This window comes from Haliotis asinina, chromosome 9, assembly GCF_037392515.1.
Source record: "Haliotis asinina isolate JCU_RB_2024 chromosome 9, JCU_Hal_asi_v2, whole genome shotgun sequence".
Classification (NCBI taxonomy): Eukaryota; Metazoa; Mollusca; class Gastropoda; order Lepetellida; family Haliotidae; genus Haliotis; species Haliotis asinina.
This window is the reverse complement of record NC_090288.1, coordinates 5,715,029-5,824,537: the sequence shown is the minus strand read 5'-3', so window position 1 is coordinate 5,824,537 and position 109,509 is coordinate 5,715,029. Positions and strand designations below refer to the sequence as shown.

The 109,509-nt window shown below is 39.2% G+C and overlaps 3 protein-coding genes and 2 pseudogenes across 3 annotated transcripts; 1 reads left to right on the top strand and 4 right to left on the bottom strand.

The window, feature by feature from the left end:
• Positions 1-38,102: 38,102 nt before the first annotated feature.
• Positions 38,103-58,379, bottom strand: LOC137296905 (kelch domain-containing protein 10-like). The gene is given in 10 exon segments (XM_067828797.1): positions 38,103-43,193; positions 43,665-43,804; positions 44,197-44,244; positions 46,486-46,552; positions 47,326-47,410; positions 51,859-52,007; positions 52,531-52,685; positions 53,586-53,670; positions 54,682-54,839; positions 58,277-58,379. Coding segments are annotated over 10 exon segments (1,197 nt in total). The 3' UTR covers positions 38,103-42,986.
• Positions 49,371-51,122, bottom strand: LOC137296402 (uncharacterized; annotated as a pseudogene).
• A 71-nt stretch (positions 58,380-58,450) lies between the features above and the next one.
• Positions 58,451-74,885, top strand: LOC137296812 (zinc finger C3HC-type protein 1-like). The gene is made up of 9 exons (XM_067828680.1): positions 58,451-58,558; positions 63,377-63,515; positions 64,554-64,704; positions 65,546-65,629; positions 67,303-67,430; positions 68,334-68,440; positions 68,775-68,901; positions 70,168-70,587; positions 71,277-74,885. Exons 1-9 carry the CDS (start codon positions 58,464-58,466, stop codon positions 71,355-71,357), a joined length of 1,332 nt encoding a protein of 443 aa, XP_067684781.1. The 5' UTR covers positions 58,451-58,463; the 3' UTR covers positions 71,358-74,885.
• A 1,170-nt stretch (positions 74,886-76,055) lies between these two features.
• Positions 76,056-106,491, bottom strand: LOC137296906 (ubiquitin-conjugating enzyme E2 H). Its single transcript, XM_067828798.1, has 7 exons — positions 106,348-106,491; positions 104,819-104,895; positions 103,342-103,416; positions 102,030-102,069; positions 98,936-98,988; positions 92,251-92,379; positions 76,056-83,455 (listed from the first exon to the last, which is right to left on the bottom strand). Exons 1-7 carry the CDS (start codon positions 106,398-106,400, stop codon positions 83,337-83,339), a joined length of 546 nt encoding a protein of 181 aa, XP_067684899.1. The 5' UTR covers positions 106,401-106,491; the 3' UTR covers positions 76,056-83,336.
• Positions 86,599-87,719, bottom strand: LOC137296401 (uncharacterized; annotated as a pseudogene).
• Positions 106,492-109,509: the final 3,018 nt, after the last annotated feature.

Here is a 109,509-nt window from a genome sequence, read left to right as displayed (position 1 = left end):
TGTGGCAGAAGGTATGTCTGTACATGTCAGCCTGCATGACAAGCTCTCCATTAATGCGTCACACAAATCACAGGTCATTCCTTGATCATATATATACTACTCAAAAAAGTTAAGGATCACAAGTTTCTTTGACACTTCTATAGTTACTCTGTCATGAAAAGACAGATTAACTATCATGATATGAAAGAATCGGAACATTCATAACCCTTTTTCAGTAGTATACATTTACTGCATTGCCGTTCCCAATGTTGAACATCAGAGGCTGAGTTTCAGATGCTGCAATTATCTCTGAATGGTTTACAGCCCAGGATGCTCTGTATGCCCTCATCTGTCTCCTAGAACCATCAAACCACTATTTCTCTGGCAGGATTATGATATGCCCTGGGTTCAAACCCATTTCACACTGAGATGAAGCTGTCACAGTCAAGCCTGCTGTCCTATCGGCTTCATCAGAAATGGCACTGTGGAGGAAACATCTGACATTTATGTTTACTTATGGTCTGATAGATGAATCAGTTCTTGTTAGCGTACAAGCATGACTTGTACAGAACACAAGGTTCAGATGGAGATTTCCCCATCAATGGTTAGGAAAAGGCTGAGACAGCCAAAGTCAAATAGTTTCTTGCAACACAGCAGGTCAACTAGATAGCTACATAATTACACAAGAAATTATAAAAGGTACTAGTTTTTATCATTTTTTAAACCACTCTTTAGTTTATTTTAATGAACAAGATCTAAACAAGTTACCATGCTCACCTTAGTACTTAGTGAAAGGAGTCCAAGAACATCTTAACTAATGCTAGGTTTGTCACTCTGAACACCTCACCTGAGTTTTTACCTGGTGAATAACACAAACAAGTACATACCGGAATAAAATATGCAATAAGCTCTATGAGCAACAACTGATACATTCTTTCCTTCAAAAAAACTTTTTTTTTCATCAAAAAGACAGTTTTAGCTCTAACAGGTCAACAGTTATTAAGAATGAATGAGTTGAAATTTGACTTAGCACTGGCAATAGTGCAGCCATATACTGATGAGAACAGGTTATCAGTGATCAAGAAGTGACACAGTAATAATTGTACATTGTTTGAGTTTATGTTTATGCCTGGGTTTATGCCTTAAAAATACAAATTGAGTATGCAACACATTTCTACTTCAAAATGAAATGGATTTATTAAGTAATAAAGTGAGCAGGTACGTTTTGTTTTACGCCGCACTCAGCAATATTACAGCTATATGGCGGCAGTCTGTAAATAATTGAGTCTGGACCAGACAATCCAGTGATCAACAGCATGAGCATCAATCTGTGTAATTGGGAACTGATGACATGTGCCAACCAAGTCAGCGAGCCTTACCACCCGATCTCGTTAGTCACCTCTTATGACAAGCTGAGTCGCCTTTTACAGCAAGTATGGTTTGCTGAAGGTCTATTCTACCCTGGATCTTCACAGGTCTATTAAGTAATAATGTATTTAAGTGGAAACAATGAATTGCAAAAAAAGACTGAAAATTTGAAATGGTCGATTAACTACAAATATGGTAAATTTTCACTAAATATACCAAATAGTGTATTTATTTCATTGTTATTTCTATAGCCATGACTGGGAAAGACTGTTATAGAAACTATACATAGGGGCAATGGGGTACAATGTGCGATGCCCATTTCTGGTGTTCCCTGCCATCATATTGCAGGAAAATTGCTAAAAGCAGTGAATATACAAGGTGAAATCTTGAACAAAGGGGTCATGAAGATCTACCATTGACAATCTGTGAACATGTGGTCCTGGACAGTTTATCAAACACAAGAGTGCCATCCTTCAAGCATCATCACAATTTCCTTCAGACATGTCAATTTTGTCAGTATTTAAGGTAAATTTGCCTGTATTTACGGTAATATGACCCAACACAAGCCACAGTGTTATGACTCACGGCCATGATGAAAAGGATCTTATCAGGGTGTATGTCTGGAAAAAGAAAGAAAATAATCACACAAGGAGATTTGCATGATTGTATTTGAAGCAACAATGGGTGAGGTCTGAATGCATGCTTTCATCAATAGCATGGTTATGAATCGACACTGGCCACTGCGACATGATAAGGTCTGTGTTCTGACAGCAGTATCAGCCGTTTGATATTTCACTGAGGAAGATTAATGCATTTATGTCAGGGGTTTCACTTCACATCAGTATAAACATCAAGGCTTTACAATAACTAGATTAGCATCTAACTTGTGTTTTAAATGTCACTTGCATTTCCACTAATTTTTAATACATGTCAGCTCAAAGTCAATTCTTGGGAGAAGGATGATTACTTCAGTGTGTTTGTAAATTGAAGCTTGATCATTTCAGTGTTTCTTTTCTGAAAAGCTTAGTGAGTTTGGTTTCATGCCGTTTTTACATTCAATCAATACCATCGGGTCACCAACAAAATTAATGGACATCACATATTGTATGAGGGCTGAAAAGTTGCTGACTTGTGATGAGTACCATGTATTGACGTACATCAGCCAATCTCATATATTAGTCAAGGTCCCAAATTGACCTTCAAAATCAGTATCAAAATGGCATGTTCCATTGATAAGCCAACTCCTCAAGTTTTGCGCATCTTTTTGTCATGTACCATACTATACAGGAACAATACCTGAAAAGAAGACCAAGTCACTGGTTGTTCTTGTAAGTTTACTTGCATTCAATTTTCATCATAGGCACTCACAACATTTGCGAGTCAAGGCAACTGGCAAGGCACACTCACACACGGACAGCACATGGTTATATCAAAAAAAATCACAAGAGTAGAAAAACGACATAGGGTGCTTGTGGCGGGTATATGTAATTATGAAACTGTCAAGAACGAAAATGGATCAGACTTCTTATCTGCTTGAAGTCACATAATTACTTTGTGACAATACCTGTACATAAGAATGGTATGTTCCACAATATATACAATACTGGAATCTGGGAAATAGCAGTGTTTTACTTGCATTTAACTACTTCAGTTATGTGTACAAAAGAGACTGAGCCAAGACAAACAAACCACTTATTGATGTCAAAGCAACAAAACACACTAAAAGAGTTCGTTGACAACCCAGACATCCAGTCACAATTTCTCGTCACCTTGGTTAATCTTTTTTCCTGATAACCCATTCCCAGTGAAACCTGTTAAGAAACCAGGTATCAGCAGCTTTGGGCTAACGGCATCAAGTCTGCATTCATACACATTTTAAGTGAGTAAGTGAGTGAGTTGAGTTTTACGCCACACTCAGCAATATTACAGCTATATGGTGGGGGTCGATAAATAATCGAGTCTGGACCAGACAATCCAGTGATCAACAACATGAGCAACGATCTGTGCAATTGGGAACCCATGACATGTGTCAACCAAGTCAATGAGCCTGACCATCCGATACTGTTTATCGCCTCTTACGACAAGCATAGTGGCCTTATTTGGCAAGCATGGGTTGCTGAAGACCTATTCTACCCTTGACCTTCACGGGTCCACATTTTAAGAACATCTTAAGTTTTATTTCGCATGAGAATACCGTGCAAGATCAGGGCTAGAAGTTTTGTTTTCACAAAGTGTGACAGAGGGCTTTAGTGGCAGCCACATTGCATGCAGTCAACTGTGCCGTGAAGGCAACTGGAAATATTTCATCCCACTATTGTGAAAATTGAACATTAATAGAGGGATTTTTTTTACTGGATGCCATGGTTCCCCATCCAGTCATACCAGAAAACATTATTCCAATACCACATATCCATAAATTCACCATGATGCAGGAGCTGGGAGAGTCAACTTTATTATGGTGCTCATCATGGGTGTACTGCTGTTACTGAGTGGTGGTCATAAGAGAGAGTTTAATTTTAAGTCATATTTAGCAATATTCCAGCAACATCACAACTGTGAGCACCAGAAATAGGATTCACACATTGTTCCCATGTGGGCAATAGAACCCACGTCTTTGGTGTGACAAGCAAACACTTTAACCACCAGGCCATCGGACATGCCCTGCAGATAGAATTGATAGTAGTTGATAATTGATAGGAAGAGTTTACATGAGAACATCACAGATTAATGTTAACACAGATGACTCTCCTAACAAAATGTCCAACAAATCTCTCTTTCATGGCACTCTGTATCATATTTGCATGATGCTGGGCACAAACACTGCAGAAACAACAAAATGTCCAACAAATCTCTCTTTCATGGCACTCTGTATCATATTTGCATGATGCTGGGCACAAACACTGCAGAAACAACAAACGACTTGTTGAGCTGGCATTCTTCAGCATTCCATTCCCTCTCATGATATTTTACACCAATAGCCACCACTGCACTCTTTCCAAACACTGATATGGAGCCAGTTTATATTGACCTTACAGTATATACAGCAGCAAACCACTATTCCATACTCTACAGACACTGACATTAATGAGTCATTGTGTATTGAACTTACACACCAGTAACCACTATTCCATACTCTACTGACACTGACATGGAGCCAGTATGTACTGACCTTATACACCAGCAACTGCTATTCCATACTCTACAGACACTGACATTTAGCCAGTGTGTATTGAACTTACACAGCAATAACCACTATTCCATACTCTACTGACACTGACATGGAGCCAGTATGTACTGACCTTATACACCAGCAACTGCTATTCCACACTCTACAGACACTGACATTTAGCCAGTGTGTATTGAACTTACACACCAGTAACCACTATTCCATACTCTACTGACACTGACATGGAGCCAGTATGTACTGACCTTATACACCAGCAACTGCTATTCCACACTCTACAGACACTGACATTTAGCCAGTGTGTATTGAACTTACACACCAGTAACCACTATTCCATACTCTACTGACACTGACATGGAGCCAGTATGTACTGACCTTATACACCAGCAACTGCTATTCCATACTCTACAGACACTGACATTTAGCCAGTGTGTATTGAACTTACACACCAGTAACCACTATTCCACACTCTACAGACACTGACATTCAGCCAGTGTATATTGAACTTATAAACCAGTAACTACTGTTCCATACTCTCCTGACACTGACCTTATACATCAGCAACTGTTATTCCATACTCTACAGTGACATTTAGCTAGAGTATATTCAACTTGTACACCAGTAACCACTGTTTCATACTCTCCTGACACTGACATGGAGCCAGTGTGTACTGACCTTATACACCAGCAACTGCTATTCCATACTCTACAATGACATTTAGCTAGAGTACATTGAACTTATACACCAGTAACCACTATTCCATACTCTACTGACACTGACATGGAGCCAGTGTGTACTGACCTTATACACCAGCAACTACTATTCCATACTCTACTGACACTGACATTTAGCCAGTGTATATTGAACTTATACACCAATAAGCACTTTTCCATTCTTTCCAGACACTGACATGGAGCCAGACACTGACATTAGAGTTTAAAATAATCAAAGGTTTGCATGTAAATCAGGCAGCATTCTGTCAATATCATCACAATTGGAAAACATTAAGAAACATAAAAAACATAGAAAAACAATTCATTACATGCTTGATTCTAAATTGGTTTCTTGCTTAAAAATCAAACCAGCATTTAAAAAACAAAAAACATATTTAATTTAAATACCATCCTGTTGTCTTCTGAAGAAAACTATAAAGGAAATTCAGCATCAGAAGAGCCAATGTTTTCTTATACCTGTTAGTGATTTGACCAGATAATAATTACTTCTGTCAGTGTGAAGTTCTGCATCCTTACTCTCGACAAACACTGTTACATTGCGCCCATGTAAATTATTGACAATGTATAAATACTTCTGATTAAACTGATGGTGCTGGCCTGTGACAAGAACACACACAGCAATCTGGAATAGTTTGAGAAACTGCAGGCCATACATTGTCTCCATGAAGACAATTCCTTTAAAAATCAATATCAAGAGGCCAAACATGACTTGGAAACTAGTTACCCAATGACCATCATTCAAAAGTAATCCATTCACGACACTTCAAACATCAGGTGATAAACCCACCGTCTGATCACAAGATTTCTCAACTGGACAAATAAATTTTCTTTCTGCACAGAACTAGCAGTGTTAATATGGTGGCTTAATACCCAGTGGCATCTCTAGATGGTCATAAACATTGCATGTTTCATCCTGGACCTCATTTCTTTGCTCTGTTGCATCGTAAACAACGTCTGTGCTGAAACAAAGTGACATTTGGCCATGTTCAACTTGCCGAATTCATACCACCAGACGAATCTGTGTCCTTTCAAATGTAATCTCCTTACACTGTCAATCCAAGACTCCATGCAGGGATGATGGAGATTCTCAACTGAGTATCAAATCGAATTTTTAAAAATGAAAACAGATCAGGAGATCGAATGAAACATAATGACTCAATCTAAACAATACACCTTTGTCACAATTCTGATATCATAATCACATTATCATATTGTCACGGTAATACGACAACAAAAAAGATGCATTGTGGGATATGAAGAAACCAACCAGTCACCTGCTGCTTAATTGGTTTGTCAACTTGATCAAGCGGAATAGAAATTTACTGGAATCAAGATAAATCTCTGAGAATGTTTCAATAAGAGGATCAATCAGTTTTTCACATCTCTCATCCCACACTTAAACATCATCAATTATTCTTTATTGTAAAACTCGATTAACAAGGCATTGATAATTATTAAACTGTCACCTCGAGATCTGCACATTTATTGAAACACTCTGAAAATAAGTAGGAGGCTACTTAAACATAAAAACATAGTCTCAGCATTGTAGCTCACCTGGACACATAGCAGTAAGTTTCGTTTTATGCCGCTTCTAGCAATATTCAAGCAATATCATTGAGGGTGAACCAGAAACCAGCTTAGTAGATAATGCTTATGAAGGGAATTGAATCAAGGTCTTTGGCATGAGAAGCCAACTGTTTAACCACTCGGCTACCCTGTTACCCCAAAATGATTACTGGTAGAGTTTGCTAAGAATATTCACATTTTGTTTCAGATGAGAGTTTTTTACTAGAATTTCTCATTTATCGCAGTGATATATGCAAAATATAGAATATATCCAAGCCTGCCAGATAACACTCAACTATATCAAGTATAGATTTCATTTGACAGTAATGTGGTCAGTAGGGTTGCAACGATGCATCAAACTATCAATGGATTGCAATTGTTATGCACAAAATATTTATTGTATCCTATGATTTCTTCGTGATGGGGATGATGATGCACTTAATGTTTGTCTGGGTCCAGAGTGAGACCTGTCCTGTACTCTACCAGTGTCCTGGAACCTGTCCTGCAGTCTGTGAATGACAGATAGAGACACCTGAAGACTTCAAGCAACACTTCTTATGTATTCACCATCCTGTAACCATGCAATGGCCCTGCATCTGTCAAAGGCGCTTGAGAGTCTGCAGTGTGGCATGGTGAAGAAGTTGCGAGACTTCCATACTGTCAGTAGCTTCTTTTAAAGGAAGATGACACAAGCTGCATGGGAAGTGTGTCTTCCACAAGCACTGGGCTGTTGTGTTTGGGTGTCTGAATCAAACATGGTGAGCTGTGTTTCAGCATCCTTGTGTTTTTGATGTTTTCGACAATGTTTCATTTCACTCAAACTCAACGAATACTGAATCAGTTGCTCTACTGCAAGTTCTAACACATTGTTAGAAGTACCCATTAAGCACACAAAAAGTTGCATTTATTTTCGAGCATAATGGACCTAATCACATTCAAGTGTATGTATGATTATCAAATTTTAGGGTGTTCTCATGCTTCTTGTTTGCGGTATATTTCTTTTGAGAGTAATGTGGTCAATCGGACTGTAACGATGCATCGAACTATTGATGGACTGCAACTGTTGAGTTTCCAATAGCAATTAATCAGTGGTAGAAAAGAAAAACTATTGATGCATCAATAGTATGTGTGCTTATCAATAGTTTAGTATTTGACTTCAGTTAAGAAATGTGCAGTACAAAATACAGGATGTTTGGGTACAGACTTGTAGCTACATTGAGTTTATGTTTTAAGTGGTTATTTTATCTGGGCCTCAAGTTTCTTGTCATTCATTTAGAAACTGAAATTATTTCAGCTTGTTTCTATTTCATATAAGCTATACAATCATTTGGGAAATGACTTCAAATGAGACAATTCAAGGTGAAAAAAAATATTGCAATGGACTATCACAATAACTGATCCCTCAATAGTCTCCCATCTTGTGGTCAGTGGTGATGCCGAAATCATGATATAAGAAGAGTCAACATGTCAAAGGTCAGCAACCTCAGAGCAGGTCGTAGAGCATGATCAAAATCAAGTCCAAATTCTGCATGATGGAAAATAATGAACATCTATCCTGAAAGCCATTATTTATAACTACCTTAAAAAGTAGAAAAATCTCATTACCTTTTGAAAAAAATAAAATTAATGACCAAAAGTATCTTTTCTAATATGGATGTCATGGAAACCAAACAACTCTTAATAGCAATAAACAACCAAGAAGACCAAAAGAACAAAAATGAAGTAATGTTCCAACATTTGTCAGCTTTTTCTTACATTGTGTCAAGTCACTTAGGTTTTACAAACGTGAAAGGCACTTCAAGCTTGTCAGGGAGCATATTTGTCACAACTGACAAATGTAAGCTACCTTTCACTCTGTGCTCTGGACAAATCAAACATCAAGAATGAAGAAAAAAAAGATTTCATGTTGAAAATATTTAAACTGGAAACTACAGGTTGAACAACTTCAAAATAAGGTGATAACTTCGAAAATATCCTGCATCAACTTTTACACATGACGGACATTAGTATTACACAAAACTTTATTTCCTAAGAACATTAGATGATTTCCTTGAATAGAGTTACTAATCTTTGTTATATAGCATATATCAAAATTTTCGAGACAAAATCCCGTTCTGAAAGTGATAAATTCAACCGGCCTTCACACAAAACAATATCTGTGTCTGGATGAATGTCATACATTCCACTTTTTTAACAACTGTCAATACTTGGGCCATATCTTGCTTCGATAAATACAGTCACCCCTCGCCATAAAGCAGGTCTTGGGGTCCACAGATGACCCCCTGCATAATTAGACATCCGCATTATAATACCTATTACATAATGTGGAACAAAGGCCAAGTAAGATCGTATTTTCCAAGGACATAACAAAACTGCTATTTCGCGAATTGTGTCCGGTCAAAATATAGCATATCGCTGAAGGTGAAAATAAACAAACTTTGAAAATGAAAACATGTATATGTACGGGAAACTTGCAACCTAAAATCACTAGACAATTGTTTCCTGTTATGCTACCTGTTATCAAAGACATATGACCATGTGAATATACATCTTTGCTGTTATTCAACTAAGCCAGAAATAGCGATCAGCTGTGCACAGATGTTTTGGTCCAACTTACCGGTGATTCAGGTAAAAACAATCCCATAATATTACATCAAAGAACTTCTATTCCATTATCAGAATATTTTACATATTAAGCAGTTTATTGTAACAGATTATTTTACATTGCTATCTGGCTAGTATATAATGCAAGTTTTCTGCAACCATATTTAATATATCAATGAACACAGGCCGTTACCTGTCTGGATACATTTTACGTAGGAGACAGTTTGACAAGTCACCACTGACTTCCTGCAGTACTTGCAACTCTGATTGTGAAAGAAACAAAATGTTGTTTATAGTTGTTGAGAATGATTTCAATGAGTAACTAACACGGGTCTCGGAGTCCATGGATTACGAGACTGAAATCTGTTCATGATTGCTAAGAATAACATGGAATTGGTGCTATCGTGGTGGGCGTGAAAAACTGACCTTCAAGAATGTGGTAAGTGGACGTTGTACGCGTATGGGATGAGGTAATGCCATTCTCTTACGGTGTTTCGGTTGTTTCTGTCAACAGTTTTATTAAATAAAATTGGGATTGAATTTAATCAAATAAAATGTGGTTTCTGACACCATTCTGGGATGAATGTGTTTTACCACGCTAGAGCGAGGTGTGTTGCATCACAGCAAATATTGTAAGTACTTGTTGTTACTTGACAGATAGTATGTCTTGTCTTTCATAAGTTACTACTATGATGTTGTTATGATTATTATTGAAAAACAAACTGCATGTTTTAAATAACTAAAACACAATGGATATGTACCATAAACACTATAAGTTGCCATCCGCACTGAATTTCACTAGTTCACGTAATTTATAAGAGCTCATTGTTGATGAGCTAATTTCGTGAAGGGGTGTGATCGCAGTTCAACTTTTTTTATGGGAGCTACAGATTACCCCGAGGTTTAACCGAATCTCAATTATCACAAAGCCATTATTGCGAGGGATGAATGTAATACCCAAATTCAAGTAAATCACTCCTTTCAAAGAATTCATGGATATTCTGTTTGTCACGATTAACAAAATAATTTCATGAAATGATACAACTTAGTTCACTGAACACATGAGAGGAAACACAACAGTTTGTGTATTTACATGACTGTGTCCAATCAAAGTGGCCCATCTTGCATGAAACAAAAACCTTACAGTGGTGTCTGATTTCCTGAGAGAACTTAACGAAGGAACCACACACTGACATGTAGTTTGGTTAAAAAAGTGATGTAGGTTCCACACTGGTCGTTTCCCCATAACCACAAACATCCGAAACACTGGCCAGTGTCAGTGTCCAAAACTAATATTTTCATTTGGAGACCAAACTGCTGACTGAAGTTGACAGTCATTGCTTCATTGTCATGGACACGGCAGTTCAACAATGAACTCTTGAAAGAACAGTGATCACTACAGCTTGTTTTCATATCACTCCTTTTGATATAAGCATTAACGCTCTCCAAATTTGACCTTTTCTCTCTTGCAGTTTGTCCTTTCCTCCACATTGTTTCCTTTACCTTTTAAACCACATGTGGTAACAGCATTGATAATTAGGTATTTTCATCATTGATATACAACAATAAATGCCAATTACTAATATTTCCAGCTACTTTAAACCAGCACCTGTCAATAATATATCATATCAAGCATTGTTGTTTTTACATTCACAAGTAGAAAACAACAAATATTACCTACTTTGTGAATAGGATTTCCAAGGTATCAACCATGTTATATTTTCAAATATAATGTCCATATTATTTACAATTGGTAAAGCACTTTAACATCTTGCCACATTACAATTAAAGATAACCTTTCGAGTATAATACAATATCTAACTTCCAAGATAGGCTTTAATCCAAAGTGTGACACATGTACTCCAGAAGATAGTTACGTGCACCCTTGGTAATTTAAGAGTTCAAAAAAGGAAACTTTGACCCATCTTCAACATCAAGATTATGTACTCTTTAACAGTGTATCAGTAATATTGTTTTGTTTCATGTATGCACCACAACATCAGTAATCTCGCATAAAGTGGTCAAAAAACAATAATACAATATTTTTCCACATAAATACATCCATAAATGATCCTCAGGCCGTACACAATGCTTTGGTGCATATATGCTGCATTTTCTAAATTATCTCCTAATTTATCATGCATATTTTTATGTGTACATACACAGATACAGACCCTATCTGGAGCCCTGCAACACTATTCAGAGCTGGTAATGACAATGTGGAACAAAGGTTCATCATCATTGTCCATGCATTTGTCTGGTTCACTAACTCAACTGCTACACTTAGTGATGGCTTCATATGATTAACATTGTCACGTGGTAGTTTAGAAGGAAGAAACTCCTCCTAAGTGGGCTCTTCCGGAACACAGGTTTGCCACGTGCCATTGGCCAGCATGAAGCAATCCGGACATTAGCAGCTTCATGATGCCAAAAATCGTGAGAACAAGTTGTTCATCAGGTCAAGAAAACATCAAAGTGAAATAAGGATACAGTTCATTTGTTTCAAAACGAGAACAATAAATTGCAAAATGTCCCAACATCTGGAATTCTGACAATGGCTGTGACAAGAGCATGTCAGGTAACGCATGTTCTGATTACAATTGCTATAAGATGACCTTTCTCATGCAGTCGTTCCCTGTACTGTTGTGTAGCTTATGCGTAGTTGTGCTGTTCTCTTACCATTGAGACTCCTCTGATAATGATCTCAACTTCCATACAAGACAAAATCATGACAACTTCTGCTTGTGATGGCCATAGCAATACGAACAGCAGATGTTGTTGGGTACAGGGTATTCAAGTGTACCTTATCGACATTTAACAGACTAATATTGTTTTTTTAATCCATATTACATTTCATCATCCTCATTTGCAAACAAACAGAACCTTTGAACACCAGAGCTGTGACTTCTACTGCAAGGTCATAAATGGGCACAAATACTAGATGAACAGAACAAATGGAAGTCATTCAAAGAATACAATGTAAACAAAAAGACTGAAATACATCCTAAACTATAAGAATTAATATAACTACCAACAAAAGCTGAATGATCAAATGATCTGAAAGTGTAGTTGAAGTTACATTTACAATTTTGTGGAGCTGCATCTGAATGCAATGTCAAATGGCCAGAAAACACTACATCATGCCTGAACTGCTATTGGTACAGTAGACAAAGAATGAACTCGCTGACAACTGTAACTGACGTTAGCAGTAAAAATGCAACAGACAGTATCCCACTGACTGAATGGCAAATGGATCATACAAAAGATGTTGTAATGTTCAGAAAATCAAAACATGTAATTGCTTTCCTATGAGACAAATGCTACCAAATTACTAATATTACATTCAGACAGGATCATCACATCACAATTATTGCACAAAACATTTCATACAAATTTGCACCTGTTGTCAATAGAAAATGCCATACTTTTGAAGGAAGGAAACTTTCAGTACAGTAAAATACATGGCACCACAGATCACCTGAAAGGATGGTGATCTATTTAGAGTTTGACCCCCACAGCTTATCATAGACAGGGTGCTGGACAATACCAAGGATGGTACATGAAGGATGTAATTCCATGTTTACAGAAGAATCAGGAGAAAGAAAACATTGATGGCATCAAGCAGTGAGCAGCATCCAAGAGCCACAATTCTTGACTATAATCACTGTGGATCAGCAGTGTCATGGTGTGAGTTGCTTACTTCTGATAATTTGAGATCTGTGATAGAACATGGCCCAGCTTGGGGTAGATCTTCACTCAAAATGGTGCACAATGGCAACGGTAACATTTACAAGTTTATCTACAATATAGCACCGAGGTGTCAAGATTGTATCACTCAACTTGGTGGCCATCTGCACCACTAAATTAACTAACAGACATATTCTATCATTACACATTTGCTATCATTTAATTAGTTCTGCACATCAGTGTCCAGACTGCAGTTCCAACTTCATTCCTTCATGGTGCAACTACCATAGACATGAAAATATAATTCGCTACATAATCTTCAAGGTATATTAATATTAATGCAGATAATGACATCAGTGAATATCTGCCACTGTTATCAGTCCATAAGAGTAATTGCCTCTTCTCAAAGGGAAGACACTCTCATTTGCAAAAATTACAACTATACAAAGCACAGTCTGACATTCCTTAACAAAAAAAACATTAGGGTGAATTTCAACCAACAATTTTATCGTTGAGACTTAAGACGTATGATAGACATTGGCCAAAAACAAATAGTGCATATTCAAAGAGATCTCAAGCTGAGTAGGTTTAACAGCAGGTGGATTAACTGACATCTGAACCATTTTCAGTTCCAGTCGTTATGATATATTCCCAAAGATACATGCAGTGATAATTCAAGAAATCTGTCTTGATTCATAATGGTGAATTTGAATGTGAAATGGGTATTTCTGACAGAAGTAACCATGTGACCTTCAAATACCTTCTGACTTATCTTGAAAAGGTCACCTTCAATCCTTATGATATATATCACAAATCACTGTGCAAGAAGAAAATGTAAAATTGCTGATGACATTTACTCAAAATGACAACCATTATCTGGAAAATTCAGTTTGTCAAATATGTTTTTCTATCACATGTATACTGAACAGCAAAAGAAATGCATCAAGTTTTTAAAATGAAGACATAAACAAGAACGTTAGTCTGTCTTACAGACCCTGAAGTATATATATCCAAGAAAGCCCATGCAAGTCTAGAAAATGTGGCAAGTCTAGATTTCCATAGCTTCAGGAAAATGAAGAAAGTCTCAGGGCTCCATTTCATTACATTATTTTTTTTCACTATGAACATTTTTTTCAGTAAAACATGTTCATTTCAGAGACTAGCTGTTAGTCTACAAGAACGTGTGCCTTTATGGGATTTCATTTTTTCAAAAATTGCACGTCTTTTGCTGTTCAGTACATAGAGTTACATAAAGGTAAAAAGATTGTTGTGTTCTACATTTGCACATAAATCAGTTTGAGCAGATAGTGCATGAAGAGTCACACTGTGTCACTGATCAGGTTTCTGGCAACTGCAGGGTGAATGTGAGTTGTCTTAAGACAAGGTCCCTTTACCAACAATGGCAGTACAGGTCACCTGACAAACTGCCATAAACAAGTGACAATGTAATTCCCATCATACTCAGAATAGAGACTGAAAATCTAATTCTTCATTATTCATTATCGTTAACTCATGTCTGTTTAAAAACGTGTGATATATGAGTACAAAACAACGTTGAAATTTACGCTCTTGTCTATTCATCTCCACTCACTGTAAATGTCAGTTGATGGATAACAGTGGTGACAAGTAATGCCTAACAAATGAGGAAACCAGCAATTATGAAAAGTTGAGTTATCTCCCTTCAAGCAGTCTTCTATTCCTTAAAAACACATAAAACCTGCAAGACTAATAAATCAACATTTGAACCTGTCTCAAATTACAAAAATTGTCCTTTTTGTTTATTTCTAATGTGCCAGCGTGACATATTGCTGCACATTGCAAGAAAAACGCTTTAGAAATTGGAGATGAATTAATGTTTAGTTCATTAGTGACACACTCCCAAGGCTATCATATTGGTCAGAATGACATGGCAAACTTTCAATAAAACACTACCTTACAAATGCATAGCTACAATCATGCACTTGTGGAGATTCATCAGAAACTCAATAGTCAACTACAAATTACAAAAATAAATAAATGTCTTGTTCAAGACTTTAAAACTGCCCCACAAAGTGTTGCAAAAAATATCTATATTCAAAACGATCTTCCTTACTTATAAGCATCTGAAAGTCTGTCCTTCACAGTAATTCCAAATTACCTAAGACCAGAAAGATCAGGGACTCTATCCACTAAGCACTAAGGTGATCATAAGTCACTAAGGTAACCTTAGTGCAATGTTAAAGAATGGGGGTTAAGGTTAACCTTAGTAAAGGTTGCTTCTTGAAAGGAGCCCCTGTATTGCATGTGTTGATCATACTCTGCCAAGTCTAGCTGTAGTGAGTGAGTTTAGTTTTGTGCCACACCAACTGTATTGGAGCAGTCTGTAAATAATCAAGACCAAACAGTCTAAGTGATCAACAGCAGGAGCATAGATCTGCGCAACTGGGAACCGATGACACATGTCAACCAAGTCAGCGAACCTGACCACCCTCATCCCATTAGTCGCTTCTTACAACAAGCACAGTCACCTTTTATGGCAAGTATAGGTTGCTGAAGGCCTATTCTACATCGGACCTTCACAGGTCAAGTCTATTAGGAAGTTGGATAACTGGTACTGTTAAACCATCCTTGTTTTTATTCACCTGGCAAATGTTGATTGATTCACCTGATGAAGGGCAAGAAATAGCCCAGAAGCATTGCGTACACAATAAAGAAGTTGACATCAAGCATATTTTGTCTTATGCATGAATACTAGCTTCTATATGTCTCAAAAACCTCTTTGTTTTTACTGCTATAATCACCACTTCTGTCTTTGTCTCATGCAATACTGTACTGCCATTATAGCTGGCTATCAGTACAGATCACAGTGATTGATAATCAATAAATGATGATATGTCTATCGATTAACAATAAATGTCGGAGAAGTAACTTTGAACAATAACAGAAAAAAAAGTTACGAAGAAACCAATAAAATTCGCATCACTTAAAATGGTGACATGTTTTGCATGGAAGACTAACAGAACAGCAGTTTGAACATAATTAAGGAGACCATGAATAAAATTTGTATGCTGGGTGAGAAATTAAAAATTGTTTTTGCCACAAAATTAATGTCTGATATTATCAATAACATACTTTCCAGTGGCGTTCTACATGTCATCGAAACTAATTTTGTTGACATGTTTCAGTTTTCACAGTCGCGAGATACACCTTCTGCAAAGAATTCCTGAAACCTCAAGTCATATAAGTACAAACATGTTTCCTACAAAATTCTTTCAACATCAATCAGTATTATTGGAAGTAATGAGATATATTCATGGAAGTGATCTTTTCTAGTTCTTTAAAGTCAGGAAAACATGTTTACCACTTTGCTTTAATATACATAAATAGTCACTAGAAACATAACATCAGAAACTGTAGCTGAGAAAAGAAAACTATTTTGCAAGAATTTTGTCAGTAATGTCATATGTCAAAAACATTACCTGCTAATTATGGCAATGTGGTTTCTATTCATAAGAGTTTGGTGAAGACATTAGTGGCTGAAATGTGTTACAGAAAATGGTTCTCACATTCACAAAATCACATTCAATACAATTCTTGTTGTATCTTGGACAGAAATTCCACCACATTTGGATCCAGTAACTCCCTCAGGGAAGAGAAAGAATATCTGATTTGAACTAAACATCCCTTTTGCCTACTGAAACAACATTTTTAAAGATGGATGCCCTGAAGCTACCATCATGCACCACATTTCCTGTTCAGCTCCATCTGGTGGCCATATAAGAAGTATACCTTGCAGCAGCTGGTGAAAACTCAAGTTTCTAGCTCTGTTTTCTTATCAGGTCACTGCACATTTACAAAAACCTAACCAGGTTTGTCAGAGAGACTTGCAGAATCAATCACTCAAACCATGATAATTGATTTACTTCTTTCAGAGGCCTGTTTGTGTGTCCTTTCCAGACAAACATCAACACACAATGACTGCGGCTGTAAGACAAGTTCCCTGTGTCTGATAATACAAAATGATAAGAATTTCAATCGCCTAATCCTTCATATTAGATGAATGAATTGTCAACATAAAATGGAAAGTTTTAGTGAACACAAAATAATAACATGATCAATACTGAATACAGCTGCTTGATTAATTTCTTCATTTTATATGACAAGCAAACTTCAATGAGTGAGTGCTAGAGGGAGTAACTTGCATGTCAGCGGAATAATTTTCTTTTTGTTTAAAACATCTCCTTTCACCTACATTTGAGAATCCTGCATTGTAAGCAGTCCTCGAACAGTAAGGATTGAATGTCAACCAAACCAATTTACTGAAACATTAACATGGCTTGATTTTTTAGGTTTCATGCTCAGTGAGAATCATGCAAGATATCTATAGAACTTTAGGGCCTCGGAAAAGAGGGGTTGCATTACAAATGTCTGTTTATTATCTGAAGAGATGTCAGTAAAACAAATGCTTACAGGGTATCTGCCTACATAATCATATTGTGTCTTGCTGAAATAGTTGCACTACAATAGTGAAAATCAAGCTTCATTTAAGGTATCAGCATTGCAGAAAAGGCAGAAAGTAAAATTATGTGCTTCAGGGACTGCCAAATACGCTAATATTTATCCAGTGGTTATCCAAATCAAGAATGAAGGACAGAGATAGGATGGTTTCAATAACAGCCCTGATGGCCATTTGCATTGTATTTTATCTTTCCAAAATGGCTTTTACTGCAGCTAATTCCTAAACAGAACAAACAGCAATTTTACATCACAGAATAGCATCAGATGCTACTCTCAGTCAACATTGATGGGTGTCCATTTGACCAAAAGGGGATTTGAAATATGACTGTGTTTGGTTTGGTTTGCACTTATAGTTCACAGATCAATTAGTCAAATGAATGTTTGTTGATAGATGTGCTCTCAGTTCCACTAATTATCAGCTTTGTCTGATATTTCAGATATCAAGGGCTGTTAGTCACCCACAGTTGCCATGACAAGTTACAAGTTGCATAGGATATTAAGCACGATGAGCTCTAGGTACACAGACAGGGTGTCCTGAAGTGTCATGAATATTGAACCAAGCTGCCCTTGTCTGCAGTTAACATACAAACTTTAGGTCCAATACTGAGCAAACATCAATGATTTATCTTAAAATAAAGAACAAGAAGACAAAGTCATCAATATCTCCAGGATTGGCAAAAGAATGCTCTTCAGGAATACGTCTACTAGTTATGATTATGGCAAATGTTTTGGTGTGTTTATGGCAAAGTGGAAGAAGAGTACTGAAATGTTTTTAAGATCTGCTATATAAAGGAACACTACCACCAAACCCAGCTGAAGCCAAAGCTGTTGGCATGGAGGCACAAAAACATTTTTTCTAGAAATCCAAAAGTACCAGCAGGTACCAGTACACCACCAGACCAATCTATGTGCCAAGTTTGGTGAAGAAATAGTGAACGTTATCTTAGTTCTGGTCTGGAAAACACAAATGTGCAGAGCACATTTTAATGATCCCTACAGAATGCGTTACAGGGGAAAAAAAACAGCAGTGCACAACATTCCAAGCTGCTAATCTCAAGAGTTTTATGAAACTAAGCATGAAAGTCCAATCTGCACTTTCATACAACATAGACCATATATTTTATGGATAAACTATCACTTTTATATATGTATAAATGTATGCTCGTAGGCTACTTAAATTTTTAATTTAATGTATGGCCCTGTATCATACTGTACAATGTATAACATCCTTGCGAAACATACTATAGTGAGGATACTACTGAGAAAGGGTAATGACAAACACAAGAGATGTCTCATTTGACCACTTTCTTCATGGCATTGTGTGCACTGAAAGCTTTCAGTCATGGCAGCCATGCCAATTTACACCTGTCAGAGGGATGCATTATCTAAAGTACAAGTTGTCAGTCTTCCATTATTAAGGAAGACGCAGTGGCTGAGTGGGGTAGATTGCTGACTGCGTGTGCTGGCGATTGGGTGCCTGACTCTGACAGTGTGGGTTCAAATCCTCAAAAAATATGAGAATCTGTACTTTGCAAACAAAGTTACTTTTGACCACCTTCTAATGTCATTGTGTGTCTTCGTATCACATCATATATATGCATTATTTTCTGTTATAAACATGTCCAATTTTGGGAACTCAGGAAGCAAAGGCATTTACAATGTTCTTTTTATTTAATTTTAACAGAAACCCCTCAGAATATATGAGATATCAAACCTTGAATTGACATTTATTATCAAAAACTGTGTTCCACAGGAGATATCACTTGTATGAGATCAAAGATATACACTAGGAGATATCGTTTTGACAGATTTTGTACAATGCCCTGACAATGCTATGATGTCAAGAAGTTGATGATGTCACAATGCTATGACATCACTGCACTGCAAATCTAATGGCAGTACTGTGTTCAGAGATGTACATTTTTCATTGAAACTAGCAAACAATGATTTTGATGATATATAAAATCTCACCCTAACGTCTACTGACATATCCACATCCACTATTTAAAGTAAAAATATCCTTGGCAAGCTTGGGATATTTGTTACTTTATCAACTCGTGTTGATATATGTGATATTAGTAGAGATTTGGGTGAGATTCTCTATATCTATGGCATAATCATCTGGATCTCCATCTGGAGTAAACAGACTGACTGACTGACTGACTGACTGACTGACTGACTGACTGACTGACTGACTGATCGATCGATCGATCACTCAAATCCAGCTGTATGGAGGTGGTCTGTGTCATATTATCACATGGAAACAATTGTTATTCAGTTCTCAGAGGACCATTCCAGTTGAACTTGTACACAATGCTGCTTTACTGAAACCAGTAATAAATGCCCAACATGAAGGTCATGAGTTCACATATTCTATGACAGTATGTAAATAATTAAGTTCTGGCCAGATAATCCAGTGATGAAATTTGTGAGCTTCGATCTACGCAAGTAGGACAATGACACATGTCAACCAAGTCAGCTAGTCTGACCACCTGATCCCGGTGGTTGACAAGGATGGGATACTGATGACAAGTTCTAAACTTGTATCTTCACTGGTATGCCGTAAACAATACCCCCAATCCTATCTTTAAAACGTGCAAAGGGGCACCCGAATGGTTGTGAGTGTATAAAACCAATCACTTTTCTTACACAGTCAAGTGAACAATGAATTCATAACTTTGCTGAGCAAAGGGTAAACACGAAGACCAGTATGTCTATAATATTTCCTGCCCATATCTCCATAGCAACTGTGAGGGTTATACCATCATAGCTGTAAATCTCCAGCTGAACCTGTCACAGCTAGAGCTGTTCAGCTCTTTCATAACATGTGTAAGAAATGGAACCTTTGACTGCATCAAGAGAACTAAACTAACACAGATTCTGAATACATGAAAATTGACAGTATCAATAAACCTGTTCAAACAGAACAGAAGCATAATGCAGTGAGTTGAGAAACTGAACCCAAGGAAATCTAGACTTGATTCATTTAGTGCTTTAGCACAACAGGGAGGAAAGGCAGTAATAGAAAATTATGTGATTCAGGGACTGTGAGACAGATGACAATAGGCCCTCTGCTGTTTCCTATAGGTAACTGTAGTTTCTGAAACTGTTGCTCATTATTATTATCACTGTCAAATCCTTTAATGTCAGAATGTACTTTCTTATAATTTGTTCATGGACCCATGTAGATGCTATCAAATTTATCCCATTTTGTCTTTAAAGTGTTTAAGGATCATGCATCCTGTCCTTTGTTTAGGTTTAAGTTGAAAAATAATTCACTCTACAGTTCCAAACAAACAAACTTATAAGAAAACAGACAAGATACTCTGTTTCCAAAACACCACACTCCAGAGATTTATTTCTAACCTCAGCTATCTGTGTCAAAAAGGATCCTTCTGGCAAGTGAAATGTAATCATTTTCAGAACTTGACGAAGTGTTATTATTATTCCACATGTGTGAGAAAACAAGAGTCATTTTCCTGTTCACTGTTCAAACAGGAAGTTGAAATCTATGCAATAGTGTATATTACTCTGAATTGTCAGACTCTAAATATTCAGCTAATAACGATGAGTTTAAGCTCTGTTTTGTTATTCCAGCCCATTTGGATCTTGATGTGTTGCATCTGTGGAATGTTGTTCAAGTCAAATATTTGAATTAAAGTGCCTGTGGCAAACCACCAATGTATCAATGTTTTTGTTTCAGCAAGACTTTTCTGACCAGATGGAGACCAGCAGGCCTCTAGATCACACAAGCAAGGATCTGTATCTCACAACAAAAATAACATCTGCATAGAATATCTGAAGGCCATTTATCTTACAAATAAAGAAAAGTTATTTCTGTCAGGCCAGTTTGTACTTTCAACAGATTATCAAAGATTCAAAACATACCGTGATATTTATCAAGGCGTCAAACTTGGATCATTATATGTGATTATGTTTTTGGAATTTAACATTTCCAAACATGATTGATAATGGCAGAATTTGCAAGTTGACAAGATGCATTCATGAAAAATTAGCAGCAGGCCATTGCTTCTTTGCTTCAACAGCTGCACAGAAATCAATAACTTTAAAACAGACTTGGTTTGATGAACATTATATTTTCTGTTGATGCTTTCTGTAGTAACATATTCTGCCTTTAGAGTTGAAAGATTGCCATATGTAATGGTTGCATATTGAGCAAATCATGACTCTAATACCCTAGGCAAACTTTTCAAACCTTGCCATCAATTCAGTTGAAATATGAGATTTGTTGAATGTTGTGATGCTGTGATGCACAGAAGGAACAAAACGACTTTGAAACTGGGGACCAGATGATGGGCCCAGTCTGGGACAAACCATCCATCTTAAGAACAATAATTTATACCATCATTTATGTTTTTTCAAACACCCACCTATAAGATCTACTAAAGTAATACTTGTCTTCGAATGACATTAAAATTCTAAACAGGGACAGATAATATGTTGTGTCTTCTTTGTTAAAAAAACAACCCGATGTCAGAAATCCCCCTTAAGTAAACACTGTACCTACGGATATTTTTATGTGTGCCCTTGCACTTCTGTGATAGGTTCTTCACTTGGGAAATCTGCATTTGGGTTGAACATGGAAGGCTTCTTTACACGCCTGTCTACATCGTGCAACTACACCTATTCCCTCAGATAATGGTAATCCTAGATTACTATCCTAGGGCTGTGCTTGAAATGCCATTCAGTTGTACCCATGTAGTACCAGAGACTCACATATGTCTAACATTATAAAGGCAAACTAAAATTCCATATCTGTCACCTACACCTGAATGTCTCATGGTAAGGTGTATGGCACCTTCCATCACTGCACCCCTGACAAGAAAGGTAAACCATGATATCCCAAGGCAACCACTTACTCAACTCTATTTAAACACACCTGTTTTGCCTACCACCCTCTTTAAGGTAAGCATGTGACCCCTTTCATTACAACATCAGTAGAAATATTGCACTAGTGAGAAACTGGCACCATTTTCCCTCCCCTAATCATCCACTTATGCCTCTGACTTTAATCCACCTCAACCTCTCCCTGCCCTGCCTCCTTGGGTAAGTGTGTGACCATTTCATCATTTTTATCATTGTAAACACTGCATTACAGTGATAAATCAGCACTATTCCCCCCTTGGGTGACTACTTATCCCCATCCACCCACGTGCACCTAGTCCTCTCCCCCTTAGGTGAGTGTGTGACCCCTCCTATCTCATCAGTTGCCTATCCTGTCTGGTTCTGCTGATGAGATTATCCGTCCAATCATCCATAGAGGATTCAGACAAAAGGGGGATAACTTCAAGGGCAGTGATATCGTAGTTCATCTAAACAAAACAAGTCCAGAAATGTGGACAATGCCTCCAAGATAGATTGAGAAGGAATTTCAGCATTTCTGTTGTTTTGTCTTGGAACCTTTCGTTTCCATTACAAGTTTGAAGTGAATCACATGCTGATGCTGCAGATACGACCATGCTTTCTTAGTGTCATGTAGTGTACAAAGGTTCCAGGGCCTTTTGAGGTACACTTCCAGGTTTCTAATGGATTCATTCTTTCTATGTGAGATAACAAGATATATCTCCCTGGGCAAACACGCACATCTGCAGTTGTACAAACAGAATTATATCACAGTACCTTAAATATACAAGTTCTAATACAAACATACACTTGCATCTTCAAGGATTCCTTGTAATACAGACACTTGTGTACAGAGAACATAGTGTAGTGTACATTACATAAATGAGAATATTTGCTTACAACAGCACTTCAAACAAATAATGACGCCTTAAGTCATAACATGCTTATCTTGTTCTCAGATATCTGTTTGGGAGTTTTATAAGTCTGAAGAATTCATCAAAGAAGTGTGGCTTCTTTCATTCTCCTTAGGCTCCAGGGTCTTATTCCTCTTAAATACTTTGATTCTAGATGGGTGTGGAAACTCATGCTTAGTTGTGATAAAATGCATGCATCTTTCAAGAATTTGAACTTTGACTAAGATTGCCCAAAGGAAGTATCTCACAACTGTTTTTTTTTTTTAAATCCTTCAAAAGCTTTTGGCAAAAAAATGTCACATAACCATAGTTGCCAGCTATCATACTACTGTCCTTTAGCTAACTTGGTATACCACTACTTGACTAAGTGAGTTTAGTTTAAAATGCTTTTGAACATTAGAGGACAGAGACTATGGTCTCAAATATTTGATGCTTTGGTTAAATCAAAATCCTAACTGACTTGATTCAAAACCCATTGTAAAAGTTTTCTTGCATGTCACTTTCTTGTTAAGTCAATGTTACAAGATACCTTTAGCAACAGCATTTTGATATGTCTGTTGGTATTCATATATAACATTCGACATACCACTTTTCTCATACCGAGAATTTCCTTTTAAAGGTAACCGAAAAATCAAACATAATTAAAACACAATTATCTCTTATTCATGCCATATAATATGCACTGATGCTTGTAAAAAAAAATAAACAAAATTATAAGCCTACAATTGCGATTCAAAAGTGCAATATTTTGTACTTGGGATTACTTCCCTCGAAACGAAGTCCTTGGGAGACCAAACCCAGTCATAGTGGGTGGATATGCACTCAAGTGTAACGACGGCTTCCGATTGGCTGTTTCATTTGCTGATATGCTGAGGGCTTGTTGTTTGTGAAAAAAGATGATCTGTTTGATGGGCATTTCATAAGTATGGCGAATAACAAGAAAGTAAGATTCTTTTTGGATAACAATTTCTTTTATTGTACTAGATGCATTGTTTAGTATGGATTCATATTCGGTTGTCAAACAAAATCATATACACTAGAAGAAGTTGTTATCCATAAAGAATTAATATACAGAGATGTTGGGTTTTATAAATACATGTTCTCAAAACTCATCTCAGCAGACATGGTGAACTACTAAGAGGCTGGAAACTGTCATTCATCCAAGTACACAGCAGGACTTGAGACTGACGAGAGTCTGCACCAGTTTCCATCAGATCCGGTCATCCGAGAAAAAATGGATGTAGTTTGTTTGCAACTCACAGACATAAAAACATGTCATGTGTACAAGTATCACGCCTGCCCAATTACATAATGTGGCATAGACAGGACTCGGGTGAACAAGTCATAAATCAATTTATTTTGTTTATGGTGTATACCCTGATAGGTGTTAAGTTCAAACTGCATGTGGTCAATGATTAAAGCTGTGTACTGCATACTGTCTTTAGCAGACAGGCAGGCAGACATACAGGTGTCAATAAACCAGACATTCAACTTTCTCTGTGGCAGAGGCTGCTTACAACAATCAACAAGATATTTTTTTATAGAACGAGCAGATTATTTACTTGTTTGTGTACAGAACCAAGATAAGACTACTGCTCACGACCTCATACTGAAACCACTTTTTCCCCAGCACTTGGGGAAATTTAGTGAATCATTTGAACTCTGATTTTGCGGGCTTTTTTTTCGTGTTTTTTCAACTTTAGACTTTGAATTGGCATTTTTGATGATTTGTTTCTGTAAGTGCATACCGAAAGGTATCAGAATCTGCAAAGTTGTGTTTCACGTCACATGTGACCTTCATGCAGCTTTTAGCTATATTCCAGCAAAATCACAGCTGAGAAGACCAGAAATGGGCTTCACACATAATACCCATGGGGGATTCAAACCTGGGCCTGTGGTGACATGAGTGAATGCTCTAACCACCAGCCTACTCCACAGCCTAATACACCATGTATGTCACAAATGTCAATCCCTCCTTCGCTGAAGAAAATATTCTTCCCCAGAAATGGCCAGTACGGTGAAGGAGCAGAGATACAGGTAAATATATTGTCTGCAATCATCCCTAAATAAATATTTCTTTCTGTACACTGGAATAATTGTGTTGCAGAGATGTGACATTTTCTGACCAAGCTGTAACTGTGCTTTCCAAAATAGACTGACATGTAATATTAATATTCATCTCCCTGAGATGATGATTGTCCTCTTGGAAGGTGTTAGATAACTGTAACATCAAAGGATCATTGATACAGTTATGATGAATGCAGACTCCATAATAACCAATGATTATAGAGCTGGCGAATGTCCTTTTCTTTTCAACACGATTTGCGTCAAACGAACTTTGCTCCAGGTATGTTTATCAGACATTCAACACGTTCAAACAAGGTGATGACCACCTTCATCAGTGATACATGGTACAACGTTTTCAGCTTCCAGGGTCAGCCCCAGATCTGGATGACATGCGTGTATCTCAGTGTATACAAGGATACACATACACCACTACTTGAACGTATTCGGTTGGGGAAATAGCCGAATGATTATTGCAGTTTGTTTTTATGGTCAAGTCGGTCATGGATAACACACTTTGATTTGCGTCTCATTGTTTTAATAGATTTTTTATTGCTTTTTGTTTGTTTTATTTGCTTAGGAACAGACACACAAAAATCACCTGCCGACGGGTTGCAATTATTTCAGTATCTCGGAAATCAGTGCTTATCATAAGTTGTAATACTTTCAGTAGATATCGATAAGAGTTCAGGTAACACGTCATTCTCTGCTTTGATTGAAGTATTATCCGCTGATCGGGCACAGGTAATACGTCCTTAGGGTGCAGTGTTTTTACTAATTTTGAACGCGGAACCGTTCCGTGGTTCGTGGTGCGTTATAGATCATCTGCAAACATATCTGAACTGACTTCGCCCGCGATGGTCATTTTTTGTGTGTATTTCTGATCATCGATACTGTGTCATTGACCGCTGATAATATTAACTACTGCTTGAACCTGCAAAACTTCAACGTCAAATGAAGGCTTACCTCACTTCTTCGCACTGTCGTCTTTCACCCTTCTGCCCGCCCACTTTAGCACGCGCAGCACGGGCTGTGATGTCATTGGCTAAACTTAGAAACGGGTATTCCGTGTTGGGGTTCCAATCCATCATTCAAAGTTTGATTTTATTTTCTTAATTTTCCTATTGGTAGTGCAAGGGGCGGGTGGACTGATGTGGGAAGAGATGTGGTGGGGGTTGTAAAGAAGAGGGTAGTTTTGGACTTAAGGGTGCATTTTTGTTTCGTTTGTTCATTGTCTAACGCCGTATTTAATATTCAAGCTCAAAGACCCTGTTCCACGAAGCGATAGTAGGTAATGGTAACCCCATACGTTAATCAGGGAGAATAGAAAACGCTGTATATTATACCTGTTTTAAAACAGACATAGGACAGATCGTTTTGTGGAAGGGGGCCCTGAGTCTGAACCAGACAATGCAGTGATTGGCATTACGAGCATCATTACGATCGTCACTCATGGGTAATGATGACGTGTAGAGCCCTTAAACCCCGACAGGTCTTAAGTCCCGACTGAACATGAATAATCATTAGTGGGCGGAGCTTACGCCGCTGAAACTGCATGCCGAACCCGTGAAGATCGCGGTTAGCGTTGATCTTCAGCAAACCAATCATGCCACAGTATCCATATTGCGTAGAAAATGCTCGTGATCACTGGATTGTCAGGCGCATTATCTATTAATTACAGCCTACCATCATATTGCTGGAATATGGCTGAGTGTGACCTTTAACATAGAGTCTGGTGACCAGTTATCACTGTGAACCACATATTTTCAACACGCGGTTAAAGCCGACCCGTGAAGATACGGGGTAGATTTGGTCTTCAGCAATCCGTGCTTGCCAATAAAAGGCAACTATGCTTGTCGTAAAAGGCGACTACTAACGAGATCGGGTGGTCAGGTTCGCTGACTTGGTTGACACATGTCATTGGTTCCCAGTTGCGCATATCGATACTTATGCTGTTAATCACTGAATTGTCTGGTCCAGACTCGATTATTTGCAGACCGCCGCAATATAGCTGGAATATTCCTGAGTGCGGCGTAAAACTAAACCCACTCACCCGACATTTAGTGGCGGCATGTTAGGTTCAGTGGGGTCGAACCCCTGATGCGCTCTCGTCACAACATGGCTGAAATATTGCTGATGTGAAGTTGAATCTTAACTCACTCACCCTGACGCGCTAATGCCATGGTACATACCCCTCATTCGAATAGGATTGTACGTACCAATTAAGCACTATTTTTCAAACATGCATAAGGTGAATATACACCAAATCCATAGAGTAAATGTTATTTATAAACATGAGCACATCAACTTGGGGAATATTGGTCTTCGTCCAATGGTACGCGATACATTATACCCAACTGAAATGACTAAAAACTGAATGCCCAAAATATGTGATCGAAGTACGAGAGGTTACGTAATAAGTACTTTGTTTGAACTCACGGAGTGCACTTGATCTCGTGTTACAGAGTTTTAGGAAAAGAAAGCTGCGTTTTTGTGATCCAAATCTGTAATGGAATTCGCCTTTACAGGATCACGTCTGTCTGTGAAGTTGGCTCAAACACTCATTTAAATTCAGATTAAATTGTTCTTTTCAAATTGCAGTCTGGTTACGAAATCACCCCAAAAATCCAAACATTCATCTTCCTGTGAACTGGTGTTTTAGAATAGTTCACCCATCGATATCCATTTCTGTGAAAACTGCTTCTAACACAACGATTTGTTGGTGAATATCACACTGTATCGCTTTTTTACTTTAATAGTAGGTTTATTGTTGCTTAACGCCGTACTGAGCAGTTTACAAGCTATATGGCAGCGATCTGCAAATACAGTGGAAGCTGTCAAAACCGGCAAGATGTCAACACTGGCATATAATATCTCAGCCCCATCCGTGGCTTGTACATACATATCATTAGCCCCACAAGCCGGTACATTGTCTAAACTGGATTATTTCTTCAGTCCCAGTGAGTGCCGATTTAGACAGCTTCCACTGTAATCGAGTCTAGACCAGTGATGAATAGCATAAGCATCGATCTCGTGGGATACTATGAAATGCCTCAAGGAAGTCTTCGAAACTGACCACCCGATCCCGTCAGTCGCCTTTTAGGATAAACATGGGTTACTGAAGACCAGTTCTGGCCCAGATATTCACGGGTAGATCATAACAGGAAACAACACATTTAGCTACATATGATTTCTGATACGTATGCCCTGGAGATATCGAGGATGGATTTCCCACTCAAGCTGCAATCCTCTGGAATTCTCTTCCAGAAGAGTTGAAAAGAGCACCAAGTCGTGAAGTTTTCAAGTCAAACCCCCAAACGTACCTTATGTGATGCGGTATAGCGCATTACAAATGGTCGCGTTATTGTTATATATTATTAAGGTTATATGCAGTTATATCAGGAGTTTTTTTCCGTTTACTCTGGACATCAGTATTCGACAAGTCATAATTATCTCAAAAAGTAAATTAATTTAAAACCACAAATGTGATGATACGTGTCGATTTGCCAAGGAAATAATACTATTGATTAGTTCATGGGGTTACTATACAAACCAACAACTGCACAGGTACTAACTCAATATCCTGAAAACATGATTTTGTTTTCAAAAAGATGTAAGCATGATAAAGGTTCAGAGACTGAACCATTTTTTTTTGAAAGTAATGTTTGTTTAGTGGAATTGATGCCAGATTTTTTAATGTTACGATGTTGAATATTTTCTGAACTGACTCATGTTAAATCGGCAAAAGTTCTCCAAGTTGAATAACTGTCTTGTGAAATGTAAATTCATTGTTTGTTTCCATATGCATTACCGAATAAAATATTTGAAGCGGTTTCTCTAGAATATATGGTGCCGTTTCGACGCGGGGACCGCTCAGCTTAATCCCAAAGGATTCTGTGTGACCTCATTTCCCTAATGAGATGTAACGTAGTATAAATCAAGATTATGCAAACATGAAGCAGACTAAGAAAATATCCAATTATTTGTGTCATTTCTTGAACTTGAAGACGATTGTGTCCATTATACATGTAAATCAATTGAGCAAGATGGAGTGCAGAAGGTTAGACGCTGTTAGTTATTTACATATAAGCATAAACGACCAGCATCTTTGTGCGATGGAGTATGAAACATAACGAGTCTACTTGACTCGTGTATGTAAGGGCGGGTTAGCAAATAAGTTATAGCTGATCTGAATAACTGAGCAATGGTGAATGCATATTTTATTCCCAGACGATTAAAGGATTTAAAAAGCAAATCTGATAACTGAATTATGAATACTTCAGGCAAATTCCAATTTCAGTAACAGGATTCAATTTCTGGCATAAATATTTAGATCTATATACATGTGCGTGCGTGCGTGCGTTTGAAGGGAGAGAGGGGGAGGTGTGGAGTGTGTTAAAACCCCATATGGCGACTGATAAAATAATATATACTCTCTCAAGTTTACTGACATCAAATACCAATAATTCGAATACAAATGGCTTCACTGGGGTATGTGCAAATACCGGCACGACTCAAGTCGAAGGAGCAACTAACTTTGCTTCCATTGCGGTATAAGGGAGATAACTTTTCCTTTCAACGTGCGCTTCGCACAATCAGTTATGTTGACACCTGAGTATAGACTTTGCTTGTGTTCGACCCTCATGATGATACTTTTTTCGGTCATAGATCATCTACTATGTAACGTGTGTTATATGGGCGGAGGTATATTCCTCAAAGGTTGGGTTGATGAATAATAGCAAATAATGCAAACCGTTGAATTTTCATTATTCAGTTCAGCGTGTATTTTGGTTGTTTTTTTTATTCGTAGACACACAATCATGATCGCTACTGACATTTGTTCTATGCATGAAGAAGCTAGGGGTATATATGCCTGATTTGTATAGTCTTACAAGATAGGGTTTTGAAAGTTACTTTTACAATGTCTAAGTGTGCAGATGAAAATGTTTTGTGACTGCCCATTCAACAATGTCCACGTGATGTAACCAATAAGCCACCCGACCACCCGTCAAAATGAAACGACGAAAATCGTGAAAACAAATTACATGTAATTGTTAAAAAAAACAACCAAACAACTCCCAGTAAAAAAAACCGTATTTACTCCATGTGATGCGATATGATATGGTCGTCTCATAGCCCCAATAAAAGTGTGGATGGTTGTGAAGGGGAGATTGTTCCACACTTAAGCAAGAGCATTGCCGTGTTCCTGAAGAGTTGTCGATAGGACAGCACCTCTGCGACGTGTTCGATGCTTGTCACTGGGCTGGCCAGTCAATATAGACGAAAGTGCCATGCTCCAAGAAAGGCGGGAGTTGGCGCCCACGACCATGAATTGAATTCTTACAGAACGAGCACATAGCCACTCATTACATGTGGAATACCAACCCTGTAGCATTGTAGCCGAAAGGAACGGTGCTGGGATTGGTACTACACATGTGTAGTCTAACCTATTTGAGAACGGAAAGAGTCGATTGTCTGTTCCGTGTTATTTTTTAAAATCCTAAATGATATATCAAGTACATTCGACTGAGTTATATTCGATACAAGTATACAATGTGACAGGTATTTATTGATGCACAATATCCCTCTTTATCAGGTGAAGGAAGATTGACATGAAGCGCTTTCTGATTTTGGATGAATAATGCTTACACGTCTGCCATTTGGGGTAGCGGTAGATATATGTATTCTGATTTTGTGTAGGATACATTTCTTTCCAGGCGTAGGACTTTGAGATCAGTTCTGCAAGCCCTGCTTATCCCATCTCAATTCATGGTTGAACACCTTCCATTGCGGTCAGGTTTGGCTTCCTTGGAATCCTTAAATCTTTTATACCACACACGGTCACGACAAGCTGTGAAGTCTCGACCATATCTATGAACAGCATCTTGTTCTGGTCTGTCCATTGACGTCATCTACACATGACCACATCCTGGTGACGCCTGGTCTGACAGCTGAAAAGGCATGATGTCCAAAACCGAAATCCAGTCTCACGGAAATGAATATGCACTGTCTGATTAGAGAAATTAAAGCCACTGGCGTTCAGAATTCAGTTCAAAGTGTGGTTACCGTCTAAAAGTGGTAATAATTTATCTTAGGCTCATAAAAGAAATTAAATGTTTCTCGGGCACATTTTGCTTCCAAAGTGACGACGGCAGTAGTGCATTTTAAAAATATTTGTTAGAAAAATTGTGACGAGGGCGGAACACATTTTTATTTTTCTCTCTCTCAGAAATACAGCTTTGAAAGTGTATAAACACGTGTTAATGAGTGGTAAATTCAGTCACACTCGTTCTTACACCCATTCTTACAAATGTATGATCGGGACGCGGCAAAGTCAAAATTATTTTTAGCAATGGCAATGAAATGTTTTTACGCGCAGAAATAAAAGTGACGCACCGATGCCCGAGAAACATTTCCCATTTTTTATTTTTTTATATTTAGCCTTACAACAGTGAGTGAGGAAACATTGCACATCTATGCAATCTGGAGAAACCTATACTAACGCTGTGAGCAGGAATGCTCTTCAACGCCTGTGTTTCGCTTGGTAGCTGACCCAAAAGTCTGTTTCATGACCTCACAAATCAATGGCCTCTATTCGCGACTATAATTCTATCTTCCAGACGACTTCAGCTGACTCTTCAACTGCCTTTCTGCGGTAACTGGGGGCATCATTGGGTGTGGACAGCACTCGCAACTCGCAACACTTCACCATGAATGCGGAGGGTTATTCTTTTCCCGCTACTCGGAACATCTGGACAAGCAAAATACACCCCACTGTATCTACTGACCACATTTTTCACAGGGATTGTCCAGCATAACATGGCTTTCATGACTACGGTCAGTTGTAGAGTGTTATCCACATGGAGGTAGCTTGGTTGTCTAGGTATGAGGCACTTGGTAAGATGACATCAAATGGACGTCTTGGTCAAAACGGAACTGATGCCGATATTGAAAATGCGTGATGCTCATTTCTGACGTTCGCCACGATCATCTTGCTGGAATATTGCTACGAGTAGTGTAAAACCACACTCACTCACTCACTCCAACCGATATTTATGAGCAATGTTTAGGTTTTATTACAATGATAAATAACAAATTGGACATTTGTGTGGCGCAGGGTTGAACGGAAGCTGCTAAGGCCCTTGATTTGTCTGACAGTCTGGGGCAGTCCATTCCACAGGTCAGCGCCTGCTCTAGGGCACAGGCAAAGTGTAGCGCAAAATAGGTCTTATATTCATATACGAAGACTGGTCAGTTTCGTTCTGCTGCGCAACCTATTTTGCGCTACACTTTGCCTGTGTCTAGGGAAACTCCTGTCTCCAAATCGTTTTGTCCGAAGAGGCGGGAGTGTTAGGAGGTTCTGATCTGCCGGCAGATCTCATTGTCCGGTTCGGATGGTGAGTTACAAGCAGTTCTTCACGATATGTAGAGGCTTCTCCATTGAGTGACTTGTGGACAAACGTGAGTAATTTGAAGACTATTCATTGTCTGACCAGAAGCCAATGAAGTCCTTTCAGCACAGGTATGAAGTGTTCCTGTATCATGAACCTGCAGACGGGCCTGCCCGGACTGTTTTGTACTCGCTATAGGTTGTTGAAGTGTTGCACTACTTTGACTTTGACTACTTGACTGCTGCAGTAGTCTATTTTTGATGTGTCAAAGGCATGGGTCGGACATCTGACGCCATTCCTGTCTGCATATTTATGCATGCTGATTTTTCCCAATGTTACGGACATGACAGTATGCAACTTCTACAAACGTTGCTCACATGCCTATCCATACTGAAAGTCGAAAATCAGACCCAGATTTCGAGCATGTGGGCTTGGGTAAATTGTCATTTCACCAATTTCCAATTTTGTTATTTTTCAGCCATGACTGCATTTGGGGGGCCGAGAACACAAGAAACTCCTAATTAGCGTATGTTACTCACACGACTGGCGTGCCGATGGTTAGGCTAATCTTTAATGACAAACAAGATCATAGAGGTAATGTTCCTCCAAAATTCAAGTGACTATATTTCTCAAGGGGACATAACTTGAACGGTTCATTATCAGTAGCACTGACAGATAAACACTTTTCTTGAAGGTTGTTGGTGGACTTATGACATCCGTCTGGTAAGAAGAAATACCGAAGAGCTGGTCCGGCAATGGCGAGTCTGACTCTTCACCAGTAACGTCAGACGGAAGCCGAGGTCTGGGGTTGGGTCTTCCCATCGGGGCGCCGACTGTGAGAAAACCCAGCTTAAGGACTTGTCCAAGGATCCATTTATCTGATGGAAGTCTGCTGTCATGCTGAGACGACTGAGCTGAGCCACGTACCTGAACCCTTTGGTAGTGGGCCAGTGACGATGTGGTGTTGGTACAACTGCAAATTAGATTTCATTACAGTAGGTGGGACACTCAGTGGTAAACGTGAAGTGGTAAACATGAAGCGGTATTCATGGATAGCGATGCTAGACATCACCGTTCTCCACCCGCAATAGCATATTTGCAGAACAACACCATCGAAACATTTCAATCGCCTACTAGGAGCATTGATATGATCCGTAATATTATCGTGTTATTATCTGGATGCCAAGGTCGAGCTAAAGATCCGTCTGTTCAAATTCCTCGGGCACACCACGAGCAATGGCCGAGAATACTCATGCTGATAACTCGATGCTCAAGTGTCAGTAGGAGACTGGCGCACATCATCCGTGCGATGGGCGTGTATACTACGTGTGGTCGCCAGCGGTGGTTCACAGAATCACAACAATCATTACATGTATATACATGACAACTGCAAGACAACCGGCCTGGTGGCTACTCATGGTGACAATACCCCTCAGCATTGTTGACATTAACCATTTTTGTGTGTATCCCGCAAGGGCTGCAAGTAAATTGTTACCGAATTTCAGTTCCAGTTGCGTTTTTGTTTTAATCAGAGTCAAATATGTTACACTTACAATTTTAATTCCCCGAATTTCGTTTTCTAAGCAGCCTTGTAGCAACATGTTTTATTTTCGTACTTGTTACATTAAAAAGTGGGTGGCGCCTGTCGCTTGATCACATCCACCACGTGTCTATCATAAAATCATTCGAAAGCAAAATCAGTATGTGAGCAAGAGTCATATATCGGTATCAGAAATCGGAGACGCTTTGTATAACTAGCGTGTAACATTTATTTACTCTCATGGTCCATGGATACACACAAGAGAAATGAAACAAACAAGTGTATTTCCTAAAGGTTAGGATCACTGCTTCTGCATTTATGTTGGTCATACGTTGTTCAACATGACTGCTCTGGCTTAGGTTGTTATGTTCGTGATATGTCAGAGTTTTGTACTTGCAACCTGTTGTTCACTTCATCACGATTTCGTTCACTATTACGATATTTTGTTTTTCATAAAATGTAGTCACCATATCAGTGTGTTGACTGTTTACATGAACGCAATCCTGCACAGGACCAAGTCTGCACGTGTTGCTTAAATCGTTGTATTCCATTCCATGTGTTTTGGTATTCATCAATCAAATAACATAAACTGAATAACCCAAGGCAACCCTGAAGTCTGTCAGTGTAGCTCAGCTAATAAAGCAATAAACTACCACTATCGAAGACACGCGTGTTTCAAATGAACGAGGCTACACGTCACGGTTTTTGTGTCATCTATATAAGTAACCTGACATCCCTTTCGTACATGTCCTCTCAAAAGTATTTTATCTCAACAAGACTTATTTTTAACACTCCATTCAAGACAGGTAGAAACGAGTCGGGAATGAAGGGTTCTGATCCTAAACGGGTCGCCAGCCAGTTTAGTTTAAAGATAAACTGGAATGAATCACTGATTGCTTGCATTTTAGCGCTTGGAGGAACTTTGTCTTGTGCTATTTAGGCCTGTTTTAAATCTGGTTTCTCCCCCAAACAGGTTGTACAAGTCAAAGCATGATTAACAAAATGTTACTGATGTTATTGTATGTGATGCCAATAATAGGACGATAAGCGTGTGAGTGAGTGACAATGTAAAATTGCATTGATATTGTTTCAGACACATTTACGCACGCGCGCACACACACTGGTTCCGCCAACGACACACAATAATATTTCAGTTTTCTAAAGTTCATATTGTGACAAACAGATTGCTTAATGATGTCGTGATTCACTTACCTCAGTAAACTTCAGAACCCATGTGGAATGACGAATATATCCAAAGCGAGCTGAATTCGACGTTCTGGTGATTTCGACGATTGCATTGCTAGCTCTATATCGAGGAAGTACGTGCGCGATCTGAGTGCACAAACAGTTTCATCGGTAGGGCGGATGCCCAGTTCATGTCGTGAGACGTTTTATTGACAATTGAAATCAAGAAATGAAGTTATGTAAAGAGCAAATAAACAACAATATTATTTACCCTCGATCGTTAGTACCACTTCAGATGCAAAATCAATTGTCTGTATAACAAAAAATAGCGAGCAAAATACAACAATATCAGTCGTCTGCTAGTGACAGGTTATGTATGAAACAGGAAGCCACGTGATCAAAACACTCTCTCGCGGTGCGGAGGGAAAAGTATAGCTCACCGTCGAAAACACATACAAAAATACCCGGATGTGACAAGCGACTGCAGTTTCGCTGATACGATGTTATAAAAGCTGTTTTTGTTGGAAACACACGATACTTTTTAGTGAAATAGATGAATATACCTTTATCACTCAAGGTTAGCAAAATCAAAACTTAAAATGATAATAAAGATAAAAAAATTACGTTTTTGTCTTATACCGTCGAAAACCCCTAACACTGGGATACGTTTTTTCGGAAATGGTTAGAGACAAGCACATCACAATCCCAAACACTTCGATAAAACAAAGCACGTAGATAGTAAACGACATTGAAATATCTACCAAGTCTCCATGGAATTTCAAATTCAGCATTACCAGCTCAATACTTTCAATACACGTATGGGTGTAATATTTTAAGAGAGATCACTTCTGTTTCCTTTCATGGCGCCTGTAATTAACGCGCACTGAAAACTCATGAAACGAGGGCGAGTTCCGATTTGTTTGAAGCGCAAGGATGACATCACGTGACATTCTTGGCGTGACATAAACGACGGGGAGAAACATACAACGTTTGAACCCAAGACTTCGATGTTCTAATTGGCTTGTTCGTAATTATTTCGAAGTAAATGTGAGAAATCGCTTAAATCTTGTGTCAATTCGAAGCCGGGATAGTGGATAGTGGAAATTAAATGAACTACTGCCGTAAGGCCTTGGTGAAATCAGTATTACTACCTTATTCTGTGTATTCATTCGCGACAAGAGTGCACATTACAAGTAAATGTACAAATATCATTAAATGTGAGTTGAACGTGGCCAGAGTGTTTAAAAATTGTACAAATCCCAATGAAGTCTTTATTGAAAAGTGCGGCAGGGTAGCCATGGGGTTATAGCGCAAGCATGTCACACCGAAAACCCGCTTCGATTCCATACACAGGTACAACGTGTGAAGTCAATTTCCGGTGTTCCCAAAATATTGAAGGAAGGGGCGTAAAACTGAATTCACACACTTTGTTGAAAGGTTACATATTAAAATGTAAACTCGCGGAGCGTTGTTTCAGAAGCCATGGGAACTTCATATTTAATTCCTTCTCTGTAAACCAGGGATAATCTACAACGATATGGTCTCCCTGTTTAAACTGAGGGAGTCGAGATCAAAGAGGTCGTTAGGGGGTGATAAAATTTCACAGGCCTTTATGTCCAAGCTGACGCTGGGCTGTTTAGGTTTTACTTGTGTCTGTTCCTTTCCCTTTTTACTGACAGGCTGGTTGGGGGTAAGATATACATAGTCTGTAGTTTCATTTTTCACTGTCCATTTCAGTGGCGCTGTAATTAGTTGTGCAGTGTTGTGTCCCTTATTTGTCCCACAAACACATGACTATGGGTCACATCAAACACACGGAAATACCTGCGTCACTTCCGTCTTTGATACAATAGCTAAATATAAATGAATACAGTTCAAATCTGCCTCAAAGTGACAACGGTATCAGACAGACTCTATTAAAACATCTCCTGTCTAAAATATTGCATGACTCTGCTGTTTACACAATGAATCAACTGTTTACATTGTTGCAAGAGCCCACTATCTTCATTGTTAAAGGAGACAGTTGGAAACATCTCCTGTCTAAATTGTTGCATGACTCTCCTGTTCATCAGGTTAGAATTGGCCTTCAGCAACCCATGCATGTTGCAAAAGGCAACTAGAGGGATTGGGTGGTCAGGCTCACTGACTTGGTTGACATATGTTATTGTATCCAAGTTGTGCAGATCGATGCTCATGTTGTTGAGTTTGTTTGTCCATAATCGTTTAATTTCAAACTACCACCATATGGCTGCAATATTGCTGAATGTGACATAAAACTAAACTCATTCACCCCACAAGCTTGGATCAAAGAGAACCAATGTTCTCCAGGGATCCACACAAGGAGACAAACATGGGTCACCAAGTAAACATGGAAGCATGGGCCTCCAAAAACATATTTCCTGTCAAGTTTTCCACAGACATACATGGGCAACTGAAAACATGTTCCCTTATTTGACATCCTCAGTACATACTGTAGCCCCCCAAAAAACATACCCTCGTTAAAATGGAATGAAAACAAACCATAAATTACATTGTTTCAGTTTATTGAGAAATGTGTCATGAGGTCACATATTTTCATACATACACCGCCAACCACAGATGGTGGGTCCAATGAGTATCTCAACACCAGGCTTGTAACTAAGCCATGATGCAAAAACTTGGCAGCCATAAGGATCGTCCATCAAATTTAAATTTTACAAAAACAAAACAACATAATAGCACATAAAGACAAAATCAAATCATGGCTGTCAAAAAAGAACATTTTTGATATCAATAAAATGTTCTGTATTCGTCTTCGAGATGTACATACTCACTTACATATATATATATGTACAGATGCCCAAAGGAAAGACAAAAAATAACAATCATATTCATAAACAAACAAAAAGGTTGATTCAATTATTATGTGTTTGCACACTTCCTTAACATGACAAATTATTCCACACTGCCCTTACTTAACACCACTCACGACAATATTCCCATTTGATGGCAGCTTCAGTCTGGACTAGCCAATCCAGTTATCAATACAATGAGCACCAATCAAAACTGACTACATACAACTGACATACAGCAACAAGTGGCAAACACAAGACTGACAGGTTGTGTGAGTGAGGTTTTCATCATGCTTTTACAAATATTCCAGGAAAATCACTGCTGGACAGACACTGCTATCATGTGTCAACAAAAAGACAAATTTGAATATTCTTTCAAAAGAGTGCTCGTGACACATCACTGAGGAAACAATTCAATGTGATAGTAGCATGGAAACATGTTTGTTGGATATCTGTCCAAATAACCATACAACCGGAAAACCAAAAACAAACAGTATTTGCCCTGACACAGAAAACCTGCGTATCTGACACACAAATCATCTTAAATATGCAGTGAATTTCTTGTGTCACAGTTGACACAATGCTACAGGGCCTTAAGTTGAATAATCCAAGCTTGCAATGAGCTGTTCTTTAAATCTACTTAGTTTACTGGTTGCCAATCACAGTTCCATACTGGTGTTAACTCCCAAAAACATGTCATGACTCCCTCTCATGACACCTGGGAGTCATGATGACTCCTAAATTTTCATGTCTAGGGCAAACACTGAACAAAATAGTCTGTCTCACAGTCCCTGAACCACATTGTTTTACCTGCTGCCACGCCTTCTCTGCGGGGCTAAAGCCTTAAATGAAGTAAATCTAGATATCCTCAGGTTCTGTATCTCTCCCTGGGGATCCCTTTCAATTAAAATGGGTTTGTTTGTTACCATCAAAATGATATATATTCAGAGACTAAGCATTAGTCCGTGAACAAACGAACACCAGTTCAGATGATGGTTTATATAATATTCACATCTCTGAGAAAGAAAGGGCTGCCATTGATGTTTTCAGAATTGGGGAAAATAATTATGTTCTAACAGGAGACAGAGCCTCTGTGTTTTCAGTTTGATAAATTAAATTTGGAAAAAAGTAAATCTGTCTGTATTATCCCATGAAATAATTGTGTGCTGTTTTCACAACCCAAAAGAAATGGTTTCACAAACTGACAGTGTATTCATGGTGGCTAACAAGTGCATTTTGAGGTGTAAAAATGTACAGTCTCATACGGAATATAATCATGCTCCTCAAAGCATGTTTCCCGAATGTGCAATATTAATGTCTGCACGGCAATATGTACAATACACATACATGGCTCCTTTAGTTGATCGGCTTATTCTGGGGATGGAAGTGTATTTCTCAATAAACTTTTATTCGAAGGATATTTGGATTTTCAAATCCAATTGTTTGTCAATGGCTTGGTCACCCATGCTGTTGCCATTCGTAAGCAGTCAGAATATATCGGTAGGACTCCAGTATGTGTGTTGATGGCATTGATAAACAAAATTGGAAGAACAGACATGGACGTTCAATGGTGGTTTATACTAAAAGTTGGACTACAGTGTGGAATGAAACAGTTTGTTGATGAGCATAATTTGATTGCTATGTGGGCATATAATTGTATTTCATGATAAAAAAATCGTACAGAATATGCCAAAATATGCCAGGTAGGCAGGTCTGTGACAGGTCCATCACTAGTACCGCCACTGGATGTGGAACACCAAGCAGGCTTGTAGACTCCGTGTAAAATACTGAACTGACAAAACAATGAACAAAATCCCATATTTTAAGTCACTGAAAAATGAGTATTTTTGTCCAACAACTCCCAATTCAGTGTAAGAACACTGTAAGGTCTCATGACAGCAAAGTCAGGTGTGGTGGATGGGGAATCGGTAAAACAGAAAACCTGCAAACTGAGGCAAGTAACAAAAAACTGGAGTAATGGCATTAAAAAAATTAGAAATGTATAATGTTAATGTTAAAGACTCATAGGTATTAGCACTGACTGTATGCCTTTGATGACAATATGTGGTTATTACTGTACTTGTTCCATTAAATGTCACATTCTGATGCACCGTCATAAGCATCCCTATCAAACTCATATTCGTCACATGAACATATTTTCAAACGATATTATAACACATATCATGAATCTTCAAATAGGAAACAGTAGATAGGGTACAAATTGTAATAGAAACAATCTCTCAACCATACATACACATGTTGACCAGAATCTTACTAAGCACAGCCACTGGTCAGTTTCCCTATAGCATCAGTTATGTACACTGACTGCTGATGGTATGTATAATAAGATAAATAATTTCCTGAAATATTTCCTGTTTCTCTTCTTACATATTCAAACAGTCAAAATGGTTTCTTTCCTCAAAAGCAAATAATATGTTTTAATATCTTTATACAATGAAAGACAGCGACAAAGATTGTTACCAGTGTTACTAGCTGATAGGAGTGAGTTTAGTTCTATGCTGGACTCAGCAATATTCCAGCTATATGGTGGCGGTCTGTAAATAATTGAGTTTGGACCAGACAATCCCGTGATCAACAACATGAACATCAATCCGCGCAATGGTGAACCAACGACATGTGTCAACCTAGTCAGCAAGCCTGATCACCTGATACTGTTAGTCACCTCTTACCTAGCTGATAGGAAGATATAATACCATGATGACATAAGGTACATCTGTCTGAGGCACCATGTTGAATATATATTACAAGATTCAACTAATGCTTTGTAGGTTTTATGGATTTTTATCACTTTTGCTCTGATCTGGTGTAACATCCTCTGCTATTGACAGAGGTAAGGCATCTAAGACATCAATTAATGATAGGTTTTTTATCATGCTAAACATGCTGCAAGGCAGGTATTGCCCAGGTGAGATATAGAGAAGACCATATTTATGAAACGAGTGAATGGTTTGGTATCTAACAACCGAAAGTGAGTTAGATACCGATACCATTCATGAGTTTCATAAATATGGTGTTACACGGGACATAGTTTCATATTTTATTTATTACTCACCCATCATTAGCAAAATAATATCAAGAAAAGTCCTTCTTTCCTAAGAATTCAATGATTGTTGTGACACTCAGCTTTCCGTGAGTCAAGTCTAATACTATTGTGACAGAGATACTAGAATTGTGGTATCACCACTGCAAAACACTTTGACGTCATACGTACGGCATCATGTGACGTTATTACACAATATGTAATAACTGCTAAAAATTATTAAACAGTGATATCTTCAACGGGTCAGTAATAAAAAGTTACCCCCCCTGGTAAATATATGTACTGCTAAAACGACATTGGATTACAAACCTTGCAGACCATTATTACATCATCCGTTACATCAGATGTCAGATCAAATGACATTATTTATCAGAAACTGGTTAGTTGTATGCAAATAAAGCAGTGTTTATTATTACTGGTTGCAAATGGAAGAGGTAGAAATTTTTTGGATGACAAAAAGAATCAAGAATTGTCTGGTCTTTTGACGTCAAACATCAACATGTCATTGATAAAAGTTTAATAATCCACGGCTTTCAAACTATTAACAACATTTTTGACATGGCTGTTATCCACAAACACTACAGAGAGATTGGCTGTGTATCTATATTCAAACAGACTGCATCAAATCATACTGAAAAGACACAAATAAAACATACAAACACCAACTGTTAACACGAGTCAAGCACAGCCAGTGCTTGGGTATTTGACTGGAATGGCTGATTATGATCTGATGCTGGTTCATGAAAGACTTCACAAATATATCACATACGCTTTGGACTCGGACCTTGCTTAGATCACATCGACTTATAAAATTTCTTGAAGAAATGATAGCATCTATGGATGACCAACCTTTTTACCACAAACTTAGGAACATTTAATGGAAGTCTGGACTGGATTAAGGTTTCACCTGAGTGGAGAGGGTCATTAACTGCATAATGGGCAAGGTCAGAATTAACACGCTAAGAGGAGAAGCCTGCAGCATACAGTAGTATATACAAATGAGTTAATGAGAATGGTTTTACACTTCTTTTAGCAATACTCCAGCAGCATCATAGCAGAAGAACAAGAAATGGGTTTAACACATTGTAGCCATGTGGAGAATCAAACCTGTGGGTAAGCAAACTCTGTAACCACAAGGCTATCCCATAAACAAATGAAATATGATTGATGTTAATCTCTGATGACTTGACAGAAAACTGTAGTTAAACTTACCGGTACTAATAACTTACTATCATATTTGTTTACTTGCCCGTCAATCTTGTGCATAACTTGACAAGGTGTTAGAACTAACACTAAAACACTCCTATTATAATGTAGTCATTCATCTATATGTCTTACCTTTCTTAGTACTCCATGTTCTAATAGACCCTCAAAGAAACCATTTTAAGAGTCACAAATTAAATATTATACAAATGTCAGCTTCATTGCAATAAACAATTCAAGCAATGGCATCACACTATGTCATATATGCACTTTTTCATCAGCGATAATTGCTATGAAGGGAGACAACCCCTGCAGTCATGAAATCCGGTCCAGGAAATCAGCCGGAACGCCAAGTTCTGCTAGATTCTGTTTATCAATACTGTCCAGGTTTGGGAGAGCACCAATCAAACTATTCCAGGCTATTTCTTGTAGAGAGGGGATTTTCAACCATATTCGGTATATTTCACTGGTTCTGACATTGTCAATTGCTGTGACCCCGCCGAATATGTACATGCATCCATTCTGAAACACAAAAAACAGGAAAACACATTAAAATATTTCATTCTCCTGATTCAGAAGAAGGAAGAGCTAATGCTGTTGAAGAGTTGGAAGTTGTGCCCTCATGCTACAGTGCATGTGTTGACATAACTTACACAGTGACAAATGCCGACTGAGACACCATTCCATAGTTTAACATGGACATCGGACACACTCAGAGATTGTACACTGACTCTGCACAAACTAGTCCCATAATGTCTAGAACCAGGGATACAACATACAAAGCAGCCAGGATTCAAACCACAGACTCAATGTTTGCTTTCAGCATAAAGATTTAGGAGCCATTGTGACACCTGGTGTCATGAGAGGGAGTCATGGACATGTTTTGGGGAGTCAAATACGCAGGTTTTCTGCATCATGGCAAACACTGCCATGTTTTTGTCATCCATGTCAATGGTCAGTCCACTAAACCCTAAGTCAGTCTGTGATACTAACCGGAGCAATGTCTGCAGCATGGAAGTAGGTGGGTAGCACCATATCGTGGGACATCTTGGTCCAGGTGTGTGTGCCCAGAGAGAAGCGCCACAGGTCTGGCAGGATCTTCACCCCATCCATCCCACCACACATGTACACATCTAGACGGAGGTGGGAAACGAAATTATAACTGTCCTGTCTAGCATGATACTAATTACATGACAACAACCTATAAATAATCAACATCAGTTTAGTCATTTAATACAATAAGTAATAGATCACTACATACTTATACTATTATTCAATTCTCAACTGTTAGATTATGAAGAAACATTAATTAAATCTTTCTAGACAAAATGAAATGTTACTAGATGGGGCTTCAGGCTAGCATGTAGCATCGTAGGGTGACACAGGATCAGAACATATCAGGGTTGATAGCATGAGCATCAGTTCACTTCTTATGAAAATTATGACATGAGGTTAGAACCATTCCATCACCAAAGACAGCTGGTTACACAACAGATCCTTCAGGAAGAAGCAACTGTTTTCTCACCATTTTTCAGCTGGCAGCAGCTGTGGCACCTACGTGGAGCTGGGAATCCTGGGATACAAGAGCAAATTTGAGTTGGTTTATAGGAATTGTGGCAGTTCTATGAGACATTAATGAATTGAACACTAAAAGCTTCATATTTCCATGGAATTAAGTGAGTGAGTGAGTTTAGTTTTTCAACGTAGTCAGCAATATTCCACCTATACGGTGATGGTCAGCATACAGTTGAGTCTGGACCAGACAATCCAGTGATCAAAAGCATGAGCATCAGTCTGCGCAACATTGATACGATGACATGTGTTAACGTCAGTGAGTCTGACCACCCGATCCTGTTAGTCGCCCAGTATGACAAGCATAGGTTAGTGAGGATTAATCTAACCCAGACCTTCACGGGTGAATTCATCTTACATATTGAAAACAGATAGTCCTTCCCCAATGTCTTAATCAAAAGTGTAATTTGAAACTAAATTTTCGGTGAAACTGACATCAGTTTAAAATACGGTATTATAAAAGAACAAAACCAGCTTTGATGACAGATTTTTATGGTAATAATATTTAAAAGAGAAGATTATATCAAGCACAGATGAATGAATAAGCTCTACTGACATCAGTCAACATAGTGACTCAGTCCCCAGTGGTTGTTAACTACAACTTATCTGTCCATGATGACCAGTTGATTCTCTTGTGAAGTGTTTATTTCATACATTGGCACATCAGATCTTATTGTGCACGTTTGGGTGAAGAATGAGTTTTTAAAGGTCTCAAGAGTAATACATCCATTTCTCCTTAATTGCACATGATATTTAAGAAATACAGTTCATTCTGCCACCATGTATAGTGTAATAAAGCACACTTTAAAGCACGAGGATGCTTGAGCTATAATAGTTCAGGGCGAAAGTGTGCTTTATTACACTATACATGGTGGCAGAATGAACTGTATTTCTTTTCTAAGATGCCATATTTAATAATTTCAAAGCCTAATTTTGATTAATCTGTGGCAGAAAACAAATGACGGTGTCTGTGACCTAAATTAAGAATCCTTGCACAGGGCTAACTGACGCCTTGTTCTTTGACATGTCAGCCCCCTACATTAAGACAAACATTACTAGAAAAACAAATGATGAACAGTTTGGTGACAGTTTATGTTTGGGTTAAATATCTTCTCTAGATCATTTTAATTACATCTGTGATTCTCTTAAACCATACAAGGCAATATGACCGTCTCGTTTCTACTACCAACGAAAGTTTAGATCAGTACATTCAGGTGAAGCTGACTAGTCATGCGACATTCCACGATTGCACTGTGGGAATGTAAAAATTGCAAACATTACAGTGTCTCTGTGAAATTTTGAGTCGAACTATGAGAAATTTTATACCTTCGGGAAAACATAAACGTAATGTTCCCACCAGTGATGTTAGCTTTGTGCTGCAACTGCAAACCAAGAAACAGGATGCGACGAAGCTGTTTACTGTGGAGACAGTACAAAGCAATGGCATCTGACAGCCATCATGACATCAGTTACATTGTGACGTAATGCAAAAAAATTTGATTACGAGGGGTCAGACTGGCCCAGTGACGTCAACACATTGTGACGCAATGTCAAAAAGCACATTGTCGCAAATCATCTCCCCTTTATGAGAAGTGACATAATTGGGGTGATTGCACTGTCCATATGTTACTAGCTTACTGAGACAGCAAAATAATGAAAGATGGTCATGTATGGTATTAATGCTGGTACTAGCTCTTTGTATACTATTAATATCTCCTTCAACTCAATATTCTGACTCTCGGTACCACAAAAAGCCATTTAGTAACTTGACCAGCATGTATTCATTTCCTTCCAACAACATTCTGTTTCAAGAATATATTTTTTTAAGAAGATTTTGCATACATCGGGATTCAAAAGTATGATAAAGACATTCTCTGAAATGTTTTGCTATTTTCTCATACGTTTCAGGATTTCGCTGAACCACATTTTATGTTACAATAGATGGTCAAATGAGCCAGCATGTGAGAGTGAATATTTCTCATTCATAATCAAGTAAGTTAATTTTCCATCACCTAGACATAAAGTAAAAATAAACATGAAAAATTGTTTTGTGACTGGAGCAATGACAAATCTTCCCATGTCTCCATCAATGAGAACATGACATTTCACAAGACATGTTACGTCCTCTCCATTCCTAAAAAAGTTGAGTAGATATTTCATAAAGATTGGTATGTGGAAGCTGATTCTACTCTAACTTCAATGTTGGTAATATGTGATTGTCCATAACATTCCAGGCACCTACCAAACCGCATATCAGGTACAGCTGGAATTTTCTCCCACACCTGCTCTGTCAGACAAAACATTGGAACCTGAAAGGAAGCAAAACTTTTCAAATCTCAGTGTTTATATGCAAATTGGTTTGCGCAGCATAGAGAATATGACAAGTCTTCTTATATCTGAGCGAAGCAAGCAAAGGTTGGCAACGTACTTCCCTTGCTTCGGATTGAAAAATATTTTTCATGTCAAAATAAAATATTGCCAACATCAAAGTTACGCTCTTACTTCCTCACTTGGTTGTGCTCTCAGATACCCTACCCCATGTTTAATAATTACTCATGTGAAGTATGTTTTATTCAACATTTTAAGCGCCTCTCACGGTATTCAGATTGTTCTTTGCCTCCATTCCCCTTCCAGCTTCTGGTAACAGTGGAGTGAAGGAACAGGAGAGTATTATACCATATGGAATATTTACAGTAACGTCCCCTGCTTCATTCGCCCATTACGCCAGAAGTGTTTTTGTGTAGAATTAATGTTACGAAAATTCTAACAATAGTGACAGATAAGACAAATAAACTCGAACAGGTTCATGATAACATTAGGCAATATGGTATTTCTAGGGTTTAAACTTGAGACAGTCAAACTTCTTCACACGGGTAGGGTTTAGGCCAGAGAGACAGTCAAACTTCTTCACACGGGTAGGGTTTAGGCCAGAGAGACAGTCAAACTTCTTCACACGGGTAGGGTTTAGGCCAGAGAGACAGTCAAACTTCATCACCCGGGTAGATAAGGGTTAAAACATTTTATTTAAGGAGTGATTTCAATGAACTTTCCCTTCTGCTTGGGAATCAAGTGTTGTACATACCAGCTCAAACCTGTAGGCCTCACCAGCAGTTCCTCCCCCGAAAATATACAGTCGATGTTGGTAGTACGCCATCTCATGTCGATATCTGTCACAATACAGGAATTACTACACATAAATATATTTTCAAAGTGAAGATATTATTGATACTTTTCCTCATTCACAGTAACAGGATATTTCCTCATTATCCTGAAATATATTGGAAACAGTTCTCCAGTGATATAAAAACTTTTCACCCAAACTCGGTCTTCCTATTTGTATACAGTTAAACAAGTTCATGTGACAAAAGTCTTATGATGTGTAAAAATTTTCTAAATATTTCGGCTAAGGCATTAGGTTACTGATCAAGTGAATTTGGGGTGTCATCATTAAATCCACTTTCTTCAAATGATCAAAATATAATGATCAAACTGTTAGATAGATAGTTTATTTACATATAAGGCCATGAAGTTGTTGATGTCAAATTGCTATGACATCACTGCACTGCAAATGTAATGGCACTACTTTTTCGGGTTAAATATCTTCTCTACATCATTTTATTTACATCTCTGACTCTCTTAAACCATACAAGGCAATATGACAGTCTCATTTCTACTACCATCAAAAGTTTAGATCAGTACATTCAGCTGAAGCTGACTAGTCATGCAACATTCCACGATTGCATTGTGGGAATGTAAAAATTGCAAACATGACCGTGTCTCTGTGAAATCACTGCACTGCAAATCTAATGGCACTACTGTTTCACTGAAAACTAACGAAGAATAATTTTGGATGATAAAGAGAATCTCACCCTCATGTCTACTGATATCAATTATATCAACAATCATTGATAAAGATAAAAATATCCTCGACAAGCCTCGGATATTTGTTACTTTATCAACTCGTGTCAATATATTTGATGTCAGTATACACTTAGGTGAGCTTCTCTATTTATTACTCACTCCTAGAAGATATCACTGGTTAATAAATCTACAATGTTATTACACACTGTTCAATAACATCACATGATGCCGAACCTGATGAAGGAGTAAGCATTAACTCCGAAACGTGGTCTCAAAATACAGAAGTTGATATCCATAAAAATCTTCATTCTTATGACTTCACAATGCTAATACCTCTGTCACAATGGTATCTGACATTGCTTGAATAGCGGGAAGCTGAGTCATCACAATGGGCAGTATCCATCAGTTTGTGTTAGAGAGTAATAAACAGAATACTAATCTCGCTTCTTTGAAAATGTAATTTTCTGAATAAAATTGATATTTTATACTTATCTTGACTCATGCTAATTGCTTATCTCCTCTACCCTGGCGAAGGTAGTGGAACACCTGAAAATCCCTTGAAGTTCCCTTCTTAAAATAAGCAGACGTAAAATACACTCACCCACATATAGCCTCCCCTTTCCCGCGCTCCCTGTGACGTGACTGGCCATGCTTGTCACTCATTCCTTGCAGATCGCCCGACACGTGAATATAGGTCTGTGTCAGCGTGTCTGTGCGGGGCGGCTGGGAGGGCTTTTGTCATGAGTCAGGATAAATATAAAATATCAATTCTATTCGGAAAATTACATATTTTTCCTTATCCTGACTCATGCTAATTGCTTACAGAATCCGTCGGAAATGGCGGTGGGTCAGGCCACGCTGGATTCTGCTGGCTGTCAAAATTTACGTCCAATAAGTTTTTCTCCCTCAAACGGGAACTTGTAATGGCAATAATATGGTCCTGCTCTTCTAATATTCATTGTAGATTCTGGGGGGATCACATCCAGTCAAGTTTGTCTTTAGTCGAAGATTTCATTGACTGGGATGTGAGACATCGAAAGTAACTAGCATCCTGCTAGTTTCTGATGCAACTACATGTCAAGATATAGAAATCAAGACTAGTTGCGACCTTTCTTCATGTACAAGTATCTTCATTACAAGTACTGGGTCCTAATCACTCATGTTAGTCTGTTTAAAACATGTGCATGGACTTTCCATCATTATACTCCGCAGAGCGTCTGGTTTCCACAAGTCACGTGATAAAATGGGTGAGTGAACTCAATGTCTTCAGGGAACTGTTAGTTGCTGAGCAACGACAAGTGGCCCAAACTGATGAATGCCAGAGACGTCCTTCATGGCTATGTCTTGTAGGTAATGGTTGGCAAACACCCTGTTTGACTTCCAAAAGTAGCCCTCCCTTACAGTTGCTAGCGAGCAATTCCCATGTAGCGCTAGTGTAGAGGCCAAGGCTCTAACTTCGTGTGGGTTGGAAGCTCGTGGAGGCTCCAATCCTGCTGCTTTGTTGGCCCTCAATATAACAGCTCTGATCCATACTGAGATAGTGTTGTGGGATACTTCCGTAGATGTCTCAGTAGACATAGGGATAAATAGACTCTTGAACCGTTGCCTTCTTAGTACGTGCGATGTATATCTTCAAGGCTCTCACTGGACATAGCGATAAATCTTGAGTATCCTGTGGTCCTAATATTGAAGATAATGCCAGTATGTGAAATTGCCTATCCGGTTGACCTGGCAATTGATTTTTCGCAATAAAATCCCATCATAAAACCAGATGGACTGTCTGTTGACTATTTGCATCAAAACTTGTGCAGTTAAAGTCTAGAGCATGAATTTCTGACATTCGTGCAGCTGTAGCCAAGGCAACTAAAAAATAGCGTCTTCTGAGTTAGCAGTTTGACTGAGGTCCGGTCTAGTGGTTCGTACGCATCACTTGTGAGATGTTGAAGAACGATATTTAGATCCCATGCTGGAGCTCTAAATCTACGTCGTTGATCTTCCTGTTTCCATGGTGATGACTCAACTAAGAGCTGCTAAATATGTAGATAATGTGGAACCTTTCAGACCTCTGGACTGTCATAGGTGACATAGATATTCTGCTATCTGCGGATATGTAGCCTTCATCGCCGTGAAACCCTCCTTCTTGGCATATGTCTCAAACCGCTTCCATTTGTCATCATAAAGGGTGCGAGTAGATTTCCGTAAAGCTAAAGTTACTGCTTTAGCTGCTCTTGCCGAGTGTCCTGTGTGTTTTAAACAGTTTTTAATATGCTCCACACATGAAGTCGAAATACAGATGGATTTCCGTGCGTCTGTTTCGTGTGTGGGTGAACGAGAAGATTTTTCCAATCTGGTAGTTGTAGTACTGGTTATCCTAACTCTTCTATGAGTGTTGGAAACCAATGTCTCGTTGGCCAATAAGGCACAACCAAAGTCAGTTGTAGCCTCTTGGTCTGTTTTATTTTCTCGATGACTTTTGGTAGCAGTACTGGAGGGGGAAAAGCGAATAGTCCTTCCCATGGATTGCTGAGAGCATCTGTTGCCCAGGCTAACAGATCCGGTACTGGTGATACAAACGTTGTTGTCTGTTTGTTGAACCTTGTTGCAAATAAGTCTATTTGCGGAGATCCTAATGTCTGGCTGATTAGTTGAAATGCCTCCCGAAGCATCATCCACTCTGTTGGTGATGGACGAAGAGGACGAGACAAAGCGTCTTCCATAATGTTGCAAGCTCCTGGTATGTGACACGCTTTTATTTAGAGATTCACACTGTCGACTAGATCGAAGAGTTGAAATGTCAGGAGTAGAAGAGATGGTGATCTCATTGACCCCTGTTTGTTTATGTAAAAGGCCACTGTTGAGTTGTCTGAGTGTATCATCAGTAGTTTGTCTTTCAACATGGTCACCCAGTGATGGATTGCATGAATGACCGCTTTCATCTCCAACTGGTTGATATGAAGAGCTTGCTCTCCTTTGGTCCACATCCCTGCTGCTACTTCGTTGTTTAGATGGGCTCCCCATCCTTGCATCGATGCATCTACGTAGAGACAGTTGTTGAATGCCAGCTCTATCATATAAGTCCCGGTGCAAACATTCGATCGGTGAGTCCACCAAAGTAAAACAGGCTTCAGGTTGTTTGGGAGTGGAATCTGACCTCTTTTGTTGAGATGAAGATTCAAGAAACGTTGTAACGGTTGTAGTTGTAGTCTACCTCTTCTGGTCATGTCTTGACGTGAGGAGACCAAATAGACACTGTCATTGTCCAAGTGTCAGCGGAGAGAGTAGAGCTTGGTTTATCACGTCTTGAATCTTGACCCACCGGTCCACTGGGACGACAATCTGGAGGATCTGGATCAATCTGGATAAGGAGAGCACGGGAAAGGGGAGGCTATATGTGGGTGAGTGTATTTAAACATCCGCTTCCTTTAAGAAGGGAACTTCAAGGGATTTTCAGGTGTTCCACTACCTTCGCAAGGGAAGAGGAGATAAGCAGTTAGCATAAGTCAGGATAAGGAAAACTTACCATTTTATCAAAACCCGTGAAAGATTTTGCGTCAAACTTACTTTCACTCATTTGCAACCACATCATTCACTTGTTTGATGAAAATGGTATTATGTGGAAGGATATTTAGTACCTCCATAGATAAGATGGACTCTCCTGTAACTGTAGCTACCTGTTGACTGGATCAGATAGAAATATCTGAATGTGAGCCTATCTGTTTATGGATCAAGTAGACTCTCCTACTTCAGTACCTACCTGCCCTCTGGGTCAGATGGACTCTCCTGGTCCGAGGACAACTGCTCCCACACCAGGGTGTCAAGACTGAGTCTATGGACGTCCATGTTGTACACAAACCCAGTGGTGCCCCCACACACATACAGGTACCTGCCTATAAGCAACATCGCCTACAAACAAGGCAACTTTCATCAATGTGAGGGGCCAGTGGTTGAAATAGACATTGGCCCATAGGCAAAAGGTAAAACATTTGTTCCCAGACTGATAATGTTGGTGCATGGCGTTTCCCTGGGATTCATTTTTCATTTATCATGCTACTATGCACAATAAATAATTTATGACAGAATTTGGTCATATATAGATGGTGGTGGGGCAGCGTAGAGGTTAAAACGTCTGATTGTCCCTCTGAAGGCTAAGGCTTGATTTCCCACATGGATACAATGTGTAAAGCAGATTTCTCTATCCGACATGATAATGATAAAATAGTTTTAAAAGAGGTGTAAAACCATACTCACTTACACACAGACAATGTAATGAATTATGGTGATTGTTTAAGGAATTGTATCTTGATAAAACATGACATGAATCTGATGATCAATCTTCTACATCGTCTTTACACATACCGTGATTTCAGTACACAGCAATAAATCTGGACACACTACCATATTACACATCAACACCATAGACACTCACATGGCCGTATTTCTTCTCGGGCTGTTGTCCTGAACACTTGAAATGCTGCCAGCTGTGACTTGTGAGGCCACACACATGGAGGTCATTACTGCTAGCCTCACCGAATGGCACACCGGTACCTCCATAGGCCAGCAGTTTGTTGTTGTCACGTACAGCTGGAATGTTAATGCATTAATTCAATCAATTAAATCAAACTTATACAATTGATATTTCAGGGCTGAAAGTATTAAAATGTTACAATCAGAGACACCAGTATCTGATTTCATGACACTATTACAAGACATTAAGGTAGTGGTTTGAAAGTGATACATATTATTTTGAGTTATCTCCCTTTGAAAACACCATTAGTTTCTAAATGTCTTTCTGTTCACATGCTGTAAAATGTGTTCAGGGAAAATGGTTAATCTATTGCTATTTATGACTATGACGTCACTGATGTTGATCAGATGTACATGTAACTACAGGATCAGTTTTAAATTGCATGTGAGGATGAGTGAGCACTTTTATTTAAAGTTGAGACAAGTTGGATAATTGTGTTGTTGCACATGTATTTGGTAACAATACTGAACTCTAGTGAAGATAAATAGCAGCTGGCCCACTGACTCATGACTAGTCAACTTTTTGTCAGGTTAGAGAAGATAAATGTCTCCAGTCTGACTGGTAGGATAATATTTATTGTGATTTGTTCCCTGCTATGTTGACATTGACTGTCAACCTCAAACTTCAGCTTGTGAAACTTTATGTTGGCTACTTACAATCAAGACCAGCCTGCACCCCTTCACTATTAAGATTTTGAAAAAAATTCACTCCAAACAGAACACCAAAAACAGTTAAAATTTATCAACTTACAAGTACATTAAAATCCATCTGCCTCATAGTACCAATCTCCATGGCAACAAGACACAGGAGAAGAGAGAAGGTGACAATATGTCAATATTTTCAGACAAAGAAATATGTTTAAAACAAATCCAGGATGAAATACATTAACTAGACATTGATTTGATCTCCATCTGACCAATCTCCATGCAACAAGACCCAGGAAAGTGTTTACCCACCTGCATGGGAGGCCAGCTCAAGGGGCATGTGACCTGTTGTGTTCAGCTTCTTCCACTTCCGGGACACAAAGTTGAACTGCCACAACTAGACGAGGAGGGACATTCACTTTAAATATTACATAATATAAACATGATAAAGACTATAAAAAGTATCACAGAAACATCTAAAAATATAAACACGATAAATTTTGCCATCTGATTAACGTTCATAATGTCGTTGTTATCCCACATGTTCAAATGGATAAATGAATGAGGACTACTTTAACATCTGCTCATGTATGTCTTAAGTATATGGTATCATATTACTATATACACCCTGATTACTGGCTTGTACATTCAGTCTGACTATATCATAAAGTATAGAGCTGAGATGGGTAACTAGGTAGATCGGGCAGATACCGAAGATGGTACCCTGAGGATCTGGGTACCCCTAGAGTACCAAACTGGTCGTAGGTCATGTGATCATGTAATGCGTCAGTTCATGACAATAACATTATGACTCCATGATTACACATAAAGTTAGGGAGTTTGGGTAGCAAAAGTGTTCACTCTCTATGCCAAAGACCCAGGTTCGATTGCCCACAATGTGTGAAGCACATTTCTGGTGTTTCCCGCTGCCATACTGCTGAAATATAGCTAAAGGTGATGTATAACCACACAATATCACACAAAACATTGCTTGCATTCCTTCAGACATTCACACGTTCGGGTAAAGCTAAAGCTTCACTCAACTAAAGAGCATGCATGAACAGATCATTTATACATGTAAGTTCTAACCAAAAAAGTGTTTGCAAAGGTTTTCTGTAAAACAATTCAGAATCACACACTTTGTACCCATCATTTGAGACGTAAAGCAGGTGGTAATTTTGGACTTGTTTAATGCTTAATGGTAGCATTCATATGATCAAAATCATAAAAATAAAGCATGCATAGTAAACCAAACCCTTAGAAATCAAAACCGTGGTAGTTGTGTTTGAAGTCAGAGGGGGACTAACAAAGCACTGTTTACAGACACCATTGCTGGAATTGACTTTCAGTTGAGAACCCAGACAGAATTCATAGTTGGGCAACGTTGGCAAACTATCTGGGAACTTGCCTCCTTAAACAAAGGGAAGTAGGTGTCCTCTGTATTTTCCACATCCCAGTACTTAGGATTGTAGCCCCCGAGAGAGTACAGATCGCTGTCCGTCACCACAATACGATGTCCACTCCTTGCTACTGGTAAACATGGATTAGTGACGTCACCCTCGCCACCTGGAACAAAGTAAAAACATTGTATCCAAATTACTTAGATCAATGATGATGATCACTGAATTGTCTTGTCCACACTGAATTACTATTAGACCACCAACATATAGCTTGAATATTGCTGAGTGCAGCATTAAACAATAAACAATCAGCTATGACATATGTTTATTTCAGAAATGTTTACCTGATAAACATAGTAATGATAAATCTTGCTTTCTGGAATGAATAGAACAGAGACAATCCTCAGATTCTTCAACACCCATAGTCTTACACCACTTTTAGCAATATTCTAGCAATAACATGGTGGGGGACACCAGTAATGACTTGACACATTGTACTCAAGTGATGAACTAAGCCCATGATGAATGAACACTTTAACCACCAGGCTACCCTGATGCATCACTTCCTGTTTAGACCCATTATCATGACGATTCTAGTCTTAATATGTCAGAGGAGACTACACAAATATTGAATAGACAAGAATTGGAACGGTCTAATTACTTAGTGGGTCAGCTTTTTAAGATGATGCAGTGAAGAAAGACTGAGAAAACAGACTTCACCTTAAACAATGCCTAGAGACAGTGCATTTTACCAGATGCACTTTTCCATTTTGAGTAACATCGACAAACTTGATTTAACACATAAGATATGCACAGAGCATATTTCATAATGACATGGTGTAAAACACAATTACCTTGCTAATTCAATAAGGAAGTTGTTGATACTCTATTCCGATGATAGAAGATGTATAAAGACTGGAGGTGGTGATATCCAGCCAGGGGAGATAACCAAAACAGTTCTTTTCATAGGCACAAAAACATGGTCATGGTCAAACTATTTATGTTTTAAGTGACAGTGATTGGTGGCTAGTGTTATTTCAGATTTGCATGATTAACATGCAACATGACCTGTAGGCTCTTGTTAGGATTTCTTTGAGGCATTTATACCTGCCATGTACTGACAATTTGTGATAGAGCGTGAGTGAGTGAGTTTAGTTTTACGCCGCACTCAGCAATATTACAGCTATATGGCGGCGGTCTGTAAATAATCAAGTCTGGACCAGACAATCCAGTGATCAACAACATAAGTATCGATCTGCGCAAATGGGAACCGATGACATATGTCAACCAAGTCAGCGAGTGTGACCACCCGATCCCATTAGTCGCCTCTTACGACAAGCAGTCACCTTTTATGGCAAGCATGGGTTGCTGAAGGCCTGTTCTACCCCAGGACCTTCACGGGTCTGTGATAGAGCGGAAAGAACAAGACTACCACTGTTTCAAGGAATAACAATATTTCCTTGTATGTTGTAAATCAAACTTTGGAAAAAGGGATACATAAGTCCCCAGGATCATTGCAATAGAAGCTGTATTTGCTGGAAACTATTTGCTTAAATATTTATGATCACATCCAAAACAGACCTCGACCCTGACCTCTTGACCTCTAAATATCAGATATGGTGCCAGTCCATCGAATATGAGATTCTGGAAATGATATAAAAGGGCTTAGCTAAAATTTGTGATGTTACTGGGGCCATGTTTAGTTTTCAACCCTGTGATACATATTTTATGGATTATGTTGTAGTACAACTTTATTTATTCAATTTGTAGTGGTACTGTGCTGTCTGTAGAAAGTTTAGGAGGTTGCTCCAGTCTAAAGAAAGGAGCATGAAGTCGTTATGGCAGACGTTAACTAAGTTATCATTACATATAGGCTAACTAATTCGGACTTCATGTAACTCGGATTTCGGACTGAAATCTCCCCCCTTTACTATGAAAACATCGCTAATTAACTTGGACTAGTGGGACTGCCTCAGGCGGAAATGCTTTGTAGTTAGCCGATTACCGACTTCAAACAGATTATCAGCTGACACGACTCACTCAGTGTCATTTTGATGGTATGCTATTCTGTTATAAAAAGACGATACTCCACTGTATTGAATCGGCGGTTTGCACAACACAAACAAACTGACCCGAGGGACTATTTCCGCAAGGAAAGCATGGCCATGCTATCAATCAAACCATTGAATAAATAAATTAATCTATACAGTACATATTTACTTGTTCATTTGTTCATTTATTCATTTAGTTGTGTCTTTCATCATAAAAGTACTGTGCATGCGTATCTCCTGGTCAAGGGAGCTAACTCTTGTCTCTCACCAGTTCAATTCGGACTCCTCGTAATTCAGACACAAAAGTCAGTCCCAGTCGAGTCCGAATTAGACAGCTTCCACTGTATTACTTTTATTGCACAAAAGACAGACATGATGCCAATAAACACAGTACAATGCATATCATTATTTTTCAGAAGAGTAGAAACATCTTTTAAGAATACCCTAGCAAATATATGGCTGGAAAGAAATGAGGTAACTTTTTTTATGGAACGGTTGTGTTTGAATGCTAATAATTTTGTAAATAATTTTGTTTGTGTGTGTGTCAAAAATGAAAGTGTATTTTGATATATCATCCCTTGCCCCAGCCAAACATAAAATTTCATGATAATTTCTACGGGCAGAACTCTAGATATTCTTCTAAATGCATTTACATAAGTTTGTATTTCATGACCTTCAAATTTCAAGGTCACACACATATTTTTTAAAAAGCTGTAAACTATTCTTTTTTACTTTTACTATCACTTCTTTGGGATAGAAAAGTCTGCTGTACCTCGAAAATGACTATGCATGCCTATTTTGATGATGTTTTGCTCATTTTTAGAAATCAATCATGAACACTTTTGTTAAAAGCTAAAAAGTTGAAAAACAACTGACATAGTACTACTCTTACAGGGCTAGATTTCCATATTGTATGAAGTAAATATGCAAATGCCATCATCAAAATGGATAGACAGGATGTCATTACATAGCTAGAATACTAAATCATATTTTTTTATGTGCAGTTTTTTTAAATGTTCCTAACCCCCCAAAAATGGCTATAAAAAGGTTATTTTTTCCTGAGGGCAGGTGTCTTGTAAATCTATGAACCTTTTAATAAAATTTTTGGTATGAAAATCAAAGTGTTTTGTTGTTACTGAAACTTCATGATAGTAACAAACCAAACTTGGTTGAAAAATACCCATAGATACAAAATGACTGATTATGCCTACTGGTGGCTCGGTTTAAGTAATAGATATGCCATTTGATGCTGATTTTAAGCGTCAAGATGGGACCTCGCCTTATTACATAACATCGGCTAATCTACGGTCATATGGGATAATTATTTACAGACCGCCGCCATATAGCTGGAATATAGCTGAGTGCGGCGTAAAACTAAACTCACTCACATCACATTCGTTAGAAAGGAAACCTAAACCTTCACAGCTGAACTTATATGGTGTCAAACTCTTAGGATCGTAAAGCTGTGCTTAAGGGACAATTGTATTCAATCTAAAGGATGCTGATGGGCCTTTGTAAAATATTTTGACAGGAAAAAATACACAATACATACGCTGTCCATCCCGAACTAATGGTTCAACATAGGTAAATCTATAAACATCCATGGACAGCGCCATATTTCTCATGCCAATAATTTACGGTATCAAACATTTCATTGGATACGCTCATTCCACTGAACCAATGAAAATACCTCTTTGATGCAAAGGAAGTTATTTAATGCGCTTCCTGTGAAAAACATCATGGCTGCCAGTGCATGCCCTGTAACTCCGGAGCGGGTTCGAAAAATTCTTTCATCGTTTTTGAGCGATGGAACGAAGAATGGAAACGACAACGAGTACGTGATATTTGAATTTATGTCATTCCTGTTAAGTGTAATTTAGCAGGTTGCCTTAAATTGTCGGCCAACAGTGATCAAAATTCACATCGAAGGCTGTCACTTTCATGGTAGTGCTATGCCCCCAGCGAAAGAGGAGGGCAGAGAATCTTAAAGTGCTCTTTCAGATTCCTGTTTTGGCCACAGGGTTAAGTAGGTTCGAAATGGGGCTAGAGTGCAGTTTACCGGGCGCGCGACCCGGGACTGCTGAGCGCTCGCTAATGAGCGCGCTATAGTGATAGCGCGCTGTAGAGCTACTGAACTGTCTCACTTTACCGCGCTGATGTATCCTTAGGGTTAGGGACCCCCCTTCTAGATCCTTAGGGTTAGGGACCCCACTTCTAGATCCTTAGGGTTAGGGACCCCCGCTTCTAGATCCTTAGGGTTAGGGACCCCCCCTTCTAGATCCTTAGGGTTAGGGACACCCCCCTTCTAGATCCTTAGGGTTAGGGATCCCCCCTTCTAGATCCTTAGGGTTAGGGACACCCCTTCTAGATCCTTAGGGTTAGGGACCCCCGCTTCTAGATCCTTAGGGTTAGGGACACCCCCCTTCTAGATCCTTAGGGTTAGGGATCCCCCCTTCTAGATCCTTAGGGTTAGGGACCCCCCTTCTAGATCTTTAGGGTTAGTGACCCCCCCTTCTAGATCCTTAGGGTTAGTGAGTAAAGGTTAGGGTTGGCAAACCTTAGATGCGATTATATCCATATATCCATCCACGAATCGAAAGTCAAACGATAAACGTCATCGTATATCATAGCTTCGCTGGATTGGCTGCACAACATCTTGAAAACAATGCCTAGGTGTGGCTTCTCGCTTTGATGAATGGGTAGGCGGGGCCTAGCTCTGCGCATGCGCAGTAAATGAAAACAAACCATAATAGTTTGTTTTCATTCACTGCGCATGCGCAGAGCTAGTGGGGTAATGACCCGTTAAACGAGCACTAACTAACTGTGATCGCACCGGTGGTCCCGAGGTAGCGTGTCCGCTAATTAGTCTAATTAGAATCCCACGACCCCTGCTGAGAGCGTTCGAGCCCCGCCAGCACAGCGAAAAAAATCGGAAAAAGCGCGCCCGGTAAAGTGCACTACTCCCCGAAATGGCACTGTCTTCATGAAGGCAGACTGTGAATCAAATAGCTAACCTGTTCCTAATATGTGCAGCCTCGATTCTTGACCAGCCGTTGTAATTTTGTTTCTGCCAAAAGATGAAAACCAATATTCCTCCACTGAATGACAAAATCATAGTATAACCGTTTACAGCTCTACCATGCCATACCATGTTTTCAGGGAAACCATGTTTTCGGGATATTTCATTTCCCTGTAATTTCTTGCATACAGTGAGTTGACAGCAGCACCTGTATACACTGTCTCATGTGCAGAAGCTTCTGTGGCAGTCGGAACACAAAATATTTGAAATGTTCAACTTTCACGGACGTTGTGGCCTAATTTCTGTCAAAGTACTAAAATTCAACCCTAGAACGTAATGCGCTTTGACAACCTTCGTAAATGTGGGGAGTAGTGCACTTTACTCACTAACCCAAAGGATCTAGAAGGGGGATGCCCAAGGTCTAAGGATCTAGAACGGGGGACCCATGGGCTTAAGGATCTAGAAGGGGGTGTCCTAAGGCTAAGGATACAGCAGCACCCTCATTAGCAAACGCTCAGCTGTCCCCAGGTAGCTTGCCTGGTAAACTGCACTCTAGCCTAAATGTGATCATGACTTCTGAAATAATGCAACTTGTCAAGTGGACCATTGTCTGCTCAAGTGAAAAGCCTAACATAAATATCAAAATCATTTGCTGACATCGCTATAAATGAAACCCCGCCATTACAACTACTCATTTTGACCTTTAACTTAAATTGACCTTTTTGTCAACAGTGCATTATTCTCAGCCGCAAATGAAATTTCAACCAATCAGATTGTCGCGTCTCCGTGACGTGATTGTAGGGTCTGTGCAGTATTCATCTACATTTCAGGGGTTAAACTATTTCGTTTACAGGTTTTTACAAACCTGAAATCGCGAAAGCTGTTGTGAAAATGAAAGCTATCTGTTCTCACAATCTACCATCACTTAGTTTTGTCTCCTGCTTTGCCTAGTTTTCGAGTTACAACCCTTGTTTTCATAGACGATTCTGTCAAAATCACTTGGTATCGCTAGGTTGTAATCCGTGTAAGATGGTATAAACCTACACGGTATTTGTCATCATTCACTTGATGCTCAGTTAATGAATTTATAACAGGTATAATTAGTGGTGACGCCACTTAGATTACCCAACAAAGGCCCCATTTTGGCACTTCTTGTGTCTGGATCGATCAAAGGAGTAACCGATAACACGCTGATTGATTAATTAGATTTATGCTGATTTAAATGGTCGATTTGTCAAAAGGTAGTGTTTATGTATGTACATTTACTGATCTCTTGTCGTGGCTTCAGATAAAGGCTGAATACACTCTTGTCGTGGCTGTGTCTATGTAAAAACAACACCCTTCTTTCAAAGGATTAACCGCCAATACATTGATTGATTGCTCATTATTGGCTAACTAAATAACTTTTTTAAAAGAATGACGCACATTATGCAATTAGTTGCCAGATATGCTATCTTGGGTGACCAATACACCAATGTGGAAAAACTGAAACGATACATCACGTTTTCGTATATTAGACTGTTAAAAGAAACATCACAGAAACATCTGCAGATAAATAATATATCACTCATTTTTGTGGATATTGATGGATACATTCCTTGAACAAGGTAACAGCCTGACATTGCTCCTGTAACTTTAATTTGAATATTTGCATTTTTGTTTTTATGAAGTTGTCATAGCTTTCAACAGAATCATTGTTTTCGTCGTGAAGTGTAATGATGCAGACGACATACACTAGGGCGTGCGTGCGAATTATGATTCGTATAGGCAAACTATAAAGTGTCTACATATTACATTCCTGTTATACATTCACAGATTGCTTCTTTTCATTATGTTTCAAAATGCATACAAGTGTGATTATAAAGTAATTAGGATTATGAGACCAAGTATAAAGACATATATTGACAAGTGTCTACATACTGGTGAGTGAACATTACAAACCAACTAAATTTAGCAAGTGTAGAAATTTATCGTGCAGTATTTTCACTTCGACACCAACCTCGCTTAGTTTATGTTACAGGTTGTGTCATACAAACTCCTTTTGGTCATGATTCAAATACATATTTAACTTCTAGTAGAAAGTAGTTTTGATTTTCTAACTTGATGAAAACACACCATGATCTCTTTATTCAAATGGATTTAACTTTACGATTTTCAAAAATGGCGTCTCCCTGTCTTAGGATGAATGCTATTTAAGTTTCTTTTCACCAACTTACAAAAGCAAAATTACTTTTTACTGGGAGTAAAATATGTATTTTATTGATGGGCTATAGGATTTTGCATGACATTGCTTATAACATAACAATTTCACTCTCGGAAGTGAGGTGGAGGTCAATATAATATTTCTTGCAATATAAATGTCACTTCGACCCCCACCTTGCTTCCTTGGAAGAAGTCCTTATGTTAAAAGTTGTGTCATGCAAAATCCTTTTGGCCATGATTCAAATGCATATTTAACTACCAGTAAAAAGTAGTTTTGATTTTCTAACTTGATGAGAACAAATCATAATCTTAATCATTCTAAAGGACTTTAGCCCATGACTTCACGATTTTAAAAAATGTCGGCGTCCTGTCTGAGGATGAATGCTATTTAAGTTTGTTTTCACGGACTTACAAAATCAAACTTACTTTCTACTGGTAGTAAAATATGTATTTTATTGATGGACATTAGGATTGTACATGACATTGCTTATAACATAACAATTTCACTCATGGAATCGGTCAATATGAGGGGTCAGCATTATATTACTTATGATAATATTGTCACTTCGACCACAACCTCTTTTCCGAGGAAGAAAGCGTTGTATTCATGCAAAATCCTTTTGGTCAGCAGTGAGTAGAAAGCAGTCTTGAATTTATAAATTCGATGAAACTTGAACTCCATTTTCTATCCTGGAAGCGTGGTAGGAGGCGAACTATCCACTTTCGTATATACCACAGGCTTCCACAACGCTCACCTCACAACTAACAACCAATTTAAGCCCAAACTACTCATTCTAGACTGAAAATCGTTCCTTCTATGATGTCACTGTAGGGCTCTGGCGACAGAGTTACGTAACCAGTCTGCGGTTTCGTTTGTGGGGGAGAGAGAGGCAGACGTCTTTTTAGCAACTCTTAAGCGCTTGTATTAATTAACCACAAGGTTTTTTAAAAAAAATGGTGTTCCGTTTATGGCTAACCAGAAGTCTATCATATGCAGTGATAAAGATTACCAAAAAACTGAGTTTAGTGGTCCTTTAAGGCAGTAAGTATTGGTAAGTAAGTATTTAATACAGGAGTATTGGAAAAACTTAAAAGTACATTTAGAGTACTGAACATGGCTGAATGGGATTCAGTGGCATATCAGTAATCTTGTGTTTCACTGTATCATGCATACTTTTCATCTGTACATATGTCGATATAGCCTTTATCTGAAGCCAGTCACTGACTCACCAAGATACTGTATTATTGAATCATTGAATGAATCGGTCAGTGGTACATTTTGACTAAGTAATGCTCGTTTCCTTTTCAATGAACTAAACTTTATTGATTATTGTTTTATGAACATTAGCATGATAAATATGATGTTCTTCGATCAAGCTCATAGATACATGTTTCTATTATGTTGTAGTTTTGGGTTTTTTTGTCTTTTAGAACCGTGTCATCAAGTACAACCTCTGCAACTGATACAAAATCTCAGGATAAGGAGAATAAGACAACAGAGAAGAAGCAGGATAGTTCTCCTAATTTGCGAAGCAGGGATGCCTTCTTTGCCAGAGTTGCCACATTTTCAGTATCTTTTGTTCATATAATAAAAAATATTCTTGTGGATTTTTCCTGATTTTGGAAAAAAAAATTTCATGAAGTTTATTTTTATCTGTTTTAGATAAATTCTATATAAACTCTCAAACATCAATTAGTTTCTAAGTGGAAAGAGATAATTTCAATGGATTCAGTGGATTCAATGGAGTGTTGCATCTCTTCCAGTAAGGTCAATTGTTTCTGATTTTTGTTGAATGAACATGATGAACATGACAGTTGAGGCCAATTACAGTGTGTGAATATGTTAGCAGCATTTCTTGTACTATTTTTGTGACATGTTTACAAATGTCACATGATGGAACTGCATTCTAATTGAGGAGATAGCTGAAAAAAACCTGCTGACAGACGATGATTTGAGGTTCATGGCCACATTCCTGTCATGGTCTGATTAGTTTCAAGATGTTTTGCAAAGTTGTGTAAGTTTGTTTCTTTGAAATTTACTGGTTGTTGCCATATAGTTGTCCTATGGCTGAGTATAGCATTTAAGAACATGCAGATGCATGCCCCAGTACATGTACCTGTTTATTACTACATATCTTGATAAGAATGAGTAGATATTCAACTTATGGGGCTGTGTGTTGTCAAGCAGTTGAATCATCATGTCAAAGATGCCATCTTGGTACAAGGTGTGAAGCCCATTTCTGGTGTCCCCCACAATGATATTGCTGGAATATTGCTAACAGTGTATTTCATGAGGGATGGACAGACAGACTTTTCAGGCTCTAGGCTTGTCATGCAAACATTTAGAAAGGCATAGTGTTGAATATTTGCTGGAATTTATGCTGACATATGTTATAAGTATGATCTGTTTCCAATTTATCTTGTAATATGAATACACTCCAACATTTACATTTATGCATCTTGTCATCAGTCTTATAATGGTTTCAGTTGTTGATGGGGTTATCATGTAATTTGGAAAGTTCTTTTTTTTCATTGGGCAATACAAAACACACCATGTGTACATGTAGAATAGCTCTTCATGCTTGTTTTAACCTTATCCTATAATAAGCCTCTGACCTGGTTTGCTAAACCAAGAGAGTTGTCTCCCTTGGTATGTGCGCAGTATGGCTGGGAGAACATTGATGTTGACATGCTGCGATGTGTCAGCTGTAAATCCTTCCTGTGTGGGAAACTACCTGCAAATACAGACCAGGTGGCATGTGAGTATTGTGGTTATAGGTGACAAAAGTGAATTAAGAATTCAAGATGTTTGAACACTAACCAGCCACTGACCTAAAGGGAGCATATAATGGCATTGCCTTCAGTTGATGATTTAATGCATTAAACTTTTCTAACAACCTTCTGACAACTTCACAGTTTATTAAGAACATGTAAACCTTTAACACCTCTGGTAGAGTGTTCATTTCCCATGTCTGTGAACAAACAACCAAGACCATGATCAAAACGTTTAGATGAACTTTTAGAGTGAAGAAAAAAAATCATATACATGATCTCATATTTGTCCTACATATATCTCTACTCTTTCCCCAATTTAGTGTGGCATTATGTAATTTGGGGCAGTAGAGTAGCCAAGTGGTCAAAGTGTTCGCTCATCTCGCTGAAAATGCGGGTTTGATTCCGCATATGGGTACAATGTGTGAAACCCATTTCTTGTGTTCCCCACCATGATATTGTTGTAATATTTCTGAAAGTGGCATATAGCTGAACTGACTCACTCATTAAGAAATTCAGTCTGTTGTGTATTGTATCCATGGCAACATATTAAAATGTTTCAGAGTTTTAGTACATCATTTAGCTTAACTGGGACAGTCATGTGACTTTATCTCAACTAAATTATCCAAAGAGGGTTGTCATAACTGTCCTCTCTTTCATATTGGAAGGGCTGGAGGGTCAGCAAAATGGCAATAACTGCTTCATCAGGAACCCTGATTTGAGTTTCTAAGAGATATTTTTAACTGCTCTCTGATTAATTTCTTCAGTCCCTTTTGATGCAAATATCTGCATTCCATTTCATGAGAGCTGATCATCCTTGTATTTCAGACAAGGAAGCCTGTGAGAAGCTTGAGACGTCCATCTGTACTAGTCATGAGAAGATCTGCTCCTGGTCCACCAACCCTGCTCCAGGTAATGTGTTGTTACAGGTCATTGTGTATTTTAATGCTGTAATTTTTCCCTTATGGTGACTTATGCTTATTATTGCTTATTTCCTTCTTCTATGCAAATGATAGTGGAATTCTTATTAAGGGGGCGTAGAAGTTCACTCACCCATGCGTTGCCTCTCTTTTCCTGCCAAACAGTCACGTGACTTGCCACGCTTGCCACTCTGTCCTTCATCGCCCACAGGAAGATTGTTTGGAAACAATTGAAACAGATGGACTTTTGATGTTTTACTGATAAAATATATTACTCATCATAATTTTAAAGGTCACATGCTTTGCAGATTGCAGAACTTTGCAGATTCTGATACCTTTTGATATGCATTTACAAAAACAAATCATCAAAAATGCCCACAAAATCAGAGTTCACAAATTTTCTCCCAGTAATGGGGGAAAAAGTAGTTTGAACTACTATGATGCGCTGTGCTCATAACGCATGCGCATTGGATAGGTTCGCAAAGCTTAAAACAGTATGCCTGCCCAGAGTATGAGGTCGTGAGCAGTAGTCTAATCTAGGTTGTGAACACAAACAAGTAAATAATCTACTTGTTACATAAAATAAAAAAAACAACAAAACACTTTGATTGTGATAAGCAGACTCTTTCACAGAGAAAACTCTCCTGCCTGTCTGTCTCCTAATGACAATATGCAATGCACAACTTCAATCACTGACCACATGCAATTAACACCTATCAGGCTCATAAGCCATGAACAAAGAAGCGGCTAAGCGTATCAGCAAATGAATCAAGGGCCAATGAAAAAGCCCTGTTACACTTGAGTGCACACCCATCGGCTCTGACTGGGTTCGGTATCATGGCTGTTTCATTTCGAAGGAGGTAAACCCAAGTACAAGATATTGCACTTTTGATTTACGATTATATGCTTATTATTTTGTTTATTTGTTTTTTCTTAATCAGCAATGCATTTTATATATCATGAATAAGTGATAACTGTGTTTTAATTATGTTTGATGTTTTGGTTGCATGTGACTTTTGAATGTGGATGCTGGTGCTTTAGACTTTGGCATATGCAATTTTCTACTGATAAAGATCTTGTTTCACAAAGTGCTCTTCGCAGTGTGTGTTGAAGCATGGGAGTTATGATCACCTTTGCACTAAGAACACTGTGGAATGGAACCCTGGTCATAGATGTCTAATGTCATGTTTCAGGCTGGGACATGCATATGCATGCTGTCATGGTAAATGTGATGTTGTTTATCCATGTCTCAGACTGGTGTATGCATGTTGCTATGGTAATCAAGATGTTGTATATCCATGTCTCATACTGGTGTATGCATTTTTCTGTTGTAACTGTGATGTGGTACATTGTATGTCTATATTTCAGACTTGTACATGCATGTTGCCATAGTGACTGTGATGTGATATGTCCATATTTCAGACAGTTGAATGCTTGTGGCCATATTTAACTGTTACGTGGTATGTCCCTATTTCAGACTGGTACATGCATGTTGCCATTGTAACTGTGATGCTGTATGTCCACCTTTCAGAATGGTACGTGCATGTTGCCATGGTAACTGTGATGCGGTATGTCCATATTTCAGACAGATGAATGCTTGTGGCCATGTCTCAGACTGGTATATGCATGTTGCCATGGTAACTGTGATGTATGTCCTTGTTTCAGATTGGTACATGCGTGTCCCCCACTATGATCCGGAGGAAGTGAGGCGTGACTTCCATTCCCGATACAGGAGGCTGAAGGAGGCCAGGGACACTCTACCAGACATCAATTATGACAGTCTGGCCAAGTTTGTAAGTCAACTCTGCCCATCAGTCTGTAGTCATTTTGTTTGTGTAGCATAGCTTACAAACTGCACAATATTTTTCAACAAGAATTGGTAGACATATCAAACAAAAGCTTAAGGTTGCCTTTTGCTGTTTGCGGATATTTAGCATTTTTTATTTTTCTCAGATTCCATGGAAACGATTCAGACTTAGTGGCAAAATGGAGGGGTAGTCTTCATTTCCGGAGTGTGTTAGTATCTTTCAACAAAACTTGTTAGGCTGATCAAACAGATCTTGCAGTGGTGCCTTTCAGTATTTACACCTTTTTAGCATTTTTATCATTTCCATGGAATCTGGAAACAATTTGGATTTAGTCGGAAAAAAAAATCAAGTTGGACTTAAATTCAGTGTGAGATGATTTGTTCTTCTTAATATTTGGGGGCCAGAGAGGTTTGTCATCATCTGATGACTCTTGTTTGATCATTTTAAAATGGAGACATCTCATATACATAAACATTATTTGGTTGAATTATGCACAAAACTATAACAGCACAAATATGTTGAGAGCTTGTTGGTGTAGTTCAGTTGCTACATGAAACAGAGAAACCTGGCATATTGATTCAGTCCATATTGAAAACTTACACAGCCATAAATTAATCCCCAGCTTAAGGATTTGAGATTTTTTATCTCATATTGACCTTTGGAACTGTTAGTTAAATCTAGGGTACAGGTATTGATATAATTATTTTAGCATCTTTCACTTGAAAAGGACATGCAGTGGATATTATTTTTATCCATTCTTAATTTGCTAAAAAGGACAGAATATTTTGAGCCACTGAACATATGAAGTTATTAGTTGCAAGTCATCTCTTTATCCAGCATCATCTTGAGCACAAGAGGTCTATAATAATGTGCTCATTATTTATGCAGGGTTTTGACACATATCACTGTGGGCGATTGACCTTCTCTCTGGACAAGTCCAATGGAGAGGGGATGAAAGCGGCTGCTGCACTTGCAGTTACTGGCTGGGCCATCAGGTGAGAGACTTGACGTACAAGGTTTTTCCATTGGCAGCAAGTATTCTAAAGGTTTAGGCCACTTTGACTTAATCAGTTGTGCTTTGGATGAGAAGGGAATTTACATAAGAATTGGTCCATGGCAATCTATGCCTGTTAGATGAGGCACTGTGACAGGTCTTGTCAAAGTTGTGCTTATCCTACTCAGTATACAGAAATGTCAGTCCACCTGCAGGAGCTTGATTCTGAAAAAATTAAATGAAGTCAGCCCACATTTGGGAAATCTAATTTTAAAATGTATTTTGATTATATTCTTTAATTTGCTAAAATTTTTCTTCATTCACTCTCTTTTCAGTAACAGTGACACCCTAGTGTGTGAGTATTGTCAGAGGAAGGCAGGACTGTGGAATTTTAAGGTGAAGATCAGCAATGGCAATGACCAAAATGGTGATTCAGATCCTCCTCTGAAGAAACAGAAATTGGTTAGTAAATCCAGCAATGATATTGTGCAAGTGTTTTTCCACTGATAATTATTCTTGTTTTGATTAGAAATTGATCACTCACCATACTGCCTTGATATTGGTATCATCTTATCTGTCTGACCGACAGCAGTCTGTTGTCATTGGTAGCGGGAGATCTAAAGGCGCTGCAATCACATGTGGTGTGCCACAGGGGTCAGTCCTTGGTGCGATCCTGTTTGTATTGTATACTGGATATGTCGGAATGATTACTGAAAGCCACACAGTTTCTCACCATACCTATGTTGATGATACTCAGCTCCTGAAAGCCTTTCATCTGTCAGATCTCTCCACATCTCTTCACTGCATAGTTAAATGTACACAGGACATCAAGTGCCAGATGACTACAAATATGCATAAACTCAATGACACTAAAACAGAAGCAGTTCTCGTTGGTAAAGGCAACAACACAACAAAGTCAAAACCGATTTCCTTAAAGTTGCAGATGCAGACATCAAGTTCTCTGATGTTGTTGAGGATTTGGGTGTCCACATTGACTCTTCCTTGACTCTGGATTCTCATGTTAATCATTTGAGCAGGATCTGCTACTTTCACCTGAAATCCATTGGTAACATTCGGCAATGCCTAACAACTGCTGCAACTGAAGCCCTTGTTCAAGCTCTTGTTACTTGACTACTGCATCCTTTGAAGTTTACCCTCCTTGAGAAACTTCAAAAGATACAAAACACTTCTGCCTGCATCATCAGCAAGACTTCCAAATGTTCCCATATTTCACCTGTGTTGAAAGATTTGCATTGGCTACCAGTTATGGCCAGAATTGATGTTAAGATCCTCTGTTTGACATACAAGTGCCTCCATGGATTGGCTCCCTCCTACCTGTCTGAACTCCTACATCTGTATGTCCCCGCACGCAACTTGCGCTCAGACACTCAAGATCTACTGGTCATCCCATCCTACAAACTGAAATCCTTCGGCTACCGGTCATTCTCATAATCTGCACCTGTGCTTTTGGAACTCTCTCCCTTGTGCCATTAAAAGCTCGAACACAATTGACATTTTTAAGTCCAGACTTAAAACTTACTTTTTACACAGCATACTATTAATTATTTCAGCTGTAAATACTCCATTGTAAATATTCTGTAGCGGTTTGAGCATGCCTTAGGGTGTGGAACAGGCAAATTATAAGTATGCATTTATTATTATTATTATCATATTGCTGGAAAAAACTCACTCACTCACTCACTCACATCATATCTTCTTGGTCTGCAGGAAAGCAAGGACAGTTTTGATCCTTCTGATGAACATCGCACGTTCTGCCCATGGATCATATTGCATGAACAGGAAAACAATTCCCAAGCTGCAACAGGCAACAACACTTCACAAACTAGCCCAAGTCTGTTTCGAAACAATTCTCAATCATCAGCAGGTTGCAAAACTTCACAGTCCAGCCCAAGTCTGTTCCGAAACAACTCACAGCCCAACAGTCCAGTGCCAAACTCACAGAATACACAGAGTCCCGGGTTAAACTCCTCACAGTGTTCTGACATAAGTAATGATAGCTGTGAGTCACCTGGCGTTGCAGAGAGGAAGGAGGGTACGAAACTCCCTGGATGGGTTCAGAATCTCAACATTATTGCTCCTAGTCTTCTCTCAAGTGATAGAGAAAGTTTGTGCAAGATAATCAGGAAGGTGAGATTCCCTACTGAAAGCTGAATGAAGCAACTAATAAACAACAAACAAAACTGATGAGGATTGCACTTGTTCCGCTTATGGTTCAGATTCTTTACAAACTGGTACTGTTTGACATCCGCAAATTCACAAATGCAACTTTTTATTCAGCCTATTCAATTATTCCATGTATTGATTGCTTGATATAGCAAACATCTTGTTTCCACGATCTCACAATCACTTGCTGTCAAGATGTGTATATATATCCTAGGAAGATCTGGGTTAGAACTGGTCTTCAGCAACCCATGCTTGTTGTAAATGGTGACTAATGGGATTGGGTGACACATGTCATCATCTCAGTTGTGTAGATCTGGGCTCATGATGTTGAGCACTGGATTGTCTGGTCCAGACTCTATATCTACAGACTGCCACCATATAGCTGGGATTCTGTTGAGTGCAAACAGCAAACAAATGAAACATGTGAAATGAACTATGGTTATAATGAATTATTAAATAGTGATCCCTTTGAGATTTTTGTCAGTGTGATTTACTGATGATGTGAATTTTTTTTGTAAAGTGAATTTGGAAACAAAAATGTTGTGCACCAATTATGTTCATACATAACTGAAAGCATCACTGTACTGTGTACAGATTCAGAAGTTTGTGGCACAATTTGATGATACATGTGACACCCTTTTTTATTGTTTCAGAGTCCCATGGTGGTTGGGCTCCGCTCAATCCGCAGGCTTTTCAAAGACTGGGCTTCACCGGAGACCAAACAGACATCCTGATCTTTGAATGTTCATTACTTGTAAAAACAATTGTTTGTACATATAGAAGAATGTCTTCCAGTGTGTTGTATCATCAGTCTCCAGAAATACCCTGGGTCTTGTTCAAAGCGATTATAGAGCTGAAATGATCGTAGTTCCCATACTTCAACATAGACCTATAACGGTCGTAGCACTATGATTGGTTCATGGGACAGGGCCCAGGACTTTTCCCTCACCAGAGACTTTTGGAGGAAGCCATTTCATCATCCTCATCTGTCTGTTTTGATTTCATTAGCAGACTTCAGCAACCAGACCAGAGCTTCTTCTAACTATATCTCATATATATTTCATCTGCATGCAGAATTGTCGTGCTGTGTGTTAAAGTTGGAAATCATAGGCAGATGCAGGAAGGGTGCAGGGGTGCATCCTTTTGTTAAAATGACCATTGAAATTGGAGTGAAAATGAAATGTGCACCCCCTTTCCCTAAAAGCTGTATCTGCCCCTGGAAATTGTGTTATAAATGAACTATTTAAAGGTGTTATTCGGAGTGCTACTGGTTAAACAAAGAAGAAATGCTAGATCAGGTGGTTATTTTTGTTGTGATGAATCTATGGTAGCGAATAGGTCGAGGGGCTTGGGTACATGATACATGATTATCTTGGGTGATACAGGGTATGTATCACATGCTAACATACTGACATTTTCTAAAACAGAATGTTTGAGTTCAAATAAGTATTCTGGATTCATAAGACATATTGTTCATGTCGCATATCCACCTTCTAATAAAGTCCTATACATCTGGAAATTAGTGGACTGTAGCACCTCAGCTTTGTGAGTACATCCAGTTATGATGGGAAGCCGTCTCACTTGTGTCTTCATTCAAATTCCATCACGACAGATTGCAAAAATCATGGCCACTTGTTTATTTGTCAAAGACAGCAACCACAGCAATATTCCAGCCAGTCTGTAAATAATCAAGTCTGGACCTGACTTTGCAATTTTTGACGTTATGAGAACCAGTCAGTGTAACTGGGACGAGCTGACCTGTATCTATGAAGTAAGTCACCTGGACCTTCAGATTCTATGAGTCACCTCGTACAGCAAGAGTGGGCTGCTGCTGACCAATTGTGACCCATATGTGAGGGAAACAACAGTGATGAGAGCATTGGGTTGGATCACATCAAAGTTACCAAACACAGTGGTAGCATGATGTGGTGGACCCGGATGAAAGACCCTATGAATACATCCCCAGTAAGGCCAGGTGTGATTCCTCACATGGCTACAGTGTGTGAACTCCACTCGCGGCCACCAGTATATCTATGCGGTAGATATTGTTGACTTACCTTTTATCAGTATTTGAATTACATGCTGCAACTTTGTCAACTATTCTGAAAACTGTGTACTGTAACATTTAGCACAGACTGAATTGTCTAGTCCAGGCGAAGTTATTTTGAACACCTTCATGTATAAATGTTGGTGAGTGCTGTGTATTAACTAGCTAACCACATACATCAAATCAGAATACTGCACCTGTTAACTTGATTGTTTAGTAATCCAGTGAAAAAGAAAAGTAACTTTGGTGCATATGACAGTTGCTTTTTGCCTGTGTGTGATATTGTCCTCAGGTGATTTGTGGTTGGGATTTTGGATGTGAGATAAACACATTTTCCCAATGTTTGAGACGGTGAGAACCAGCTGTATTGCCTCTGATATTGTAAATATATCACCGCTGTTTTGAATCATATGTGTTCAGAGAATTTTTGTTTCAACTATTTGTGCAGAGTCAAGATTCTGTTGGGTTATTTTTTTTATTTGTTATGTACATACTTCAGGTCATTTAGACATAAGGTATCATTATGATAACAATATGTGTGTACGATCTACGACATAATGTCCGACAACAGTGCAATAGCTGTTTACACCCTAGGCTCCAGCTGACTTCAGTATTTTTGTACACGAGGTCAAGTACTATTTACTACACCTGTCACAGTTCTCCTGTGAAAGGTGAAAAAGAAAATCTTTATGAATGTTTACAGCAATTTTTCACAGTGTTGACATTATATGTTGATCATTCTTCAGCATTGTGTATGTTCTTCATCACATTTGATGTGAATGATTGAGTCTTGGAGACTCCTCATTAGGACTGTTACAATACAGTGTCTCAGCAAAGCTGACATGACATCTCAATGCAGTAACTCGGCCAAGCTTCATCAGGTAGACATCAGCAAACAGTATCCAGACGACATTTAAAATGTTACATCGGGTATATTCTTGTATGGAATGCTGAACATCTGCAGAGATGCTATCGTTTACAATTTCATCATGATCACTACATTTTTTAGCCTCAGACCACTCTAATACAATTAGAAATTCTGTTAAAAATACTCATATTGACTAAAAGATATATTTTCGCCTACTAAGTACTTTGTCACCAAGAAGAAAGAAGGCGAAGAAAGGTAATGATGATAATTTGGAAACATGCTGTAGGAGGTATATGAAATTACAGCGTCACTCTTGATTACTGTCATGTTATCTTTTCCGAATCCATCTTGACTTTAACTATTTAAATGTCTACTACCATTTTTATTGTCAAACTAGTTTTGATGTTTGAAACTACTATTGGCAGCACTTTGGGGTTGGCATGCCTGCATCTGAAATGACATTGTCTCCTGGTACACTGCCCAGTCTTTCAGGCAGTATAAACTATAAGACAGCAAGTTCTGAACATTAGTAACTTCTGTTTCATCGTCTTAAACATGATTTTTTTTAAACAAAAAAGAAAATCAGAAATTTCCCTCCGCACTACAGCTTTTGGAGACAACAGTTTCCAACAGTCTTCTGTGCTAAGAAGTCTTCACTGTAGATGTTTATCATGTGATTGAGTGTTTTCAGTCCAGATCAGTCTCACTGGATATTTAAAGTTTTCTTTAGGTGTTTAATTTATAGTTCCTATGGGTCCTGTGTACTGGGTAATTATATAGGTAATCTCTAAATATTAAATGTCTAATGATTAAAATGTGTCTGTTGATTTTCAATTGGCTCATCATTTAATGCTGCCCTTCAATATTTTTTTGTCTCTACTCACAACAGCGATGAGTGTTTGGGTAATCTAGTGGTTAAAGTGTTCGCTCAAGACCCGGGTTCGATTTCCCACATAGGTCCAAATTGTGGTGTACCCCGTCATGATATTACTGGAATATTGCTAAAAGTGGCATAGAATGAAACTCACTCACTCACTCACGTCAGTGATACTCATCATGCATTAAGGAAGCAGTGCTGTTGTGCATCACTCACTCACTCACTCTGATTTCATATAGACATGATGCCAGTCTTTGAGCAACAAAAAAAATCTACATTGCATAGGAAACAGTGAATATATTTGCAGATAGGCTGCTCATTAAGGTCTGTATCTTTTGACAGTGGATGGTTTTATCTCTGGTTTCTTTTGTAGCATACAACATCTCAGTGTTACGTTGGAGCAGTTTATATTTTAACATCAAGCATTGTTAACATCAAGCTGTAAATGAACATTAAATGTTTGATTATAATGTATGAGTCATGTCTTGTATTCTTGATAGCCCACTTCTGGTGTCCTCTGCCATGATATTGTTGGAATATTGCTTAAAGCTGCATAAAATCATACTCACTCACTTGATAGTGCTGAACACATAGGCTCATGTCCTGTGGTGTATGGTGAGTGGGGCTGTTGAACACAAGGATCTGCTATATTGGGGTGGACTGATGAACAGAAGGATCCAGCATACAGGGGTGGGCTGTTAAACACAAGGATCAGGTATGTTGGGGTGGACTGATGAACAGAAGGATCAAGTATATTGGGGTGGACTGATGAACAGAAGGATCCAGCATACTGGGGTGAGCTGTTGAACACAAGGATCACGTATATTGGAGTGAACTGATGAACAGAAAGATCAGGTATAGTGGGGTTGACTGATGAAAAGAAGGATCAGGTATAGTGGGGTGAACTGATGAACAGAAGGATCCAGCATACACAGGTGGGCTGTTGAACAGAAGGATCCAGCATACTCAGGTGGGCTGTTGAACAGAAGGATCCAGCATACTCAGGTGGGCTGTTGATCAGAAGGATCAGGTATATTGGGGTGGACTGATGAAAAGAAGGATCCAGCATACTGGGGTGGACTGTTAAACACAAGGATCAGGTATATTGGGGAGGATTGATGAACACAAAGATCCATCATACTGGGGTGGACTGTTGAACACAAGGATCCTGTATAGTGGGGTGGACTGGTGGACACAACGATCAGGTATATTGGGGTGGACTGGTGGACACAAGGATCAGCTATATTGGGATGTACTCATGAACACAAGGAGCAGGTATATAGTTGGGTGGACTGGTGAACACACGGATCAGGTATTGTGGGATGGACTGATGAAAACAAGGAGTAGGTATAGTAGGGTGGGCTGATGAACAGAAGGCCCAGGTTTTGTAGGGTTGACTCATGTTCAGGCCTGGTATATTTGGATGGACCATACAAGACTCATGTCCCCGGTTGAGTCAGATGGACTGGTCTTTACAAGGCCTCATAAATCAGGTGGTCTGCCCAGCACAAAGTAATGTCTCAGGTGTATAGAGATCAACTAGATGATGGTCAGTCAACCAGCTTCAAAGCCCAAATTGAAACCATATACTGCCATCCTAAGACTTTCACACGTAAAAACCACAAAATATAACACATATAGAAAGTTGCAAATTTATTTACAAAACACATCTTTATAATGCGTAATATAATAAATGCACATCAGCTGGTCATCTCTCAGATGATTGAAAGCTTCTACCTGTAGTTACCTGCTCAATGCAGTGACACCAACTACTGCCTGCTCCCCCTCACTAACACACACACAGAGTCCCGCTGCCAGCTGTTCAAATATCATGTATATGGCAATGGCAAAACTGATACGTTTGATTGATAGTCAAAACTACTCACCACTGTTACAATTTAGAAGGTAGATTTGGTTCCATTGCTCTTTCCAGTGTCTAGCCATGTGATGAAACTGGATTTTGAAAAATTGTTTGCATGTCTCCATTCCTGACATGAGTGTATGAAGACTTAAGTGTTGCCTAAAAGTCTGGTATCCATGGTAACTAAAGAGGTGAAATCCTGTGGAGTACCACTTAGAAATGTTTGTACCATTAAAGGCCAGTTCAATTTTTGGTATTGTTTAACGAATCTGCCAGTCATATATTTTTCAAGAATAAGCATTAACAAATTTTCCCTGCTCAAAAAAAAAAAAAAATAATGCTTTTATTGGTCCAAACTGTAAACTAACCAGAAACGTCTTTCTTTTGCCCCATATTCACTTCATAAACTGCCGAAAGTAAGATCCTTTTAGTATGCAGAAGGAATATTACTTTGACTGGTCATTAGTTTTTTGCCTCCTGCCTTTTCAGGTTTTCAGCGGAATGAAATCCATACAACAATAATAAATTGGTCTGTCCTTAAGATCTTCACAATTTAGAAAAAAAGAATCAATTTCATTTGCCCTTATTACATTTTAAGTTTGATGCTGTTGATTGGGCTGACATTGTTCTTAACCTGCCCATATAGTATGAAGTCTTTGGCTGTGGATGTTTTTCACTATGTGTTAATGAGTAATACCTAATATGGTAAAACATCAGATATGGAACATAGGCAGTAACAACCTACTAGGCCTTCTGCTATGAGATCAACCATGACAAAGTAAGATTTCAACAAAATAGAAAAATGAAAATGTTTTCTTTGCAGAGACATGCTTACTTCAATTCTAAATGTTTTAGTATGCAACAGCTGATTAACATTCAACTTAAAAATCAATGTGCTATTTAATCTGGACAGACCTAATGGTCTTTGAACACTACTCACATGATGAGTCAAACCAGGGCCATCACCATGAGGAGTGAACCCTTTAACAAGTAATTACGCTATACCATGGTTTGATAACCCATACCAAATGCTGCACTGAAAGAACCAAATAATGTAAAATACATGTCAATCCTGTCCTTATCAGTGTCAATCTCTTCTTTATCAACTTCAGTATGGCATTTATCAATGTTCAGTGTCAAGCCTGTAATTTTGAGTGTCAATCCGGTAGATATCTATGTAAATCCCATATTTACAAACATCAATCTAATATTTTTCATTGTAAACCTTGTTTAGTGTCAATCATATCCCTATCAATGTCAATCCTGTCCTTTTCAATGTCAATCCCTTCTTTATCAACTTCAATGTAGTATTTAGCAGTGTCACCCTTATGAGTGTAACCCAGTCCTCATCAATATCAATCCTGTTTTTATCAACTCTGTCCCAATCAACATTTTAATATGGATAATAAGGACCCTATTACAAACTTACTGTAAAATTGTCTCTAACTTCTTATTGCTGGTTAATTCTGGCCTACAAAATATATATACAAACCATTTTGACCTCAAAATAATTCTTCAACCCATATCTACTGAAACACACAAAAAAATGTCTGCTGCAAATTGGCTACTTCCATCTCTAATTTCAATACAACATTGCAGATTCATGAAATCCTCAGGTTATGAATACCATTTAAATAAACCAAATGTTACATACAAAATCTTTAACAAAAACATAATCATATTCTGCTGACAAAATTCCAAACTTGAAATCCTCCCTTTCTCAATAAACTTCATATAGATTTTGAGAATGGTTTCACCATTAAACATCACTCATCAATATTAAGTTCAGGACAACTGAAATGGGATTCACTCTGACATTGTGAAACAGAATGTAATAGTAATTCTCTCATTTACTTAAATTACTCAATAAAGATGAAAGTGTTCTGTGGTCGATGAAAATAACATTTGGCAGAGAGCTTCAAAAGATGAAGTGAAAGAAAAAGGTGTTCTGCAAGGAATATGCATACTGGTAACCATGGAAACACAACATTAATTATCATGCAACAGAAAAAGTTTATTTACTCTTTAGAACAGAGTATCAATGATGAAATATGTCAATGGTAGATGGAAATATGACACACTCAGATAGGAACTGCTCACTCCGTCCACAATCAATGATTGTGTTGGAGGTCTGTTAATGGCTTCTACATTATATCAGTCAAGATTCTAACCACTCACACTAATGTCTCAAACAAACCTGAGAAAACTGACTTAAACTATGCCTACATACATTTATTTAATCATTTAAGGAGAATGGCCTTGTTTTCAAACAAATGTCAATGATGCCCACTCTATTACACAAAAGCATTTATCTCCATATATGGCTTGGCCAATTTCAGCCTCTCCAACTTTTTCCAGCAAGACTTCACCTGGGTAGGAGTGTGACTGAGTTTGGATCAATGCTGCTTTAAACAGAATTTAAGTTATATCAAAGCACATCAGCATCATGTGGAAAGAAAGTTAGTGATCCCGAGATTTCCAACTTTGCTGAAACAAAAGAGGACGCAATTGGGCAGAGCTGGGATTTAAACTTGTATTTCAAAGAAGCAAAATCATAGCATCTTCTGATGAAACCCTCCACTAATGAAAAAAATAGAGTAAAAGATTTTTTTCAAAGTATGTGCCGTGGCACAAGTCTAATCATAAGAAAAACATATAGTTTTCTTTAACATGTTTTCAGTAATACCTTTAACAAAATATGTTAATAGGCACTGTGCGACAGTAACTTTGTAAATAATTTTGGATAAATAAAATTTACTTTTCACTCACGTCTTGGGTCTCAATCAACAAAGCATTCATTGCTTCAGAAGTCGAGGGTAAACAGTAGAGTTATGAGAGGTCATAACATTAAAACTTAATAGATCAGTATCCTTGATTAACATTACTGCTTAAACTGTCTGGTCTTACTATCCTCTAATGTAACAAAAAGCACAACTACTCCATAACAAGACTACTAACTGATTCCCGAGTCATCATGACACAAGGATCATCATGGATAATCAATCACTTAAATAATCAGAGTGCAAACAAATCAAATCTTCAAAAGACTCAAAATTAACAAATATTCATTGAAAAAAATTGTGCTTACCCATAAGGAAAACACTTGAAATAATGGTGAAAATCTGTTGTGATGTACTAAAGTGAGATAGTATTTCAGCACTTGGCGATGTTGATGACAAGATCAAAGTGACTAGTTCATCACTTGTGCAATGATTGTAATGTCCTTAATTACACAGATAAAACGCGGATTATGTCAACGCATATACAACTTTCCATACCTATGTGGTAACCATGGCAACAGAGGTATCAAATGTCCCAAAATATGTATCAGTTCAATTATTTAATGAATCTTCCTAAAAAAATCCAATAAATACATTACTTTTGAAAATATAAAATTTCCCTTCACCTAACATACGTATCATTTTATTATGGTGCAACTTGATATGATAATACCACCATTATATTCTTTATATATCATACGAGGACAGAGTGAGTAGATTTTGTGCAACTTTTCAGTAGTAACACAGCATGTTAGCTTCATGGAGGAAAACACAAGGTGATGCAGGTCTTAGGTATTTACCATTTTGCCAATGCCAACAAGCACAGTTTGGTGCTGACACACCAAAGTGCATAATTTGTGCAATCCAGGATTCAAACCCACATGTTTCGGTGTGGCAAGGGGACTAACAACAGTAGAAATGTGAAACCTGATGACTTTGGGATGAGCGAATCTGATTTGGCCATTTAATGAGGTATTTCCAGTGATAATGCCCACTCACACAAACCAAGATCTTATACTGTCAGGAACATCAGCAATGGCCTTACCAATGCTAAAAACTTTCCAAAACTATTTTATCAGTTAAACATGTAATAGTTTTATCCATTTCACAAATGTCATCACACAATGCCTCAAAAGCAATACACATGGCCATATGAGAAACATCTGTATCGACATCATGCACCACCTAAAATATCCTCCCTCACATCAGTGTATTATCCATGAAATAGCTCATACCAGTAGGCTTACCAACATTTAGATGAATATTTTGCAAATCTGGATTTGTACCTTACACCATACTTGAAAAATACACCAATGCATTAATCTCTATCCATTAAAATAACCCGAAAATGTTTTGTTTTTTTTCAGCTCTGGACCTGATCATTTCATAAAACATTCTTCTCTGTTCACAAAGTTAAACAATGAAAAAGATGGCAAAACATATCCACTGGAAACTGAGACAAATATGTATTGAACTACAGGGAAACATCAATTGAGTACTGACACATCAATGTTATCTAGGAAAACTGTTTCCCTAATGAATTCCACATACTATTCACCTCACAACTATTCGGACCATTTCATCACAAGGGGTGGGAGAATGGGTTACATAAGTAACAAATATCAACTGTCACATGACTGTACATTACAGAACACTTAGTCACATCACCTCTCGAAAATGCTATTATCCAAAAACACTTTGGCCATTAATAACCAACCATACATTGCCAAACTTGTCAAAATTAAACAAATCATATTACTAAATTGTCACAGCAATATGATGTATTTTTTTTTTAAATTGGCAGGTGGCAGTGTTGGCAACCAACTGTAAATCTCTATAACAATATGAACTTTTTCTCCTAAACATATTATGTTATGCTGTTGTTGAAAAATGTCAAATATCTCTGGGAGTGCTCATAACCCCATTGTCTGAACAATATTGCTGAGAGGACAAGACTCACACACTCTCAGTGTAGTCTAACTAGCAGTATCTTTCTACATCGCTTCGTACAAAAGTAGAACAAAGAGCATTTGCATATGGGTATATGGTCTTATGCTTCACTGTGTAATTCTCAAACTCCCTACCACTGGGGTTAAAATATACAGTTTACACATCAGGCTCAGATAGATTCAAATACATCGATCAGGGAACTAACACTACGGATATCAATATTGTACAGATTAATTACAGCAAGATCAATTGATACAGGAAGGATTTTATCTTTATATATTAGACTCAAAGACTCCAGTGATGAGGGAAACACAAAACCCATGACAAATCCCAAGCCTCTCATTGAATAAGTTGCCATGGAGATCACATTACTTATCAAACAGAATCAGTTTTAAAAATGTCAACACAATTTGGCAATGAGTCAACATGTAAATTTCATGTGTTTATTTTTTTAAGAAAATACATGCTTTACAATGATATTATGGCATGTTATTACAGCATATAGCCAACAAATAGGTTCATGTTAGATCCCTTGAGATAAGGAAAACCATGAGGTCGTTCATGAACAAGTTCGGGGAATATAAGTTATCAGTTTTGAACGACAGGAAATATCACACATCAGTCCAAAGCCATAACAATAATATTGATGATTTCTTGCATAACAATAGAGTCTTGTTCAGGTACTTCTTGTGTCTTCGTTATTTCAGCCTGGAGTCAATGAGTCCGTGCTCAAACTACATAACAAATATTCTCTGCATCTCCACACCACACCTACGCTTCACAGTCAGTCAAAATTGCAGCAGTCATGTACAAACATCATTAATTCCATTCCATTGATAAAAAATGTCATTACATGTAAATCATAAATCTATATACAAAATATGTTCATAACTTTATGAATTCACAAAATATATTTTAACGAAAAACGATATGCTTCATTTGTAATCTTTTACGTTCAAATCCAATTCACTGGTGATGCTACAACCTTGACTGTCTATGAAGAAAATCTTTTCTCCACTCCCGGTATCCATGGCAACAATCCCATGACCAAATATGGTCAACATCGCCAACACGTATCACTACGCACACAAAGAAATAGGGCAGGCATGATCACAACATCAGTTGGGTGACTGAAAACTTTTCCAATATACCAAATCAATTTTCCTTTACATTCAATACTAAAGGGTATTTTGCATTGCAAGGTGCCAAAATTAATTCGTGAAATAGAATTTCTCAGCCTATTTTGCTCACCCATTTTCCTGGCTTACATTACGAAGAAAACCCATTATTAAAAAAGAAAATTCCAACATTGTCTTGAACCTGAGTTTCGTGGAATATAGTGGTGACTAGATTTAAACGAACATTCATAGAAGAAATAGTTCCTCTAAAATAGGAATTTGTATCCTCATGTGAAATAAGAATTCGTTCCCAGATGTGAAATAGGAATTTGTTCCCTGATGTGAAACAGGAGGAATTATTTCCCTTATGAGAAGCAGGTTTGGGAGACTTCCAAACCTGATGCATGAAGACTACACACTTACATCATATCACTGATAATGATTTTTTCCATTAAAAACAACTGAAAACGATAAAGAGACAACAAAGTTAAAATTCCTGTGATAAATAATGACCATGGATGCAGCCTCCGTCAACCAGCTGATGAGCGACACAAACACTGTACACGAACAAACTGCGGGCTTTCCTTAAGTATTGTGACTAAAACTACAATCCTGTACAGACAGTGGTGTTGGTGCTGGCCAATATGAGATGACAGCCATGCAAAAAATGATGATGATGAAGACGACATCAGATGATGATGGCACGCCACAATCACCATACTATCAGGAGATCAGAATTCATACTTTGTCCCAACTGTTGTCATGACATCTTGTCACTAAATACAACCAATTTTGAAACAAACACTCTTAAAAAAATGCTAGTGCAGCACCAAACATTTTCTGAGTTTTGAAATCTATAATTAAAACAAGCTCTCATTTCGTCATTTTCTTAAATCATAAAAATATTTTGAATGGTACATTTGTTATGAATACACAATGCCATAAACAAACGAAAATAAATAAAAAAATGAAAATTGCTGTATTTCTTAGAATAGCTTACAATATGAACTTTACGTGGAATTTCTGTTCTGAAAATGAAATATTTCAAATCCCTACAACAGCTGCAAACAAAGTATGCACACACCTGATGTTGAAGTCAAACACAGGCAACTAGTTGTCATAACATATCCCCGTGCCATCTGCATGACTGCAAGAATGTTGGGTCTAGAGTATTTACAAATGAATTATGTACAGATTAAATTAAATGAGATGTTAAAGCTCCATATCCTGAGCTTCATCTTCAGAGAAATCACTCATGGAACTTTCACTAGATGAAGATGCATGTTCTTGCTCTCTTAATGCCTCTTCGGTAGCATATTTCTGAACGTATTCTGAAAAAAAGGAGACAAAACATAGACTTTGGTACAATCAAGTAAACAGTAGCATGAATAAACTCAGCATGACAATCAAGGGATGCATATACTCAGCATAATAATTAAGGGAACACTCAGGTTGCAAGAAACAAAATGTTACATTTTCAACTTACAAGTGCGCAGTTCATTTGTACCTGGAATGAAAATTTTTTTCCCCACAATGACTAATACGTGTCATACATCACACACATAATGACTAGTACTTGTCATACATCACACATGTAATGACTAGTTCTCATCACGTATTACACATGTAATGACTAGTACTTGTCGTACATCACACATGTAATGACTAGTTCTCATCACATATTACACATGTAAGGACTAGATTTCATGATGTAATATACATGCAATGACAAGTACTCATCATGCATTACACATTATGACAAGTGCTCATGGTGTATGACACATGTAATGACAAGTACTCATCATGTAGTACTCGTGTAATGACTAGTGAGAGAGTGAGTTTAGTTTTATGCTATCATATTCCAGCTATATGGCAGCGGTCTGTAAATAATCAGGTCTGGACCAGACGATCCAGTGATCTAAAGCATGACCATTGATCTGTGCAAATGGGAACCGATGACATGTGTTAACCAAGTCAATGAGCCTGACCACCCGATCCTGTTAGTCACCTCATACGACTAGTGTAATACCACTAGATACATGACATCATAAGGTTCATAGTTATGACATCACAATAATAACGCCTTGGTATTAGGCCTTGCTTGACCCGTGGATAGCTGAGAGTCATCAACAAGAGTTTTCCTATTTTCATCAATTAATGTTGGATAGTTAAAAACAGAATATTAAACTCGCTTTTATAAAATACCATTTGATACCAAATCATTATCCTGTTTAATAAAAACTGTATTACACTAAAGGTCATCAGAGCTCCAGATAAGCAATTGGGTATTTACTCCCATGTCTGTTTATGTATGAGTAATTGCATTTTTTGAGGAGTAACTAGCATTTTGTATACTTCCACTAGTTAATAGAATTGAGTACTTTTACACAGACTTTCTTATCCTCACTGGGTACTTAACACTTTCAAATACATAAATATAATGCATCTCAATATATTTTAGTAATTGTCATTTTGCCAAACATTTGGCAGCCATCTCTATGTATTACATATGTAGTATCTAGTATTTGTTGGGTATTTGACACCTACTCTAGTACTTGACATTTGTGGCAAGTGATATTGATGGACTACTGCTAAAGGCAGCATAAAACCACACTCACTCTAATGAAAAGTGTCACTGGATTGTCACAAGTGTTCATAACTTGTAATGATGCATCTGAGACAAGATTGTATTTGGGGCTAATTCCTTAAAAGCAGTTGCAGGAGATTCCAAAAGTCTGCATGATGTGAATATATGCTCAGTATCTATGTACATGAAAGAACGTACAGAAACAAAGCCCTTAAATATCATTACTTAAAATGATAAATTTAATTTCAGCCTAAGTGGAATATCTGTGTTTTACACAGAACATCGAGACAAGGCTACTAAGTTTTACAGTTCCTTAACCACATTTTTTCCAACTGCCTTTTACTTCCCACAATGCTACAACGAAGCAAGTCTAGATTCCCTCAGGTGCTGAATGGGGCTCCTTTTCAATTAAAATGGGTTTATTTGTTACTAATAGCATTATGCATATTCTAAATGATATCGCGTAAGACAAAGCATGAAGTATCTATCACTGACCCCAGAACATATTTACGAAAGGGAGGTAACTGCTGGTGGCAATACACAAAGATGAGTCAATCAATGTTCACACAAGCAGCAGCCCTGTAATATCCTATGAAGATAATGACACACTTATCCCACATTGTGTTATCACTGTTATCCAATTTGTTAATATACTAATATAATACCATATCTGGATGATTGACAGAATGAAACATTTCTTTTGGAAAAACAAAGGTATTTGTTCACTGTATCTATTGTTATGTGTCATCCTCCAAGGAATAGGTAGCAGTGGGGTAGCCTGATGTTATAGTGTTTTCTCATCACACCAAACCATTTGCTTGATTCTAATCATGGGTACAGTGAGCATAGCCTTTTTCACTGGAACCCGCAGTAACAACGCTTGACTAAACTGGCCTTATTGCTGGTAAAAACATACTCCTTCACTAATACTAAGAAATGTAATTTTCCGAATAAAATTGATATTTTTACTTATCCTGACTCATGCTTAATTGTTTATTCTCCTCTTCCTGTGAAAGGTCGTGGAACACCTGAAATCCCTTGAAGTTCCCTTCTAAAAGAAGCGGACGTGAAATCACACTCACTCCCAAGTATTACCTCCCTTTTCCCGTGCACATGGTCAGCTGACCACCATGCTACTTCACTCTCTCCTGTAATTGCCCGACACAAGAATGCGAGAATTCATGTCTGTGAGGGGTGGCTGGGAGGGCTTAAGCCATGAATCAGAATAAGGATAAAATATTAATTTTATTCAGAAAATCACATATTTTTCCTTATCCTGACTCATGCTTAATTGCTTACAGAATCCGATGGAAACGGCGGTGGGTCAGGCCACGCTGGATTCTGCTGTCAGTCTTATTCTTCTCATATTCATAGATTTTGGGGGGAATCACATCCAGTTGAAAAGAAGGTTTTGTTGACTGATGATGACAGGATGACACTAATAAAGCTAGTGTCCTGTTAGTTTCTGATGCAAGTAAATATCACGATATAACAAACGAAACTAGTTGCGACCTTTTTTCGTGTATAAGTATCTTCATAATGAATGCAAGGTCATAATCACTTATGCTAGTCTGTTCAAGACGTGCGCATAGACTTGCCACCAAAATACTAAGCGGAGCATCTGGCTTCCTTAAGTCACGAGAAAAATCGGGTCAGTTAGGTCTGTACCATCAGGGAACTGTTAGTTGCTGAGCAACGACACATGGTCCAACTGATGACTGCCAGTGACGTCCTCCGTGGCTATGTCTTGCAAATAATGGTTGGTGAATACTGTATTTGACTTCCAAACACAGCCTTCCGTAATAGTAGATAGCGAGTAATAACCATGTAGCGCTAGTGTAGAGGCTAGAGCTCTGACTTCATGTGGGTTAGAGGCTCGTGGAGGGTCTAATCATGCTGCTTCATATGCTCTAAGTATAACACACTGATCCACACTGAGATAGCGTTGCGGGATACTTCCGTGGGTGTCTCAGTAGGTATAGGGATAAATAGGCGCTTGAACCATTGTCTTCTAGACTTGGTACGCGCAATGTATATTTTCAATGCTCTCACTGGACATAATGATAAATCTTGTGTATCATTCAGTCCTAAAATTGAAGACAAAGCCAGTATACGGAACTGTCTATGAGGTTGACCTGGCAGTTGCTTCTTTGCTCTGAAGTCCCATCTTAGACCTAAATGAGCTGTTTCCTGGTGACTTGTGTAGAAGCTCGTTTGATTAAAATCTGGAGCATGAATTTCTGATATTCTTGCCGCTGTAGCCAAGGCAAGTAAAAATAGCATCTTTTGAGTCAACATTCCAACTGAAGTTCGATGAAGTGGTTCATATACATCACTTGTGAGATGTTGGAGTACAATATTTAGATCCCACACTGGAGCTCTAAATCTGTGTTGTTGATCTTCCAACTTAAAAGAGCGTAATAAGGCAAGTAGTTCTGGTACTTTAGTCAGTTTGGTCCCTGTTCCCCTGGTGACGACGCAGCTGAGAGCAGCTAAATATGTAGATAATGTAGAACCCTTCAGAACTTTAGACTGATGTTAACAGCATAAATAATCTGCTATTTGAGGATGAGTTGCCTTGTTCGCCGAAAATCCTTTTTTTCTGGCGTATGTCTCAAACTATTTCCACTTGTCGTCATAAAGTGTGTGAGTGGATTTCCGTAAGCTAAGGTTACTGCTATCGCCGCTCTTGCTGAATATCCCCTTCATTTCAAACAAGTTTTAATACGGTCCATACTTGAAGACGGAATACTGATGGTTGGCCGTGTATTTGTTTTGTGTGGGGATGAATGAGAAGATTCTTCCACTCTGGTAACTGTAGTGCTGGTTGTCCTAGCTCTTCTATAAGTGTTGGAAACCAATCTCTCGTTGGCCTGTAGTGCACGACCAAAATCAGTTGTAACCTGTTTGTTTGTCTGATTTTCTCGACTTCTGGTAACAGTACTTGAGAGGGAAACGTGTATGCGTTTAGTCCTTCTCATAGAATGCTGAGAGCGTCCATTGCCCATGCTAGGGGATCTGGTACTGGCGACACAAAGGTTGTTGTCTGTTTGTTGAATCTCGTTGCAAATAGGTCTATTTGCAGTGATCCGAAAGTTTCACTGATTAGTTGAAACGCTTCCCAATGCAGCATCCATTCTGCTGGAGATGGACGTAGGGGACGAGATAAGGTGTCTGTCATGACGTTGCAGGCTCCTGGTAGGTGACATGCTTTTACTTGAAGATTCAGACTATCGACAAAGGTTGAACAGTTGAAATGTTACGCGCAGCAGAGATAGTGATCTTGTTGATCCTTGTTTGTTTATGTAAAACGCTCCTGTTGAGTTGTCCGTGTGGATCATTAATAACTTGTTGTTTCTCAACCACTGGTAGACGGCATGAGTGACTGCTTTCATTTCCAACTGGTTGATGTGTAGAGCCTGTTCCTCTTTGTTCCAGATTCCTGCTGCCAGCTCGTTTCCCATATGAGCTCCCCATGCTTGTAGGGATGCGTCTACGTAAACATGGTTGTTGAATACTGGCTTTAAGATATAGGTTCCTGCGCAGACATTCGATTGGCAAGTCCACCACAGCAGAAAAGGCTTCAGGCTGTCTGGTAGTGAAATCTGTCCTCTGTTGAGATGAAGATTCAAGAATCGTTGTAAGGGACACAACTGCAGTCTTCCTCTTTTGGTCGTATCTTGTGCTGACGTGAGGAGGCCTAGTAGACACTGCCACTGTCAAAGTGTTAGCGGAGAGAGTAGATCATTTCTTGAATCTTGACCCACCACTCCAGAACTACAATCTGATTCAACGTAGCGATGAAACGAATCCAGAGGATAACTTGTTGAGGTTCCAGTTCCGACTTTAGGTGATTTACTAACCAACTCAGTTGTGTTAGTAGCCTGATCGTGAAGTCTAATTGTAGTCTGAGTTGACTTTTCCATTGATACGCTTGTATCCCGTCGTCCAGATAAAACGCACTGCATAGTCCCCTGAGGTGTAGATAATTGACAATGGGCTTGGTTATCCGTGTAAATAGCCATGGGGCCAAAGATATTCCAAACGGTAGGACTGTCCATTGATATTGCTGACTGTTTAAAAAAGAAGCCTAAATATTTTCTGGATTCTCGATGTATCAGGATATGCATGTATGCATCTTGCAGATCTACACTGGCTAGATAGTCAGCTGGTCTGATGAGGAGTCTTAATTGAGGAAGATGTACAATCTTGAAATGTTCTTGCTTCTGTAAAAACTTTTTTTTAATTCCTTCATGTTGTAAATGAGATGGAATTTCTCTCTGGAATTCTTCCTCGGTACTAGGAAAATTGGAGAAAAAAATTCCGGCTGTTAGATTCTGTGGCTGTGTTACTTCTACTGTTCCCTTCTGCAACAGTGTTGATATAGTATCGGTCAACTTGTCTAGTTGGTTGTTTGCGTAGATAATGGGAGTTTGTTGTTTTGTGAGCAGACGTGTATCCCCCAGTGGGATCTTGTAGCCGTCTCGAAGAATATTTATGACATAGTTGTTGTTGAGGATTCCCCAATTTTCCCAGTACCGCTGAAGACATCCACCAACTTGAGACGGTTGTATGGGAACGGTTGGGGGTGGAAGACGATGAAGGAGACGGTTCCCCTCCATATTTGAATTTCTTGTCCCTCGTTCTTTGAACCCTGGAAAACTTGGACTTGCTAGTGTTATGTTGATTTGTCTGTTCAAGGACAGAAGTCAAAGTGTCGATGGATTTTATCATCATAACTTCCCTTGAATCTTGAGTAACTGATCTTGCTACCCCTTCAATCCTTCCGTCGAATACTGTAGGTGCAGACCTTGGGGCTTGATACTAGGTCTTTGTGAAGTTCTCACACCATGAGGTGGCGGACAGGAGCCCCTGCCTACGAAGTAGATTATTTCCCACAGGGGTAGAAGCTAAATAGAATCGTAGAAGACATAAATTGCTGATCCTTCCTCTGCATAACAAGTGCTAACAGGATCCTCTCTTCCTGGTTTACTGGGTTGCTAAACTTAGTGATAAGAGTCTCGTTGATGGCTCTACATTGAGCTAATCCAAAAAATGTTCGCCTCGTAGTAGTGTCCAGTTGCGCCAATCTTTTTGTCTTCCACCTTGTAAAATCTACTATGAGCTGGGTTGATGACTTCATAGCCTTCGTTGATGTCCGGCGCTCTGATGAATGGCTCCATATTATGAAGAGGAAAACGATGTGCGTTAAAAGGTGGCATATGTTGCTGTTGAAACTTGGTTGCTGTCTTGAACGCTGTAGACAAAGGCTCTGGTATTGCAGGTATTGGCGGAAATGTTAAAGTATCAATGTTGTCATTCTTCATCATGCATGTGTTGAACTCGTTGGTAACCTTAGATAGGGAAGCCAGGTTTAAACCATCTGTGATCAATGATGTAATTTCCAAGTCCGAAAATAAGACTTCCTCCAGTGACAATTCACACTGATGTCTAACTTCATTCTTTCTAGAGAAAGATGAATCCATACATAGATCGCCAACTATCCCGACTGCGTGAGTCCGAAGGGGAGGATGACCGCATATGATGTCTTCTATAAATAGAAGAGATTGAAGGAGACCTCCGCTGATGCATCCATCCACTAGTGCACTCACGCGAGCGTGTGACGTCACTCACCAAAGTATAGTTACTTGTGTGAGTGCACTCACTCGGCTTGGGTATATCAATCTCTGTGCTGTGACCCGATGATCTGGACCTGGATCTCCTGGAGTGCATGCGTGCATGCACCTCCTCTTCATCCTCAGACATGAGTGCAGGTCTAGATGAATGCTCTTGTTGATTCACAGTCCACATGTGACGAGTGCAGTCGTCTTTCCTCTTCCAATCTTTGTTCCATGAGGTTCATCATCTGCGTTGTGAATTGTTGCATGAAGACGCCTGCGTCAAACGCATTTGGTGCATGCATTGACGATTGTGTTGCAGAGTTGTCTACGATGCCCGTGAGTGCTGCGATGTCTGTTGAAGATGAGATGTGTTCTGAGGTGTTGAAGATGTTGTTGGCGTCGATCTAGTTGCGGAAGTCCAACGTATGGTGTCTTCACCCTGTATCATGAGATGGTCCTGTCTCAACAGATGATCTCTTTTGAGTCTTGGAAGGGGACTCGCCCGACCCTGGACATGACCTTGGAGATACGGCTGGCTTCTTGCTGAAATGAATCTCAGCATCAACAATTAACCAGTTACCCGACCTTATCTCACTAGACTTAGACATGGCTAATGCGGGCCGACGTTGCTCGTCTCTAGCACGTCTATGAACAGAGCATAAATATAATAAAAATTCTGCTTCAGACAATTTAATGCAAAATACACAACAAATATGAGCAGAACATAAAGGTTTACACACCAGGCAAAGTATGTGCTGGTCAACCGCCAACAGCCGTAATCTGCACTGAAAATACGATTTCATCAACTGAGACTAAGTCTCAGTTGACGAAATACGTGTTAGAAATAGACACAGTAATTACAAAATTGTATCATAATAACAAATATATACAAGCCCAAAACCATATACAAGCACAAATTCAGTTAGAAAAACTGAAAGAATGAAAAATTTATCGCCGTGTATAGGACCCCAGGTGCCTCCAGCCACCCTCGTTGGGCGATAGGGAGAGAGTGAAGTAGCATGGTGGTTAGCTGACCATGTGCATGGGAAAAGGGAGGTAATACTTGGGTGAGTGGGTGATTTTAAGCAATTAAGCATGAGTCAGGATAAGGAAAAATAAAATATTATTCCTTACTTTGACTTAAGATCACATTTCCCCATAACACATGGTACAAGAGGATATACATTCCAACACCCAAGGAAACCTTGGTGATGGTGTCTGTGACAGAACATGAAAATTAGAGCCATGGTTTATTCCAAATGCAGATCTTTCGTCTGAAACTGATAGGGGACAAGAGTAGTAGTTGAGACTCAAATACCATCTCATCCACAACTTGACGCAGCACCACTCATGATCTGATCAGTTAATTTACGTCCATATTTTGAGGTCCTTCAACAATTACAACCAATACTGAACTGTGAAAGTGCAAAGTTAACTATCGCTTGGTACAATGCCACACTAATCCGAGACAATATTGTCTGCAGTAAAATACACCCATGTGACTCCTGAACACCTGATAAATATCGGGATTACTCTTTATTTCAATAACATCAGTTTACAGTGATACTCGTTGGAGTCTAACAAGATACAACCATGATTTCAAGGAAACAGTATCCGGCTACACAAAGATCCACTCTTTACAGTGTTTATGAAAACACAATCCTTATGACTATTTTTGTTATATAACATTCATTTCTGTAATTTAGTTACACATTCCTCAGGAGCAGGACAAAAGAAAGTTACACCAAGAAGAGGCTTTCACTTTAGATGAAATGCTGCACTTTGACTGGATGTCTATTACAATGACCTTTGAACTGACTAAAAACAAAGTTATGGCAGTAAAAAATAGGTCTACAGTGTATATAACTACAGGAAGGAGAAATGATAGCATTAGGATGCTCTGAGCAATATGACTTACCTCTAACTTTTTTCTTGTATTCCTCTGGTTTGTGTAGATATAGTGCTGCAGCATCCCCATTTAAAGGATCTATTGGGTTGGGGTATGTCAACAGCTGAGGCAGGAAGGACTCAAATATGTTGGACAGATCTGAAACAAACAGTGCAAAAGTCAGTGAGTGAGGATGGTTTACTGCTGCAGTCAGCTATCAGCTTCATGAGTGAGGCGAGTGAGTTCAGTTTCATGCTACAGTCAGCCATATTCCAGCTATGCAGCAGAGATCTGTAAATAATCAAGTCTGCACCAAACAATCCTGTGATCAAAATCATGAGCATCGATCTACGTGACTGGAATAAGGTGACATGTGTCAACCAAGTCAGCAAGTCTGACCACACAATCCCCAAAGTCTCCTCTTGTGACAATTATGGGTTACTGAAGACCCAACCTAACCCTGATATTCAGAGGTCACCTTCATGAGAGAAAAACCGTAAGTGATGCAGGCATCAGACTTATCTGAGATTCAAACCCACAATCACCAAGCACATATTTCTACTGTGTATAAGGTAAGCAACACATTAAATTGTGATGAACAAGCATGAATAGTACAACCATTACATCCAAGTGAGATGGGCCATTATATTACAATCCAGTGGTGTGGTGAGCACAATTCCAAACAGTACTTACACTAACAAATTTGTTAAATGGCTGGTTTTCTTTCTGCACATAATGTCATGACAATATTATTAAAATCTAAATATTTTAGATATTTAAATACTTACCTTACCATAGGTCTTATGCATATTACCTCAAGCTTCGCTAGAAGAGATCAGACAGTCGTTGATTCGCCATTCCCTAGATGGCTACCTCATGTAATCTACGAATGTAGTCACGGAAGTGACGTGATCTCCCCACTCGCGCAAACAATCCAAAAATCACTTTTACTGGCAACAGGAAGGTCCGAAGAGTCCAGAGTGGGGAGGAGCATCCAGCGTTGGGAGGGAGTCACCGCCCTATGGTAAGGTAAGTATTTAAATATCTAAAATATTTAGATTTTAATAAATTTTTAACTTACCTTACCATAGGTCTTATGCATATGGCTTCGACAGATGGATGGTGGTGTGGACTCCGGAGGACCATCCCTCAGCAACCAGTGCACATGCATTAGGAGAACCTGGGAGACCAATGCCAACAGTCACAGGACAAACCTGGAAGCAGGACAAAGAGTAACCCAAGGGAACTCCAAAGAAAAACCGACGCACCCTGAGGGTGAGGTTAATCTTAAGACCAACGGTAAGTAACAGTGTTATTACCTAATGGGTGGACGTCCGGGTAAGTTGCTGGGCAACCACCAACGGACTGAAAGACTGTAGTCCCTCCATGTCCTCAACTGCCAAGTCCCTCAGGTAGTGGGAAGCGAAGGCAGTAGACGACGACTTCCAAAAGCAGCCTTCCATAGTTTGTGGCACTGTGCAATTTCTATGGAGGGCCATGGTAGATGCCAACGCTCTGATCTCGTGTGGGCTGTCCACCACCGGATGAGGTAGACGCTTGGCATCAAAAGCCGCCAGGATCGTAGATCGAAGCCATAAGGCGACTGTGTTCCTGTTCACCTCCCCTTTGCAGGTAGTCGAAAGCGGGATGAACAGTCTTTTAGGGGAACGTCTCTTAGAAGCCAACTTCCGGATGTAACATCTGAGGGCTCTAACGAGACACAGCAGCTCCTCCTCCAAGTCATGTTGTCCCAAGACTGCAGATGACAGAGGAATGGAGAACAGCCTGTCTGGCTGTCCAGGGAGCTGATTCTTGGCCACAAAATCTCACAGGAGACCCAAGTGGGCTGGTCCATGCCTCGACTGATCCAAGCGAACCTGCGTGACGTCCAGGGCATGAATTTCACTAGCTCTATCTGCAGTAGCTAACGCTAGAATGAAGAGCGTCCTTTTTTTTTTTTTTTTTTTGAGACAAATACACGAAGGAGGCTTCCTCTAAAGGCTTATACGGAGGTCCTCTAAGATGTTGTAGGACGATGTTGAGGTCCCAAACTGGAGGACGAAGCTTAACTTTCCGGTCCTCCAATTTGCAGGCCTTGAGTAGCGCAATAAGATCTGGTACCTTGGAAATCTGTTTATCTGCTTTAATCGAATAGAGTTCAAAGCCGACAGATAAGTCCTCAAGGTACTGCCTCTAAGATGCTTGCAGTTATGCAGGAACAGGAGGAAGTTCGCTAAATACTGTGGAGAAGCTGTCATAGGGTCTTGCGATCTTTGAGCGCAAAAACTCTCAAATGAGCGCCACTTGTCGTCATATAAGGACCTAGTGGACATTCGATGCGTACAAGCTAGGACGCTTGCCACGCACGAGGAGTAGCCCTTAACTCTTATTGCCTTCTGCAGATGACCCTACTGTGAAGATGAAATCTCAGTGGGTCCGGATGCAGCTGCCGACTGTGCGGATGTCGAAGCAGACGTAACTAATCTGGGAGCTGGTACGACTCTCCGCTGGCGAGATGACGCAGGTCGGGGAACCATGGCCTGGCTGGCCACCAAGGTGCGACCAAAAGCAGTCGCAGGATCGTGTCCATCGCCCACGCCTGCAGGTCCATAAAGTGACTGAGTGGAAACCCTGTGCTCCAGGGTGATTAATTTCGCCACTTGAGATGAGTACCCCTTGGCCCTCAAGACTATCACAGATGGTCCAGGCGCAAAGATGAAACCGTGACGGATCCAGGTGCAGTGTCCAATTGTGAGGATGGTACAACAATTGGTCCCACTCTGGAAGCCGATTATTTGAAACGTCTCTCGACACAACATATTCTCTGTTGGAGATAGACGTAGGGGGCGAGATAAGGCGTCTGCCATGAAGATGCAGGCTCTTGGTATGTGAGATACTTTTATTTGGAGGATCAGACTCGACCACGTCGAAGGGTAGAAACAACAAGTGTAGTAGAGGTCGAGGCCTCCTTGACCCTTGTTTACCTAAAGGGCTACTATTGAGTTGACCGTATGGATCATCAGTAGCTTGTCTCTCGGTGCTGTCAACCAATAATAGACATGCATCACCGCTTTTATCTTCAACTGGGTGATGTGAAGAGATAGAGCTCCACTCCCCCAGAATCCTGCTGCAACCTCCTTGACTAGATAGGCACTCAATCCTGGTAGAGACGTGTCAACCTAAAGATGGTTGTTGAATGACGGCTCTAATATGCAAGTTCCAAACATTGACCAGCGAGTCTACCACTGGTGTGGAGTCAAGACGTCCAAAGTCCTAAACCTGTCTTGAAATCATGATCAAGAAAACGCTGTCATAGACGTAATAGTAGACGTCTACGTCTGATCATATCCTAAGGTGACGTGAGCAAATCGAGTAGACATTATCACTGACATAGTGATAACGGACAGAGTACAGCTTGCTTTTAACATCGCCTTGAACTTCGACCCCTGAACCTGGGACGGCGATGTGATGAATCAAATCCCGCGGAGTTAGTTGAAGCTGACTTAACAGCCTGATAATGAAGTACAACTCTCTCAAGATAAGCTTGTATGCCATAAAAATGCGTCATTCTTCGACTTCAGAACAACACGCTGTACATTATGAATGTGTTGACATTTCAAGAAGTCTACTTATAACTGGCCGTCTGTCCGATCAGAAACTGCCATACATCGCTGCACGCCTCCTGATAAGCAGCGTTGAGACTACTGTTAGAGGATTTCTATGCCGACTAGAGAAATCCAATGCCGCTGTAGACTGCTAGTCTAGAGTGTAAACGACATCTTTCCATTGTAAAATGACTGTAAGTCACTGCAGACAACTTCCTTACACTAGAATCATAACAACACATTCTGCGCAGGGCGTTGTCCCTCGATGACCAATCAAATTGTAGATGTAACGACCCTGGGATCCTTTGCAGGGCGTTGTCTCTCGGGCACCAATCAAAATGTAGACGTGACGTCACCGGTGTAGCAGGTAACTGATCATCATGAAATCTTGTAAACGGTGATACCCTGCTAGCCTATAGGCTTGACCGTAACCATGTTGTTTGCGAGCACGTGTCCAAATGAGTAAAGCGCGCGAAAACCCTTCCGCCGCTTGAAACTGACGTAGACAAATTGTTTTTCAGATAGATGTGTTGGAATTTTCCCCGAAGATAAATGCCGTCCTCTCTTGTAATAAGAGGTGTAGTTAGGCGTGTCACTTTGTTGTTGTCTCGAAAAATCTTCGTGACGAAATGATGTAACGTAAGGATCTACGGGGATGCGACCAGTCCCTCCCACCTACCAGCGTAGGAATATCTGGTACGGTGATCGATCCTCGAGGCGTTGTCTTCAGACAAGTCCATCGCCACCGCCGAGGTAGCTGACGCCAGCGCAGACAACGGCTTAAGCATCCGCTTGAGTTCAGTCTCAATGGCCACCTGCTGAGAATCCTGCACTCTATGAGAGAGCCGCGAGGAGCCCAATAACCGCTACAGAGATACAACCAAGACAGCCACGCTGTCCGCAAAAACCAGGCTGTCTATCTTGTAATCTGACTTCCTCGACTTACACGCTTAGAAATTCGGATTAGTTGACAATTTCGCATAGACCGCATGTAATACAACCATGGCGTCCGCCACCATAGGATGAGGCGGGATGAGTAGTTCCGGTGATAAATGAATTGCTGCAGGGTTGCTGGAATCAGCCGAAGGCGAAGGGCAGTCCGGTAACCTGTCAGCAATCCACTCGAAGACGACTGATAAGGGTAGTCAAGTGCCATCACCATCGCCGTCGCCTCCTACTTCCTCGTCGAAGTCCGGGCAAAAACCTTGTACCTCCAGGTCCTCCCAGGACATGGAATTCGAATCACGCCGCAGTGTAAGAGACGGAGTCGATGCATGAGCAGCAGATTCCTTGGACGGGATCCAAGGTGGTTCCGGTGACCGCAAACGCCGAGTTCTAGAGGAACGTCGAGGTGATATGGACTGGGAGAGCAAGTAACATCTTCACCTGGTAGTAAAGCGAGAGTCCACATTCAAAGGGCGTCGCGGGGACCGAGAACTCCGACAAAGACTACTGTGGAGGGTACAGGATCGCCGACTCCCAGGGAACCTGGAGCGCAATCTGCGCCGAGAGCTCTCTGCCTCCAAGCGCCGAGCGCGCCTTTCATCCAACTGTCGTTGCAAAACCTCTTCCCTGGACAACGTATGCAACACCCTGGGTATACGGTAGGACGCAGGTGCTGGCGCTGGCACAGGGTCCGGCGTCGGCGCTGGTGTCGGGACAGGCGCTGACGTAGACATAGGCGCTGGCGTAGGCATAGGTACTGGCGCAGGCATAGGCTTAGGCATAGGCGCTGGCGCAGACATAGGTGCTGGCGTAAGCACAGGCGCTGGTGTCGAGACAGACGCTGGCATCGCAGCAGCACCGGGCGTGAGGAGGGAGCGCAGGAACCTCTGGACCTCCGGATGAGACAAGCCTCCGGACGAAAACAGATCCACGATGGAATCCGAGCGAGGTGGTTCCGGGGACAAACGTACAGGCGTCATGGACGAACGCCCCATCCCAGGCGTCGGCACAGGCGCTGAAGGCGGTTGTAAGTCAGGGTCGTCCGGCAGAGATCCCAACGACGACGCTGGAGACGACAACCTTCTCTTCCGCTGTGAAAAATGCTTCCTCTTAGCCGCAAAAGAAGCCTTGAAACCAGCAACCAACAACGCCTCGCAGTACTGGCAGCGTCCGTCAAAAGAGCAGGCCAGAGACGCACAATCCGGGCACCAAGGGTGGGGAACTTCGCCGATTCCTGCCCCTAGCAGACGGTGCTAAACTGGCGAGACATACACAGTTAAGTGCAACATACAAAACATAACAATGCGTTGAAACCAACGCTAGGCGGTAGAAAAAACACCCCTATACCAGAAATGCAGCACCAACGCACCCCCACTATAAAGTAGGCACGCCCGTAAGCTCGTGACAGCGAAGGGCAAACAACCAAAAAGGTTGCCTGCGTACATCGCAACGTGGCACGAAAAAACATATAAATGCAGTGAAACCTGGCAAAAATACTAATCGACATGGAAAACCACATGGAGGGAGAAAACCAGCAAGATATAATACCCCCACGGACGCCATGCCGCACTCACACACGACGCGGGCGAACCCACCCCGAAATGAGAGAAAAAACAACACGAGGTAGCAAAGTAAGTGCAGTTAAAAGATAACTTACCTTAACACGCACACCTAAGGGATACAAACCATACCTACCCGTGAGGAAACAACTTTATTGAACCACAAAGTAGGTAAACTAAGCGAACCAAAAACGTCCGAACAGACGAACGCTAGAAGTAAAAGTGATTTTTGGATTGTTCGCGCTTGCGCGAGTGGAGAGATCACGTCACTTCCGTGACTACATTCGTAGATTACATGAGGTAGCCATCTAGGGAATGGCGAATCAACGACTGTCTGATCTCTTCTAGCGAAGCTTGAGGTAATATGCATAAGACCTATGGTAAGGTAAGTTAAAAATTATGCATATATTTATGATCTCGGGACCCTCATGACACATTCATTGCCTGACACACTCCACAAAACAGCTGTGTACTTTTTCTTTGTGGAATTTTGGAACCCAAATATGGAATTTGTGCCAAGTTATTGTATAATGGTGAAAGCGGGGCCAGTGGATGAAATATTGACAATCACACACTATATAATTAAGACTTTCATCTACAACTCACCATACAATGCTGTCCATGCCTGGTTTATGACATCTAAACACACGGTGCCAGATCTGAAGAATACAGTAATGTGTTGTTACGGTCTAATAAAATAACCTTATCACATACAATATTATTGGCAAACAAGGACAGGCAGGACTGGCACAAAGAACATGTTTACAAGAAGTAGATGGTGCATGACAATGAGCAAACCCATTTGGTTTGTGAAACGGAGAAGATGTAGGCTAGTGCATGTGCAGTGCATGACAATGAAATTGATAGAGCCTGTAGCTGCACATGCCTTGCTTATAGTACTCTCACATGGTTGGTGTCACAAGTCTGAAAATATTCTGACATAGATATATATTTTGAGAGAATTGACCATGTCAAAGTTAGGTAAGCATGGTAAGCTTGGAGTTAGTTGTAACATTTTTGTGCCACACGCTTCACCCATTGCACTACACTTGATCGTGGACAGCCTGAGGCCTCTTTGTTCACTATGGCAAGCACCAGTGGGCTGCACATATACATGCTAAAACAGGTCAATTGTCAGGTCAGTTCTCAACTTATCCTTTCTTACCTATGGTACACTATCCCTGAGAACACAGTACTATTTCATTCATCACTAACCAGTATCTCTTCTGTCCCTGCTGTTTGGAGGTTGTGTCAGGGAAGCACAGCAATGCCATGAATATATAAAATCATGTAAATCATATCTTATCCTGACTAAATACATGCTTATCCCACAGAGATTCTGCAGCTTGTGTTACTGGCAGCCAACATCTGGTTACATATGGACTAAATCTTAATCAAAATGTTCACAGAGCACTGCTGTGGCTCTGATCCCATTCATAAGGGAGAGAGCTTCACCTTACAGCATCAGTGAATCAGGTTTATGGGAGTTTCAGATCACCTCAGCACTACTACAGATGAACCTGTAAATGTGTAGGAGTTCCAAATCACCTCGGCACTACAACAGATTTATCTGTAAATGTATAGAAGTTTCAAATCACCTCAGCACTACAACAGATTTATCTGTAAATGTATAGAAGTTTCAAATCACCTCAGCACTACAACAGATTTATCTGTAAATGTATGGGAGTTTCAAATTGCCTCAACACAAAGCATCTTGAACAGTGCCTCATGATGATCATTTATTAACCACAAATCCAAAGAACCACCTCACTCTCTATGGATCTGGATTGCCTAAGGACAACAGTGGTAGGCATGGATAAGTGAGGAACATGCAAGGAATAGTTTGAGGATGCAATGTTGATACAAGAACCTTCTCAAATCCCAGCAACCAAGTACTAAAGAGGGCACACAGCCCACCCTCTTTCGTCAGAGCAGCCGCCAATCCTCGGTTACCCCCAAAACAATCTCTAAATTCATACATAAACTGAAGGAAACCATCCCCTTTCAGAATGTTAACATTGCATTCTAATACATGACTAGCCTTTACAATATGTGAGGAACAATGAGACCTTGACTGGTGCTGCATAGCCTTAGATTGGGATCAAGAACTCGATGCCCTTCAGTGAGAGAGTTAGTTGTACACCGCATTCAGCAATATTGGCAGCGGTCTGTAAATAATTGAGTCTAGACCAGACAATCCAGTGATCAACAACATGAGCATCAATCTGCGCAATTGGGAACTAATGACATGTGTCAACCAAGTCAGCGAGTCTGACCACTTGATCCCATTAGTTGCCTCTTCCGACAAGCATAGTTGCCTTTTACGGCAAGCATGGGTTGCTGAAGGCCTATTCTACCCTGGACCTTCACAGGTCAGATGCCCTTCTGAGGTTTCACTCCACTTTTTCCACAAAGGCATTCACTCAAGGGTGTAAATATGGCCTTATGCTGGTATTAGCAAGATTCAGGTAGTGTTGTGACAAGTGGCAGCAGGAATTCTCTTCACACATTCTACCCATGAGGGGATCTAAACTCAGGTCATGAGATGAGGGGATTTACCTGGATGGGACTCAACCTTACGAAAGTATTAGAATGTACTTACTGAGAAGGTGTAATCCAAAATATGACATGTTACATCAGACTACATTCCTAATGGCATTGTGTGTGCATAGTGACAGTGTGTTTTATGTGGCCCATATCCTTCACAGTGAGTAAAGGTTTTAAGACAAACCTGGCTTATGACAAAGTTACCAAAGACAGGTTACTATGGAAGTGGGTGAATGAGTTAAGTTTTAAATCGCGGTTAGGAATATTCTGGCAATATCACGGTGGTGGCACCAGAAATGGATTTCATACATTGCATCCATATCAGGACTCCACTACCGAGTCTAACAAAACCTTATTGGAGGTCGCATCAGGTAACCTTTGAGATTGACCAATCAGAACACAGCTTACCAAATCTCAAAAGTGAACATTTGCACATATCTCTTGAACTTTTTTGGGTTTGTATAGGAACGTTTCTGAATGATAATTAGCATACAATCGCCTCTGGGTGATGCACACGGCGCACGTAACAACCATGACAATGGTGAGTAAACAGTCACTGAAAACAGTGTTTTGGGCAATATTCAAGGATGTCATTTTGCGGAAATATCAGCTAATGGTAACCATGTCAACAGAACCCCCAAAGCGTATATGCTGCAGGTCAAGTAACTGTGTTATATGCAGATTTTTGTTTGTGGAGATATCTGTGTCAGTGACCTGAATATTTTGTAAGTCCCTCCGATCCCTATGTAGTAGCTGTTGTCTGACTGGTTAAATCTATTTAACAGTCTCACTATTGACTGGACGGTCATAGGTCGCTCAAAGGTTACCTGATGCGACCTTCTTCTGGGTTTTGTTAGACTCAGTGGTGGAGTGTAAGGAAGTAAGGATAACACTGAGACTGGGTCTCCAGTGGCAATGACTAGGCTACCACTGTCCTGGTTACTAGTGTAACAGAGGAAAGCTGGTCAACCCAGTTGGTCCTAGATTCAAGCACAACCCATGCAAAGCTCCATGTTGGTAAACTGATAGTGGGAATTTGGGGCCTATCTTCACAAACATAATGACACAGGTCATAAGTCATAACAAAACTGTATTTTCATAGCAACTGACATTATAAGAGCTGTGCAGCCTTATCTGCTCTGACAATACTTACACTTCATCAATATTGGGGTGGTATATTCTATTCATGAAACCTGTAAAGAAAAACATGCATTTCTAAGTTAATGGTATGAAGACATGGTAATCACCTAACAGATAAACATGAATTACTGTCATTCCAGTACATAACATTATGCATAGAATGTATACATTTCAATTACTACATTGATGCCCATGTTTGGACAGCAATAAACAAGGCTATGACAATGACAGCAGTAGCATTGTCTGAAATGAACAAAGAACTGAAGGACTGACTGTTGCCTTGAGGTTTTTGCTCCTGAATTATTTGAAAGAAGGCATCCTTACAATGTAAACTTTTTATCATACTTGTCACTTTTTATCATACTTGTATATTTAATTGTGACCTTTAAGTACATTGTTGTATCAGTTATTGCAGGGACAGAAATTAAACTTATCTAATGGGGCAATTGGGCACTAGGCATTAGATTAAGGTGAGCCATTGGGAAAACGAACAGGCCCATACCTTTTCATTATCCATTCAGTTTGTTGTTGAATAAAATAGTACTCATCATGAAAACTTGTAAACTTGTGTGCTGAATATCATGAACATCACCAAGAAAAGTTCACTAGCATTTATCCTGTACCCATAAACGACCTGCCATAACTTTCCTGTTTACCATGTCATAGCACTACGAATGCTTTTGCACTAGCTTTCAAAAAGGCAGCTCCACATAGTAGTGTGGGATATATGAATACAGACACATCTGAATATTCTCTGCAGTAATAAAGTTATGCCACTGGGAGTGAAACTAAGCTCTAATTTATAAACATACATGTACATACAAGTTCTAACAACCAAGTCAAGATTACTACAGCACTGTTTGAGTCTATTCTGTCATTTCTGGTCTGTTCTATTCTTGTCTGTAGTGATTCACATCTACGGCACTTCAAAGAGTGTTTGGAAGAGTTACACCACACAAAAATGAGCATCCAGTAGCCATTTAATGTCTTATTCAAAAAAATATCCTGAAGGGGAGAAAGTTATATTCAATGAACCAAATTCTTGATGAAGGTAAAGGCCCTGTAATTACAGTTAAGTAATAACAAAATCTTACACAAGTTACAGCACAGTATACTGGACCATTTCACTACTGTAATTCATTACGTTTACTGTATGGATCCTTGAAACTAATTATTGGGGTTCCATAGACCCCAAGTTGTAGGTCAAGGTCAAGCAGTGGATACGTATCATGCTCATATTGGTATCAACTTGCTGCATTGATAATGATATATATTAGATTATGCGAGAATAACATCACTGGCTTACATATTTAGACATTTGTTACCTATTGAGGGTGACTTGAATGGGTACTTCTCTGGCAAATCTACTCGAACCTTCCAGACGCCACCTTCATATGGGGCTGAAAGTAAACATATTGGTCTGAACAACATCATACTATGAGTATTGTAATAATACATACTATTCCATTCATATAGTTTGAAGTCGAGACTGATAATATACTCATTCAATGATGTTTGTTGTCAGACAGGGAAAGATAAATATTCCAGTGCTTGGAAAGAAGAAAGAGTTGGCACTTTCCAAACACAGTCTGATTCTTTATATGTTGTGATCCATGTTACTACGTTGAGGGATTACAGGATATGACTAGAATATTTCTTGGAACTTCGATGAAATGTTTCTGTACAGTGCTGCTAGCATGTTACCATGGCAGCTGGCAACAGAAAGCATGCACACACCAGAATGTTACGGACAGTATTGTTAAGTCTGCTCTTGCGTTCACCAATTGTCAGTGGAGCTGCAAATGCTGGGGTGATGCTGTTGAACTTGCAGGTCAGGTGCTTAAACTTGCTGCAGTCGAGGGATGCAATTGCTATACATACTGTGCAGCAGTCTCTGTTCCTCAAACAGCATCACTGGATTGTGTGGTCAAGACTTGATTATTTACACAACGTTGCCATACAACTGGAATATTGCTGAGACAGGTACGAAACTAAACTGCCTCACTCACTCTTCAATCAATGCAGGAAACTATCTGGTGAAGGCTGAGGCTCCTTCATGAGTAACAATGTGCCAAATGGACCCAATATTTCTGAGATAAGCCTGGCATGATTAACATGCTTCTGGGACTACTTTCTCCGAGGAAGAACTGGATACTAATCCAGAAACTTCCATAGCTCTATACCATTTGCAAGTCTATGATAGAGCACAGAGCTACAATATGTCACAATGGTATGAATGTTAATGTAAGTAGGTAGTGTATAGTGTATTGTAAGTACAGATCCTGCAAATAGTAACCTCATGAAGATGTGACAAGGGTCCCTTGGCCCAGTTTCACAAAGCTATTGGGCTACGTACAGTACCACAGTGCTGGTACTGAAGTTGTAGCGCTACAACAGCTTTGGGAAACAGAGCCCTGGACCTAGATTTTCAAGGCTCTCTTAGCGTGAAGATAGTTATTTAAGTGTCATACATCAACATTAACTTACAGCTATCTCAGTGCTAAGAGTAAGAGAGCTTCGAAAACCTAGCGCCTGGACTGTGAGTAGGTAGCATGTAGTGTATTGTAAGTACAGGTACCTCTGTTTACCGCATAAAGATGTTGCCTTAAATCATCATCAAAATTTCCATCAAATCATACCAATTAGCACAGTCAAATATCATGACTGTACCATCAAATTCTTTTTAAAACATTCAGCCTACTATCTCAATACATATTCAAGGAAGACGAATGACAAACTCAACTTAATGTGAAGGTAAAACAAACATGATTCAGAACAAAACAATAGTAAAATTATACTCACTTCCTGGTGGACCATAAAATTTCACCATGAACTCATTCAGGCCTCCGAGAATTGTGACCTCATGCTTGCTTTCTATTCTGACCAAGGGTCAAGGATCACAACACAAAGACATCATAATTAAGATCAAAACTCAAGCTCTAGGCTTTGATTCTCAACTACAACATCATCCAACTGCAAAAGCAAATGGATGGTATAAATATAGGTTTGTGCTTAAACTGCACAAACATTAAATTGAATATTATTTCTTTTATATTTTTATCCCTGATTGTACATGAATAAGAAAGCTGGCGTACAATGGCACACAATTTAGTTTTGCTATTGTTTGAAATATTATTATCATCAAGTACATTATTGTAAGGATAATATTATCCTATGTAACCATGGTAACATAGATTAAGATTACTTCCTAGGAGAAGTTCTGAGCATAATCTAAAAACTATTGACATAATTAAAGGCAGTTATAAAAATAGGTAATTCTCATAACAGAAGTACTGAATAATATCCTACAACTGAAACAGGACCATTGGCATAAACAGGTACTTGAATCATGCAGTTCACACATGCTTTAAGTTCATATTCTGACTTTCAGTAAAAATAAAAAAGATAGCTAATGTGCTGATCAGTTTCATTACACTTTTACTTTCTTCAGTCACATTACTTAACAAGGAGAGAACAAATTACTTCAACTGATGCTATTCCCTCAATTGTTACAGGCTTAACAGGATTCTGGAATTCTAAAACAATACATGTGAACTAAACAACATCTGACTAGTTATTTAACCACACACTAACAAATGAATGTCTGAATTTATTACATGACTTCTGAATATGCCATGACTTGTTTTCAGTTCCTTCTTAAATTATGAGTTTGCATCAAAAATAGATTTTAAACCTCCCATAATTAATAAAAGCCTGTTAAAGGTATATCCCAATCGCTATGTACAATCCATGCACAAATTTCATTACATTTATGTCAATTATACCATGTTAATTGTTAGCCTGTTATGGATCTTGCAACCACTTACCCTTGTAACAGTAAATTGTTTGGGACTTTCAGCAACACCTCAAGACGCACAAATGTTGCCATCGTACAAATGTACGTGAAAGGCTCGAGTTGCAAATAAATCGAAACACAATATCGACTGGTTTGTTTCATTGAGAGCAGGGCTGTTCCACGGTCACATACCTGACAACAACATAACCGTGACCTGTTTACCTACAAACGATGCAATCTGGATTCCCTCGACAAAATTGGAACGGTCTTATGCATGACCTTATTTAGGATGACGAACATGCAGCGTTACACATATACATCAACTTTAAACTTAAACCATATAAGGCGATATAACTTCAGTCGGTTATCCATGCATAGGGAAACGGTTGGGGTTGCCAGCTGACAAATATTTATGCCCTTTCGAGGGCCCGACCCCGAGTGAAACGAAATTTATGCCAACGAGAAGTTAGGTGACATTTGCACAAATGCCTTCTAAATCGAACAACACCATACAAATGCTTTGAAACTAGGATACAGTTTGACCACGTCAGTGTCCATCCGTCTTTTACCGGGGCTTGGAGACGACATAGTGAGAAAATTTCACCTAAATAACCCGTCCAGATCTGTCTTCTTCCACAACAACAACAGCTATGGCGGAGTAGATATCTGCTATGGGAGTGACGTATCCTGGTCACGTGATACATATAAGCCACGCCTATTTGAAACAAAAAATCCAAATTTTTGAGCTTGTATTGCCCCCACAAGCCGCACTAATGTCTATTTTCACTATTAATTGACGCACGTAGCAAACAGAGTCTCGTATAACCGATAAACATTGACATGTAACTGTTTGGGAGATTTAAGGTCAAAGGTCAGAGATGATTGACACGCGATACACTGCGGTCAGCTGTTCGATGTAAACAAACCCACATGATGGTTGCTGCCGTGTTTGTACACAAGGGGCACAAAGAGCTTTCCTTTTGGTTTCGCTGTTTTGATAGCAACATTTTCGGCGGAATATTCTCACGAGACATTTATTTCATGGTCAGATCATTCTCGTGGTTTCAGAGATGCAGAAACTGTACATGTTTGTTAGTAATGAGAGCTCGCTCCATCCCGGAAGTGAACCTTGCATCATTTTCTCACAAACAGGAACATCGTCTACGATTAATCCTGCAGAGATTAATTGAATATTAGACCGAACACACGACCAACATTATTGAAACATACTTTCAACGCCAATCAGAGGGTGTTTGGGGGATGTTTTGTTGAAACCGTTAGCGTGATTATTACGTCATGTGCTATTTTTATCGATGACAGACAGCCACAAAGAAACGGGGCATGTTTGTGTAGTGTTGAACTGACAGGCTGCGTCACGCCCAGACACCGCTCAGTCACTTCCTTCCCTTTGTGATATATTTCAACTTTATACGGCATCAAATGAGATGTCATTGTGCAATAACCCTGTAGTCTGTATCATCATATGCCAGGTTTCCAATGTCCTTTATATTATAATGAGGGTAAAAAATACAAATATTACAGAATTTGAATATTTAAGAAAGCTGCAAAAACAAAGACGAAATATAATAAAACACAGCAGAAATTTATGAATGAAGATTCATGATATCTGATAAGCATAAATGAATTACCTAAATGACAGAAGCCAGCTATAAGAGCAGATTGGAGTCAAGAGTTCCAATGCTAGGTTACGTCATGTAAAGTTCATACAGATGAGAATTAGTCTGTGATATTCACAACACTGTAAACTGACTGTAATGGTTACAGTAATAAATATAAAGTGATACTTCTTTTCACGTCTTACGAAACAGACCTGTGAAGGTAGAATAGGCCTTCAGCAACCCATGCTTTCTGTATAAGGCGACTAAGCCTGTCGTAAGAGGCGACTACGGGATCGGGTGGTCAGGCTTGCTGACTTGGTTGAGACATATCATCGGTTCCCAGGTGTGCAGATCGATGCTCATACTATTGATCACTGGTTTGTCTGGTCCAGACTCGATTATTTACAGACCACGGCCATATAGCTGGAATATTCCTGAGTGCGGCATAAAACTTAACTCACTCACTTGCTAAATAATGTTTTCCATTCACCTTATATTTCCTACTGTATTGATACTACAGCTTAACTTCCTAATGAAGGTAGTAAAGACACGCTCTGAAACGTCATGGCATCCACAATAAAGAAGTTGAGACTCATAAATCTGGCTATTCTTCCTAAAGCCATCGTTACACATATTGGCTGAACATAATAAGGGTAATTAAAGGTAATTGTTGTCTGTCAGTCATAATGTACAGTTCTCGCTGTGTCATCTGTTCCACACTGCTGCTCTCTACAGATGTATGGTCAGTTGTAGGCCTGTGACCTAAGTCCATGCAATACCTTAAGCACAGTTACGTCCCTCAGCGGGCTGTAGGTTCATTATCAATATTCCCCCGATGAATGACCTCTTAAGCACCAGGTCTGGCTTCCAGGTTGGAGAATAAAATGATGAAGGGGTCCAACTCTTGTCAAAACATTTTGAACCAAAATCGGGCCTTTTAGATATTAGCCTTATAGCCTTAATATTATATTGTGTGTGTGTGTGTGTGTGTTTCTCTCTCTCTCTCTCTCTCTCTCTCTCTCACTGTGTGTGTGTGTGTGTGTGTGTGTGTGTGTGTGTGTGTGTGTGTGTGTGTGTGTGTGTGTGTGTGTGAAGATAACTTTATTTCAAAAACTTCATGGCAGTTTAACAGTTTCATAAGCAACTCACTCCTGTCGTTTTCTGAAAATTGGCATCTTTTTGAAAACGTCTGTTTCGGACTGCTTTGTCACATTTTTTTTCTAATGTATCGTGTTCTGCCTGTACCAACTATTAAAACGGTCACTCTAAAGTATCATACCGTTTTGCAATGCAAAAACCCAATAATTTTCGACTGTGTAAATAACCGTGTCTGGGCCAGACAAACCAGTGATCATCAGCATGAGCATAGGTGTACGCAACTGGGATATACAATGACATATCACCCACGTCAGCGGGCCCGATTACGTTAGTAGCTTACGGATTGTTGAAGATATATTCCATCCCGATCTTTACACTTTGATCTTAGCATTGAGGTTATTGTAAGTTTATGTTAAGCATAAGACGCCGTCATATCTGGACCAAGATAGCTATGGGGGTCTTGATACTGTGGCCAGTTCTTCTTAAAGATAGACAGTCTATTTTCATGTGTACAGTTAAGTTGTCTTTGGTCAAGTAGGTAGAACATCTGCTTTGAGAACGCAAGATCAGAGGTTCGATTCCATTCATAGAAAAGGACGTTAAAAGTGGTACTTGTTGTTGCCTTGCCTGGCTCACCGATGCACATGGATAATCATCACAAAATACCTTCCTTGGGGTAGACGCTCCATTCACTGGGCCAGTTATGTATAGTCTGGTTCATAATTATTGAGAATTTTTCTTCTTACTTTGAGCTATCCTAACACCTCAACCGATTCACTGATACTTAAAACTAAGTAATGGTATAAGGGAGGTAACTCATCTTGGCCTACTGAGTATAGTACAATTAGAGTTACCTCCCCTGAATTTGTAGCAGACGTCATTTCCCTCAGCACTGTCAACAATGTCTGCTGAAGATAAAAGAAGGTTGATTTTTGAGTTGTGTAATCAAGGAATTGATGATGTAAATACATTGGCAGAGA

Excerpts from the sequence above, each read along its gene's own strand:
- LOC137296812 (XM_067828680.1), top strand. The coding sequence starts at position 58,464 with ATGGCTGCCAGTGCATGCCCTGTAACTCCGGAGCGGGTTCGAAAAATT. Across the intron at positions 63,516-64,553 it reads CCAGAGTTGCCACATTTTCA|CCTCTGACCTGGTTTGCTAA; the intron begins GTATCTTTTGTT and ends TCCTATAATAAG. Across the intron at positions 68,441-68,774 it reads GTTACTGGCTGGGCCATCAG|TAACAGTGACACCCTAGTGT; the intron begins GTGAGAGACTTG and ends CTCTCTTTTCAG.
- LOC137296906 (XM_067828798.1), bottom strand. The coding sequence starts at position 106,400 with ATGTCGTCTCCAAGCCCCGGTAAAAGACGGATGGACACTGACGTGGTC. Across the intron at positions 103,417-104,818 it reads ATTTTATGGTCCACCAGGAA|CCCCATATGAAGGTGGCGTC; the intron begins GTGAGTATAATT and ends GTTTACTTTCAG. Across the intron at positions 102,070-103,341 it reads ATTCAAGTCACCCTCAATAG|GTTTCATGAATAGAATATAC; the intron begins GTAACAAATGTC and ends TTTTCTTTACAG.